The 144,179-nt window shown below is 41.7% G+C and overlaps 3 protein-coding genes across 4 annotated transcripts; 1 reads left to right on the top strand and 2 right to left on the bottom strand.

Annotated features, from left to right (window-relative positions):
• Nucleotides 1-48,207: 48,207 nt before the first annotated feature.
• Nucleotides 48,208-49,172, bottom strand: mafaa (MAF bZIP transcription factor Aa). The gene has a single exon (XM_073477023.1). It carries the CDS (start codon nt 49,170-49,172, stop codon nt 48,237-48,239), a length of 936 nt encoding a protein of 311 aa, XP_073333124.1. The 3' UTR covers nt 48,208-48,236.
• A 7,930-nt stretch (nt 49,173-57,102) lies between these two features.
• zc3h3 (zinc finger CCCH-type containing 3) lies at nt 57,103-119,436 on the bottom strand. The gene is made up of 12 exons (XM_073476941.1): nt 119,379-119,436; nt 115,570-117,031; nt 114,820-114,992; nt 83,131-83,281; nt 75,312-75,478; nt 71,481-71,559; nt 70,996-71,151; nt 70,077-70,146; nt 67,358-67,489; nt 61,320-61,483; nt 61,063-61,220; nt 57,103-57,367 (listed from the first exon to the last, which is right to left on the bottom strand). Exons 1-12 carry the CDS (start codon nt 119,422-119,424, stop codon nt 57,336-57,338), a joined length of 2,790 nt encoding a protein of 929 aa, XP_073333042.1. The 5' UTR covers nt 119,425-119,436; the 3' UTR covers nt 57,103-57,335.
• Nucleotides 119,437-120,825: 1,389 nt separating this feature from the next.
• Nucleotides 120,826-130,776, top strand: cyldl (cylindromatosis (turban tumor syndrome), like). 2 transcript variants are annotated; one of them, XM_073476781.1, is made up of 15 exons: nt 120,826-120,929; nt 121,377-121,841; nt 122,796-123,077; nt 123,823-123,901; nt 123,987-124,165; nt 124,399-124,564; nt 125,352-125,493; nt 126,140-126,250; nt 126,337-126,428; nt 126,507-126,570; nt 126,661-126,793; nt 127,777-127,885; nt 127,977-128,095; nt 129,030-129,243; nt 129,327-130,776. In XM_073476781.1, exons 2-15 carry the CDS (start codon nt 121,407-121,409, stop codon nt 129,509-129,511), a joined length of 2,310 nt encoding a protein of 769 aa, XP_073332882.1. In that variant the 5' UTR covers nt 120,826-120,929; nt 121,377-121,406; the 3' UTR covers nt 129,512-130,776. The 2 variants fall into 2 exon arrangements, with proteins under 2 accessions (XP_073332882.1, XP_073332881.1); XM_073476780.1 differs by lacking the exon at nt 120,826-120,929 and adding an exon at nt 121,009-121,104.
• The last annotated feature ends 13,403 nt before the right edge of the window (nt 130,777-144,179 follow it).

Genomic DNA, 144,179 nt, shown 5'->3' with positions numbered 1-144,179 from the left:
GCGGAATGAAACCTGACTGATGCTGTCAAATGAGATTCTTTTTCATATACAGGCAGCACTACGTCAACATGACTCACTTGAAAAGTTGTACAGTTCATCCTCATGCAAAATCCTAATAATATTCCTGTGCAGCGTTAAGGTATGGTCCAAAAAAGAAAAAAAAAAACACAATTGTCTATCACTGTGTGAAATTTGATGCAGTTCTGGTACCAGAAAAAGATTCTAAACATTTTCTGTTATTAAAATAACGCATTCAGAGGATTGTGCAGCCTGGGTTGAGGTATGTGCTCTCTGAGGGCTTTCTAGTTTGGAGTTTGCTGTGTGTGTGTGTGTGTGTGTGTGTGTGTGTGTGTGTGTGTGTGTGTGTGTGTGTGTGTGTCTGGAAGCAGGTACAGTATAAACAGTGTGGGCATGTGTGTGGGAGAGAGAGAGGCAGGACGAGAGACAGCCAGCGTGGGTGTAGGTGTGGTGCGATCGGCCCGGCTCATTTCACAGCTGTATAGGGATTAGGTGGAGGAGTGCGGTGGGGTAAGCTGTCTCTTTTATCTCATTCAAACATGTTGCTAATTCAGCAGAGAGCGGCTGCCGCGGGAGCCTGTGCCACTAAGCGCTGTATCATTCTCCCTGCCGTGAATAAACTGCTAGTCCTAATCCCCAATCAGCCGCCGTGACACGGATTATCACCCGCGACAAGCACAGCGACCCAGCAGAGAGGAGAGGAGAGGAGAGGAGAGGAGAGGAGAGGAAGGAGGATGAGATGAGGATTAGGGGAGAAAGGTGGAAAGAAGGAGAGGAGGAAAAAGTTTAGGAGACAAGAGGATGGAAAGAAGGAGAGTGGAGAAACGAGAGGAGGAACAGAGGGAGAGGAAGGGAGAGGGGGAAGAGAGGAGGAGAGATGTGATACAGGAAGAAGGAGTAGAAGGTTAGGAAAAGGAGAGCACAAGAGAAGAGAGGATGAAAATAAGGAAAAGAGAGGAGAAGAAAAAGGTGGGTGGAAGGAGAGGAGACGAGGAGAGTACAGGAGATGAGTGGATGAAAAGAAGGAGAGGAGGGAAGTGAGGAGAGGAGAGAAAAGGAGAGTAGAGGAGCTATTACAAATGATAGGAGAGAAGATGAGAGGGATAGGAAGGGGGACAGGATGGAAGAGGGGAGGAGAAGGGATGTGATGAAGGAGAGAAGACAAGTGGAGAGGATGAAGGAAAGGAGATGAGGATTAGGGTAAAAAGGTGAAAAGAAGGAGAGGAGGAAGGAGGTGATAAGAGGAAGAGTGGGAGAGGAAGGGAGAGAGGAGGGAAGAGAGGATGAGAGATGTGATACAGGAAAGGAAATCAGGGGAAAGAAGAGGAGTAAGAAGTAGTAGAAGAAAAGGAGATGAGGGTGAGGAGAGATGAGGAGAAGAGAAGAGAGGATGGAAATATGGACAAGAGAGGAAACAGAAAAGGTGGGCAGAAAGAGAGGAGATGAGGAGAATATAGGAGATGAGAGGATGAAAAGATGGGGAGGAGGAAAGTGAGTAGAGGGGAGGATAGAGGATGTGGCAAAGGAGAGGAGAGGAAGAAGAAAAGGAGATGAAAATTATGGGAGAAAGGTGGAAAGAAGGAGAGGAAAGAAGAGAGGATGGAAAAAGAGAAAAGAGAGGCAAAAGAAAAGGTGGGCAGAAGGAGAGGAGATGAAGAGAATACAGTAGATACAATAGAGAGGAGAAAGTGAGGAGAGGAGGCGGTGTTACAAATTAGAGACCAGAGGAGAGCAGAGAAGAGGAGAAGAGAGGAGATGAGAAGATGAGAAGGAAAGGAAGGAAGAAGAATAGAGGAGGGGAGGAGAAGAGATGTGATGTGATGAAGGAGAGGAGACAAGAGGAGATGAGAAGAGAGGAAGAAGAAATGGGAGGGAGAAAGGGGACAAGGGTTAGGGGGGATAGGTAAGGAGAGGAAGGACGAGTAGAAGAACGGAAGGAGAGAAGAGAGGATGGAAACAAGGAAAGGGGAAGAAGGAGAGGAAGAAACTAGAATACAAGAGAGGTGAAGAAGGAGAGGAGACAAGAGGAAGGGAAGGAGGAGAGGAGGGAAGGGAGTAGAAGAGGAGCAGAGAGGAGCAAGAAGACAAAGACTGGAGGAAAAAGAAGAAGACACAAGAGGATGGGAAGATGGAGCAGACAGGAGGAAGAAGGTGATGAGGGAAGACAGGACAACAAATTCAGGAGGAGGAGAAGAGGAAGGACAGGTGAGAGGATGACAGGAATGGAGAGAGGAGGAGATGAGAGCAAAACGAAAGGAGAGTTTATAAAGTTTCTCCTCACACAACAACTCAGCCATTTTTAAAGGGAGTCAGGACGTCAGTTGGGGTCCAGTCACAATAACACCCATCACATCCTGCACTGATGACATCCTCATCGGGGACGCATCAGGACACATTAGCGTTTACAATATAAAATATATGTGGTCAAATACGTCTCAGATTGGTTTGCGATCGGATTGGTGATCATTTGCAGCTGTCCACTTTTGTTTGGATCACCTGAGACGCATGCTGAACTTTTCTTTGAGAGAGGGCACCCGAATGCCTCATGATGCATCACCATGGTTTCAGTTTGTGTGTTTGTGTCGTCCCTGTTGTCTTTCCAGCTCGTTCCTGTGTGTTTATGTGTCAGAGCTGTAGATTGAATCCTGCCCACAGGTACGAACACATGGGACAGGAAGATTCAAACAAGACCCCAGAGAGAACAGGCCCTTTTTACATCTGCTAACAGCTTCTCCCTCCAACACACTGTCTCTCTCCCTCTGTGTGTGTTTACTTCTCAGCTAATTGAGATCTAATTGCTGTAACATGGTGTAAAGCCCGAGCCCAAGCCGTCACCGGGGAAATATCGCTAACAGCCAGCTCCTCCCACAGGGTATTGTGGGTAGCAGAGATGTCAGAGCTACTTAGCCTCAAAGCAGAGCCTCTGAAAACATACTTTCCTCTCTTCAGATTCAATAAACCACTGCACAGATAAAACACACCACGAGCATGACAAAGTTCAATCATCTGCCCTCAAAGTGCCATCTGCAAAATCTGCTTCGTATTCATCAACTTAATGTCCTGTAAAATCCATCCGTCTCCTCAGGTAGTTGACCACAAACATTTCCCACTTTATGACGGTGTCATTGTGATGAGTGGTGGTGTCTTAATAAAGCAAAGCAGCAGAGTTCAATCAGGTATTGAAATAAGCCGAGCTAAGTGCCTCAGAAGAGAGGCGATCATCAATGGCATGAAAAAGAGATGAGGTATTGATATAGTTATGAAACCAATGTTTCAAAACATGCCACATCATCAGCACAGCAAGATGAGATATAAATATACATCTTCCTCTCACAGTGATTATAGAATTACAGCTCAGAGAGAGAGACCCAACCAAAACCATGAACTGAAATACATCACAGAGGCTGATTAAGTTGTATTTTTTTCTTCACAGTAAACTATATACAGTATAAAGAGGTCGTCAACAAATGGCAAATCATGCTGCTGTTTAACACATTGTAATGTGAGTAAAAAAAGATTCTTGAAACAAGCTTGAGTTTGTGTTTTTTAGATTATTTTTTCTAATGTGCTTTCATGTATTTTCAAAATATATTTTCTGTATTTCTTGGCCCCTCCTTGGGCAAAGTAAAAAAAAAAAAAGAGTTGCCGAGCTTTAATGAATCCCACATTACTCTCACTTTCCAGGCAATGTGTTCAGTTTTCTTTTTTACACTGGAGTACTACCTTATCCCAGGTTAAATAGGTTGTAACTCAGTAGTTCAGAAATATGCTTGAATAATAGAGGTCTAAATCTAGATTTTGACACAGGTATCCTCTTCATAACAGGGCCTACAGATTAGCATGATAAGGACCCACTTTAAGGCCCTTGTCAGGTCAGTGAATCACAAACCCTGCTTCTGTCAGGTTTCTCCAGAGTGGCTCACCCCACCTTTGACCTTCATTCTGATCTGCACACACCCCCTGAGCCAAAGTAAGATGAGCATAGGAGTTGTAAAATTATGAAACTAAAAAAGCTGAGAGTGCTCGTGAGAAGTAGCAAACTTGCTGCTCACACGTTTCAGGGTGTCACTAAAAAACAAAACCAAAAGAGTAGTTTATGAGTCAGTTCCCTTGTTGTGGGTGAATGAGACGAGCCAGCTCACTTTAAAGAACAGGCCTTTTCATCACTCTCTGGTGAAGGTTGCCCAGGTTCTAGTCCAGTCTTCACTTTAAGTATGTGCATTTTTTTATTGGAGTTTCAGTTTGTTTTATCTGGTGTTACACTTTGAAAGTAAAGTCACTTAGCATGCTGAATATTTAACAAAACCCCTTCCTCAATTTCACTTGAAAGTTTTTAAGCATGCTTGAGGTGTTTTTTGTCTTTTTTCTAAAAAGAGTTAAAGATGGAAACACCCTTCCAAATAATTTCTGACTTTCTGACCCAGCTGCTACCTCCACTCTGATTCAGACAAAAAAATAGCAGCAGATTAACACAGTTTCCTGACTGATGTAACCTTCCTCACATTAATACAAGAAACAAACAGAAATGTCACATTTCCATTGTGTTTCCTATTGTTCACAGTTTAGGGTTCAACCAGCGCTTTTTTTAATTATGTCCTTTTTTTTGCAGCCTCTTCTTCTGTAATGGTTTAATGGTCTCCGACTGGACAACTGGTGCCACCAACTGCTTATCTCATTGGACATTTTCTTTTGAAGAATTTCAAATAATTTGTAGTTAAGAGGCTAAAACTGCAACAAAGAAAAAAAATACATTGGTAAAACCTTTTAGTTATGATTCTTACATGTTTAACTAGAGATGGAGAGTGGAAACGAGGCTTACCCCCCTGCATGTTAAAAATTACACTAACGATGCTTAACTATCCTAACGAGCATGTATCACCTGCCCCCGCCTTCCTCACCCACTCATGATTGATCTATAAAACCAACCAGTTACCACTGTCAAAGCAGATAAATCAACCAATCACATGCATGGATGTGTTTAATCACACATTAGTCTAAAGCATATCTCCTGCTGTTTGGGGAGCTGCTTTTACTGCTGACACACACACACAAACACACACTGAAACAACAGCCCAGCAGGGCAATCTTCCGCCCCATCAGTGCGTTAACTTTCTAATTTACTGTGTTCTTGAGGTGGAGGAGATAGTGAATGAAGAGGAGCCAGTCCCTCACGCCAGCAGGGGCTGGAAGGCCCCCTGGAGCCCCGACGCATACTCAGACAGTCTGAGTGTCACTGTGATACACACTCCGTCTGCACCGTGGATGTCACCGTGATGACATAATTTTGTGTGTTTAATGCAGAAGCTTGTGTTATATCTTCCACTGAAGTACAGTTCAAAAAGTGGTGCTGCAAATATCCATGCTGAGAAAGGAGGATAAGACTAATGTATTTATAACTTACTTGGATATCTTTGGAGTATCGTTAGAAGCACTGAGGGACTGCAGCCTTTTCCAGCATAACCTACAACTGTATGAAAAAAACATTTTAGTAATCACATATGCTGCCCTCTTCAAAATCAATAAATTCCAGCCAGTTAAAACTTTTTGCCAAAGAATATTCAAACAGGCACCTCATGCCCATGGTTTTGTTATGCTAGCTAAAAAGATCCATAAGCTAATGAGGTCAGGTGTGGTTTTTGGCGAGGCTACATGATGGGAAAGATGAGCAGGCTACACCAGATCAAAAACAACTTAGACAATAATACTGTGTGTTTTTTAAGTTTGTGGTGGAGTTCAGACCAAAAGCGCAAAATTGAATTTACTGCAACTTTTATTTACAGCTGTTGAGGTCACATGAACTATTTTCAACCAACTCTGCCTACATCTAGACCGAAATCTTTTCCAACCTTCCATCCTACATGGAAATTCAGCTATAGGGTAATATTTTTAACATAAATATGTGCAAGCAAATGAATGTGTATGTGTGAAGTATGATGAGATGTGAGATGTCTCGAAACTAGAAGGCTACATCGTAGAAAGACACTTCACACCCTGGTCAAATCTGGAGATTGCTCAGCTCTCAGATGGAGTTTGCCAACCAACTTGAAACGTTGAAAACGTTGTTTCCAGCTCGATCAAATCTACACACGTACTGTAATTTCTCTTGCAGGATCGAAGCTACTAGACTCATAGCTCCACATCAGTGTCTGCATCCTCTTCAAACTCTTCAAATATGTCCCTGCTTGCTCTCAAGTTTTGCTGACTAAAAAGTGCTTCGGTTTGTTTTGTGATCAATCCACTAATTTTGTCATAGCGGACCTTCAACCATCAGGATGCCTAAACAGAACATGTGTAATGGACTTTTATGTGTGTGTGTGCTCTGCTTGGTGGGTGAAACGTCACCGGGAGTGCCAGGGCAGAGACAACAGCAGATGAGAGAGGCTGAGCACCAAAGCAGCCGTGAAAATCCTCTCTACATCCTCCTCCTTCTGCAAGCAAATCCCTATGAAATGGAATCATCTTTTCTTTCTCCACCTCCTTGTCTCATCCCATCCTCCTTAACAAACCCCTTCTTATCCTCTGGTCAGTCCCTTTCGCTCAAAGTCCCCCACTGTGGAGTTCACTACTTCCGTTGTTTCTCTCTCTGAGGTTCCGGGTGATTCTTCGATGGTCGCTCTCATTTTCATAAAGCGACAATGTTCTGCAGGAAGACAGAATTAAGCAGGTAAGTCACGGAGAGAAGAGAGCGTGAGCGGGAGAGAGATGGAGAGACAAAGGGAAAGACGAAGAGAGGGAGCAAAAGTTACTGGTCAGCAACACCGCGGGCATCATAAATCAGATTTCCCACAATCCCCTGCGGAGGGGCCCTTCGCTCGGCCTTGTGTGGACACGCTCAGCGGGGCGCGGAGCATCGATTGGCGTTGCCATGCCGATGCTGACTGTGCCGGGTTCGGAGGGCGAAGGGGTGAGGTGTGTGTGTGTGGGGGGTGTTGGGTGTGTATGTGTGTGTTAGTGGAGGTGTGTGTGTAGGGTGTGTGTGTGTGTGTTAGTGGAGGTGTGGAGGGGGGGTCATGAAGAAATCTGCCTCAGCATCAAACTAAAACAGCAAACCAAACCCAGGAAAACCAAGGTGTGTGTGTGTGTGTGTGTGTGTTTGTGTGTTTGCACAGGAGAATGTGCAGACTCGGGGGTAATTTCCTCCCCCATCAGCACACCCTCACTCACTTCAGTACTTGCCCCCTTCTTCTTCTTCTTCTTCTTCTTCTTCTTCTTCCCCGCTCATCACAATCTTCTGCCCACTCAGTCCGGGGCAAACAGGGGGAACAAGACCTTCCTGCTGCTGCAGGGTTTGTGTGGAGAGGCCGAGATTGAGCTCACACAGCCGGAGGGCAGCTGTCAACTCAAACACTGAGGCCTGGAGAGAAAACACAAACCGACATCAACCAACATGTCAACTTTATCTGTTAGTTTGTTTGAATAGCCCTTATGCCTTAGTTAACTCAAGGGAGAGGGATTGCAATAGTGAAGTCATACTGTTATAAATGCATCCTTTTCGTTAGCTTAATGATAGAAAAGATGAAGCATTCCCTCTTTAGAAAGTAGCTCCGATGAGACTGTTGAGGTCTGAGTGTCATTCTGAATGAACAGGACATTGCTCCTGCTGGTTTTAAGTTTCACTTTAAGTTCAAAATGTTACAGAAGCAGAAGCTTCAGAGGTCAATAACTTAAAAGATGCACACATTAGGATGAAAGTTTTTAGGTTATATGGCTAAATACTAACAGTAATAGGTGATCAGCTAAAATTACCTTTACTGATTACTTTTCCCCATTACTCTCCATGAAACATGTCACAAATTATTTTTCTCTACTGGGCTTGGTTTGGTTGGGTTTAGGCATGAAAAACACTTGGTTAAGTCATGTTTTAGCTGGCCTGGTTCTGTCGCCATAAAATGTCCTGATGTCTTGTCAAAAATATCCATTGATTTCGTTCAAACGTTGAAACTCTGTCTCGAACAGTGGTCTCTGGCTCGGCAGCCGTTTTGCCTAGTGCTTATCTGAAGTGGGTACATGAGCTCGACCGCACAGTGAGGGCGTAAATAACGTCTTTTCAAACCAGTTTCAGATCTCGGGGCTTCTGGAGGCTTGAATTACACCTGAGCTGTTTGGAGCCATTTTTTTTTGGTTGTTTCCAGTCTCCAGCTACTTCAGTTGTTTAGCAGAATGCTGCAATGCCGCTTTTCTGTGAAGCTCCAGAAATGTTTTGTGGACTACAAAACTTTGTCCAACTTTTGACAGGCATGAGGGAGTAGATAATGACTGAATGTTTTTGTTTTATTATTATTATTTTCAGGTGAACTGTTCCTTTAAGGCACAGTCATTACTCACACAACAAGACACGGAACGTTTTCGTGAAAACTTAAACACAGGACAGTCTGAGCTGCTGAATGTCCTCGGACCATCTAGAACATTGTGATTGGCCTTTCCTCCTCTTCCTCTTCTTTTTTCTTCACACGCTAGTTTCACAGTGCTGCACAGATTTAAGCATTTCTGAAATATCGGCAAAGTTAAGAATCAGTGTTTCCATCAGCTACAGCCATGTGAATACATTCAAGAGGTTGTGACAAGATTACATAATTAATGGAACACCATTAAATCTGACACATCATCACTGCTTCCAACCAAAGATGTACACTTCTTTAGATTTAATGACTTTTGTTTCTTCTCTCTTCTACTGTGCTGTTTTTATCACTTGTTCTAGTAAAAGAGACATGGCATTCAGTTGTTATGATTAACTCCCTCCCAGCCCTTTCTATTCTTAATTTTTGGTCTTTCTGGTAGAATGGAAGCCTCTGACAATGAGTGACAACGTGACATAAATGTTTTGTCTTCAGAAGCAGAAGCAGTATCACGTGATCACTATGAAGTCAGAAATTGTGTTTTCGTCAGCCTGTTTGCTTCTCGTCTTTTCTCTACCTCAGCCAAGCATGCAAACTTTTTTTGGTGCATTTCCACCCAATAAAATGTTGAAAATGTGCATGAAACAGGTGCACGCAAACACACTTCCTATCACTCTGTTCCTGCTGCCAGAGACAATGTTAAGGAACTGCACGCCTCTCCTCCTCTTCTACTTCTTCTTCTATCTTTCCATCCCTTCCTCGCTCTCCTTCTCTCACTCTCTTTCATAAATTTCATTAACAGAGAAATCCCATTAGCTCCCTCTCTGGCCCTGCCTCTCAGGGTTAACAACTTTGCTTAGCCATGTAAATTCAGAGCTTAGTCAGGCCGATTCTCCACACAGCCACCGCCGGATGCACGCTGTCCTCACCACATTTAACGCTATCTTTGGATATGTTCATGTGTGTAAAAACGCTTGTGTGTGTCTGTGTGTGTGCACGTTGGGCTCAGGATGTGAGGTCTGTGTAAACCTCTTCCAGCAGATAATCTGGATATCGTGGGTGTGTTTGTGCATCTCCATATCATATACATACTGTACATATTCTCAGGGTCTGGTGTATGAAGTGGAAGGGGACGGACACTTATCTCCCGTGGGCAGGACTGAGGAGTCTTAGCGCTGGCCTCGCTCGGCCCTCCTCCTCCCCGGCAGTCTTCCTCTGACCTCCTCCTTCCCTCGCTCAGGCTTTAACACACAAACCCGGGAAGATTTACTCCATGTTGGCACCACCGTCGGCTCGCTGGCTCCCAAACAAAGTGAAGCAGCTTAAAGTGATATTTCACTTCAGGGGAACAGTTTATTCTCTCTATTATAACATCAGGTATGTCTACGGGTGGACGTGTGCCGTGTTCAAGCTTTTTTCTGGATCACTTGTAACTCTGGAAAATATAGGTTGAGCTTTTATGTTTGTTCATTGTTGTGTTGTATGAGTTTTAAAAGTTTTGCTTCTCCTAATATGTCTTTAAAGAGTTTCTAAATGGGTGCAGGTTTACAGTAGAGGTTGGGAAAAAAGCTGAAAATGAATGCCAAACCCACTTTCTTTAATTGGTAACACCTCCTGAGTTGCCCCTGAACTGGTGGCAAGTATTCCTCTAAAAAGTGTCAAACATACAAAGGGATGTCAAGGGTTACAAGTGGGAAACGGTTAAAACAATAGGCTTTTGTTCAAGAGCGAATAACATAGCATAAAATTAATTTTCTGAAGCAGGACTATAAAAAGTAAGGATGTACGCAGGGCTGCATGACATGGTAAAAAAAATCAGTGAATATATTGTTAATATTTTGGCATATTTGGTAATTAAGTTTGATTCAAGATTAGTGGGAATGATCATTTTTGCGTCACAGTTTTATTTTCACTGAAAAATCTATTAAAATCATGGGGAGGTGACATTTGTTGGGGTCTGAACCAAACAAATATGTTTTCTTACATTTAATAATATTACATTTAAATTACACATTTTACCTTCATCAAAAAATTGCAGCCGCTGCGATATGGATATTGCACTTTGCTATATTGCGATTTCAATAATATTTCGTCTAATTGTGCAGCTGCAACTCATTAAATAACTGAAGCAAAACAGAAAGACCAAATTCAATTAAAATATATTTTTTTATACAAGTCATCAACCAATGCTCACTGTTCTGCTCTACCTTCCTAAAATGTTAACTACAGTGACACTGGTTATTTGAAGACTTCAAAGAAAGAGTCCAGGTTTTCTTACTGTATGGTGCATTAAACTAAAAGATCTGTGGTGGAGGAGGAGGAGGATTGACCCATGAACAAGGAAACATGTCAATAACATTTGAGTGTCAGGGGTCAGGTGACATAAACCTGCAGGCTCCATTATGAAAAACATCTCTGAGGTTTACAGCAGCGCTCTGATCCACTTCCTGCCTCAGGCGATCGGAGCGAGAGGGGACGATGTCTCCGGGCGGTCAGCTGTGACTCTAAACTGACCCTGTTCCCTGCTTGCTCTCAGGTGCTTTTTCACTCTATTTTTGGAGCAGGCTGCTCAATGGTTTCCTGATTGATTGTGATCCTGATCAATGGCTGGCAGTGGCTGGACTCCTGTCCCAATACTGGATCCATAGCGTCTCCCTCCCCTCTGCCTGCACAGCTTCCTTCCTCGTCTGGGACTGAAGCAGGTTTATCAATGAAGCTCACCTCCCACTCCTCTGTCTACACACTCCAGCCACTTCCTGACCCAGTCGATGTCCTGTCTGTCTCCTGACACACGTTCATGAAATAATGATCCAGTGGTGAAAAGTTGCACCAACAGAGAACCTTGACCACAACTTGATCTCTCTCCCTGATAAAAAGAAATTCAATAGAATTTTTGTTGCGGTGCACAGTGAATCATTACAGTTAAAAATCAACATTTTTTATAAGATAAATATGTTCCTCAGCTCATTGGCTAACTTTTGCTAAATTTCACAGAAATCTGTTAGGGATGTTTTTCAGCATCTTGCTAACGAATAAAAACACAAATATACAGAACTGAAAATACATACCCTCCATGATGAAGACACATACCAGTGAACACACACTTGCTTGTCACACTCCAGTTGGCTTGGGCAGCAGTGGGAACGAGGGTGGGAGGGGTTCATTCACTCACTGTGAAAGCACTTTGGACATCCCTGGGATGAGCGAGGACTGTCAAATCTGTCCTGACGGCAATGAGGCTTTCCTCTGTGGGATCAGGCCTGGATGAGAGCCGGCTGCAGAGGCCCAAAGCCGGAGGGATTCAGGCCAGCAACTGGCCAGGGGAGCGCGGCTGTCAGTCAGAGCGGGAAGAGGGACTGAAACTCTTCAAACAGCTTCCGCAGGATCAAGAAGACCACTCTCCCCAGCTTAGAGAGAGGCTGCTGGAGACACAGATTTGAGAGGAGGAAGAAAAGGACGTCATGTGAGACAGTCTCAAGTCCACCATCAGGCCTCAGCCTCCAGCTCTGAGCTTTTGTTTGTGGATAAAGAACAAAACAAGTTATTTTGATAAAGATTATGTTCCTCTGCAGAGTGTGACGATAAGGCGAGTCAACAAAGAGCCGATCAAATGATGGATAATGCAGGCTTGATTTTTATAACAGAGAGCATTGACTGTTATTGACCTGCTGTCTGTTTTCACGTCCAATATTTGACCATGTCACAGATATCACACACAGGTCAACAAAGCTCTGATTAAAATACCATTTGAATTACCATCACACACACACACACACACAGCATATGACAGTGAAATGCAGATCAGTACCACTCAAACTGGGTGTAGTGACAATGGTTTTAAGTGGACCTGTGTGGGACAGCAGGGTCATGAATAAGTGATGTCAATAAAATCACAGAGCATGGAGAGCGTCAGGGAGCTCACACACACACACACACACACACACACACACACACACACACACACACACACACATTTACTGTAGAAGCTAAGAGAAGCTTATGGCTTTAAAGACAGACAATATGTTAATCACAGGGATTCAGGGACAACAGGTGTTTATATTTTCTATGAGGAAATACAGTATGAGGGTGAATGTAAGTAGATAAGTGTTGTGATTGATTTAAAACTTAATCCACTCTTGAACATTTGATTTAATACTACATGTTCTCACGTCGCTGATCAGCTGTTTTTCATAGATACTGGCATATATTATGAATATTACAACAACTTGAAAATGCATTTTGGGTTCGGGGATTACTTTCGTGAATGGGTTCTGTTTGTTGTCTCGTATGCTTCTGTATCTAAAAATAATCTTATTTCCCAACCATTTAAACTTTTTAGAGGCACGAGACAAGGCTCTCCAATTGGAACCACTGGAAATAGCAATTAGATCGCACCCTTCAATTTGCCGTATTAAAACGGGGTCCTAGAACATTCCATTGCATGCCGACGATACTATTGTGTTTTTATCTTGGCATGTAAAATCAGTACCATCCCTCTTAGAATTAATTAATCAATTTGGTGGTTTCTCTGGTTTCAAGGTTAACACAGATAAATCTTCTATTATGTTTCTAAATGAGTATTAACAGAGACACCCATCAATACCCCACCCATTTGTAAATGCTCTAGAATGTTTTGATTATCTTGGTATTAAAATAACTCCAAAGATAAATAATCTTAGTTCAACCAACTATGAGCCCAAGTAAGTTAAAGTACCCAAAGATGTCTCAAGATGGACAACATTACCCCTATTGTGGAAAGAATTAATATAAATAAGATGACTATATTTTATATAATTTTTATATGTTTTCCAATCAATTCCATTGGTTCCCCCACCTTCATTTTCCCCAAAAATCAGAAAGCTTTTCTCAAACTTTATTTGGAAGAACAGGAAGCCAAGACTTAGATTCCCTCTTTTGTATTTGCCCTACGATAGGGGAGGGTTACACCTGCCAAATTTAGAGTGGTATTACTGGGCAGCTCAACTGAGAGCTGAAATGTTTTGGTACTCTAAGGATGTCACTGTTGCCCTGGTTAGAAATTGAATTAATGTCCTCCAAAGGTTCAACACTGTATAGCTTTTTATATGCTGCTCCTGTTAAGAAATTAAGAAAAAGCACAGTTAAAACAACAATAGGTAGTTTGGACTCATTACTACCCCCAGCTGGTTGAGAAGCGCAATTATCTGTTACCAGTGTCGTAAATACTGTCACTGTATGAGCATCCCTGGGGAAAATGAATACACGTGAATTTGTTGACGGAGCCGGCGAATCACAAAATCGTCTGAAAAAACCTCAATCGAGTGCCAACAAAAAGCTAGATTCAGAGATAGCAGTTGGTAGTTTGTTAGCATATAGGCTGCACAGCACATTAGCATGCTAGAATTATTCTCATACCGAGTTGGTTATAGTGATTGCACCGCCCAAGTTACTTCCAAAACACGACGCTTGGGCGTGAATGTGTTTAGTAACGTCTGAAAATATAACTATGTTTTTGGGAATTACTAAATACAATCACAAGTTGACGTTGTGTTTGGTGTAATAACTACAACCAACTTGGTACAACAACAGTAAGTAGCATGCTAACGTTACCGATAACAACAACAGCCTAACATTACCTCCCAACCACACTGTTCAACAATTACGTTGATTATCTGCATGAACTAAGGAATCTGCAACTTTTCAAGACAAGATATATATATATATATATATATTTTCTTTTATACACTGCCATATGATCTCTCTCTGAGATAGTTTTGTATGTCGAGTTGGCTGTATTGTTTTAAAAAAAAAAGAAAAAGAAAACAAACTTGAAAAAAGCTCAAAAAACAGGTGGAATATTTTGCCAAGACAGGCTCTACTCAAGGCCATCTGACGCGCTTGCTGTGGAGCTTTTGACCCGACCACATCAGCACAGCAGTTTTCTTAGCTGTCATGGGGTTCCAGATGTTAAAACTTTCCTCAGGACTTTCAGCACTTCTCATCCACGACAGGTTAGAAGTTGAGCTTGAGTTCATTCTTGAACTTGCATAGTTTGGAAAGAAAAATCTTTGTTTTACTTACTGTGGTGCAGAATCAGCAGGTCATCTGTGTTTTCTCCACATTTTCACTTCACTTTTCTATTACTGGAAGATTTTATAAACTTGTCTCGTTGCACTCTGGTTCAAAATAAACTATGATGGTGAGGGCCATCTTTAATCTGAATGAAAATTGGATCAAACACACAAATGTCTTTAAAGATCTCAGGTTGATCAGTGACACCTTTGGTTATTGCTGGTACTGGCAGGTGCATTTTAACACAAATTTATGAGTTTTGTTTGAAATAACATGTTAGGACAAGCATGTGTATTTTTGGCTAAGAGGATTGATCCTGTTGTGTTATTTTATCAAAGAAGACAGATATGTTGTCCATGTTCATGCTTGTTGAATGTTGTCTTCCACATTACAAGAAAAGCTTTGTCTTCTGCATCACATCCAATACATTAATGCATTATTTCCTGTGAATCCCTTATGTGTGGTAACGGAATCCTGTGAGATATGAAGGGAGAGGGGGTTTAAAACATCAAAAAACAAACTAACATTATCAAGAGAGTGTGAGGAAACATCAGTGTTGACAATATGACACAGATGTACTGTGTTGTAGAGAGTCTACTGAAGTTAGCATGATAACCAGCTGGCCCCAGCCCATACTGTGTCCTAATACCACTTTACACCTCAATAAGCCAGGTACAAATAGCCCAGTAGCCCCTGTAGTTTCAGTGTGTGAGTGGCAAGTTAGCTATGTTTTACAAGCTGTCCTAGCTTTTAGCATAATAAATGAACAGTTTAAATTAAAAAAGTACAGAAAAACAGAAAAATACAACCGCACAACTTCAGAATTCAAGTTTCTTGAGCTTAATTGCCTTGCTAAATCATCGTAAAACACAGTCAGACTCAACATAAACAAAACGAAACTCACCAACACAGTCTTGGTTTGTCTTTGAACAATCACCTCTGGTTTGGTTGAAATAAATCCTCAATTCACAGAATAAGATGTCAAAATATTCCGGCTCCATAGTTCTGATCAGAGTCACTGTAAATCGCCTCCATATTGTATTCCTGTCTTGAAAATGGCATCTGTCAGACTCGGACGCTGTGTTCAATCCCAGTTTTATGTCCAGCTGTGTCCACTGGGAGGCTGCTGAGACCTGTTGACTGTGATGACTCCTCTGTAACCCAACACCGTTGTCCAGGCAAACTGCACGCAGCCAACAGGATCACTAGTTCCACAGCTAACTGAGCTAATTTGCTAATGGCAGCTCTCAACAGCCAAAGATAGCTAAAGCAAAGAGCAGTTGTTGGTTACTCTGGTGATACGCTGCCTCCTATGCTACCTTCGATTTCTGGCCACATCTTACTAATTACATCTGTAAGTGTCAATTAAAGAACGTAGATATAAATAGCTAGTGATAATTGTAAAAAACTAGAAATCTTATAAAAAAATAGAGTTTGATATCAGGCAACTCTTAAAGGAACTTGGGGCAGGATTTGTGAAAAAACAAACATGCATTTTAAGTTTTTTAATGCTAATGGGTGATGAAGCGTTCAAAACCAAAAAGAATGAGCCCACCCACGTATCTCTCCATTGCCTTGAACAGGCTGTGTGCTGCATAATGTACTGCAGTTCGGGCCCGAATTTCCCACGCAGTCCTGCGGACGTGACGTCAGATGACGCTGAATGCGCGTCCTTGGATACGGGAAGAAGACAAGTGCAGTGGACCCAAACTAGTGTTTGGGTAGTAATGGATTCTGCTACGGCCAGCAAACGACCCACCACCACACAAAGTCCACTAAAAAGTCACACTAAGAAGAAAACAAAGGTTTTATCAGCAGCATGTCGTGAGTCGAAACAAAATTACAAGCAAAGCGGGCTGGCAACTGAATATACATTGTATACGTGTTGGACTCATGGAGGCAGCTTCAACTTGAATTGGGACTGAGAACAGATGCTGACATGGCTCATTTCCTAGTAACCAGGTAAGAAAACATTACAGGTCATGTTTAGAGCTTGATTTGAAAATCATATGAGATCACCGAGGACTCGAGTGACCTAATGTGCAAAGTAGCGTTAGCTGCAAACATGTAACTTAGTCCACCGCTGTGTAACACTGAATAGTTACAGACTGCGCATTTTCCACGGTCCTTTAGTCTGAAACCGAATAGTTAGAAATATGTCCCTTTATATATGGGACCGAGAGCCCGACCTGTTATCCGGGAAGTGACGTTAGCAGCTGGCTGTAGCCACAGGCTAACGGTTTGTTTGTGTCTGTGTAGCAACATTAGCCGCTAACACACAGCAATCCCGTATCAGAGACGATATTTCTGTCCCCCGATATGCCGTCTTTGCTTTCGCCTGTGCCTTTCAGACTGCATCAACCGTAACGGTAAATCGCCGCACTTGTGTGTCGCTACACACAGCGAGCCGGCTTCCCGGCTGCTTTGTGTGTGTGTAGGGGATAAGGCATCAGCTGCACTGCTGTGAAGAGTTCATGTGCGCTGCAGTTACCCTAACGGCCGCAACGGCCGTCGTGTCACTATAGAGTCTTATTTCTTGATACTGCCCCAAGTCCCTTTAAGAATAAAACTGTTAAAATATCTGCAGCTTTTATTTAAAAAAAACAACTTGTATTTGTTGGTTTAAACTGATGACTGCTGTTTACCAGAATGGGCTCTGAAAGCCTCAGAGGAGAACACAAGCTGGAAATCCCAGCAACTTGACCTTTGACCTCTCTCAGTGCTCAAGAGGGTTGACAGAAGAAATCAGTGCATGAAGAGGTGGAGGAAAGAGGTGGTGGTGGAGGAGGAGGGGGAGGGAGGGTTGTTGGCTGGTGAGGAGAGGGAGTTTTAATTTTTCAATAGGACTGTCAAGGACACGCAGAGGTCCACCCAGCTCCACTCACCTGAAAGAATGTGTTTGGAGACCAAAAAGAAGCAGACGTCCTCGTCACACATCTGCACATTTCTTCATCTTCCCTGTGACGATTTTTAAATATCGTCGAGCTGTTTAAGAGCTGTGGAAATGCAAAAGGTTTTCTTAGACAGATCACAAAAGAAGTGAAAAGAATGGTTTATTTATTCATTCACTCTGCTGTACCCAGAGGACCTGAAATGAAAGGACACATACACATGCATGAACACACACACGCACGCACACACACACACACACACACACACCCTCCTCTTCCTCCCTGGACAGCTGTTAGCAGTGTTTCACATGTGTGGAGAGGCTCCCAGTAGAGACAGCAGGGAGAAGAGTCGAGGGTCTGCCACTTACAGCAGAGATCACCACAGTGAAAAATTTATATCAGAGACACACCCCGCCCTGAGTGTGTGTGTGTGTGTGTGCGCGCGCGCACAGTAAAGGAGCACTTAAGTCAATCCATGTTGAACGAGTGAAGTACATGTGTTACTGTGTGGAGCTTCATGTTTATTGTGATGGGCCGAGATGAAAACACTCATCCATTCATTCATATGTTTCCATCCAGTCAGACATCTTTCACTCCATCCGTCTACCAATCAGTCCATCCATCCACAGTATCTATACATCACCTATTCATCCATTTGTCCATCAATTTATCTATCCAAACATCCGTCCTTACATCTATCCATCCAGTCATCTACGGTATCCATCTATCTATTCATCAGTAAGTCTATCATTCTTTCTGTGTATCTAGCCAATTGCTCTAACTATCCCTCCATCCATTACTCTCATTCATTGTCTATCTATCTATCACGATGAATGTAACCATCTATCCATCCATCCATTTGTCTATCATCTGTACATTTCTCACCCATCCACCCATCATCTAAAGATGCACTAGTCGTTTATGTATAATTGTATATAAATAACTGTATATGTTCTGTAATTTGTGTAGCATGAGGGAGTTTATGAACTTCCATTTCATCATGCAACCCTGCGTTGTATAATGATGACTAAATTACCTTGTATACCTACCTACCTTCTATATGTTCACCAGTAAGTTCTTTCATTTGTTCCTCGGTCCAACCATCATCCATCCATTGATAAGTCCAACTTTATGTTTGTACCTTATACATTCTTCCATCGGTTCATCTATATATCTGTTTATCCAGCAGTCAGTCTTGTCATCTGTCCACCCATTAATACATGGACTGTTCATCCATCCATGCATCGTTACTTGTGCATTACTTCAGACGCACAGGTGAATTCAAATTCACCCACCAGAATTTAAATAATAACTTGCCCGTGTTGTCCCATCACAATGAAAGAATGTTAAACAAGTTTTTCAGGGAGGCAAAGTGAGCGCAACATTTCCCCACATGCAGCCCCGTCAGATTAGATTAGGATTAGACTGAAGCAAACAGGATGTCATTCTGTGTTAATCTCCCCTAAACTCAGTTTAGCTCTACCACAGCTGACAGCTGAGGCCCATTTGGTCTGAGAGACGGCCGGTCGCTGCTGACATTATCAACCTCGCCTCTCCATCCACACGCACACACACACACACACACACACACACACACACGCACACACAGATGCACGCACACACACACACACACACAAAGTTTACAGAGTTGGGAAGGCCTGGAAGGAACATAGTGAAGCTGGCAGCCACCTGAGAGAGTTGATCCACACAACTGCCTCCGTCAGCAACTTCCGCAGAGCTTTTTAGCCACTTTCCTCCTCTAATTCAGCTGCTCGTCACGGCCCAGGTTCACTGTGTTCCACTCCAGACATGTTTTGGGTTTGACGTCCCCGAGGTCTGAGGAGAAAAGCTACGCATGAGTCTCTCCAGGTGAGACGAAAAAGCAGAAGGGGTGAAGGGGGGACGGCCTGATTTCTACCAACCTCCATAACTAACCTCTCATATCTCCCTCCGGTCGCCTCCCCTTCGTCCCTCTCCATCCGTTCCCCTCCACCTTGACACCCCCCTCCGTCCAATGACAGCAAGGTCCTGACTGATTGACAGGTCACTGATCAGGAGGGACGTGTTCAGCCTATTGAAATCTACTTATTATCAATTATTCAGACACACCTCACTCTCTCAGTCCTCAGTGGCAGGTAGAGGCTGAATGAGTTCCTCAGTGGCTCTGGTCGCATGCACACAAACAAACAAACACACACTTACGCTGTTCAGGCACACATTTGTACTTCTGAGGACTCTCTGTGACCTAACAATAAAGGGGCAATCCCTAGCATATGGCCAGAATTGTAGTTTAAAACATTCAAACGATGACCTAACATTAACAGAGTGCGAAGAAACAACAGTGTTGACTTTATTTCAAAGTCTGTGTGCTGTTTTGCAGAGACCAAAAGCTAACCAGCCCGGCCCATCATGTCTTGTAATACCACTTTGTATCTCAAGGCAGTAAATCTGATCAGAGCCCCTGCAGCTGGAAGACGTAAAAGCGGCGAGTTCGCTATTTAGACTAATAAGTAAACAAAATAAACTGACAAAATGTCTAAACATAAAAATACGACCATACACCGTCTGAATTCGGGTTTCTCTCTTACTGAATTCAGACGAGCTTAATCGGCTTGTAAACTCATCGTTAAACACACTTCATTCAAACTTGACAGAAATGAAATAAAACTCACCAAAACAATCTTGCTTTGTTTTTCTACAATCATCTCTCCATTGGTCAAAATGAATTAGATTCACAGAGTAAGATGTGAAGATATTCTGGCTCCACACACCGTTTTCCCCCATTGCTGATTCTTGACTCTAATGTTCAGATAACTGACGGACTTCCTTCCTCGATCTCTGACTCTCTCCAAGAAGTTGTATCAACAGGCGACCGAATAAATGTACTGTTACCTTTGATGACGTTGTGGATTTCTCTGGTTTAAACATTGTTAACAAGTACACAACTCAACAAAATATAGAACAATGGTCTAGTTGTTTTTAGAAATACACAAATTCCTGACTCAAGGTCAACTTGCTGGCTTTTTCTGGGGCTGTCAACCATATCACACAGTTTTCCTCAGCGGATGGAGCTCACCCACAGAACATGACTTATTCATCTCAAAAGTTAAGCATCCATGTTTGACTTGTAAACACTAGTTAGGTTAAAAAAAAAAATCCCACCCCAAGTCCATATCCGTTCAGCTCACTTACTGGTCTTCATCAGCAGATGAAGTCGTCCTGACAGCATTGATGATGATGTGCAGGTATGTCTGAGTTTTCCTGCTATTTGATTTGAACAAAAACCCATCAGCCAATCAGAAACAAATCCAGAATATCCTGTGACAGTGACATAAACCGAGAAGGGCACTCGCTATAACTACTTTTTGAACTTTCCTCTCAGTTGTTAAAATTTCAGGACTCAACTCACATGTCGACATTAAACAACATCCATCTCTATAAAAAAAATTATGCTCAGTCCATATTTGAGAATTAAAAACAGTATGAAACTTGAAGCTTTTTAGGACAGATATAAGGACAATCTGACATTAAAAATAAATATAGCATAACCAAAAGAGACCGTTAGCAGCTCTTCGCCTCCTTCTCCTCCCATTACATCCCAGCTGGGATGATAAAAGGATTTGCAGCTTTGTGTAGAATAGAGGACATCTTCTGCTACTTTTGATGCCTTTATTGAACACTTTTCCAAGGTGAGCTAAATGTCTCCTCTCTCCTCCTCCTTCCATCAAACCTACCTCTTAGCTTCCTATTAACCCTTCCAAACCCGCCCCCAGTCCGCCCAAATCCAGGCTCTGGAGGAGACAGGCCCGAAATGAATAAGGAGGCCGAGGAGGGTCAGCAAAAAGGCACGATGGGACTTATCGTGGAGCACATATGGGAATTGTGGAGGATTTGAGTGGGAGCGTAGCGGACACAGGAATGGATCAGCCTGTGACATCATTAACCACGGGGAGCTTCCATCCGCTTGGATTTCTGGGATTTCTGTAAGCCAGACGGTGAAGGGTTGGGAGAGGCCAAACGGTCGGGGGGGAAGTGGCTCTCTGAGATTGAGTCACCGGAGTGTGTGATTGGACGGAAAGCTGATATTGTTATTGAATGTGAAATTTAAAATAAATGAAAGTTGGAGGTAGAAATAAGGAGCCACAGAGAGATTCAGGGTTTTTATTTCTGTCCTCTTTGTCCCCACTGTCTTTTTTGCTCCATATGACCAAAAATGAATAAAAATATCCTTAATACACACACATACACACTCCTGCCCATGTGACTGTGCACCCCAGGCAGAGTTTGGAAGTGTCAGTGGATAAGTTTGTCTCCGTCAGCAGGTCTGGCTGCTTGATGGTCGGACTTTGTCGAGGTGTTGTTTTTTCTCCCTTCGTTAGACTCGGCGTTAATTACTAATCTCACGGTCCAGCGCAGGACACTTGTGCTAACGTTAACTCTCTCTCACTAATGAGGGGGAAACCAGACAAACAGAGGGGATTTACAGCACATCACATGCACACTATTTCACTGTCACACACACAAAAACAGACACACAAACACTCGGAAAAAGAGCAGATAGACGCTGAGAGAGAGAGAGAGAGAGAGAGAGAGAGAGAGATGCTGAAGATGAGCTGAAATGATGAAGATGTGTAAACTGTACATTACCTTATTTTTTGTGTATTTAAGTACACACAAAAATATACGTGTGTGTCTTTTATTTCCTTATATAATTTTTCTTTTTTCCTTTTACTGTTATTTTGTAACTTTGTAACTTGTTTTAATAAAGGCACTCTACAAATAAATGTCATTATTAGGCTTAGTATAATTTACACAATCTCAGCCACTCTCACACTGACATACACAAACTCAGAGAAACACACTCATACTGTACGTGCAGTGCACACACAACTCAAGCAGCAGCATGCTAAAATGCTAAACCAGCAAAATGTCTGTCCCACACCAGATGTAGCATCAACGTGGGGCAGAAATCCGACCGCCCCCCACCCCCCAAACACACACACACACACACACACACACCAACAAACAGGCATATGTGCACACACACAACTAATTTTGTACTTCTATACATTTGAGGACCCTCATTGACGTCATGCATTTTCTAGCCCCTAAACCTTCATGTTAAACTAATTCAAACGTTATCCTAAAACCAAGCCTTTAACGTACTATAAGGAACTTTTAACTGGTTATAATACAGTCTCAATTTAATACTGATGTTCCTCTATGACCTACATAAGCAAAAGAGATCAGCAGCGAGACCACTGGATTTTTCTAAATGGGTTGGGTTGGATTTCCAGATTGGACAAATCATAAAATGAAAACATTTTTTATGGCAGAGTGCTGAGGACTAATTGAGGAGCTTCACAGTCTGAAAATGAAGCTGCTTTGTAGTCTGGTGGTGCGTCACTAAAGCAAAGTTTGCTTTGTTTCACTATTGTCATCTTTTGTCCAAAGAGGCTGCCAGATTTGACTAAAAAGCAGTAGCTTTAACCCTGTAAAGGCCCTTTGAAAAGGTTAGGACCAGACAAACTGTCCTTACATTCCAAAAGATCCTCACTTTGCAAAATGTACTCACTTTCATCAACATGTATACTTTCTAAAAATGTTCACTTTTTCAGAAAGGCCTGACTTTCCCAAATTTGTCCCCACCTGTCCAACTGCAAATGTTCTCACTGTCTATTGAAATACTGTTTGGACTGTACTTGGTTTTAAAAAATGTCCACACATTCAGAAAATGTTTTTACTTCCCAAAAATGTAATTCAGTTTTCAAAAGAATCCTTACTTTACCTGATTTTTAAAAATGATCTCAATTTCCAAAAATATCCTCATTTCAAAAGTATTTCTAAAATTGTTCCTGCTTTCCCAGACTGTTCTCTGAAAATGTTTCATCAGTAACCACACTGTCCACACTTTGTGGAAATGTTTTCACTTTACAAACACATCTTCACTTTTCAAGAATGATCTCAGTTTCTAAAACTGTCCTCAGCTGTCCATCCAAAAATGTCTTGACTGTCCATCCTTAATTTAAAAATATCTACACTTTGGGAAAATGTCCTTTTCAAAAAATGTCTTCATCTTCCCAACATGTACTAAATTTACATAAACATATCTTCACACAACAAATGATGCAAAATGTCAATTTTCTCTGAGCCCCCCCCCCTCCAAAAATGTCCTCACTTAGAAAAACATCCTAAACATCTAAAATATCTGCACTTAGCAAAAAAAGTGTTACATTTTCAGAAATGTCTCATTTTGCAAAAATGTCCTCAGTCAGCCAAATTTCCTCACTCTCAAGGTGTAAAACTTAAACTGGTCCTCACAAAGATAGAAGCACAACACACTCACAGTCACACACACACACACACACACCTTGCCTCAGTGTGCCGCCCCCTGAGGGACGCCACAATTAATGACCCTCCTGATGACCGCATCAGTGCTGGTGGAGCAGGCGGCGTCCTCTGAGAGTGTACATCATGACCAGAGGTGACTTGTACATATGCGCGAGTGTGTGTGTGTGTGTGATCAGGACGATGCATATGGAACAGCTGAGGGAGGCACCTCTGGGCCCAGGTGATGTCACACAGGGCAGTCGGTGGCTGCACGGGTGTTAGCTCGAGCTTGTGTGTCGTGCAGACTTTACTTGCTCGTTTCCCTGTGCCAGGTGACGGGTGTGTATCGACGGGCCGAGAGTCTGTTTTTGCTGAGGTGTGTGTGGACGTACGTGTGTGTCGGAGGCAGACGCAGCATTTTAAAGCTCGGGCTTCAGCACAAAGGGAGCTGTGCTAGCTAACCATCAGCGCTTTAGCTGCAGCGTCTACCTTAGAGGGGGGCGGGCTGCCTCCCCCACCCGGGAGCTCCCTGTTCTCCCCCTTCTGTGGCCCCGGAGCCTGGCAGGGTGATGAAGGAGAAGCTGTCAATAAGAAAAGAGGCCACGCAGAGGTTCAAACAAACTGCTGTTAGAGACACAAACTAACAAGCCTCAGGCCAAGGTCTCTTCTTCATCTCTCTTCTTCTCTGTTCTTCTTCTTCACTGGTCTTCAACGTCTGCTTTTTAGTAGCTCCTTTTATCATGCACGTCACAGATTCCACTCTCTTCAGCACTTTGTGCGTTTGATTACACCTGTTTATGTGCTGGTGATGTTGTTTGCTCAGCCACTCTGTGTGTGCACGTGTGTGTGTTCATGTCGCTGGTGTGTATGTGCATGTGTTCTCTTAAACCAACCTGCTGACACAAGGTCTGTCCAGTTTAGATACCAAGCACCAAGGGCACTGCTGAACTTGAAGCTCTCCTCTAGTTCTTCAAAGTTTACACTGACATAAGTGCTCACATTTACACTGGCGCTCAGCTCCTTCATGTACACATCGCCTCGGTGTGTGTTTTAGCTGCAGGCTGGACTGACGTTACACATTAGGGCAGAATCTGGATTTTTGCAAACATAACACAACAGATAAGCTGCTGGAGCAAACTTGGCTAATTTCTGGTTTTACTTGAGAATTTTGGGTCAGTGAGTACAGACTATCTGCTCTAATATGTGAAAAATATTCATCCAGAAGACTAAAACTGAAACTGTAATCCTGTTTTACCTCTATTCCTGCGGTTCAGTCATTCATCCATCCATCTTCCATCCCCTTATCACTGTAACAGGGGTCTCCCATGACAAAGTGGTCCTAGCTGAAGCACCGAAAAAAACAATCCACTCCGACAGCATTTTTTGAGTGTTTCTGACGCCCCTGCTTCATCCATATGTCAGCAGACACTATTCCATTTCTGCAAATACTAAAGAATATTTTTGTTTTATACTTGTGTAATATAATGGTGTTAAGACCATTTTATCAGTTGGTAATATAGCATTGTACTCACCAAAGGAAATGCTAAAATCTGGGGATACAGCAACATCATTAAAACTATGTCAAACAGGATAAGAAGCCCAAGCCATCAGACAGTCTGACCCTGTGGTTAGCATGGGATTGATACTTGCACCTCAACCTTTCTGTTGGGGTAGCCCTACCTTTTATTGCGGCTGGTCTTGCACAGACTCTATTCTTGTCCTTAAAGATATAGTATCTATTGATTTGACTTTGAAATGTCTAAAAACAACTAAACATTTGTTGTATATTTTTTAAGTTGTGTACTAACATAATCTCAAATGTTTCCAACAATGTTCAAACCCAGAGAAATTTTGGTTTTGGTGGTATTTTTGAAATCTGTCAGTCTGGAGAAAACTGTCCGACTTCTGTCTGTGGTGCTGACAGAACAGCATGTTCAGAGGACGCTGACAAACATTTTGGAGGTCAGAGTCAGAGTAGACTAGACAGATGCTTCTGTAGCATGTATGGGCAGTTAAAATCCAGCTTCTGGTGAGAGTTTAGTCATCTGTGATCCTTTAAGATCTCTTTTGAAGATCCTAGAACAGGATTGACAAATCCTTGCCATGGTTATGAAAATCTTGGTTCTGTCTTGAGGCCAGAGCAACTATTTATACTTGTCGCTGGTGGCTTGGCCTGAGCAGTCTTTATCCAGGGGGCTGCTGCCATTCAGATTCAAAAGAAAACCTATTGTCCAAGAGCAAGTGATAGAAATGTGTCTTTAGTTGCATTAAAACAAGATGAAGAAGCGTGGTGCCTGAACCCTGGATACAGACCCCAGCTTGTGTCCCCTGCAGTGAGTCCTGTGACCTTAGATGCTGCCCATGATTAGTTTTTATGAGGCCTAATGAATGCTTATGCATTCTCTGACCAGCTCTGATTAATATTGATGAGGTCCCAGGATTGCTGACATGCACCTTTCCAGAAAGGCTTGATTATGACCCGTGCATGTTAACACATGAGCCGGCTTTAAGAGGGACAAGAGGGGCGGTCGGGTGGTGCCTTTCATCGTGAACATCACAACAACACATATATAGCAGGTCATGGTCACATCATAGTGAGGAAGATGAGGGTGAACCAGCAGGCAAATGAAGCAGGGATGAAAGAGGAAGAACACCGTTTTGGGAGGGTTGGGGTTTTTGTGTGGACCCAAAATGCAGAGACCGGAAGCAGAGAAACAGTCCAAGGGTGTTTATTTAACAAACAAATGTTAAACAATGAAAATGTGAGCACAGGCAGGATGGGTGGCGTGGTCTGGAGATGACGGTGAGAGTTTTCAGGCGGGCCAAAAATGCTGAGAGCTGAGCAGAGAGACACTGGAGAATCTGAGCACGGAGGAGGAAAAAAGCACAAGCATGACTTGAGATCCAATCTCAGACAAAAAGCACAGTATTAAAAACACACAGCAAAAACACTAGAAGCACGTAGCAACAACATTCGCTTAGGAAGTAACTTGAGCTTGGTTATATTCACCATACGTGACGGAACAATCTGGCACTGGAGTAGTGGAGAGCAGGGTAATACAGCCAGAGGATGATGAGCTGATGGGAAACAGGTGCGTGTCTCTGCTGCAGCGGGGACCGGTGACCACGCCCACGGACACAGACACACAGGGAGAGAGCAGGTGAAGGAGGAAGGAGGGGGAAACAGACAGGCGAGAAAACAGACAAACAAAAACCCAACTGCCACGGCAGCACCGTGACATGTTTGCAAGAATGAAAGGTTGTATTTGACACTTTCTCTAAATTGTGAAAGGCTACATCGCCATGGTCACTCATAAATGCATGTTTGTGTGTTTGACAATTGACATAAAACATCAATAAAATACGAACTACTAAGGCCTCGTCCACATGCATACAACACAAACATTTTCCTCTGCATTTTGGCCTCTTGTTCACACACGAATGGAATATAAGAATCTGTTTAAAATGATCTGCTCTTTTTAAAAAGGGTCTGTGCTTTCTTTGCTCAAACCTGAAAATGATGAGCCTCAAGTTTACACAAAAAAACAACCTTATATTGAATCTTTCTGAATAAATAAAGAAAATTGTGAGAGTGCTTGTTAAGAGGCAGAAAATGCATGAATGATCTCATCCAGGTGAGTTTAACTGTCATTTATTCACGGTGCCTTGATTTAGCCACGCCTTCAATAATTCAAGAAAATGGAGGTCCCCATTAGAGCCACCTGTCCATCACAGACCTGTCACACAGCAGGACGATGGGTCACTCACATTTACATCCACAGACTGTATCTATCAGTTAGTAGCTCTCCTGTTAGTGAAGGTAAGCGTGAGTTAAAATAAAACTTTTCTACCTGTGCAAACACAGAACAAACACTCACCATGTTCCACAGCAGGTTCGACCATGTCCATCAGCTGTTTGTGACTCACTTTGTATCGCAGAGAGACGAAACCGAAGGGAAAGTGGGAGATTAAGAGAGAGAGAAAAGTAAAGGTGGAATGACAGGTGCGGAAAAGGGAGGCCTGAATAATTTAGTGAGTGGTCTGGCAAGATTTCATCTCTCTGTTGATCACTCTCTTCATATTTCCTGCTCCTGCTGCTTTTAACTTCCCTCCTCATCCTCCAGTCTTCAAGCTGGCACCTGGTTTTCATTTAGCACACTGGTTTTAGTCACATTTTAATCATTACAATTATCAGGATAATTATTAAAATATGTCTGTTCATTAGATTTGAAGTCATTTCAAAATTTGAAGGATAAAGCAACTTCAAATGTCTCAACAATCTGTAAACCAACAGAAAAGTGTTCAAACCAACAGTGTCTTTTCCACCTTTTTATCTCTTCACTTACAGTACTTTGGTTTCTGTCTTCTACTTTCTGGACTTGTTCGTCCCCTCTCCTTCCTCCATCTCGTCTTTCCTCTCATCACATCTTCCTCCTGTGTGTTTAATGCCTGCTGACCGTGCATTTCCTCATCAGAGTTGATACTCACTTTACACACATACAAGGCTGGTTAGTCTCTGCGGGCTCTGAGTCACAGCACAATAAGCATCATGGGAAATAAACTCCTAATTGGAGACGGGAGGAGAGAAACGGGAGGAGAGAAACCAACGTGCCGATGACTCCGCTGAAGTTTATAAAACCAGCAAATCTGTAAGAAAAAGTTTGTGGTAGAGAAATATGAAGCAGTGAAAAACAGGATAGACGAGAAAAAAGAAAGAGACACTAAACAGACAAAAAAAGAAGGAAGTGGTGAAGGAGATAAAGATTAATTATATGCACACCCTACGGAGGCGTTTCACTAATTACCTGCAGGAGGTGAGAAGGAGCAGGAAATCCGTTTGGCTCAGATTATCAGTAAATAACAAAAAGTAGGGTTGACATTTCACCCTCAGAACAGATTTGAGTGGCTTCGTGATATGTCAGATGTGAGCTCAGTGATCAGGTTGCATCATATTTAAATACAAGCTCTGGACCGAGAGACGCTTCTGTGCAGCGTCTCCAGACAGTGCAGATAGATTTTGGCCTCTGTAGAGGCATGATAGTGTCAGACATGGCAACCTCACAGTGACGCCATCAGGAAGCTGTTCACCTAGAGACAGTCCCTGGCCCTAATTCTACCTAAAATCACAACTTGGTTTTACACTTGTGTGAGAATCAATAAACAGGAAACACCATGTTACTTAGTGAGCTTTAGATGTGATGTTGATGTACATTAAGTCAAACTAGCAGCATGACTCAACAGTAATGTTGTCAGTTCACATTACAATTATTCAAGCACACTAAACTTACATGACATGCATATGTCCTGTCATCATCACCTGTGTGAGCTGCATCCCCCTGTATCTGCGATTGATTGGTTTCTCAACAAATGATTGTCATCATCTCAGAAAATAATTCAATTTTTTTCCGACCATCCAATAAAATGTTTTCACACAAACTAACTGAACCATGGTTCGATTTGATCCAGAACAAGACCTCCTCTTTTCATCTGACCAAGTTATAAGTTGGTTCAAACCGTGGTCCGCAGGAGATTTACACCTGTAATTGTGGTTGGTATATGGAACTGCATGACGTTAAGAGTCAAAGAGAACCAACTCAAACCATAATTTGTTTAAGATTCCTTGAGGCTAAAGAGGATCAGAATAACAGTTTGAATATTTCACAGACCATTACAATTAGGGAAGAGGCCCTCAGGTGTCCTTCAGAAGCTGGATCCCTGAGCCTGAGCTGGTGTGAAATGTGCCTCTAAACATGGTAACTGTGACGGTTTGTGTTATGATACTCCCTGAAACACGAGTTATTAATTAAAAAACACTGTGGATACAAGCTCTCAGGATTAATGTGTAAGCAGTGTGTTTGTCTTTCACTCTGCCCGACTGGAGTGAGAACTATCTCCTTGGTAACTCAGCACCTTTCCCCTCTCTCTCTCTCCTGAAGATGACCTCCCACTGAGTGCACCGACACCCCTGTCACATCTATACACACACACACACACACACACACACACACACACACACACGCTGCATGCTTCATGAATATTTAATCAGAATTGGTCTTATGACATGCAGTATCAGACCAGTGCAGAAACATCCCATCTGAGCCCCACTGAGACTGACAATTAACCCTCAGAGTGCACAAGGGACACGCCCTCACACACATACAAATATACTGTGCAGGTATAATCTGATATTTTTGTTATTGTGTGAACAAATCACCAACACATGGTACAAATAAATAGCATCTTTGCCGTCATTGGCATCTTGTTACTAATGCAGATGCAGTAAATTGAAATTCCAAGGTTTTCTTTTAATGTCCTTAAAATTCTTCAAACCAGAATCATTAAAGTTTAACTAACAGTTATTGGTATTAATTATTTTAACTTTATTCCTCAGAGATCATATACGTTTGTCTGGTTTGTGGGTGGACCTTAATACTACTTCACAAATGGGCCTCAGCTGCTGTTGCTATGGAGATCAGTCACAACTGTTCAATTATTAAAAATGTTTCATGGTTATATTTTGGAAACAAAACCCTGCACCATATTAACACAGAATAAGAAAGTCAGTCCATTTTAACTTCTGAATGTTTGACAAATATAAATTCTGTTGAAAAGGTTCACTTATCTGATTTGTTGAAGCTTTTAGACACATCTCATGCTCTTCAGCAGCAGATACATTTGCTCCTCTGTCATGATTTAGTTGTTCTCACAGGACCTAAGTATTACATTTTGGTCATGTGAAGTTTTATGATATATATCAGCTTTTCATCAGTGGTGCATGCATCAGCATCTTAAAGAGCTCCTCCAGATGTTTTAAGTCAGGGTGTCACGACTCTCTGAATCCATGATACAATTGAATTTTCAATGTAAACATTCCTTTTTCAGCATTGATGGTTTTGCCATAATTAGACCGCCAAGTCTTCATTTCATTACCTGACAACTTTTGACATACAATTCAAATTTTGACACACTCCTTTCAAAAGATACATGAAAATACTTTGAATAATGATTTGTGTCTTATACATTTTTTCTACTAAAAAACTTCAAGGCACAACACATTCTTGAGAGGAGGTTTGCTTTATATTTATTTTTATGTCATTTTTTTTTTCTGTGCTTTATTATTATTTTGCTTCCTCAAATTTTCATTTCTATATTATGTTGTGCAATTAATTTGCTTAGTAGCAATCAGGAAGCCTTGTACTATTTGCATATTTGGAATAAAATAATAATAAAAAAATAATAATACAAAAAAAAATATTCCAAAATGCACCATGGGAGTTGTAGTTGACTTGTCTTGTAAAGTTTTTTTTCAAAGAAAACCAGATGTTTTATAACAGGATGATTCAAACCAGAAGAGCTTGTGTCCATCTAAGCCTCAAAGTTGTCCAACTGTAAAATTGTCTATGTAGAAACTTAATCAGACTTTACTGCAGGAACCCTGGATGCCAGAAAAAACTCATTACACTTAACAACTTTATAAAAACAGTTTGTCCGTCCTACTCTGGTCATCCTCACACAGCCCCTCATGCTGTCCTTCCCTTCATTTCCATTCTGGATTCCCCACCACTGTCACTCATCCCTCGTTCTCCTTACAGAACAGTGGAGGCCCGGTGGTCTGACAGGATATGGAAGATGAATCTGTCTCATCAGGAGCAGAGTGAGCTCCCTCTCCGGGGGGGATTCCCACCCGCTCCCCTCCTGACAGGTTTGATGAATCTCCACTTCCCCTCCACTCCTGACGTAAATCCGGAGGTTTTAACCAAATGCACCACTGCTCCATGTTCCAGAGGAATCGGAGACATTTCACTAATGAGAGACGTGACATTTCAACCTCGACTTCAGCCCGGCTCAACCTGACAGGCTGCAGATGTGACTCGTCCTTCTGCTCTGTGGACAAAGTCAACAAAATCCAGTGGTGGAGGAAGTACTCCAATATTTTACTTCTAAATGCTAACACCACTGTGCGGTAAAACCACAATTATTTTACTGAACTCAACTAGACTTCTTGCTTTTAAACTTTGACTTAAATAAAAGTAAACATGTTCCAGCAGTAAAACGTTTTCATGAATCGAAAGTAGAAGTACTCATAGTGGGAAAGAGTTTAGTTACTGTTTGGCAAAAATGTCATGTCAGGTTGTGGCCTTTCAGAACACTCAAAGAAGCAAAGAAATAAGGAAGAAGAAAGGGAAGAAAGAAGGGAGGAGGCCTGGCAGAAAGGAGGAAGTCCAGTAAGAAATGAAGGAAGGAAAGAAGAGAGAAGAAAGGAAGAAAAAAGGGTGGGGAGGACAGACCGCTTGGAGCTTGTAGCTCTTCCTATTTATAGAGACTGTTTTCACTTTTGAAAATACTCATCCACCAACAACACCTCCATGAAAGTATGCTTACATATTACAGCCCTGATTTGGAAAACATTGGGACAAAAGCATAGATAAAACAGAATATGATATTTGTTCATCCGTTTTGATCTGCACTCAATTGAAAAGGGTACAAAGACAATATATTTAATGTTTTACCTCATCAACTTCATTGATTTTTGTAAATATAATGGCAGCAACAAGTTTCAAGTTGATACAGGGGCAGCAAAACACTGTGAAATTTGTGGAATGCTCCAAAAACACCTGTTTGGATCATTCCACAGGTGAACTGGTTCATTGGTAACAGGTGATCGTGTCATGATTGAAAGAAGCAAGGATGGGACGAGGTTCAACACTTTGTCAAACACATGACTGTATAAATTATATTGCTACATGGGTTCAGGAACACTTCGTTACACTGCTTAAATTGTGAGCTTGCATTGGCTGGACTGTGGCACCAGATTCCAGAGTTCACATCCAGACTCCTGTTGGTGGTTTGGTTTGGGCAACAAATTCAATTTGGTTCAGAAAAGTTCATGAAAAGATTGTGGTCTCGGTCATTAACTGTTGTCTGAAAAGTGAAGCCAATTCAGAAGTGCCTAAAACCTGCATTCTTTCTAATAGCTAGAGGGAGGTTCTTCATGATGTTCATTTTATAAACTATGGTCCCATTTTTAGCAAAATAGAAAATAAAGCAGGGTATGCTTTAGGGCATGACTATTTAGATTCCCACTCAGATCCAATCAGGATATCCTCCCCAGATCCTACAAAAACAAGATGGTGACGGCCGTAATGCCAAACTCGAGGCTTCAAAACTCCAGTTTGTGAAACTTTAAGCTCACCATGCTGTTTGCCTCTGTTACATAAAATGATGCAGTGAAACAACAGATATAACTGATAACCTGAAGTTCAAATCAGAGGGTCCTGGACTGAGGATTTGAACCATCTGCGTTGAAGAGGCAGCCCTAAATACAAGAAAAAAGACATAAGGAAGGGAATAAACTCAATATTAGTGATAATTGATCTTCTCATTTTTTGTGAACTCAAGGAAAGTAAGCCTCAGAAACAGGAAATACTCGAGTAGCAGAATAACAAGTATGTATTTAAGTACACAAATGGCTGGAAGATTGCTGCTAGATGTCTGATGACAAGCTTCATCTTTTGAGTTTCAATAAAAACTGGACAGTTCACACAGTCACTGCTGTGAGGGAACTATTCTTTTTTCTGTTTGAGAAAATGTGCTTAATCACTTCTCCTTTTGGCAGAATCCAAGAACTGAAAGTTAAAAGTAAATGGAAACATATTTTTTATCCAAACACTTAGACTGCAGTGTGACTTCTCTGAAGATCTCCTCCCAGGACTGCAGCTCTGCCTTGTCAGAGCTTTTCAGATTTCAAATAAAACCACCGCTCACACCAGACGAACAAACAAGAACCACGATTTTAGCTAAAAAATAAAACATGGTCTGTTTTTGTTTTTGATGACAACCTGCTGTCTGTTCTTAAATCTTAATAAAGGTCATGCAAATTTAATGGATGTAAACAGGCGCAGTTGAGTGGAGTGTGGAGGATGACTTATTCATGGAGGCCTATCTGACCGAGACCTGCAGGCTGACGGAGGGGGGTAATGTGTGTCCAACCGCTCATCAGGCTGATTGCGTGTGAATGTCACCATGCTCGATTGCTGATCTACACCACCGAGGATTATACAGGTGGTGGAGTCAACATAAAGACATAATGTTAGAGGATGTACAGTACGACTCCCACACCACGAGATGATGCACCGAGAGACGGGAGGGCGAGTTTCTCTGATGACTTCCTCCTCTGTGTTTCTAAACTCAGTTATCTACAGAATATTGATCTACCAGCTGATGTGTATGTTCTTGAGCAACAGCAGTTTCACTTAAGTAAAACTTGTCTAAAATTGGTTATGACATCAGCTTTAATAGTAAAAAATGAATGTTAACGTGACCACTTTTGACTACAGGATGGATGTGTTGTGACATTGCTGCCAGCCTTTGACTTAATTTTCTGAGTTAGCATATGGTTATTGATCAATAAACATGCAATCTTGCATTGTAATCACATAAAATGCATAATTAAATAAAATCTAAACACAATTAACATTTAAATGTGAGATTAGATTCTCCCCCATGTGGCCTGAAAACTTGAGTGTTGAGACCAAATGTAAGGATTTCATTTCAAGTCGTGTGGATATTATAACATTTTTCCTCTTTAAGATGAGGTTGCCATCACTATTTAAAGAGACGATAACAGGTTTGGGTGATTTGTATGTGAAAAATGACCAAGATGTCAATTAATGGGTCAGTTGAGTGAAAGCTGACATTGTTTTAGCTCAAAATAACCTAAAAATGAACTTTCAGGCTCAGTTTTAAAGTCAACACAGAGCAGAAGTCCTAAAGGACTTGGAAAGTTGGAATGTCAAACTTAAATTGTGGCAATATTTAAGTTTTTTTGTTTAAACCTATCATAATGAAGTAAATGTTGATTGCACAATGCAGTCGCCGTTTAGATTGGTTCCCTATAAAACTCACGTCACAACATAGTTTTGTCTGCCTCCAAATCTCCCTGAAAAATGAAGTCAGCCTGGCACCATCTGCTTCCACTGCTGTGTTACTAAATGAAAGAATGAACCTGTGTTTTGTTCTGTGTTGTTTGTAGTTGCTACTTTGAGGAAACTGAAAAGTGATTCACTTGTCTTTGCAACAGCAGCGGCAATAATACCAACCCTTGAAAATGCTCAATCTTTTCATGTTAACCTTGTGATAAAGGTGAAAGCTCCAGAAGAAGGAAATAAGTAGAACTGAAGTTGGTTTCGACAGCATTCAGATTACTTGATGTCACCATGACGCAGTCTGTAGGATCTATTTGACATATTTCATGGCAAAATTTGTACTTAAAGGCATAAAACATTTAATAACATACATTTAGCATTTTTGTGCTGCAGCTTGTTTTTTACATGTAATTTGTTTAATGGTATTAGGTTGTAACTGCTGGTTTCTGTCCACATCGAGTGACCTAGATCAGTTATAAAACAACACCAACACATCTTTTTTGTAGTGTTCCTATATGACTTATAAGGTCACAAGCAGACAGAAGTCGAAAAAGCTCAAACTAGAGCTGACTGTGGCTCAGGGGTAGAGCCAGCGTCTTGTTATCGGAAGGTCGCTGGTTCGATTCCCTTGGTCTGCATGTTGAAGTGTTCTTGGGCAAGATACTGAACCCCAAACTGCTCCTGATGTGCTGGTCAGCACCTTGCATGGCAGCCACCGCCATCAGTGTATGAATTACTGTAAGTCACTTTGGACAAAAGTGTCGGCTAAATGTAAATGAAAAAACTAATTCCCAGCACAGGAAATGGGACCATCAGAGGAGCATGTGAATGAACATTTAAAATTTCCAGAGAAGTTGTTCTTGAAGGACAAACATCTGATCTCTCCATCAATCAAGAGGGAATATGTGGAGTACATTGTTTGGGTGTAAGATTTCAAGGAGATTATAAAAATAAAGATAATTTTAACAACATTTATTATCATTAATTTGACCAAAGAATGGCAGAGAACCTGAACTAACTTGTACACTGGAGCAAAGGAATTAACCAAAAAACAGTGAAGCAAAACAGAACAATGAGGCCAGTAACAACAGCAACAACTACCACAACAACAGCAGCAGCAGTGAAGGTGGAGAAAAGATCGCGAGACAGAAAGAATAGAACAGCTGGCCTCAAACTGCCAACACGTCTCACCACAAAAAATACCTCTAAATGAAAAGGCAACATGTCAGACAAGTAGCTCCTCTCTTTCACTAACTCCCTTTACTTTCTACCTCCTTTGCTTCTTCTCCTCCTCGTCTTCTCTGTGACGGCTCACACCTCTCTGTCACCGAGCGAGCGAGCGAGCGAGCGCCGGCTGCCATGACAGTTTCAGCACTCCGTCTCCTCCGCACGCCGGCGGCAGCGCTGAGTCTGCACTCCTTCACCACAAACACTTCTTCATTCTGTTTATTTCTCCTCGTCTTTCTCTTCCCGCAGAACGGTTCCTCTGCTCCGTATTAAACAGGCTAAATGAGGACATGCTTTTATAAGGCAGCAGCTTTGAGTGTACCCCAGTTTAAGTTACATCGCAGAAGAAAGAGGCCGTCGTGCCGTCGCCTTCCGTTACTCCGACAGTCTGTCAGCTACTCGCTGTGATTGAATTTAGACGCTTTCTTTTTCTCGCTCTTATTCTAAATTTAATTGAGGAAAACTTTTAGGAGTTACACACACCAAACTTCTACCAGCACATGTAGAACTTTACAATAATGAGGCTGTCCTCATGAGGAAAATGTCAATGCAGATTGTTCAAATGGTTAAAACAAACCATATTTTCCTAACCAGCAACCAGTGCTGTTCTCTATTATTGTGGTGCCAGACCTCGATCCAAATAGGTCAGGTAAAACGACCACTCATAGCTTTGTTGGAAGGATTAATAATGAGAACAGCATTCCCTGTTTGAGTAGCAAGAACATTATTGACAGAAAAGTTGTCAGAAGACTATCAACAAGCTTGACTGTGATTTACAGGCTGGGATCACACCAGCCGCAGTGTCTGTCTGCATGTTCGCGTTGTGACCCATGAGTGCTCAGTAGTTATCGCCACTCTCAGTACTCACGGGTAGGACCACATCCATCTTCAAACTTGGTTGTGACACTATCGCACTGACAAAAGTCTATTCACAGACAGACAGAAGAACCGACCCACATGGCAAAATACTCAAAATCCCCTGAATACACCCTGAGTACCAACAAAGTAAGAGCTGATACATTTTCCCTGAAACCTCCTTTTATTCTCAAGTAGGAGTTGAGATATTGTGATATTCACAATAACCGTGATATAAATAAATGAAATATGAATATCATGTTAATAATCCAGCAAAGATCTTTGGCCTTGTGAGTCTTTTGTTTGCCTTTTCACTAGTAACAGAGTAGTGAGTGACAGTAAGTGTTCTTTTTGTACATATATTTACAGTTATGGTTACAGACTCTCTCCACCTCCCTACGCACAGATTTTGGAGGGTAATTTATTGGCAAAAAGGTAAAAGACTTTAAAAGATAATGTCATTATCGTGAATTCGTTTGGCCACGATAATTGTGAAATGATAATCTGATATTGTGACAGCCCTTTTCTCAACCATACAGCATTTTTTCTCTGGCTTCTTTTCGGTATTACTTTGACATTAGACTGCCATGTTCTCCAAAGAAATCGCTAACTTTAGCTAACAACATTAGCTTGATGGAACATATTCCTGCGACACTTGCAAGGTGGTACTTGTTGCCATGCATCCAGTTGCATTCTACAAGTTGTCATTCTTAACCTGAAAAACACTGGTTAGGGGAGCACAGGTTGATGGAGCTGAGTGGCAGCGACTGAAAGTGAGTATTGAAATGTAGCACAGATTAAAGGAGCACTGTGTAGCTTTGAGGAAGAATGTTAATGAGAAGAGAAGCAAACTGCCAAAACAAACTAAAACAAACAAACTCTCTTTGTTTTCATGACTCAACAAACTGAATAAACAAACTGACCTTAAAGGACAACACAATTTATACTCTTTTACTTTGTTTATATGTGGTGGACCCTGCCACCTCTCTAGCTTCAAACAGTGTTCTGAGACCTTATTTTCCTCTGAGAACAGCTTGTTTATTCAGTTTCAGAAGAGAAAAAAAAAATTCTGATTGTATTATTATCTCAGTACCGTAATATTGTAAATATTAAAACGTAGGTACAAAATGTTTCTGAGGGCTGCCGTTGGCCCAAGGGCCACACTTTGAGAGCCCATTGTTTACATGGTAATATTTTGGGGTTCACACAGAAACGTCTTCTGAACCCTCACCTTCAAATAATAATATTTACATATTTTTTGAAGCGCATGTTAAAAGTGGGCTACATTTAGTGGAAATGTATAAGCTAGTAAAGTATTTAAATAACTTTCCTTCTATATGTAGCTAATAACTGCACACTGAAATGTGGTCAATGAAATGCAGATATAAAATTTGGTATAAAACCAACACTTCTCATAATTAAACCAAATTAACTCAGATATTTACATGTTGTCTGAGCTGTAAATCGACTCGTCCAGGCCCGCTGGGTCTGATAACTGTGTGCTACCTGTAAATGTAACATTTCATTGATCTCCTGAACCAGCGTGAGGACATGAAGTGTGGTAGGAAACATATCAGCAGACCTAGTCGTGAGTATCTTGCAGATGAGCAGTTCAGTTTGTGCACACTCAGCCTGATCGTCCTCCTGTGTGACAAACATGACAGAACCCAGTTAACAAACATTACACACAGACACACACACTGTCCATTTGTCTGGAAGGGGAAACTACCTTGAGATGTGCATCAGTCCGGACAGTATGTGCCTGCCTCTGGGTCCAGGTCCTGAGTGTGTGTGTCAGGCTCAGTGACACCTCAGTCACTTCGGCTTTGCAGCTGCACCGTCGTCACCACCGTGAGTGCCTGCGCGGCATTTTGCGGGTGCAGAGGGTGACAGGGTGTGTGACAGCGGGCGGCGTGGTGCTGCCACTCCCCTGTTGTCTGTGAGAGTCTGTTTGGCACCGGGCAAACACAGATCCACCCTCAGGACTGAAGAGGAGTCACTCAGAGAGACACAGCTCCTTCGCAACATGTGATGAGATTGTGTTTAATATCTGGTTGGACTTCATGTAGTGTGGCATTTATACAGTCACAGTGAGAGTAAAGGACAGACTGAGAGAGTGAGAATAGGACAGGATGAATGGTTACTGATCTGAGAGTCCACAGTGTTTGAAAGATATATGGAAAGACTTGAAATAGCAGGAATCAGGGAAGAGATGCACCTCAAATATTGTAAAGCCGATAAAGCACAATTTGAAAAAACAATGCTAATAGTGGACATTTCGGCACATTACAGTTTCTGTTGAATGCCAATGCAGGAAGTAGTGCAGACATGGACCCAGCTTAAAGGGTAACTCCACCAATTTTACACATTATAGTGTGTTTCCAGGTCTTTGGGAGTTCTACTGCATATGTGAAGAAGTAGTATAAAGGCTTTTGTGGCTCCAGAAGAAGCTGCATGTAATCTGATGAATTTCCTCCAGTGATTTCTCTCAATGGCTACGTTGCATTGTGGGTAATGTCAGCAGTCTGCAGGTCTAACATTGTACATCTAAAACACCGCTGGACTCTTTATGAACAGTTTAAAGGTCCTATTTGTAAGGAAAGTACATTTTTGAGTCTCATTCCCAACTCATCAAAAACTGATGTTTTAGGATAGCGGCCGACTCCACCTACAATCCTAAAGCATCAGCATTTGACGAGTTAGGAATAAGACTCAAAAATCTACTTTCTTACAAATGAGACTTTTTAAACAGATGATCAAAATCAATACAGCAGAACCAGAAATATCACCTTTTTTATTCCAAAAATTCTTCTTTCTTTTCAAAACCTGGCATCTTCATGACCCACAATGCAACTTTGCCAGTGGGTGACATCACTGGAGGCAATTTATCAGATTAAATGCAGCCTCCTGGGGAGCCACCAAAGACTTGGCACTACTTTTTTGACATATGCAGCAATACTTCCAAAGAAAATGTTTACCCTTTATGTTTTTTACATGTCTAACCCTGACCATAGTTGGTGTGGAATCATCCAATAATATTTTTGCCTTGCAAGTTGGAAAAACAATCAGCTGCATTTCAGGATAGCAAATATTTGATTATGTTTCTTATTTTTATTTTGTTACAAAAACAGAATCAAAAAGTCCTCCATATTTATGACAGATCACTCTTTATGACGGATCACTCTTTATGACAGATCACTCTTTATGACGGATCACTCTTTATGACAGATCACTCTTTATGACAGATCACTCTTTATGACGGATCACTCTTTATGACAGATCACTCTTTATGACAGATCACTCTTTATGACAGATCACTCTTTATGACGGATCACTCTTTATGACGGATCACTCTTTATGATTGACTGAATCTGTTGAAAAAAGCTGATTGTTTTGACAAATGGTGGTTACTTTTTTCCTACTTAAGTATCGAATCATAACCAAGATTTGATCAGTGGTGGAAAGAGTCCTAAAAATGTGTACTCAAGTACAAGTACAATTACATTACTGAAATATTACTCAATAACAACTAAAACTACTGCTATTAAAATAATACTCAAGTAAAAGTACAAAGTATTCTTGTCAAACACTACTCAGTGTATTAGTCACTTTTAACCATTGATGTTTAATGCATTATCAACAGCAAACATTCAATCAAAGGAGTTACTGTTTCTCCAGCTCTGTTCTGCTCAGTGGCCGTGGTCACCTCTCCAAACCTGCACCTGCTGGAGAGTTTTGTGGTTTTTGTCTGTATGTCTGAGTTTTCATTGGTCTATTTGTGATCGGAAAGCCTTATTGGCTTCAAAATGCAAATGAAAGGTTTAGATATTCATTCAAATTGCACTCAATACTCAATTATGATTTAAATGCAACTAAGTATATTACATGGTGTAATGTATACGCAAGTTCAAGTAAAATTACAGACTTGAAAAAATTGTAGTTCCACCCCTGGATTTGAAAGGGTGAATGGAAGTGAATAGAGTCCGAATGAATGAGAATCAGTGGCTCAATATGAAACAACAACAATAAAAATGAGTGAAAATTGTTCCAAACTTCAGCCATGGTGTAAATGTATTCTAGTGTTTGTTTCACAGTGCTCAGTCACCAAACACGAGAGATAGTGGTCATGTGGTTATTCTGCATTTGGGCCCAGATCTGTTTTAACAAAAAGAAAAGTCATGTTGTTTTTGTCTGTTGGCCAATTAAACCAAACCTCAACCCTGAACCTGAAATCTGGTCTGAAACTAAAAACCAAACTCACCAGAAGGAAATGTAAATTTGTAGTAATCTTTACACAATTAAATATAAAATGATGTTGGTTTGTAGGGCCATGTCTGAACTATAGACTGAAGGAATGTGAGTGTACCGTGTCTTTGATAGCGTGTGTGTGCGCGTGTGTGTGTGTTTGGTGCAGGAAGTGAGTCTGTGGTATGGCTACAGGCCAGGCTGAGTGGAATAATTGATTGCCGATTGACCCTCCACTGCCACTGAGGACAGTCCTCCCCACTGCATTACTGCACAGACTCATCTGGTCAACAGCATGTGTGCAGCTGTGTGTATATATACTGTGTGTGTGTGTGTGTGTGTGTGTGTGTGTGTGTGTGTGTGAGAGATCTTTCTGCCCACAAACCGCAGCCACAAACCAACGACTACAATCACAACAAAAAGGCCTGTGACCCAATAAAAATGAGAGAAGTTTGACAAACAATGACTTGTCGATTTGGACAAAATGCTGAATCACAGACACACACACACACACACACACATACACACACTCGAAGACACACACACAAGCAGATGGGGAAGTGAAACATGAATGGAAGTGATAGTGGTGGTTTGAGGGATTCAGCAGGAACTCGACCCCTCGTTAAAAGGTTGACTCAGTAAATCACCTCGTGACCGCCCGCCGTCAACAGGAAATAAAGGAAATTCTCTTTAAGTGAATTCCTGGCAACAAATAACGAGCAAAAACTGCTACTGAGCATAAAGAAGATATAAAAAGCACAAAAACAATCTGCAGCACAATAAAGACAGAATTATAACACCACTCATACAGTTATTAGTCATACTGTAAATTACTTTGATAACACTTATTGTTACTTTAAAGAGAATATCTGGAGGTAATTTTCCCTTTATGACACATTTTACCTTCTTTCAGGTAAATGTGGCTAATTTTCTGTGATTCACACCCCCCCCTCCTCCTACTACTTGTTTAGAGATCAGCACATCATCCCACCGCTCTCATTTATTTGTTTGTTTGCTGGTTAGGTTTGTTTATTACTGTATTTTCAAAGCACAGGACAAGGTTAGATTTGCTGTTTGGGCATATTTTCTCCTGTGATAGCATGTTTGAATTTGTCTACTCAGCATGCGGCTTGTCAGAGTGTGTGTGTGTGTGTGTGTGTGTGTGTGTGTGTGTGTGTGTGTGTGTGTGTGTGTGTGTGTGTGTGTGTGTGTGTGTGTGTGTGTGTGTGTGTGTGTGTGACAGTGTGGAGCCAGTGGAGGCAGGGCTTGCGCTCAGGGGTCGCAGCAGCAGTACGGCGCCACCAGTGCCAAATTGCTTTCCTGGGCGCGTCAGGCAGGGACCAGTGCGGGACGGCGTGGTGGCCCCCCGGTTCCCCCACTCTGTGGGGGCTCCTGGCCCCAGGTCACTAACTCAATCACCAGATCAGGAGTAATAATTATTAATACCCCACGAGCGTTAACAGCACGCAGGTGATTTATCAAAAATGTCGATTACATTTTGCGCAGGGTGACAAGTTTTTGAAGCTGAACACGTCCCAGGGGAGCGGGCCTAACTGGAGAACACTTCTACTGTGTGGAGCCGTGTGGGTCCCTGCTAAATAAAAAGGCCTGAATGACACCAGGGAGGATGTTATTAATAAAGCAAGCAGTTTGTCAAAATAAAAGCATCTATTACTTTCATCTTCTGCTGCTGAATGATAATTTACAGTTTAATCATCTGAAGTTTGGATCAGAACTTCTGCAATAAAGGCTAAAAGACAACAACATCCACGGCCTGATTAACCTGCTGGAGGACCCCGGGGCAAAAATCTGCTGCTGGGCCACCTCTTCTTCCCCAGATAGCAAAGTTGTTGTGGCCCAGATCTGGACACATACTTACCGCCTGGAATGATGACACTTGGGCAGTCCACTAGATTTGAGCCACAAGCAAATGATCCAGAACTGGGACAAATCTGGGCAACAGTTCATTTTTGACACTCCGGTGACACTTCTGCTGTCTGGGTCCAACCCAATCCCTCAAATAATGTCCCACATCTCCCTAAAAATATCCAGTGGTTTCAAGCTTACAAATATGGAAACACCATCTTGAACAGTGGTCTCTGGCTTGACAGCCATCTCTCATACATGTATTTGAATGGGATGTAACACATATTGTAGAAACGTTAATAAGATTAATATGAAACGTACAAATTTAACATATCCATGGTTTGCAGAAAAATGTTTTGTACGTTCCACAAAATATTTCTGGAGCTTCACAGCAAAACAGCGTTGCAGCAGGAACGAGGAACCCCTGAGATCCCAGACTGAAATGAAAAGATGATATTTACACCCTTTTTTAAGCCAGAATCTTCACTGTAGCGGCTAAGTTAAAAGTGTTGGTGCACAACCTGTCTGAAGTGGGTGCACGAGCTTGAGGCTTCTGGAGACTTGGATTACACTTCTGCAAACCATGGATACATTAACTTTGTACGTTTCATATGAACCTTATTAACATTTCTACAATATATGTCACACCAGCTTCAAATACATTCATATGAGATGGCTGTCTGTTCGAGATGACGTTTCCATATTTGTAAGCTTAAAACCACTGGATATTTTTAGCGAGACATTGTGACATTGTTTTTGGGACTGGGTTGGACCCAGACAGCAAAAGTGTCACCGGAATAAAAGTTGTTGCCCAGTTCTGGTTCATTTGTTTCGCTCTTGGCTGACATCTGTCCATGCTCCGACTTTCCACCAGCATGAGGGTGAGGAAATAATGACAAATAATGAAAAACAAATGAAGCGTTGCCTTCAGGGGTACAAGTACAAAATATTTGTCATATAGTGAAACTGGGGTGTTTGGGGTTCTTTCAACAACAACAGGTTAACGAGGTGGAGGAGGTTATCAGTCTTATTAAAAGGACTTGAATCTATCAGCTGCTTCCACTGTTGTTCTGGACTCTCTGTTTATGATGTGTGTGTGTCTGTGTGTGTGTGTAGGTGGCTATACTGTAGGTAAGCTGAGCCGAAGAGACGCTGACTGTGTTGAATCTCAGCAGCAGCAGCTCCAGACGCCAGAGACACACTGCACCTCTCTCTCCCTCTCTCTCTCCCTCTCTCCATCCTCTTCACTGCTTCACTTGTTTTGTTTCTCAGATGCAGCTCGGACGGACTCGGCCCTGATTTATGGAAAGAAAAGCCCACAGTGTAGTCATGGTGATCTCTCTCTCTCTCTCTCAATCTCTCTCTCTCTCTCACTCTCTCTCTCACACACACACACACACACACACACACTACATGCCTGGTCCTTCATTCCACTGCAGACCATCTCAATCTGTGCATGTTACGAGCACACACGCTCTCTGTCTGACTCTCAGCGAGGTGATGGCTGTCACACTGCTCAACGTTTCCTCTGAGTCAGCAAAAACAGGAGGAGGAGAGTGATGGAGAGGCTGAGAGGAGGAAGAGAAAGAGAGAGGAAGAGAGAGGGAGATATTAAGGGAAAATTTAAATTTTGATATGAGGTGAGAGCTGTGAGTTTCTCTCAAAAAAAGATTTCATCACTCTGGGATTTAATTTAGTTGGTGACCAGAGACACAGACAGATAGTCTAGCTGAACTAGGGTAGGGGATGCATACTAATGTCTTGTGTTGACATGGGGAGGCATTTTATTTAAATTGTATAGATGGCTGTTGGGATTAATAAATATATACGTACACAAATATGCGCAGGTATGTTGAGTACAGGTAAGTAAGGAGGAGTGTAAGCGACAAAATGTGCAAATAAAGCTTTAATATTGGTACTGAAAATGACTTTAAGGAACAGAACTGTTCAAAATTACATGCTGCAAGGAAACACATGAGGAGGGTGGAAAATTGAATGATCAATGTTAAATGCACCTTTTCATCTGGTTCTTACTCACTAAAATACACAATTCAGAGCAACCCCATTTAAACATTAAACAAGACTAACGGGCAAACAAAAGTTTCTGCTTTCTATTCTGAGCTTTTCTCACATCCTGCAAGAAAAATGACCTATATTTACATCTCACATCAAGACATGTCTGTGACAGCCAAACCATTGTTTTATAAAGTATTTTAAAGTTAAAATACAGATTGCACACAGGAACAGACCTGATTTTACAGATGCATCATGTTGCACAGATCACTGTCTTTCTTCTATTGACGCCAACCATAAACACACACACCTCCACTCACACTCACACACGCTCCCTCTCAGTCACACACTCATTCATGGTGAGTTATGATATGCGTTTGAAGTGAGCCGCACCCACCGGGCCTGACGGCGGTGTCACATCAGCACCAACGCCGGGTGGCATCTGTCTCAACCCGCGCTGCTTCCCCCCTGAGAGGAAGAGGAGGAAGAGGAGAAGGAGAAGAGACCACTTAATGCAGTTTAGGGCGCGTGCACGAGCGCGCGCACTCACAGTGGACACAGAGGGTATCATGTGAAGCTGCCCTATGGACACACTCACAACACACAGTGAGTGAGAGAGAGAGAGCAGGCCGGCTCCATCCATCCATCAGCGGCTGATGGAGCGCGCAGAGGCCCGCTGACAGGCGGCCACAGCCGGGGCTGAAGCTGCGGCTGCGACCGCCTCCACTGATGCTGGGCTGTGATGTTCACGGACATCAGAGCAGCTTCTTCCCCAACATCCTGCAGTCCAGTCCGGGACAAAAACCCGCAAAAGACCGCAGTTTAATTTCTGTCATCAGCTGTGACAGCCGAGAAATCCCACAGCGGGAAAACTGAAAATAACTGAGGGACAAGTGTCATTAAAGCGTCGATTTAATATGAAAATATGTTTTTTAAATAAAAATGTAAATGTAATAATAATAACAATAATAATATTAGCCTACTGAGTGACAGCATATTCATCATTACATTATGGTTTCTGACACTCAACATTCTGCATTCACAGATTACCATATAATATCAATAATATTCAATCAAATTCATTTCACACATTTATTACTATAATAGAATTATTATATATGTTTAATTCTAATACTTTTAATTCTTCTTACTAATAATTTTATAAACCATAAAAATGGTTGCTGGATGCAGCTTAAACTCAAACATCTTTTTGCTTTTTTCTTCACAAATATCAACAAATCATTTAGTTTAGAATAAAAATAATCATCTGGGTTTTTTTGTTTATTTAATTTAAATCTATTTAACGGGCGTTTTAAAGTACACTGCGACGAGATACAACGGGCCTAAAATAAGAAACAGATTTCTCTCAGATTCGTGACATTCTTACATAAAACCCGCAGTTTAAATAATTTAGAGGCAGGAAGTATTTTTGTTCATTTCAAAATAAAGCCTTTGGTGTGAGAATGAGGGCAGCGGCAGTCTGACAGGTTTGGGACAGAAGAACTTTTTATTAAACATTATGAAAACAAGATTCTCAACAACGTTCCACTTTGTAGGTTTTTCACTTGTTGACACGTTAGGACACGTTCATTGAATAAATATAGAAATTATATGTACAGATATACATTAACAGCACTGTGCAGAAGTTGACTTTCCTTTTGATTTAGCGCAGTCTTCTCAGATCAGTTCGGGATTTTTAGGCTCTACTTGCTTCAGGAAACATGACTCAGATTGGAGGTTATAAAAGCAAAAAATCTAATAGAAATAAAACAAGGAGTTTTTTAGTGGCAAAAGATTAATTTGTAGGTTTGTTGCAAGATTCATTTTTGATCGTTTTGTTTTTGATTTTTGGGCTCGCTCACATACAAATCGGACATTTTGGGGAGCAATAAAAAAATATGCATCACATGTATTTTGTTTGTCTGTGGCATTTTAATCTAACATGTAATAATTCCAGCTTCTCTCTCTTTCCTGCAAGTGTTTGCCATCCAACAGGTAGGCTCATCATCGGACACTTCTGCACAATATTGCACATATATCTAGGCAGCAGAAAACACACGAACCAGGGATTTCTTGTTGACAGAATAATGCATCGAGTTACTCCAAGAACAGTAAGCTCTACCACCAGGCAAAGTCTCCTCTTTTCAAAACTATCAAGCATCCTCCTATCAGACACAAGACCTCATTAAGACACCGGGCTGCGGAACAAACCCGCAGGCCCGAGAATTTTTTACAAATATTAAAAGTAAAAAAAAAAGAAAAGAAAGAAAAAAAGAACCATTTAACTCATTTTAATCATCAGGTTGGTGCATAGAGTTTTAGCAGCGAATACAGTCCTTGTCCATCTAATGACCGAGGCTCGCACCTCATCAAATTTACATCCAGATCAAAGGTCCTATCAGTAGAAAACAAAACGTTTGTCCAGTTTGATCTCTTCTTAGTGCAGTATAGGCTCGCCTTTGACATTACACATGTTCAGTAGGAGGAGGGTACCATAGACGATTTGCATGCTGTAACATACAAACATTTTGTATTAAGACATTTCGAATAATCCAAGCAACAAAAGCAGTTTTTCTTTAAAAAGAGAAAAAGGTAAAATAACACAGGTAACTGTTTTTTCTCTACACATTATGTACAGGTGGAAATAAATACAGTCTAAAATCTGGCTCAGTTAATCTCTTTTTGTCGTTTTGTCTTTTTCTTTTTAAAACAATAGAAAAATTGATTGAAAATAGCAGTTAAAGACGCATCCATGTTTCGCAGTAGCACGTTGTTGCAATTTTGTCCGCAGTCCTTGCACCTCTCAGGGGGGTTATGGGGGATCATTTTGTGGCTTTTTGCATACCCAGGCCTTACTGATGGCAGAGGAGGAGGGGGAGGAGGAGAGAACCATGGGCCATGCTTTCCATACATGTGGAAGGATTCTGGGAGATGACTGGAGGTTACCATACATGTCCTGCATGCAGGGTTGCAAATAGGGATGGGAAACTATAGACTTGCAATATTGAAAGGTCTCTTCTCTGCAGCACAGACCGCCTCACTGCCACAAACAGTCTGTCGAGCCAAAACAGAGGCGGTGTATTGCTGCTGCTTCATCTGCTTCTTTCAGTCCAGTCTGATTTGAAAAGAAAAAAGAAAAAAAATCTTTCGCCCAGTTTTAAGACAAAATCATCTCTCTGAATTAAGACAGTCACGTTAAATGTCAGACTGGTTCAATAAGACTTCTGACCAGAGAAAAGTCTACAGGCTAAGTGATCCCATGTGCTCACCTGACAGCTCGGAGTGAGCTTACAGAAGTTTAGCCGAAACATCTTTAAGACTCAAAATGCGCATCTGATGCTCGTTTAATGTGTCGAAGTCTTTTCTGTCGAGGGAATAACTGTAAACAAAATACAAACGCAGAAAAATATAAATAATGTAAGAAGGATGTTGATGTGGGGTGAACTCAGAGTCTATCCTACAAACAGTCAGCCAGTCTCTCACATGAAGAACTCGGGGTTGGCCTGTTTCCCGGACGGATCTCTCGTGTTCGCGGGTCCGCCGGCATTGTAGGTCCGGCTGGCCAGCTTCTCGTACTTCTCCTTGTAAAGATCCCTCTCCTTGGCGAGGCGCGCCACGTCCTGCTTCAGCTGCTCCACCTGGCTCTGCAGGGTGCACTTCTCGGTCTCCAGCATGTGCCTCTGCTGGACGCGTTTGAAGCGGCAGGACTGCGCGTAGCCGCGGTTCTTCAGGGTGCGTCTCTTCTGCTTCAGGCGGATCACCTCCTCTTTGCTGAAGCCCCGCAGCTGCCGGTTCAGCTCTCGCACCGTCATGCTGACCAGCTGCTCGTCCGAGAAGCGGTCCTCCAGGCGGGCGTGGTGGCCGTGGTGGTGGTGATGGTGGTGGTGATGGGGCTGGTGGTGGTGGCCCGCCGAGGCCGTGGACAGGTCCTCCCCGACGTACTGCTGCCCGCGGAAGCCCTCGTAGGCCTGGTGGTGGTGGTGATGGTGGTGCGCGTTACCGATGAGGGCCTCCACCGCGTCCTCCGGGGTCAGGTTGAGCGCCTCGGGGTTGATGTGGTGCTGGTAGCTGGGGATCCAGTACAGATCCTCCAGCTGAGGTTTGCCCGCGTTGCTGTGATTGTTGTTGCCGCTGCTGTTGTTGCTGCTGCCGCTGCTGTTGACCCCGCTGGTCAGGCTCTGGTTGGGCTGCGCGCCAGGACTCGGAGCGCAGAAGCTCGGCGAGGAAGGCACGGAGGAGCAGGGTGTGCTGATCGGGGTGGAGGACAGGGAGCCGGACGGGAGGCGGTGGCAGTAGCGGTCGGCCTCCGGCGGCTCCTTCTTCACCTCAAACTTCATGAGGTCAAAGTCGTTGACGTACTCGATGGCCAGAGGGCTGTTGGGCAGCTCTGCGCTCATGGCGAGGTCGGTGGCCATTTCAGTCCATGCGACGACTCCTGCCCTCACAGCCAAACCGACGGCGGGCAGCCCTCTCGGATACAGATTGCGAAAAGGAATTAAAGCCTGGATGGTGTATATATAGACTCACGCACACGCCCGGTGCGTGGGGCTGCTGCAGGGCCGGCGGGTGGGTGGAGAAACTTTTTAAGGCTGCTCGTCTCTAAAACAACTTCTATATATAGTGGCGTGAATATACGTATGCATGTAAATGAACTTGTACACCTGCCAGTTCGCCTCCGCTCACTGCTCTTGTTGACAACTTATCCCAGGTCAAATGCACGCTTTAATACCAGGAGCCCCCGCGGCGGCTGAAACACGAGCCCGGTGAATTTGGAGACACCAACCTGTCTTGTCCTCGCTTCACCTCTGCAGCCCACTTGCCTCCTTGTGATTTACTGTCCTCGGCTCTGCTCGATCAAGTGACACGAACAGATTTCGTCTCCTCCGTTCGGTGCGTTATAAATATTTTCCAAGCATCCTTCTTCGCCTGCTGCTGTTTACAACTTGATCATGAAGTCTCAGGCAGCGGGCTGGAGTCACTGCAGCATGGCCCGGAGAGAAAGTTTCTCACACAGTCGGATCAGACGCTGTGTGACGGTCACAGGGCGCAGCGCAGGCGTGCGTAAAGGTGTGCCAAAAAAGTCCCGGGAATCCAAACTGGAATGGCACGTGCAGAAGTTTTCAAAGTTCACATGCATGTGAGGTTAACCTGGAGCTGCAGGTGGAGCTCCTATGTGGAGGAACAGGAGAGTCTGGTCCCTGTTGGTGTGGTCAGTCCATAGATTTTACTCAGCTTCGGTCCCCGCGGTCCTGTCCCCCCTCACCGGGGCGCTCTGTTGACCTTACGTGTTGACTGTGTGTTATTATGCAAGAGGTGATAAATTCCACTTTGGTTTTCTCTCTAACGGCCCTCAAATTGTTTCTTAGAGCTTCACGGTGCAACCACGCAGTGCCACTGAGACGCTGGAAGGCAATCTGCTCTTATAAAGACAGCGTGGCCCCCGACCCTCCCACACAGAGGTGTGACGGGCCAATGGGAGGAGATCACAGCGAGTGCATTTGCATTCTCCTATAGCAGAGCCTCCACTCCGGCCGAGAACAGCCGAGGGGAGCCGAAGGGAGCGGAGCGCGCCGGGAGAACAGGTGCAGCAGATCCCCCCCTCTAGTGACCGAGCAGGTGCTACTGCATGGCGGAGCGCAGAGTAAGATGAGAGCTCCGGCGGTTTCTCAGAGAAAAAAATGTTTACTCGGAACAGAGAAACAGTTTTCAACGTCTCAAAACTGCGTGTCAGTTATGTAATAAGGCTGTCAGCATGGGTTTGTATTTCACAAGAGAAGAACGTATCTTCCACAGGCTGAAAACACACGTTACTTATCAATTTATCACATTATTGGGACCTAGAAGTGGATATATTTTAGACTGTAGAGCATTTATTATGACTTTATGCAACATGAAACTTTTAATTGTAACTTTTAGATCTGTTTTTAAACGTTTAACCAATGTTCATGAATGTTAGAAACTGGAATTGTGATGTTTTTGTTGAGGAGCTTCTGGACTCTTTACACTCATTGAATATTTAATTAATTTAGAGAACATTTTCACGGAGCTACATTAATCCAAGCGGTTTCAACATTTATGGTTTTTGAACATTTAAAAACAACAAATGTACCTTTGACCCCTAAAAAGTGGAACCATTGAAGTTAAATTAAATCCTAATTGAGTTAATTGGCTAAATATTCTAACACATTAAATAAATAAGAGTCTGGTAGTTGTCAGTGAGCTCACACACAATGAGAAGAACACATGTGGAGCAGGAAAACATTCAAATAACAGATCAACTTAGAGCGAAAATGAGTATAAACTGTTTTTCAACTAGTTAAAAATGATCAATGTCCGCTGAAAACGAGACATAAGTAGAAACATGGTTGAATTGTATTGCTGTAGGCTTACAGACACAAGTAATACGCCTGTCCTGTACGATTAGAAGCAAATTAAACGTTAAACACTTAAATAAAACACATTCTGCCTTATTAGCTTTAAAACCAGCTTATTGTCTCTACTTTACTCATTGAGGTCTCTCAAAGGAAGCCTGTGGATCCTTCTGACACCACAAACTACCTAATTCATCAATACTGATCGATTTAAGGCCGCGCGCCCCTCTGCCAAAAATCAATCCGCATTTCCGCGAGGAGGCCGCGCTGTAGCTGCGCGAGGGTTAAGTATGATTGGATGGTGCTGGCGGTGGTCTGCCGGGTTTTCATTCGCAATTAACCACAAATTGCATCCCGTCTCATCTCTGCGGATCGACGCATAATTAAGCCCCGCGTCTCCCTTCTGGACACATCTGTCTCTTTTCCAGGGAGGGGGGGTCAGGATGTCGATAGTATCACCGGGACACCGCTGCACCTGACCCGCTTAGCCTTTTCAGCAGCGGCGGCCCCCCGGGGTCCCATCCACCCACCAGTATGTGAGCGATATATCTGCGGGATAAAGTGCCGATCAGCGGGAAAAAAACAGGTGGCAGTAAGTTTAACTTGGTCAGATGTGAACAGGAAAACCTTGCACAGCTGCTGAGCTTAACTTCCAGTCCGAAATGGCCATGAAATATGCCCCCACCCCCCAGCCTCAAATCTGCTGGCGAGGATGAAAAGAGGAGAGTGAGATGAAGGGACGGAAATCATATCAAGGTATTTTAAGTTTAGGTGCGCTAAGTCATTAGGAGAGGGTTTTTTTTTTATCAAATAAGCAGGAGCTGGCCCTCAAACGCCAAGCTAAGCAGTCTGCATTGAAATGGCACCTTTAAGAAGATCTGCTGTGGTCCATTCATTGTCAGGGGAAGGGGAGTGTCTGCGGCCGAGGGCTTGAGACATAAATTTTTGAAGTCAGGGTTTTCATTGTGCCTTTGCATATTGGGACTTCGCTGCAAGTGCAGTTCTACCGATTTAAGCAAAATGGACATCAGCAAGGTGGAGGATCGACGGCGGGCTTTGAGCCGGCCGCGAGGCGAGCTTTGAGCCAAGGTAGCCGCCGTCCAGACCAAAAGGACCGGCTCCAGGAGGTGGCTCAGGGTTATCTGAGGCCTGGAGGGTTTTGTCACTGCTGTTAAGCCACTAATGCTGCTGTGGAGGATTCAGCTTTAATTGTGTGGGGATGTGACACGCACGCAGGCATGTGCACGGACACTGAAGTTAACAGAGAGGCTTACTTTAGATTCCACCACATGTAGGAGGCCTCGCCATGTTTGTTCACCAGAGAGATAAAAGGTTTGTTGTCTCAGAGCAGCAGTTTCTCTGGGTGGTAACAGGCACCGAAATATCTGATGAGATCTGGGAACAGGTGACATTGTTAAAGGTCAGAACAGGCACCGAGACTGCATGAAACCTTCAAAGACTGGACAAACCAAGCACCATGACTGTTTCCACCAATGTACAATGATTTGTTTAGTCTGGACTGTCAGAAAGGAACACGTGGGCCTTCATAGATCATGAAACTGAGACACAGGAGGTCAGTCATCAAAGAGTAGCTCATTTATGATGCGGTCCACTCAGAAAGGGGACAGAAAGGGAGGACAAGTGTTAAACTTGGATGAGATGGTGGATGGAGAGATGAAAACACGGACTGAAAACTGCAGAGAGCTGGAGGACAGAGAGAAGACTGAGGTGGACTTCAGGTGAACTGTGGCTCAAAAACTTGAAGTGTTTTCTAAAATAATAGAAACTCTCATCAGCGTAGTAATCAAGAGGTTCAGGAGAAATCCTCGTGGGTCGGTATCCTTACTGGCCAATGTGACAACTTACTGATGTCACATCGTCAGTGTGACTTCAGAGATCAGGTACAAGTGAAAGTTTTCAAATACAGTGCCGTTTCATTTTTGGTCTGTGGTCTTGAACGGTTAAATAATTTCTCAGTGTGCCACTCTGCTTTATTTAAACCTGGGGCTTAAAGTGAGTCCCACTCTGCCCCTCATCCAAAAACAGGCCAGTTGAATTCCTTGACAATGAATGATTTTAACTCCTGACAGTCAAGATCAGATCTGTTGTCACGCCCAACTCATTAATAAGGTGTATCACTGTCTTATTAAGAAGTCAGATTATCAGATCATGGTACAACATGATCAAATCAGTCATTGCTAAGTAGTCAGATCAAAACTGAACCGATGTTTAAAAAAAAAGAGTAGCTTTCTTTCCTTCTCCAGTGGTAAACCTGGCTCTTTGTTAACAGCCGTCTGATTGGTGATGTCCCCTTGGACCCAGATCTCAGTCAGAAGTTGGTGTGATGCTAGTTTATTAGCTATGAGTTGGTGATCACATTGGTCTGGTCAGAAAATGTAAAAGAAAAAGTCACACATATAGCTTAAATGCAACAACAACAACAAAACAAAGTTATGTTGAGTGTGCGACTACTTTCCTTCACAGCTGTTTAGTAGTTTATAAAGTGCTGAGTGATTGTTCACAGATACTTAAATGGGAACTTTGAAAAAAAAAAACGTGTGCACAATTTTGTTTAATGTATTTACTGAGTGAAGGGGGGGACCATGAAAAATTTTATACACAAGTAAAATATCTGCAAATTTGATCACGTTTTCCCAATGATGCAAAACATGTCGTCGGTCGGCCCTAAGGATCGAGAGAGAGAGAGAGAGAGAGAGAGAGACAGAGACAGACAGACAGAGAGAGAGAGAGAGAGAGAGATGCCACTCACATCTTGCAATTCAGGTTTCCTACCTTTTGAGCAGAAAGGGAACACCACTGCCTCTTTTCTCTCTGTCTCTGGTAATTGAGTCATTTGGTCATTTGTGTCTTTCTTCTGCATTGACAGCCACGTTTTATACAAGGGCCATGTTTCCAGTGGGATGATACTTCTTAAAGGCTCAACAAAATATTTTAACAGAACTTCCGTGCACAAAGGAACTTGAGAATAAAGTGATGATACTGGCTTTGTTTTGGACATCTCTGTTAAGGTTTCGTTGATTATTATCCAGATAGGTTCTTTGCTACGCTAATGTGTTCGTTTAAGTGTAGTTTGTCTTCCACGTGTCATCTGTTGTGACCTATTGGACTCGTTCGTCTTTGGTTTTGCATGAGCAGCCAAACAGTTTTCCCAATGGACTGACTATCTATCTATCTATCTATGAAAATAAGATTAAAGTTTTAATGAACTTTGAATTATTCCTCAAAGAAAAGTAAAAAGCTCAAAAGGAGAAACCTTGAACACATGTACACACACACACACTTAAACAAACCAGTTCTTATCAAGTCTCTCCAACACACACTCTCACACAAAAACACACACACGATGAAGAATCACAGTTGACCTTTCTTTTTGTCTCTGCGAGTCTTCGTGGACAGATGATTTCTCTACTTCAGTCTTCGTGCGCTTTTACTAAAAATTGAAATATTGATCTTAATTAGAGTTTGCCGAGCTCAGCAGCTCGCGTTGAGGGTTTTAGACAAGAGGCGGCAGACATCTGTCTAAGGCACTTACGTCTTCAGCGCAGGAGAGGAGCAACGTGGGTAAGGAGGAGGAGGAGGAGGAGGAGGAGGAAGGGGGGAAAAAAACGTGTGGTGAGAAGAGAAGAGTGATGGCTCCCTGTCTCCTGCCTTTTCTGAGAAACATGTCGAGCTCTCCATCTCCCCTCACTGCTGTCAATACATCTGAGAGAAAATCGAGTTGACCAGTCACACACGCACGCAAACACACAAATATCCATCCTGACAAAAGATATTCAACACAGTTTAACTGGCAGTATGTTACAATCTGTACATGAACTAAAGTTTAGCAAATTGCTGCACAATCATAACTGATTGTATCTCTATCTTGTGTTTGAGGTCGGGTTCATAATGATTCTGATACATTTAGAAATGCACACTACAGTATGGTGACTTTGTGAAGTATTCACATTCATTATTTTGGCTCTGATGGAGCGCCCTCTCACACAATGTCATACCCACACCACTGTCTGACTAGTTATATGTCACAATTAATAGTCTACAAACACTGAATAATCTGCATCTGCAAAGGAGCTAAATGTATCAAATAAATACAGTGAAGAGGAAGTTTAAAGTAACAGAAGACACTCAGTAAAATACCTAAAAATTTACTTAAGAACAGTGTCATGAAAAAGCCATATTGGTCGACCCCTTATGTAGACACAAGAAGACAAACTTCACTGTCTGCACCTGGCAGCCGGCTTTAAAGTAGATGAGCTGTTATTCATCAAGAACTAGTTTCAACACTTTAATCAGAATATGACTTTTTTGACATGCAAAGAGGGTTTAATCTGCTGATGATACACAGGCCCCTATAAAGCACCATATATTTAAATGTAATTGACCATTAGTATCATCATTTTATTTTTCTTTACTCATCAGTAAATAGATGCATCTAACAGTTTGTAAAACATGATGACTTGTGATTCAGCATGAAATCCTTGTAAATTCAGTGTATACCATTTTGACATAGCTATAGTTAGTTAGACTACATTTAAAACTTTTATACATGTTTTACCAGCTGTACCACGTAACATTAATTTGTTGAAAACAGGCAGACCGCATTTTAAAAGCTGATATTTTTTTGTTGCAAGTGTTACTTGGCGTTTCTTTGGGATTTACGCAGATATATTACTCTAAAAGTTGTACAAATTTGGACCACTGTAAGGTTCAATTTGGCCCGCCAGATGTTTCAAGCAAAAAAATATTAAATGAATCAAAAAGTATTACATTTTTTCCTGTTATTGCTGTTTTTTGTGAGGTAAAATGCTCTTTAAATATGTAGGAAACCTTACTAGTTATTTTTCATAATCTGAGTACGGTGGGCAAAGTGACACTGTGCAGGAATTCTGTCAATTAAGGGACTTGGGATCTTACTACCATTTTGCATCTTAACAATACAATACAATAACCTGAGGGTCACCATTAAGTTTCAGTTTTGGCCCTCGAGGGGAAAAGTTTGGTCACCGCTGCTTACAGGGCTTTTGTAACATTCTACATGTTTCTGTCCCCCCCAGAGACATGTTCACATCATAGAACATGAACATGCAGAGAGGGCATCGAACGAGAGAGAAACAATGAGATTTAGCTTTACCAGGGTTATTATGCACTAATATTTTCCTGTTGATCGTATCATCAATAGGTTTACACCACTCCTTTCAACCAGATTGAAAATTAAAGGTAGGGAAGGCATTTCTGGAGAAAGCTGGTTGATTGTTCAGTTTCATTCCCAGGTCGTCAAATACTGAAGCTTTGGTTTGGTATTCCTCATGAAATTCTAACCCAAAGCCATCTGTATTTGATGACCTGGGAATGAAACTGAACAATCAACCAGCTTTCTCCAGAATCGCCTTCCCTACCTTTTTAATTTTGATTGGGCCAGTCTCTTTTGATTGAGATGGCTACACGTGGCATTTTTATTCTGCTGGGCTACTATTGCAAATATTAGTGGAATATCAGGGTCTATGTAAATGCTGCTAATATCCTGTATTTCTTTTTGCATTAAATGCTGTCTGAAACATTGAGTTTAATTACAGATGAGCACAGGGAGCATTTTATTTTGTGTAAGTGGAAGAAAAAGGGTGTTTTCAAATGTGATGTATATGACTTCAAACTATGGTAGTTTTTGGTACGAATGAAAAAAATAGACTTATTTCTGTGTGTGCATTCTTTCAAATCACACACACATAGCTCATAGCATGGTGAGGATGAAGTCACTGTCCACTCATGTGTCTCGTCTGCGGGCTTTAAAGTGAGGGGCACTGCTGTTTCTGTCACCACCTTCCCAATGAAAACTCTCACAAACATGCTCGGGTCATATGACGACACCGGCACTCCCAAACAGAAACACACTCACAGCCTATAAACACTCTCACAGCACTGACTTCATGTGTCAAAAAGAGTCTGTGAAACAAGATACAGCAAGAGTTTATATTTTATTTGTCTTCTTAAAATTTACAAAACCTGATGAGAAAATCTGTATTGTAAACACCCAAATTGATATGTAGAACAGAGTTAATGATATAGAAGATAAAACTTTCAGGCCCTGAGTGAAGAAATTCAGAGGAAGAGACACATATACAGTACACCTGTCAGGAAAAACCTGGAGCACAGTGTTTTTCACCTCCAGTGCTGCTGGTCTCTGTTGTCTCACAGCCGAGGCTTGATCTGCAGTTTTTTCTCTGAGGAAGAAAAACAGCAAATTAAAATGAAAAGACGAGTATTGGCAGAATTTAAATGACAAAAAGACTGTATGTGTCTGCTCAGTCATGTGTAACTGACTCTGATCTTCTGTGTGTTGAATCCTGCTGAAACACTGAGTGATGACATCTCAGCTGATGAGTAAATGAGGAAGAGAACAGGACAACAGGGATGGATGAAGGTGTGTGTGTCTGTGTGTGTGTGTGTGTGTGTGTGAGGTTACAGTCTGGCAGTGATACATTGCGTCTGAGCTAATTTATGCAAAGTGAAGAGGAGCTTGTTTGGCTTAGTTCCACCTTTAATGAGGCTCTGGGCGGTGCAGTGTGTTACTGAAGGACCAGAGTGTCATTAGTAATACTTAAGAGCACAAACCAGCAGTGGGTGGAGCGACGACGAAATGATTCACACGTGTGTTTGAGTAGTAAAATAGCAGCTCAGTTCTAGAGCTGTAACTAACAGTTTTTTCATTATCCATTAATCTGTTGATTACTTTCTGTTTTATCGTCAACAAAATGTCAGAAAATAGTGAAACAAGTTTCCAGAGCTCAATGTGATTCCATTTACAATGACATAAAACAGAGAAGAGCATCTAATTCACACATTGTAAAAGTTGTAACTAGACACTGCTTGGCATTTCTGCTCAACATGTGACTTTAATAGCTGATCAGTTATCAACATCGTTTAGTTTCCTGTTGATTTATGCCTATGTTTATTTTTACAGTAGGAAGCAAGACGTTTGTACAATCTTACACCCTACTACATCATCTTTCCTTAGATTCTAGATTAAAATGACAAAGAACATCAATGTAAAAGCAAGAAACAAACAAAAAGAAAAATATAGAGTAACTTAGGCTGGGCTCTCCTCCAGCACATGTAAACACCATAAATAAATGCTCCAGACAACTTTAGAATTTCTGGATTTGAGCAACACATTCCTTTGATAGGATATGAGGCCTAAATATGCCAAAAAACAAACAGAAACTTACAAGAACTCATATGAGAACATCTGCTAGGGTTGGGCATCGGTCATTGTTGATGGTAGGCCAGAAAGGCTGCGTTGGTCCGTGTGGTGTGGGAGGACTTCCAGGAGGACTATGAAGACTGACTTTCTATTGGCCTTAAGGAAGATCTAAAAACTGTCAGACGACTCAGGAAGGAAAAGCAGGAACTCAACCAACAGCTCCTCTGTGTTTGAAAAGTCAGGGAAAGCCTCAAGCTCCTCAGTGGCAGGCGCCAAGTGTTGATGAGATTTGTACTAAGATACTGAGGGCTCTGTCTGGAGACTGTAGGGCTGTCTTGGCCAACATGCCTTTCAATGTTGCATTGAGGTTGGAGATGGTTCCTGAGGAATGGCAGACCAAGTTGTTTGTTCCCATTGTATGAAAAGGGAGACTGGAAGGTTCTCCTATTAACAGGGCATCACACTGCTCAGCCTCCAAGTTGAAGCTTATGCAAGGGAGCTTGAAAGAAGGCTCAGACTCACGGATAATCTCATTGAGGAGGAGCAATCCAGACACTGCACTGGTTGTGGAACAGTGGACCAGCTCTTTGCCCTTGCAGGGTTTCTAGAGGGGTCATGGAAGTTTGCCCATCCAGTCTATGACTTGGAGATGGCTTGTGACCATATCCTCCAGGAGCCTTGTAGGGGGCGCACTGGGGTGGTTGGTATGAGCCATTCAGTCCTTATATAATCAGAGGGAGAGCTGTGTCCTGCTCTAGGCAGGAATTCAAAAACATTTTCAGTGGGTGTTAGACTGCCAGGTTGTCACCTGTTCTGTTCCTGAATTTCATGGATAAAATCTCAAGGTGCAGCCAGAGGGGCCTGCATGTCCAGTGTTGGGATCTCAGAATTACTTCTCTGCTCTTTGCAGATGATGTGGTGCTGTTGGCTCCATCCAGCGGTTTTAAGTCAAATGTGAAGCAGTCGACTTGAGAGTCAGCACCTCCAAGTCTGAGGCCATAGTTCTCAGGCAGAAAACGGTGGACTGCTCCATTTGTCCAATTTATTTAGAAGATGATTAGGTTTGGGAAATCCTGTGTATGTTGAGTCAATAATGACATATAGACCATTTTAGATTCAGTTTACAAAATAGATGGGTTTACCCTAGAAATCATCAACTATGACTGACTGAAACAACTGATGAACACAAAAGAAAATCTCAGCATACCTAACTGCAGATCTTCTAAAAATGCGCAGTTAAGAGGAGTTTGATGATCCATGTCCAGCTTTTCCACCGAAGCAGATACAAATCTGTTGTCTCTCAGCAGTTCAAGTCTCTTGGGACGTTTTCATTTTGTTCAATGAAAAACACCTCTGTCACCACTTTAGCCAAGATGAAATTCAATCTGATTTTAAGGGAAAGTAGTACACATTTGTGGAAAACCTTATTCGGTCTTTTTATGACATTTCGTAAAGGACATGTATTTGCTAATTTCAAGTCAAAATCTTAAAAGAACAACCAAGGAAAATGTTTTGCTAAGCAAGTGGTGTTACACATTAAATTATTTTTGACTCAATCAGCATATGATTTACAGTCAGGTGAATATGAGGTGAAACAAACAAGTGTTTTGTGGTGTCAGCCAGAATGTATTTGTGCGTGTGTGTCCAGCCTGCAGGGGCAGGTGGATGGTCAAGCCTGGTGGGAAGCGGAGGATGGGGGAGGGGGTTTGAGGGGGGAGGCAGCTTCTCTCCTAATCCTCTATCTGTCAAGTCTGTCAACAGAGAGCTCAGCTGTGCCTCCGTCCACCCCAAAACCTAAATATTATTACCTCTGTCCTCTGAGCATTATTACTCCTCCCCTGAGCATCATTACATTCACTCTACAGCCTCATCATTATCTGTCTGCAGCTCAGACGAATCACCACTCCCCTTTCACATGAACTCAGGCCTGATCCTGTGGCTTTCATGACAAACGTGATCCTTCCACAAAACGTCTCTGGTCAATATGACTGACAGTCAGCACCTTTACATTTAGTAAAGCAGTTAGTCCTCTTAAGGAATATTCTATTTTTTGACGACTTGGATGTAGTTTTCCTAGTTTTTCCCTTAATTCCTATCAATTTAAACTTTATTTCCCAGTTTTGGAGATGTGGAGTCCAACAAGGGCAGAAATAGGAGCTGTTGGACAATCGCACAAGTTGTAGACAAACCAAATTTAATCAGATCATTTAAACTGCTTATTTGGAAGTGAAAGTGGAATTCAGCACTTTCCTAATGTCAGCTATAATCCCTAATGCACATAAAACAAGTGTGCAAATAACTATGGTATATATTGTAGGTAAAAGTTGAGCCAAGATGTCTGCAAAATCTAATAGATGTTTGTAACAGATGTATGAAAAAGTTTTCTTAGGTTTTTTTCACAAAAAAGAAAACAGACTGTGTAACGTGACCACTGGACTTGTTTGCAATATCCCCATCAGTATTTCAATATTTTGTTTTTGGAGTTTTTTTTTTTTTTTTTAAAGGAAGATGATATTGTTGTTGTGTTGGCTGCACTGAAAAAGAGGCACAAAACTGATGAAGACAAAGAAACAGAGCTCCTCTATGGTGTTTAATTAATTAAAGTCTCAAAACTCACGCACACAAAAACTCTGAAGCTTCGAAGCCCTAGAAATGGTATTCGAGGCAGTCCTACTCTAAGGTGCTCTAAGTTTGTTGGGTAGCGTCTTTCCGTACCTTTAACCTGTGAGGTCTCAGCCAGTGGTGTGTCCGGTGCGTCTGCCTCCTCTGGGGAGCTGGAGAGGGAGATGAACGATGGCAGTACCAGAGGACCTTTGGTGGGCATCCCTGCAGCTGCCTGAGACCCCGCCGGGATGATGATAGAGAGGCAGGGCCTGGAAGAAAGAAAAAACATTAAAAACTACATTTAAGGATTTTAAATTCATAAATGAATTTAGATGATGATTCTACTCGGTACAATCTGCTTCTGTGACCTCTTGGAGGGCTCCTTGATTCGGGCTCTCTTGGCAGGGGTGGTGGAGGTGTTGCTGGTGCTTCGTTTGGCTCGTTGGCGGTGCTGAAGCTTACAGCGGGCTCCTCGAGGGCAGGATCCCGTCTTGGAGAAGTCTGGACACATCAGAGTGTGTTTCTTCTTACACTGGAGGTTTGAGAGAGGTAGACAAAAACACAGAGGCACAGGTTTCTGAATAATTTGAATTTTTTTGAATAATGTGCCTATGATTTCACTACACAAAGTTAAACATTTGTGTGACAGCATTTGAAGTAAGCAAAGGGATTAGGTACTTGATATTTTGTTCTTTTATTCCATCCACTCTTTTTCTACTTTCGACAGACAGTCTTTCCGTCACCCTCTCCTTTACATACCAGTTGAGCAAGTGGGTCACCGTTAGCGTCATTCTGGGAAGCATTGTGCATGAGAGAGCAAGCTTACACATGCATGTTTGCAACTGAGTGTGTATGACAGTGTAATAAGGGTGTAAATTGGTAGCTTCATTCTCCACGAGATCCGATCCCTCCCACCTGTCAGAAAAGCTAATTATATTCACTATGGGGTACAGGCTGCGAGGAGTGTGTGTCTGTGAGTGCAGGGGTGAGGAGTGCGGGACTGGGAAGCAGATTGGTCCAGAAATAGAGTGTGTATCGGGGGATGTGTGTGTGTGGAGGGGAGAGGGATCCTGAGATCAATTTTCCAGGACGCTGTGGTCAACTCTCTCTGGGGCCCAGCAGCCCTGACTCACTGCCATCAAAGCCCCTCTCACTGCCCTCACACCCATGTTCCTGCACCCTTGGGTGCCAGGGCGGCCCCGGGTCAGCTCGCTGTCAAATGTTTCTCCGGATCATCTTATAGGGCTGCGGCTTTGACACCACATTTCGCTCAACAAATCAGGTTTGCTGCTGGTGTCAGTGATGTTTTATCTGGTGTCTGACATCAGTACTGAACCAGGTCATGGTCAGGTCTTGATAGGGCTGAGATACACTGATGTTTACAAATCACATTTGAGCAGGCTTTGGTTGCATGTTCGGAGAGCAAAAGAGGCAAAATGCACTGACCGAATGCAATCTCTGAACCCATCAGTTAACGTCTGATGTCGATTAAGCTTCTTATTAGGTTTGTTTAAATTAATATAGATTCATATGCAGATAAATTAAAATAAAAGTCATCGCTCAACTCCAACTCCATTCTCAAATCTCAAGTTACTAATCAGACTGTAAACAATGACAGGTGCCCAGAAGAGGCAGTCTTGACCTGGAATCACACCCTGGATACACAAGAAGCCCCAAAACATTGGGCGTTGCTGCCAGAGGACAAGTCACTGGTTTCCATTTGATAGTGCTGAGCATTTCCTATTGACAGGTAAACTGCAATTTTTGATTACGTACTGTAGCTGTGTCTGCAGACCTCACAATGAAATTTTTCATTTGTTTTGATTGCAAGCTAATGCGGGGTTCTTATTATCATTATCAAACTCACTTTTAGTTTTGTGTGGCTGTATGAAGATGTTTCTGATGTTTAAAAAAATGTTTGATTGCATCTTTTCACATAGATAGATTTGTAAAAACATTATTAAGCTGAACTTTTTAGCCATAATCACGCTGTCCAATGTGATGCCTAACAACTCCACAACACAATACATGTAACTTTGTCAGGAATGCTTATACCTCCCAGCCTACTCCTGTGCACCAACTGAAAAAGGGCAGAATCAAAAACTGTATATTCTTGACTGTAGACTGTAAAAGCTCAGTCCACTCCCCACAGCTCCATACATCCTCATATTCATAAAAAGACACAGAGAGAGAGAGAGAGGGAGAGAGGGAGAGAGAGAGAGAGAGAGAGAGAGAGAGAGAGAGAGAGAGAGAGAGATGGGAGGAAAAAGCTAAAGTGGACAGAACATCTTTATCCCACACCAAGTTAACAATTTTCCACTTGATTTAAGGAATGCTGGGATATCTCTGGGGCCTATTAGAGAGCTCTCTGCTGGGCCAAAACCAGGAGGAGTCAGCACATTTACCAAGAGACTGAGAGAATGAGCAAAAGAAGCAAGAAAGAGAGAGCGAGAAGGAGGGAGGGTGGGAGATGGAAAAGACAGTAAAATAAAAAAGGGGCATCACATGCATTTACATTTTGGGCATGAAGCCGACACTCTTGTCTCGAGCAGAGAACAGCTCGGGTTTCTCTGGTATTACCATACAGAGTGTAGTATTAAGAAAATTAAAGTTCACACTGATACTACACAATTAAATTGTGTTCAGACCAACATGAGCAGTGCATCAAAAACATGCTGCCTCCTCATTCACTTCATCGAAGAACGCACTATGATAATTGTCACGATTTTCAAAATTTGATTTGTCTTTCGATTTTAAGGTCATGATTCGATTCAATTTTCGATTTTAATGTTTTTGTGTTAGACTATCAAGTCTTTGTAAACGTAACAGATCATCGGCTTTATGCAAGCAGGCTGTGTTTTGCTTTTGACACGTCAGAGAAAAAAAAGGAAAATTTTGCTGCTGGACTAAGTCTCAATGTCCTGTTTATTATTTTCTTACTAAACCTGCCCAGTTGTTCTGTGCTGTGTTGTCTTTGAAGTGTGTTTTCCCTCCTTCGGACATGCACTGGACACACACAAGTAGGCAGCGGCCCAGTATTTGTTTACCTCACAATGGCCCTGATGGAGAAGAAGGGACATTCTAAAGCCACTTCTACCTCGTTGCTGTGAGGATGTATACGACTTTCTCCAACAAGTTATGCGACATTGTGGCAAGCAACACTTTGTTTTTGTCAGTATCTGTAATCTTGGTGGGTCTCACAAGAGAGATCTCATAAACTAGAATAATGACCGTCTCCTCTATAAAAATGTAAAAAAGCTATAAAAACCCTTCATACTCATGGAGCTATCACCAAACTGGAATTCCTGGATTGTATTTTATCTTTTGCCCTGCACCTGCACACAATAAAGCAGCCTCTTGCATTTTTTAACACAGTGAGCTATTTCTGATCTTTAAACACACACCAACTGTCTGAGTTGCAGAGTGACATGTGTAGAACACAACAAATGCATCCTACAGACAGAAAACGTTGTCACGGTCCTGTAATGGAGGGCCAGGATGTGTGCCAAATGTGATAAAATGGCTGCTTTTTTGGAGATTCCAGTGTTGGGACAGTGGCCTATCCTGGGGTGTATGTCAAGATGCTGAAAGTGTGTGTTTCCCTTTAGTGCCAAAGGAAGTTTAAAGTAAAAGACAAAAAGTGTTCATCTTTTCAGATGCATCTTCACCGAAGGCCGAGTTCAAATACAAATGCTGACAAAGACTGACTGGTATGTCGCCTTACGTTTTCTGTTCAAAGCTGAACTTGAATTACCCAGCAAAGGGTGGAACCAACTCTCTGTAAACATGCACATACAGGAGTTATGTGCATGTGTCCATGAATGGCAGGGATTACACCTCGGCCAAAGAGCCAGTGCTGTCGATGCCCTGGAGTGCGGTTGTACTGCCCCTTCTATTACACGGACATTTTGGAATGCAGTGTTTTGAAATATTAATACAAAAAGAGCCGCACAAAGCTGTTAATTCCCAGATGGAGTACAGTGAATTGACAGTGTTATAAGTCAGTGTTTAAAGGATAAGTTCACCCAGAAATGAAAACTCAGTCATTATCTATTTGCAGTACCCCCATGCAGGCCGACTTTGCCGTGCCCAAAAAATGACTTAATTCCAGGCCTGCACATGTAAAGAGACAAACAATGAAAACTAACCCAACATTTCCACAACAAATTAAATTTGTTTTTAAACATGTGCTCATACCTGAAATGTAGATGGCATTGTAAAGCCTGCTTTGAGGTGAAAAATAAGATAAAAATGCTTTACAAGGGTGAACTCACTGATTCATTCGGCTAAAAAGCCAATCAGAAAGTTTGTTACAGACTGCTGCTGAAATGGTTTCAACATCAACTGAATGGCCATTTTTAAGAGGCAATAAGAGGAGACTATCGCCAAACTTGTCAAATCACAGTTGTGAATGAGAATGTAGGAGCCACATTTGATGTCATGAAAGAAGGGAATATATATATATATATATATATATATATATAATACTGAGGAGAACAGACACAGACAGATCCTGCGAGGTGGAGGGTGAGTGTGAGACAAAGCCAGGATGAGGGAGGATAGTGGCAATTCTGCGAAGTGGAGGAGGAGAAGGAGGATGGAGGAGGAGCAGGAGGATGGAGGATGGAGGATGGAGGATGGAGGATGGAGGATGGAGGAGGATGGAGGCGAGGAGCAGACTTAACCCCTGAGCTGCTGGAGTGTCTGCCTGCCTGGCCCATAGTGCCATCCTCAGCAGTTTTCCCATCTATAATTACTGCCTGCTATCCATCATAGAGCCACCAGAGCCTCACAGCGCAGCGCTCCATAAACACACACGCACTCAGGCACAAACACACACACACGGAGAAAATCACAGACCTAAGCACTTCAGCTAATAGAATAAATATTAATATCCCTTTTGTTTTCTATATCCTCATTTCCCCGTGCACTATTTAAATGAGGTCTGACAGTGTGAAAAAGCATCTGTGTCACACTTGACGCTCAAAAACAAGCAGAGAGAGGAGGAGAGGGGGAGACGGGGGAGACAAAGGGAGGTACAAACATAGGAGGGGGGGAATGGGGGTGTGTGTTTGAGGTGGATGTGGGGACAGAGTGCGAGGGAGACTCGGGTGTCTCCAGTCATGTGTAGGTGGCTCTCTCTTACCCATCAGGCCTGCAATGTGTCACTCAGACACTACAGTTATGCCATTATGGACCACCACCCCCTGCAGCTGCTCCTGCCTGTGTGTCACTGAGTACATGTGTGTGTGAGTGTGTGTGTGTGTGTGTGTGTGTGTGTGTGGGTAGGGCAGATTGGTTTCCAAACTACTTGTTTACCTAAGCCTCAGTTTAACTCAGACGAACTGTATACATGCTGTACAATATAATTATACGTTTGAATGAAGAGCACAGCTTAGACAAAGAACTTTACAATCAGGTAACAACATCAACGCAGCGCTAAATAAAGATCCTGTGAGATCAAACCAACAAACACTGATAGTGTAACATAATAGTCAAAACACTGTAGTCTCTTGTTTCAATTATTCCAATCAGACTGATCTGAACGATTCAACACGTCAGCTGTACAGTGACCACAATACTTGTCTGACTTAGTGTTGTCATAAATATATCGATACAAATCCATTCTGAATATCTGAAACTGTTTCGATGTTTATTTTGTGCAGTATCGATACACCCGTACCATCTGTTTCAACTCTCTCCTCTCTGACAGTGGATTGACACACATACACCGTTTCTAAGAGAAAAGAAGTGTTTCTGTGAAGTTCAACATTTACTACGATCTGTTCTCTGCTACAACGCAAGAAAAGAAAAGTCACATATCTCGCTGTGATGTTATCCCTTTGTTCTCTTTATCTTTAAATAAAAATCTAAAATGTTACGACTCTGAACATGTCTCGGATGCTGCTTCTTTAGTGAACAGGTGTCTGTACTTGAGACAGGCTTCATTTGAAGATATTGATCTTTAAATGCCATTTAAGTGACTCCCGAGAGAGAGAGCGACAGAGAAGAGAGCGAGAGAGAGAGACTGACAGAGAAGAGAGCGAGAGAGAGAGACTGACAGAGAAGAGAGCGAGAGAGATAGAGTGAGAGAGAGAGAGAGAGAGAGAGAGAGAGAGAGAGAGAGAGATGGGAGGAAAAAGCTAAAGTGGACAGAACATCTTTATTTCTGTGTTTTATATCTTCTAGAACTACAACTGCAGGTGTGAGTCTATAATTACTGATTAGCCAGAGGTTTCCCAGTGACGTCTGTATGAACTGGTCAAATGCTGGTTTATTCAGAAGACCACTGAAAAACGACTGGACGACTGGATATTTGTGTTGGTTCTTACAGACGAATTGAAGCACTGCCTGACTTAATGTGTGTCTTTATGAGTGTGTGTGTGTGTGTGTGTGTGTGAAGTACCTTCTCTCCCTCTGGACAGTAGCCCTTGACAAAGTCCTCACACACTTCAGCTTTGCGAGACACATAGACGTGACTGTAGGGACAGTTGCTGTTGTTACAGATTCCCTTCAAGAAATATGAACACACCGGCATCTAGAGAAAGTAAAACACCAATATGTGAGCCATCTCAACCTGAGAAACAGTTCATAGTACTCAACAAAGTAGTATATTCAGCTGACTACCTGAATATATTGAATGACCAGGTTTTTCCATCAATGGATTTTTTCTTCCCTGATGGCACGGGGATATTCCAAGATGACAACACAATGATTCATCAGGCTCAAATTGTGAAAGAGTGGTTCAGAGAGCATGAGACATCATTTTCACACATGGATTGGCCACCACAGAGTCCAGACCTTAACCCCATTGAGAATCTTTGGGATGTGCTGGAGAAGACTTTACGCGGCAGCCTGACTCTCCAACCATCAATACAAGATCTTGGTGAAAAATTGCAACTCTGGACTGAAATAAATGTTGTGACGTTGCATAAGCTTATCAAAACAATGCCACGGTGAATGCGTGCTGTAATCAAAGCTAAAGGCGGACCAATGAAATATTAGAGTGTGTGACTTTTTTTGGCTGGGCAGTGTATATGGTGGTTTATGTCAGGGACAAGGTGACGCCAATTAGTCTGTGTTGCTTTTTTTTCCTTTCCATGAAGATCACGTCACCATGAGTGAATAAAGAAGGGAGCTGGGGCGGTGTGAGCACCAGATTACATGAGATTATATGAATGTGTAAACAGATGTGGTTCTAAGATCACACCACCGCCATGTACAGTTCAGACGTCCCGTGTGCCAGGCAATCTGTCACACTGAGCAGCTAAATTACCTTAATTGTAGTTGACAGCAGCAGAGTGAGAGTGAATGTGTGTCTTGACAGCATCTGTGTGTGCATGTGTGAGTGGAGAGATCTACTGTTCAGTGTGGAGGCCAGTCTAAATATACCTCTGAGGGGTCCGGTGGAGAAAGATAGGGGGGAGGTCGGGGGAGGCGGAGTGTGAGAGGGACTCCTCCTCGTTGGGATGGGATCAGTTCTACCTCATTAACTGCTACAGAAATATTTATCCAGGCTGCAGCCCGTCCAGCTCTCATGATGTGTTTATGTGCTCTGGATGTGTGCACAGACTGGGCCAGTGGTGGAGGGAGGGAGGGGCGAGAAGGGGTTGGTGTTCCCGGGTGTAGGGCGGCAACACCAGGGGAGTAGGCTCAGGGGTGTCCAGTTTCGAGGTATTTGTGGTAGTGGGGGGACAGTAGGGTGGGGTGCAGGATTCGGGCTATCCACACTAGTGCCTGGATCAGGTTCGGAAGGCTGCTGGGTGTATAACCCTTTACAACCCCCCACCCCTCACATCAACCCGATGTCCCCCCCCCCCCCCAGAGTCCTGTTTAAGGGGTCCACATGAAATAAGAGCGGGAGTATCCTGTGGAGGGATGGGCCAAAGGTTTGGGCATCATTACAAACAGACAGCTGGGCTCTCAGCACTCACAGGCAGCAGTGTGACAACCAACACAGGTGCAAGGCATTGTGTGTGTGTGTGTGTGTGTGTGTGTGTGTGTGTGGGGGGGGGGGGGGGGGGGGGGGTGACGCACCTGTTATAGGGTTGTTTGTCAAGGAAAAAAAAGGCAAAAATGCTTTCCCTTTTTGAGTGACTACACTTTCCCTGAGATGGGCAAGAGTACACACACACACACACACACACACACACACAAACCAGAGGCTTTGGCCAATTGTGGACACAGCTACCAGGTGATACTATGTGATATGAGTTATCATGACATGAAAGTTTCATATTGTCTCGTGCCTACATGAAGGAACAAGTTTCCTGGAGGTCAAGTGACATCAACCTTAAATCTGTACCAAGGAAAGTTATCACATGAACCTTGATAACAATATTTTTTATCTACATTGTTTTATACACCTGATCATGTAATTCCTGTCTCACATTGGCTCACTTTTGATTAGATTGATGTTTGATCGATGTTTGATTAGAGTAAAACCACATAAAGGTAGTGGGCTGTTGGCTGATTGGTTGATTGAGCTTGCGGTTATATGTGATTTGTTGTGGAAGATATTTCATTTTTTTAATCTTTAAGGAAACTGTAATCAAATTCAACAAAGCAAATTGGTAATGTTTTGTTAGACTGATTACACAACAGGAATGCAGTTCATTTAACTATCCATTAATTGAACAGTTCTGGTCACAGATTGACTGGGTTTCATTAAAAATCAATGAGTCTGAGGTGAAGGTTGTGTTCCATGTTGTTGTGTGTGCAAACCAGGGCGAGACACCTGAGCTAAACTCTCACATTTAATAAATGTTTTTTGTGTTTTTCAGCACTTTCCACTCACACAGTTACATACATTTACAAGGATGGAAGTGATAAGAGAGAAGATTGGTCTGTAGACCATACAGATGACCCCATTTTACCTTAAGGCTGATCATTTACCCATAGGTCCCTGCCTGAACCCCCAAACAGGTCAAGTCTTCATCACTTCTTCCTGTAGCATGGAAACAGGAGCCGTGCCAAGAACGTGAATACGATCCACGATGACTGTACCCACATAGTGTGTCACATTATAGCTACACACTGTACCCAACACTGGCCTTTGCAATTAAAATCCACAAAACACCATGTTTTCCACCAACGCCGTGTATGGACGCATGTAGCTCCGTTACCTTCTCCTTCGCCACCTTATGGGAGAATGGGCAAGTCCCGTCTGCCTGCTTGCAAGTGCCTCGAAGAAACCTGCAGATTAAAACAGAAATAAGCCTGAAAACACAGAAGCTAAGAGAAGCTGCTGGTTCTGGAAGTGTTTTTGACCATTACAACTTGTTATTTCGATGATATCCTCAATGTTATAAACTGACAAACTTTTGCTCCTGGGCTCCACTTTGGGCATTCCTGGTCCGGCAAAATTGCAGGTCAACAACCACACAGTGACACTGCTTGAGAGTTCTAAGTGGCAAAAAAGGATGAGCAATCCTCACACCCTCTCAATGGTAAACACAAGTTGTTACCATCACACCTTTGCAGACTGTTCCCAGAGATTCTATAAACCTTCCAGTGTAGCTCTGTTAAGTCCTGGTGGTATGAGGTGTTTGTGACTTGCATTTTGTTGTACTTGATTCTTGATCGTCTGTGATGTTGTGGAGCACTTTGTTATTAAATATGTCTGTCTTTAATCGTAATGTCTTTTTGGTTGTGTTTGTGCATTTGTTTGACAGTTGCCTAAGACACAAAGATAATTTGCAAAAGCAAGCAAACTAAACTAACAAAATAATTTGGAGGAATCATTTGAATCAAGATTGGCATTGACATGCAACAAAGATCCACTGCAAGCAGCAGACATTGCAGTGTGTTTGCTGTGGTTCTTTGTTCATGGTAGATAGCATCCATACAAACCTTGAAGTTCTTCACATGCGAGTTAAACTGAGCATTGGAAAATAAATGAAACTCTGACTTCCTGAACCTGAAATAACTCCTCCAAGTTAGCAGCTCTCGTGGTGTACACTGGGTATAGTGGTTATGGAAGAAGATTATCCATCCTTACTGATAATCAGAAAAAAATGGGGCGTTCTTTTGCGTTTATTTTACCTGGTGCAGACGGCCACCTTGTCCGGATCGTGGATATAGGGACAGCTGTTGCCACGGTTACACTTGCCAAAGCGGTTGTAGTACATACAGTACTGCTTCGACTGCTTCTTCTGACGAGCGTGTCTGATTATGGCGAGGCTCCTCTGGACTGCACGACTTGTTTCAGACACACAGACAAACCACAGGTATTGACAAATCAATAGTAAGCAGCCTGTGGTAACCAGAGAGGACAAAGTGTATATGTTTCAACTCTCAACCCGGTGAGGAGCTTCGGGTAAATGTATCCACCGTATGCTAATTTTAATTTGAAAAGATTAGCTCTGGCTTTACGCCTGCAGTTGACAGTGATGAAAGGCAGTTAATATTGGGAGGGTGGATCAAATGCAAAAGTCTTGGCTGGATTTGATTTCATGATGGTGCTGTTGTATGAGGACAGCCAGCAGCATGAGAAGAGCTGAAACAGGTTGGTGGTGTGAAAAGCTTACCTGGCTAAATGACGAGTACTGTAGGGTCGACTGAAATTGTGATTCGTGGATGAGACCTGGGCGGTGCTCAAAGACCTTCCTGAATGTAGAGAAGAGGGACACATGAGCAATTTAAAGGGTACATATTATGAAAAACTCACTTTTTCAGTGCTCATGCACTTACATTTGTGTTTCTTGAGTGCCTAACAATCCACAAAATGTGTTTATATGTTATCCCAGTCAGGTTTTTGTGGGCTTCCGGTCAGAAAAAAATTGTGATACAACAAGCCTTTCAGAATTTGGCCTCCTACTTACGTCAAATAAAGGCTCATTTGAAAATTACCGCCCCAATCTGACCCATCGCTTAAGAACTACCTTTTTTTTCTCCTAAGCACCAGTCCTGCTTATGTTGAAGGTGAGAGTTAAACACAGCTGCTGTTCTTGGCTGCAAAGACCGGTACAAATCACTACATCAGCCCCCAGCCTAACAGGACATTAGAGCCGAGTGGATTAAGTTTATTTTTGATGGAAAAGTCCCAATAACAACTGGTAAACTCTTATGTGTGCCAACCATTTTACTTTGGAGGGCCAGTACAAAGCTACAAGCTAAACACGAGAGCTGCTCTGTTATTGGCTGCAAGAATCAACACAAAAGTCTTTGTCTACTCCCATCTGACATGTGTGTCAAGACCCAGTAGAATACCTTTATTTTGATGGAAATGTGACAGAAATGTCCTCACAACAACTGGAAAACTATTGAATTGTATGTGTGGGTCTGTGTCTCTCTGTGTGTGTGTTTTCTCCCAGACTGCTCTGGTAAATTCACAAGCTCAAGTGTGGATTTACTACGGACTGCATTATCAACTAGAGCCAGTAACTGTGCAAGCTCAAGAATGGATTGATATCGGCTGTCTGTGAACCAACTTCTAACTTGGAAGCTGTAAGTTTTGCCATGTTTCATGCTGTTTTGCTGTGTTTTGTTAAGTTTGCCTGTTGATTTGGGTGTTAGCATTATACTCGGCTAATGTGGCCATTCTGGAGCACTGTTAAACTAATGTAGTACTAAGAGAAACTGTGTGAATGTTAAGCCTCATTTGAAGCCAACTTAAAAAAGACTGGTAGGTTTGAATATGGTAACTGTCTTTTTCATGTTGCAGTTCAACATGTTTTTGGTATAGAAGGGGTTCTTGTGGTGATCTTTATGGTAAAAGTGCCACTAACTTGAAGCTAAAAACACCAAAGGAGATGAGCGGAGACATGATGAGTGGCTTCAACATGACCAATCAGAACAGACAGGGCAATTTCAAGAGGGGGGTCTTAAAGAGACAGGAGCTAAACTAAAAAGAAATGTGGGTTTGTGCAGAGGAGATTTAAGAAGTATTTAAATGTATTACACTTGCCTATTTTAGCAATGCCAATATGATACAACGCCCAGGAGCAATTTGGGCAAGTCCTACAATACATTAACTCCTCCTAACCGACTTATGTTGTGAAATGTTGCCACATTACTACAAGCAATATGTTTTGCATGGTGATGAAGATACGGATACATATTTGAAGGTAGAGTGGAGGTCAGTTTTTGTCTTTATAATGATTTCATCTTTTTTATGTATTCATCTTGCATGTCCTGATGGTGTCATTTTACATGAACCATATCTAAAGTAGAAAATAGAATAAAATTAAAAAAATACAATTAGATCAGATATGACAGAACTGAAGCTGTCTGAGTGTGTGTTTGTGCAGCCAGATGCAATAACAACCTGATATGTGCCTGGTTATTTATACTGTGGTGGTTTGACACATGGGTGCCAAAGCCAAACGTGACGTCCGGCCCTGCTTGAGAACAGCATAAACACTATGTACCCAATGCACTCCACAAACGCTGGAGGGAAAGTGTGTGTGTGTGTGTGTATGTGTGTGTAGGGTTGTTGGAGGCCATGGGAGGACTGGAGAGGAGTACAAGGAGGCCAGGAGGTTGAGGTTTCAGTTGATCTCATTCAGACCTCTAATTTTGGAACTTTTTTGGCTGTTAAGGCGCTCGTCAAGTCTCTCTGGTGTGATTTAAGCAGAGCAGAATTACAGGTCATTGGCTCCAGACTGGAAACAAATGTGACACTCTCTCCGGGAAGATGTAAGAGCACAACTCCTGCAGGGGAGACACCTGAAGCGTGTTTCTGGAGGAGGCAGGAATGTGTGTTGGGATGCTGGTCACGAGTTGAGCAGAATGGAGCTCTTCAATTTCCCCTGCAGGTGTAGTTGCTACAGAATGTGTATAAGAGAGAAGGAGGTAGAGGCAGATCTAGGCTTTAATCTGCACCGTCCAGTTCTCTGAACCCTCCCCCTCGCTGCTCTGACAGATGACAACTTTATTATTTCAGATGGCAAATCCAGCCAGTTCCCGTAAGTCTATTAGAGAGCATGTGGACGGAGCTGCAGCTACAAACATGAATAAACACTTTTTTATCACCTCAGGGTGCACACACACTCACTGGCCTGTACTCACAATCCATGTCCTGAATAGAGTGGTGTAGTCTGTGGTCCTAAAACCCAGAAATCGGTTAGCATTTTTGCACATCCAGTTCCATCCTCTCAAAGTCTATGTGTTTTTGTCTCCATCATAAAATACATTATAAAATGTCCCACAATTTATTTAGAAATCGCTTCCCTGTGTTAAAAACAGTGGTTGCTGTTTTAGTGTCTAAATGAGACTACAGAGGTTGTCGGGGACAGGGGTTGTCGGGGACATTAAACGTCATCACAGCGAACACAGAGACTCATCTACTCACTAGTCTGTCTTCACAGGCCCACTTTAGTTACAAACTGTTCTAACTCTGACTTTACATTTTCTACATTGATCAGTTTATAGAAAACCTGTTTAGTAATTGTGTAGTAGATGTCTAGTGGTGGTGTAGTTAAGTCATGTGACTGTAATGTAGTCTGTTTATAGCCTGACATTAGCTTTTTACCTGGTGATTTAATTTACGCTTCAAAAATCACAAAAGTGGTGTTTATCTGTGAAGGTTATCTTGATGAACAAAACGTGTAAGTATCATAAACTTGTGTTTGCCACAGAGCTTATTTTCCGCGATATTGAAAATCGCACTTAAAAAATCTCATAGGCTTTTTGTGGGGGGAACCAGGGTGATGCTAACTTCTGGGTTAGCTGACAAAAATATGCATCCCCACACCACTCTATAGGGCAGGGGATCAAACCTTAGTACATTTCTGGTACAGAATGAAACGTTAAATGACTTGTCAGATTACTGTCCTTTGATTAGACAGTTCCTGATTATTTAGGTTGAAATGTTGCCAATTTGAGACCGTTTTGTCTTTCAACATCTGTTTTTGTGTAGAAAACCTCTAATATGTCATGTGGAGCTGCGATGATTAGTCAATTAATCGATTAGTCGACTGAAAGAAAATTAATTGCAAAGTATTTTGATAGTTTTGATCGATTTGACGAAATCGTTTCAAAAATGGCAAACATTTGCTGGTTCCAGCGTCTTAAATGTGAAAACAGTAATTGGACTCAAAGGGCAAATGTTCAAATGTAAGTTTTTCTGAACAAAATAAAATAAATTCAATTTCATCTACCTAGCTGCAATGATACAGACTTGCGCCTGAGCCAGAAACAGCTGAGGATTGGCCCACTCATGCTGTGGTCACAACCAGCAGCGGTCTACTACTTAATACTTAATGATATGTAATAATACAGCTGAGTCTTTCTCTATCGGTCAGAGGGAGTACATAACTTTACCAATATATTATCACAGTTTGGTAATATCATCTTTGATTTGACAAAGAACCAGATGATTTTTTAGTTTTAGTTAGTTTACATGGCAGTGACAGTACCTGTTCTGTTGATCGACATACTGGATGCCACAGTGCGGGACAGCTTATTGGCTGACACCCGGTACAGGGAACCACGAATCCAGCACATGCCGCTTCCTCTCCAGTGCTGAGTGGATGACTGGTGCCTGTCATGGGGGGGAGCTCGCAGACGGCTCTGAAGGAAACTCCTGAGAGGAAGAGGGACAGAAAAGAAAAACAAAAAGAGACAAATTGAAATAAGGCAGAAGAAAACATCTCTGGAGCTCATATTGAAATTAACTTTAAGTTATATATTCCGTAAAGGATGAACTGGTTTTATTACAACTTGTAAATTACAATTATCAGTTCAGCTCAGTTTACGTTCTCTGAGCTGGATCTGCTCATCCCACCCTCAGTTCCACTCCTCTTTTGCCTATCTTCCCTCAAGCTCTTCCACTATATCTCCCTTCCTCTTTATGTTTCCCATCCTCTGGTCTCCCCTCCTCCCTCCCTCCTTCTCTCTTTCTCCCTCCCATGTCACAGCACTCTGTTAAATTGCTCCTCTAATGGAAAGGACGGCAGTGTGGAAATGGAGAGAATTGAAAAGAGGAGAGGAGGAAATCAATGAGATAATAGGCAGGGCAGGGGGCCAGGGCAGCAAGGTTGGCCCCTACACTGGAGCGTAGAGACCACACACACACACACACACACACACACACACACACACATACATACAGAATCACAACACACTCCTGCTACAGTATGTACAGTACACACAATCACAGGCGTCTACACACATGCTCACCATTCAGAAGTCACTCAGTAGACGTGTGTGAGTATGCGGCGGCTGTGCCTGCAGTGTGTATGGGGCTGCTGGGTGGTGGTGGGGCGGTGCAGGGGTTATGGCGATAAATTGCGCTGTCCTGTCACTTCTATTTGGGGCGGATCGGGGCTGGTGTGCAGGTTGCCGCTGGAGGTAATTTGCTGCCGTATTTCAGATGGGCTGGAAATGGGTTTAGAGCGAGAGTTCATGCCTCCCATTACAGAGAAAAGAGAGGGTAACCCCGAATGCACGCCACGCACAAAACAACTGACACGGACGCTTAACGCGCTGCAGCCGGCAGAGAGCTGCTGCACTGCTGCAAATGAGAAAAAAACAGAGGGAATATCAGCCATCAGCTGCATTCACGTAGAGGGTCTACCTGACCGCGCGCCATAACTCAGCTGCACAGACACTCAGTTTCACTGATACAAGACCAGTGGCTGCCCTACACGGGGCAACTGCAGCCAGGGGAGCTGTAATGGAGGCTAATGTTGGAGGGCTGACTGCCACCCAGGGAGGCTTAAACAAGGACCGGGCGGCCTGGGGAGCCACAATGGAGGTTAATGGGGATATGACATGAACAGTTAACACAGACGGCAGTTAACCTCGACACAGGGCTGCAGCAAGGGGGGTGACCGTGGTTGTAACATCCAGTCTGTTCAGGTGTTTTCACACCGACTTCGTATGTTTGTCTCTGAACATCAGAGTGACTGTCCTACTGACAGGTTCATGCATTATCTTATTGTTTGACATGTTTGTCATGAATTTTACCACCCCTAGGTGGTAAACACCCCTGATGGATCTTCAGGTCTCTACAAAGGGGAGTTTTATAACTGTGGTCTCAGAGGCTTGCGGAGGAGCCAACAAACACCTTCCAAGTTTCACAGGTTGTGTAGCTCAGCACGTCAAAGAAGCCGATTGGTTAATTCAACTTTATGTTGGAAGGAAAGGTTCAAAATGAACCACTGTAATTGCACAGGACATGTTAGTGTTAAGAAGAAAGTAGCCATGCGCACGTTTATGAACTCATGTACGTTCAGTTATGTGTAGACAGAGAAGCAAGTTCCAGCATGTACTGTATGGCTTTTTCATTCAATGTGAGATGCAAGCCTCATTTGAGTAGAAATTAAGTTATCAGACTTCTGTGCAACTGTACATACAGCCATGTGAATTGAGTTTCACCCTCAGGGAGACACCAGTAATGAAAATGGCCTCTGTAAGAGCAGATTACCTTTGCAATGAGGTAATCTGCTTGCAAGGAGCGAGGAGGAGAGGAAGGAACAGTGTAAGCAATTCAAGAATCAAACCATCAGAAAGTGATTGAAGTGATTGAAACTGAATATAATTCATAATGTTTTCATAAGAGTATAACAACCTGAAAGTTGTGCTTTCATTACTTTAGAATGAGCCTTTTATATCTACAGAGGGAAAAGGTTCTCTTCCATAGAGTCCACCATGTTTCTACAGTAGCAGACAAACCAAGTAGGTTGCAATCGGCAATGTCACTGCTAAATGCCACCAAAACCTACACACTGGACCTTTTAAGAGGAATAGGTGTTTTTCTATCCATCTCCTAGTCTCACATTGCCAGACCTATCTCCACAGCACTGTGTCAGTCTTCACTGTGCACCAGTGTTTCATAAGAGTTTGTTAGGGGAGAAAACTCTCGAGCTTCTGAAGTCTTCTGAGTGAAGTCAGTGAAAATATACAGCGTAATGTCAACTCTTTAAATTCTTGTGGCCTTCTCCAGAGAAAATTAAACAAAGTGATGACTTTTAGCTTATTAAAGGGTGTCGATTTTTTCAATGGTCCTGCTGACTGAATCAGGCTCATAAGTAATTGATTGCAATCATCGTCAGATGTCTTTGCGTTGGTGTTGTTTTGTCTTCTGGTCCCTTCAGCCATAACTTACTCTCATGAAAACCTTCATAAAAATGTGAAAGATGATCTTTAAAGGACAATTGAAATGTAAAATGGGCGAGATAGGAGCCATCTAATCTACAGGTCACGTGACATCCTTACCTCCACTTGTTCAAACTTCTTATTTTGTCTGATCAAAAGTCAAATACCAACATATTCAAATTAAAATGAAACAACAAAGAGAAAAGAAGAAAATCCTCATTTTTGAGATGCTGGAACAAGAGAATGTTTGACATTTGATTGGGTAATCAACTCATCAACCACTTGTTTCAGCTATCAAGTGCAATTTCTGTTCTAGTTGTGTTGTAAAACATAAAGACAGTGACTTCAGGTCACAGTAAAAGAACATTAACTCCCCAAAAACAAAAGTGGAAATGTGTTGAGAAGAAGAAGAAATGAAGGAGGGGGCAAGGGCATTCAGAAGCTCCCCTGTGACTAGCCTGCATGCGTATGCACGTACATGCGCGTGTGTGTATACAGGCAGGTGTGTGTACGTGCACTGCCCTGACCATGCGATGCACAGATAAAGGAGAGCGCAATTCAGCACTACCTTCGCCGTTGATGAATGATCCGACTTTTGTTTTAGTGACAGGGAAGAATTTGGAGGGTCGTCGACTGCTCTGAATAATGCTGCCCTTGTCTATTTGTCTGCAACCCAAGCATTAGTAAGCTCATATTGGGAAACAGTTACCCTTGAAACAGAGCACAGCAAAAACATTCATCTGACTAATTCCAACAGTAAGGACTCCTGCTCCTCTTTAGGCACTTAAAGGAAACCAAAGCAGTGTCATTACACATCACGAACCCATCAAATCCAGCTTAAAGGGAGCTGACTGTAATGAACAAAATCCTTGTATAGGGTAGAAAATAACATTAAGAAGCAAACCAGAGAGTATTTGAGTTGAATACAGTGTGAACAGCAGCAGGAGAGGATCATATCACACAACTGTTTGGATGACTAATGTGATAAGTAATGAGTAAATGAATGAATTGGGGTATAAAAGGCGATGAATGGGGGAGTGAATGCGGGAAAAGGAGAGATGTGAAGAAGAAGGAGCACTGCTTCACTTTATTGCCCAGTCTCTTACATCCTGTACTGATCGATACTGAAGCACTAAAGGAGATGAGCGCCTGGACCTAGTGTGTGTGTATGTATGTGTGTGTGCAGATGTATACACTCAAAAATAGTGTACTTATTTGGGTGTGGAGGGTCCCGCCATGTTTGGGGCTTCAACATTTATGTCAGAAATTAGTTAGAAAGAGATAGATGCAAGTAGAAGTTAACGAAATTAGGATGTGAAGTTGATACATTCAAACAGACAAACAGCTACATGCAGGATGTGACAAGAAATTCATATCATGTCTTATTAAATATAAAGGAATAAACAATAAAGAGAACAGCAACGGAGCAAACACATGGATGAAGAAAATTAAAGTAGGGACAGCGGAGAGAAAAACAGGGAGGGTGTGAGGGAGATGAAGGGAGGGTTGGGCTGTAATTTATCCTCCAGTGTGCATGCTTTACGGCTTTCTTAATTCAACTCCTGCTACTATTAATGGAGTTAATGTTGAGATTATATCTATTTTCTGGTGGCGGGGGTTGAAATACTGCAGCCGGTTCCCCCGCCCCTTCAAACTGCCCTACAGCGCTAAATCACCCGCCAAGCTCGTTATGGCTGAAACCAGGTAAGAGCATGGCATGTTGGGTAGAGAGAACCTCTTTTCCTGTGAGTCTGTTATCTGAAACTGAACACTATTTTCCTCTTCAACGTTTGATTGACTTGATCGATCTTAGTCTCTATCTTTAAATTTGTGTTATTAAATGTTATTCTAGTGTATTTTCTCATTAACAGCAGTTTGTATTCCCACTGTTTGCTATACAAACTTTTACCATGACCACTGTACTTCATCTGTAGTACGTGAGAAGGATTTACTTAGTTTTGGGTTTAAACTTCATTCAACCGCTATTAAAAACGTGTCTCTTCAATAATCCAAAAACAAACAAAAACGACTGATGAAACCTTGCAGCATCCTTTATTTCTATAGTATGGGCTCAGTGAAGATCTCAAGACTGTCTCAAAAGGGTTTGACACTAACAGTGTCCCCTTGTCCCAAGACAATAGAAAATATGTTTAGGACGAACAGAGATCCTCTGCTGTCAATTCTAAATTTTAAATGCTAATACTTTTAATTAACAACTATAGATGATAACAGAGAAAGAAAAAAACATTTTGATTTTGGGATGGTTAAAATAGTTTTTTGGCATGGTTCCGGGGCGATGGTGAAAAAACCCCCCAAAAAACTCTGCTCTAAAGCTGTTAAACATGATAATGTTTGTAAAATGATAAATGGACTTGCATTTCTACAGCACTTTTCCAGTCACATTCACCCATTCACACACATTCACACACTGATGACAGAGACTGCCATGCAAGGTGGCGACCTGCTCATCAGGAGCAATTTGGGGTTCAGTATCTTGCTCAAGGAAACGTTGACATGCAGCCAGGGGGAGCCAGGGAATCGAACCAGCAACCTGATTACTGGACGACCTGCTGTAACACCTGTACTCAGCAATTTGAATTTGGGAAAAATGTGATTGTATGTTTTTCACAGGTTTATAGACCAAACAATCATAATAATGATAATAATTGGTAAATTAATCGATCAATATTGAACATAGCATTATATTTCTTAGCAATGAAAGCTGTTAGTTAAATTTTAAAAATTCCCTTCTGAGCATCTGATCACATGAAGAACAGCTGATTTCTATTTTAAACTTTTAAAAAATTACATATACTCAAGAGCCCTACTTTAAACATTATATTAATGTCATTTAGAATCCAAACAGGCTGCCTGAATTGAACACATTGGGAGCCTCTGGACCACCCTGTAGGGATGGCATTAGTTTTTCAATGCACGGCCCTGTGTGAGGGGTTCAGCTATGAGCAGGCACCAGAGATAAGAGCAGAGAACATATGAGGACAGGGATCAGTGGGTCTGATAGGCCAAAGATGAAGAGCAGCACTCAGTAGTTAAGAGCAGAGAATATGAGCTCATGCTCCACTCAATAGCTTCAAACTGATAAAAGTGGAGGCTCTTTGGAGTTAAACAGATAGATAAGCAGGAGAACGGAGTATATGGGTGGGAGAAGGGTGGGGTGGGGTGGGGTGTGATCCACTATCCTTGGGGACCCGACCTGTCCCCCTCCCTCCCTATCTCTTTCCTCACTTCTACACACTTGGTGATATTTCACAAGATGTCACGGAGCTCAAATTGAAAATCCCTTGATGAATCAATATTTACTGCAGCAGCTAAATGAATAGTAATAAGTCACAAGAGGCTGAGTCCAGCCACAGTCCAGGCTGCTCTGTCTCACCAAATCTGGATTACACAAATGAACCCCCATCACACACACACAGAAAATGCTTACTTAAAGAGTAAGTTCACCCCCCAAAAACAGACATATTTTCACACTTGACACTGCAGATATTTTCATTGTTATACACTCAGGTTTTGTGATAACAACCATGGAGATATTTGATGAAATTTTGGTTCTGTTGCCCACAATAAAGCGGAGGTTTTTCAGGAACCTCACATATTTAATTTTGGGTGTCATCTTGAGTAAAATCATGATTTTTCTGGGTCTGAACATTGTTGGAAACGTTTAGGATATGTAAGTTCACAACTGAACAAAATTAAAACAAAGGTCTAGTTGTTTTAAGATGAAACAATTTAAACAATTAACCGATAACGCGATAATTTAGTGACAATAAAATTACTTAATAGTATCAATTGCAGTCATACATAGAATAGACAGAGGTGCACTCATGCCAAGTCAACCCTGTGTTGTTTGGTGTGTGTGTGTGTGTGTGTGTGTTTGTGTGTGACAGTCTAGTCATACCTCAGGCCAGGAAGAGCATCCTGTTAATTCTCTGCACATTAACAGATCATCAAAACTAACCACAACAACGTGTTCAAAGCTTTCACGATCACTGTGTGAACACTGCGGGAAAAAAAGCTCAACACCATTTTGAGAAGAAACATCTTGTAGTGTTTCTTTTTCATAGTGATTATGTCATGAATATGGAATTAACCTCCATCACCCAATAACGCCCTCTTCATAAACATGAATTAACTCTCAACCCTCAGAGACGACCTCACCACCACAACCAGTCACCTAAACATACATTATGTATTCTACACACAAGTAAGTCATATAAGATACACAGGATTTACAGGCTGTTGTTAAAAGATCAATTGATAGTTGATTACAGAAAAAATGTGTCCATAACAATTCTGACCAAACAACTTAACATATTAGCCATTTATCAAACAAGAATGTTAAAAATACTCTGGTTTGAGTTTTTGAGTGAAGATTTGCTGCTTTTCTCTGTTGTATGTCATTGTAATTAGAATTTATTTGGATTTTTGACTATTTTTCAGACAAAAAAGAAATTTGAAGGCATCCCTTTCAAGTTTTGGAAATGTGATTGCCATTACTGCCCGACCAATACTTGATTTGTGGGGCCGATGCTGGTATTAGAAAGTTAAAAAATCGCTATAACAATTTATCAGCCAAAATACACACATTTTTTGTAATGATCCCTTAAATGTGGTTATCAAACACTTTTTTCAGTCTAACAGTAAACTTTATTGTCTGAAATGACAACAGTGCACTTAAACAGCAAACTTACTGGGAATTTAGAGATAATAAATTTAACAAACCATTAACAAAAGGGCTAGGATTAGGGATAGGGTTAGGTACTTGCAGCTCTAATTCAGATACTGTGTTCACCGTGTAATCAACACTCATTGGTGGATTAAATCAAGAGACGGAACCACCCACTCTTCCTCTCTCTGCATCTGTCCTGGGTGGAGAGAAGCTTTCCCTGCTGGTGTACAGTAAATTAATGTGAGGAGCACAGTGGTGTAAATGGTTTATTCTCTGGGTTATCTACTGTGTAAAAATGAGCACCATAAATTCCCGACCCCTTCCACTCATGCTGCACATGACGGTGACATAAAGGACAGGGCGATGCTCTGCACTGAAGGATATCAGCCATTGAGACACATTAAAGCCAGACCTGCAGGAGGTGTGTATTTGTTAACATGGATTACCTGGCAGACTGGATCCTCTTGGCTCTCCAGGAGAGGGCAGGGTTGTAGTGGTGGGTGGGTGAGGCGCTGGAGCCCGGGCGGGTCACAATCTTGTAGCGTGTCCTGTACACCCGCTGAGAGGCAGGGCTACGTTGGGAGGAGGAGACGGGGCCTGAAGGGCAGCAAAGTTGAAAGCTCACGGTGAAAATCTGATCACACACACAAACAGAAGCAATACCTAAACACCCAGTTGGTAAGTGAACAAATGCACACACACATCATTTTGAATGCATGAAACTGTGTATACACACACACACAGACACAGACACAGACACAGACACACAGACACACACACACACACACACACACACACACACACACACACACACACACACACACAAGTTTGTCTGATGACTCTGGCAGGTGTGCTCTTTAATAAGCTTCACATATAAAAATGAGAGGGAATAACAAAGGCAGAATTTTTATGAGCCTAATAAATCATATCCTCTGTCTCTTTGCTCGCTGCCTTCATCCCTCCTGCCTGCTCTCCCTCCCTCCGTCTCACTTTAAGTCTCATTCGTTATATCATTTTACAGATCCATCAGAGAAGCGGCGTAAGAGCGGAGAGATCGGAATAGAAAAAAGAGGACTAAGTGTTTTTATTTATTTATTTATTTATTTGGCTGTGTATCCATCATGTTGTTTTATGATGGCCTTTGCTGGCTGATGTACTCGCACATAATAGAATAGCATTTGCATTGTGGGTCGTTTAAGTCCCTGTTCACATCAGTTTACAAAGATCACAGACCACATGGGGCAGGAGCCTCTGTACTGAGGTCTGACAGGTAGGAACAGTGTGAATAACTGTGGAAGTTTGTGTCAAATACTCTTAAAGAAACAGAGAAATTAAAAAAAAAATACATTTTCAAGTTCTAATACTGTGTCTACATTAATTGGTCAGTTATTGCTTGATATGTGCAAGAAACACAAGCAGTCAGGTGATCAGTATGTTGTAAACAAATCAACAGTTTATCCAGACTTTGGTAAAACCAAAAGTGTCACTCAGCATTTATCAGTCCATGCACAGGAAAACTATACAATGTACAGTTAAACCAGGAAGTCTGTAAACTGTGAGAGATATTTTGTAATCCAACTCTATTAAGATGACCAAGGGCATTCACACTTCAACCAAACATGTGTAAATAACATCATCTCATTACAATGCAATGTTTTGCTGGGAATCCTTGGGTCCTGGTGTTCCCTTGACATGCACCACCCACCTAAACACCGTTGCAGACCACATACACCGCCTCATGGCAACAGCCTCCAAATTTCCTAGATCCCAATCCCACTGAGCATGTCTAGGGGGTGAGCCAGAGCAAGACAAGACTGGAAGCCTCACCTCCCAATCCACAGGACTCAAACAATCTGCCCCAACGTCCTGGTGCCAGACACCAAAGGACACCCCTATATAGTGCTGGGCGGTATACCGGTTCACACCGAACACCGGTGTATATTTTCGTTATGATATGAATTTTTAATGTATCGCCATACCGGTGTATTTGATTACACAATGTTCGAAACGCTATGCTGCGCCGCCCGACACTGTTTCAGACCAGACCCTTAATGTTGCGCTTCTAAACACGCATGGTGCGACTGCGAGGCGTGGTGAGGGTAAACAGTAGTGCTCTGGTGTTACCTTATGGTGAAGATGGATAGGATAGACATTAGCCCCATTCACACTGCCGTTTGTATGCGGAGATCCTGTGCCAGTTATCCACATACTCCTTTGTGTGAAAGTTTCAGATGCGGCGATGGGTGAAATTTCGCTGCGCCTCTGATGCGGCTCCGGAGGTAGTATCGTACAGTATAGTGTCGGTCTGGTGTTCATTGTCTGATAAACTGTACAGGTCCTTCACTCAACAAAATATAGATAAATGTCCCACAAAGCAACGTTACATGACCATACAACAGTAACATAGTAACTGGTCGTGTCTTTGGCAACTTATATGAGGAAAAAAATACCGCCTTTAATTGTGGACAAGTGTCTGTCCGACCGACTATTTCCGCCCGAAAAACAGCGTCTGTCCCCGGCAAAAAACTTTAACTCACCAACTGTTTGTCGCGGTGAAAAAAATCACCACGATGGTCAGCCCTCCTGACCGAGACTTCAGTTAACTTTCCCCCATAAACAGCCTCCCTCCCCGTGAGTGAAAGAGTCAGACAGTGTCCCATTTACTGATGGCGATTATGTAATTATGTAATTAAGAGAAAAATGTAACTTTGTCATTTTCCAGGATATTTGGTGGGTCAGGATCCCAATCACAGCACATTATAACAGCATCCATATGATTATAAACAGTCAGCAGGTACATGTTTAGATTAACAGGAGGACACCAGGAAACACTTTGAAAAAAACACAAACGTCATCATCATGACGTGTACCGTCACGCCTCCTTTGGAGCCGCGGCCTCTTCACTAAGTCACACTTGTTGTATATTTCCTTTTTAGATTTACTTGAATACTGTGTAATGTACCTGGGCTTGAACTTAAAGCAAAAGTATAATTATTACAAGTTGCACTACTTTTTGTATTGGTTTTATAAAAGATGTTTGTGAAATTTGCACAGTAAAAGTTTGTATTTTGACTGCAATTGTCTTTGCATTCTGATTCCTCACTTCGTTAGAATCATGAGTGTTTTTTTTGTGTAAACAGCATCATTTTCTGGGGCCATGCAAACCTGTATTACTACTAGTGTGGAATTATTCTACAATATTCACTCATCATGACAGTAAAATAGACCATCCTAAGTCAATCTACTGCAGTAATTCCTCTCTCAACCAGTAGAAAATGCTGTGAACACCTGATTATGCATGAAAAAAAAAATACCGTCATATACCGTGAAACCATTAGAATTTTGAAAAATACCGTGATATACATTTTTGGTCATACCGCACAGCACTACCCCTATAGGTGCCCCAGAGACAGGAATAACTCTTTAAGCCATTCCTTCAAATCAGTCTTTCCTCACTGAATTAAGTTTGACCACACTGTGGGTTGATTCCAAAATGCCTGAATGCTTGTGTTTCTTAACATGTCTGACTGCTTTTCAGGGATGTCACCACGTTTCCCAGATCCCAGTAATCAATTTGGTGTGTACAAAATTATTATTACCAATGAAAGCCAAACAGACAAAAAATATGATTTCAGCTGTTGAAAATTGTAAATATTACGTCTATATTGACCAAGACATGGATTAAAAGTCTTGTGGAAAATTACATTTGCAAAAAGCCTTTTAGAATTTAATTAGCCGCAAGCTGCACAGCACTTCATAAATAGGTAGAAACTTTTCACTACTACAGCCTGAAAAAGAAGATTTAATGCAACATGAATCAGTTGCTCACCATATTCATTTAAATTATTCCAGCCCCCAAACACCCCTTTTGCATGTCATTATCTGCACTACCTCTTCCCCTTCTACCAATCATTTACTGTGGTGGTCAGTGACAGCACTCTGTCTTCCTAATGAGTAAAGAAAAGACAGAGTGAAGAGAGGTGTGAAAGAGGGGTAACAAATGAGTTTATACACCCAGTGAGGAGCTAATTTCCTATCACCTCTTTCACAAGTCTTTAATTGCCAATTGTCAGGATTGTCGCCGTTTTAATTAGCATTCAATAACAAACCGTGACCACGAGGGCCGCGGTGACAAACAATAAAATGATTCGATTTCCACTTCTACACATTCTAGCTTCTCTCTCCACTCTTCCCCCTCACTCTTCCTCCCCCAGGCGTTGGTTTCATTTGTCAGCTGGGATGCAGCTCTGGATCAGCTGGAAAATTCATCTCAGACAAACATTTACTGTTGGACAAATCACTGCAAGCTGGGGGCTGCTGAAACACTGACTGCATGTTAAGGACACACACATACACAGAGACACACACTGTGACTTGCACATGCACATGTGTTTGCTGACAATTGGCTATTAAAGACTTATGAGTTGTACATATTAAGTTTCATTATACAGTTATAATTCCATGCGATATCATGCCTACACCATTCTGATTATAACCTGAAACAAAGATCTAGGTAACAGTTTAATCACTTTCCTGTATGAGAACACACTGTATGCTACGTTAGCAGATGATAATTTTCACTAAGAGAATGTAATCTTGAGTTAAAGTGACTAAAAACAAATTTTGAATTAATCCCAGGATTTGAGTTTTCAGTAAATGTTAGGATAATACACTGGGTGTTCTGGCAATAATAGCAGACTTGTTGGAGGGAATTGTCCCCCAACTTTGTGTGGTGGAGTTCTTTGCCTTCATCTTGTCCATTTTCTTTCTATCACAGGACAACTCAGCTTGTATTTTTGTATTGTCATTTATTGATTGTGTTAGTGTTTGAAAATGTCTGTTATCCAAATGAAAGCATATTTTGTGTTTATTACAACTTGGGTCTCATGTTCGAAGGTTAGGTCATGGTCTGACCTTGCAAGAAACATTCTGATGTGTTTAAGACGAACCCACAGGTTAATTTAACTTATTTGGAAAAAGAAAATGAAGGTGAGCAGTAAAATCACTAGCCAAACTTGTTTTAAACATCCACTGCAGTTTACAGGATATCACCTGGTTCAACTTTGACCTGTCATACTGTGCGTTCACGGGTTTTCTGTGCACTGAGGAGTTACCCCCACATTTCATGGGCACTCAGCTGTCTATTTCACCTAAAATTTAAGTGTTTTATATAATCTAGCTGCATCTTAATGCGCATGTTTCTTACTCCATTTGACTCCCTTTGAGTCATGTACCTCAGCAAGGGCACCAGCACATAGTTTAGATGCACACAATATACATTTTAATTTAATTTCTTAACACATTACGTAAAAGATTGTTAACAAGAATAAAGGTGAAAATACATGTTTTTCTTCAAGTAAATCACAGGCAACAAGAAATTCCGATAACCTCAACTGTTTCAAAAATAAACTGCAAAATTTCAGGGGCACCAGTGCAACTAATGAAAATATTTAGTAGAACTTGACAGAATTCTGGCCGCATGTGAAACTAAAATAGTCGCACCCCGTCAGCAGTTACTTTAGTGAGTACAATGTTTTCAGAGCTCATAGGAATTAGAGACTAAACTATGAAAATTGTCCAAGAACAAGTTGTGAGAAACTGGAAACATCCTTTAATGAACCCAGGTCAATCATTTCAGAAATTAAAATCATAGTTAATATAATGATACTGACTTGAACCATATTGCTAGTTCTGCGGTGAAAAAGGTGTGTGTTAGTTTATGAAAGAGAGACCTGGTGAAAAAAAGTGACAAGTGAGAGAGTAAGAGAGAGTGTATGGGTGGAGGTGGGGTGGGCCTTTGTACAGGATTAGTTGCCTGGCTTGTAGTCACTTTTTCTCCCACAATCCATCCATATTGCAGTCAGAGCTATTTGGGCGTCCTGGCAGATGACAAATAGGGCTTGTCAAAGGTGCTGCCACGATTCCCACCCTGCAGCCTTGTACACCTCCCTCCCACCCTCTCCCCAGCATCTCTGACCTGAACCTCAATCTGCCTCTAAACCCTCATTCCAACATCATGACACTCTTCGTGTCCATGACGCTGTTCCACCTTGGCTACTGTTTAATGACATCTATAGTGAGCTGTACTGTTGGTGAGTATCCCTTAGTGTGTGTGTGTGTGTGTGTGTGTGTGTGTGTGTGTGTGTGTGTGTGTGTGTGTGTCAGCAGGGATGGATGGACGGTGTTGTTCTGATTGTAAACCACTGCAGGTTGTGTTGCTTGAGTGGCTCTGGGAGCAATGGGGTCTCAATCTTCCACTACAGGACCATGACCAATGAGCATGTGAACACACACACTCACAAACACACACACACTTACTCACACGTACACAGCTGGGGTCTCAATCTTCCCTTAATAGACCTCTGACAGTGGCCTGCCTTGCAATGAGGGGGGAGCGAGCGACGTGGCGCCCTGTGCTGTGAAGACACCGTTTGCAGACGCATGCAGCTCACACGACGTCCATCCATCTCTCGCTGACTCGCTGCTGTGAATCCACAGATAATCTACTCCAGTAGCCAAACGCTGCACATATCGTTCCTACTGTAAGTAGCCTGCCTTGCCGCCAGAGAGCCACATGAAAGGGTTGGTTCCACAAATGTTCTCACTCTAGTGGAATCCATGCAGATAGTTTTGGCTTCTTTGGCGCAGGTTTTGAGATATCCGTTTCTATGATCTGTGACCCCATCCCAATACAACAGGGGTGAGATTAATCTTTTTTATGATGATCACATCTAGAGATGCACCTTTTCCATCTGCCGGATCAGTATCCACGCCTGATAAAGCCAAGACGGAATCAGCCACATGTCCATTATTTTCATCGTTGATAAATCTTGATAATTATAGCTTTCTTCAATTGATCAATTGTTACATAAAATTCCCTTAACTGGTTCCCAGAGAAAGAGCCCTGGGTGACCTCCTTTAATTGCTTGCTTTGTTTGACCAACGACCCAAATCTTAAAGACCGGGAAACCAGCAAATATTTACATTCGAGAAAGTGTAACTGGTGAATTGTGGCATTTTTGCATACCCCCTAGTAGTCTGTCCTAAGTTGGATGAGGTGTGATATGTGCCTCTATGTTTTTCCCATATGTGTGTATGAGGACTCTACTGCAAACAAAATCTACCTCTGGGTACTAAAAAAGTAACTTGAATGCATTTCAGCATTGAGAAAATTGTTTGGTTGAAGAAAGAAGGTGAAACATGGGGACATGTTACGCTGCACTCAGGGATTGACTCTTCTCGACTGGCAGGATGGTGGCGAGCGGAACAAGCTGCTGCCAACGTGAGTTGTTCAAAAACCTTCTTTTTAGTAAACTCTGTGTACACAAACAATGTTCTCAAAGCTCGTGTTCATGTGTAGAGACCCTGGTGATACTACGAGCAAAGTTTCATGTTGTGTCGAGTCTTCTTAGTGTTTTAAAAATAGTGATTTTGATGCTACCATACAGCTGCCCCTATCACGCAATTGAAAATGATTTTGACCCGAAAACGAAACTATGGTAAATCTTAAAAGTGGCTTTTTCGTCGTAATTATGCTTTTACATGAAGGTTTGACTCGGGTACATTCACAAAAAAAGCCTAGGTTGCATTTTGCCGAGAGTTACACTTTAAGGTTGGAGCCAGAAATATGACATATCTCAAAATCCGAGCAAATAGCATTACGACAAACTGCACGGTTAGCGACCACTAAATGTAATTTGGGTGAATCAATTCCTATTTTTCCCTTGTTTATCCTCTCTATGATATAACAGGCCTGATCCTCCTCTATTAGTCAAAGTGAGGAATCCACTCAAAACTCATGACAACTAACTAATATAGATGCTGCTTGATCAACATAAAGTGGCAGATATACCATCACATAAGTAGATCTGGGATTGTTGAGCTAGAGTCACATCCCTAAGATGACTGGGCCTTGTCTAAGCAGCATGGACTAAACTTTGACTAAAGTTGTCTGCCACTTCAGAGCTTTGATACTTCCGTGCTTTCTATCTCTCTCTCCTCAGCCCTCTGACTGGGGCTACTGACATGCCACTGCACCGCACATCCCCTCCTCCATCATCTTAGGGATCCCCCCACTGATCCCCCTCCACACCTGACAACTAATTCCAGGGAACAGCGGTCTCTGTCTGCCCCCTCCCTGGGACGACCTGATGGATAATAAATCTTATTATTGACAGTGCCTGTTCCCCCTGCCATCCCATGTTCCCGTCCCCTGGGGCTCATCTTCCAAGTCCCACTGCTCCAGCGACGCAGAAGACAGCAACGCCATGCTAACATCAGACTTAACAAGGGAGTTACCACAATTTAATAACTTGCTGTAAGCCAGAGTGGTTATGATAATATGATCTCTGCATGGCTGACACCCAGCGGTAGTTTCTCACAGACTACCCAGAGATGTCAACATAGTTTGATGCCCCACCCTGCCAACAGAGTACTGCATTCCACGGTCTTAAAAATACTGCATGCGGTAACTCATCAGAGTATATCATGTACTCCTAGGGTATGACTACAATGTGAGCTTCGCAGGAGACATTGCATGTGAACAAGTTGAACATCATGTTTTAGGAAAATTAAGGAGGACAGAGGAGATCATAAAATGTTTATACACTTCCATATCTTCAATGCTAGAGCCAATCAGTAAGTAGTAGTAAGTCTCATCTTTTACCTCGTTTGTTAAAGATGGTGACAAGGTCAGGGTTCACTGCTGCAGCATGTCAATTCATTAAATTTCCTGACCTGCTGTCAGGAATGTGTTTGTGTTTAAGGTGTCATGTAGTGGCTTGGTAGATATGCAACCAGTGTATATACGGACTGTTACATCAGAATAACTGACAGAATAACAGAATAATAAGTGTTAGGAAATAGCTTTGGTCCAATTGTAGTTCCTGTTAGTTGCTGGTATTTAACACGGCAATAGGAAATAAACACATTTCAACATTTGACAACTTCTATATCGGCAGACTTTAGCTTTTCATTGGTATTTTAGTTTCAATGTCCCTGTCAATAACTAAGAATTAATTGCAGAAGAAAAGGTCAAAGATAGTATGACAACAATATTACAGAATTTTTCCACCATGGTGCACCAATGTGTCCAGTTCAGTAAATATCTTACAATTCTTTAAAGAATAAATGAAATGGGAACTTATCATGAAGTGATTAAACGTTTTTAAACTGTGCTCATGGTTTTGCAATCCGTATACACGGTTTACAAACCCAGTGAATGTGTCAGCTGAGGTGAACACGGCCAAATTATGAAGGATCATATTTCAGCTCCATGATGTATTTCTCTTACGTTCATATACAATTTACGTACGTAAGTATATAGAGATTATAGACATGATTTTGTAGCAACTGACAAGTTTTAAACTCACAACTGACAAGTTTTGGTTTTTTTTGTCTTAACTTATCATTATGAACTAAATGTTGATGGCACAATGTGATGTGAGCCACCATCGGCATTTGGATTGATTCCAACAAAATCCCCTTGGAAAATGAGGGCTGACTGACACCATTTCTATCTACATCATTAAATTTCAGGGTGAAGACTTGAGTTAAGGTTAGGGTTAAGGTTAGGCAAGTAGTGGTTATCACACGGGTTAGGGCAAGGCTCCAGGAAACAAGTGTCTATGTAATGTCCTCAGTGATGAAAACAATGTGTCTCTGTGTTTTAACATCTGTCAATTACAAATATGGGTTAGGGGTTAGAGCTTTGTTCACGGATAAAAAAAACCCAAAACATTAATGTCAAAGAGGGACAAATGGACAAAAGAATTCAAAAACCTTTAGGCATGTATTATGAACCCATGCGCACAGTTTGTACAGATTTATACGACTCCAAGGGGGTCCGTAGCTTTAAGTTACAGTTCATGTTCTTTGAATCCTTAAGTAATACTTCATACGACATTGATTCATTCCTGCAGACTAAAAACAGAACTCCCTTCAGAGAACCCTGTGTTATAAGTGTGATGACAGATGGCTTAACATGAATCAATTGCTCTTCAGGTCTGTACTGTGTCACGACCGAATTAACACTTGGCTGAAACTTAAATGCCAGAGAATAAACAGCATTATATTTAAGAACGTATTCCTGTATGATGTACATGCTGCACTCTTTCACAGAAGTACTCAGGGGCTCCATTAGTGTGTTTGTGGATGAAGAGTTGACACAGACTGACAGGCTGACGGCTGTGTGGGGCCACATGCTGACACAGGAGGCCCCTGGTGCGTGCCATCAGCTGTCAGGCAGTACGGTGGTGATGTCACTGCAGAGAGGCGTGTTCAGGGGGAAGAGTGTGTTTTGGGGAGTCGGGTGGTGGTGGTGGTGGTGGTGGTGGTGATGATGTGGGGAGGGGAAGTTACTGGCTTGTGGCCTCGTCCATCATCGCAGTGGAGCCATCAGCTGTAACATATACCAGTTGACCTAGAGAACCTCAGGTTGACCAAGGGAGGGGGAATTCTTCCACTCAGCCTTACAAACATGCAAAGGCAAATATTGTATATTACAATAGTGATATAGTATTGTTGATTTGTATAGCTTCTGAAATCAGAATTTACAAAAACCTAACTTTAAAAAAAGCCAAGATCAGACAAGACAAAAACACAAGACAAAAAATATGAAAATAACAGGATTTTAGAATTTAGATTTTAGTCTATGAAAGTCGAGAAGAAAATGTGATTTTAGAAATAACTGAGAAAATTTGAGTCACTGAGTCAATGTGCAGTAGGACTGATTATCGTTTGAAATTCTTAATAGGCTACAAGTGCTGATATCATTGCTGAATTGTGGAAATTGCTGCTACACCTAACCCCGAAGAAAACCACAAACTCTCATTTGAACATTTCTATTTGTGTATGTGAGCTACAGATAGGTTAGATAGGTTTATAGGAGCATGTAATTTAAGTTATACGCAAAATATGTAATTTCTCCCACTGGGCGTCTCTCTATAAAGCAATACATTTGCAGGGTTTTGCAGATTTTTTGGAAATTTTGTGGAGGGCCAGGCAGGTCGGGGGGACAAGCCTCGTTGCAGCTTCTCAGAGCCAGCTAGCTCAGGAGAAGAGAGTCAGATGCAGATCTAGACCTTCTGGAGGAATAAACACCTGCAGTCACATCAGATTCTGCTCTGATCCAGAGCCATTTACTGACAGGAGGAGAGCTCAGGGATTACTTTTTGGGATTAAAAAGTGGATTTATCTTCACTCCTGTTTATCAACCTGACTGCAGCAGCAATCCTGTAGAGGTAACTTTCATTGTCAGGAGTTTATGTTCTGTAATGTGACGGCAGACTGGAGTTGGAGGGGAAATGTACTGAACATAATGTTACAGAGAGGAGAGGGGAAAATGAAGAGAGTACTGGAGTATTCGCCAACTTTTCTATCCCCGAGGTAGCAACAGCCGACCAAATACCTTGACTTTACTTGTTGATTTCTCTGGTTTGAACATTGTTGCAAACATGCGGGATGTTAGTATCTACTCTAATAAAGTTCTAATCGTTTTTGACATTTTAATTCAGAAATCTCACATATATCTTTAAGGCCACACATAACCATGATTTAACAATAATGAGATGAGCACATTTTCTTGATTGCCATGTGTAATCAGAATTAAACTTATATTACTGGAATATAGATCTATAGCCACTCAAAAACTATATCATCTGTATAAAAAAAGAATCCACATGTTAAGAGCACAGTCCATGTCTTAGTATTTTTCCAACTGTTAAATGATATGCAAGGAGACTTGACAACACCCTTGATGAATAATTAAATGATAATAGCCCCTATGTATGCTTTTCCAGAGTAGCCATACACTCCTGTAGCCATAAAGTACATCAATAACGTAAATAAGACATGATGAAAACATGCATTTCCTGTGAACTCAACCTTGACCCTGACCCCAACCCTGAGAGCTGACAAAATCTTTAGTGGTGATCAGGACTCTGTCAGGTTTTGATTTGCCATGGCCATTTCATGTGTGTTGCATGATGTGTGTCACACACACACACACGCACACACACACAGTGTCGTGTTTGGTCAAAGGGATGACTGTGGCTGTCAATCAGCAGATCCCATTAGACGCATCAAGAGGAAGAGCCTGGGGCTTTGTCCACTTAAGGATTGCCATCATTACATACGTTATATGGGCTTCTGTTTGTAAGTATAGAGAGTGGAGGTGTGTACGCTTGTGTGTGTTTATGAGAGAGTGAAGAAGCTTGGGGGGTAAGCGATGGGGCACTTGAAGGTTAAGTAAGTGCATCCCTAAAGGGCAACACAAGATTCCACAAGGGATGTGAACCTCTGCCCCGAACTATACACGTCAAGACCCCCAAGCAAGTAAGCAGCCCCAAGAGGGTGGGGGGCGGGGGCATCGGAAAGACAGCAGACTGTCAGTGAGTGAGAGAGAAGACAGGGAGAAGATATTTTTGTTGTTCTGATTTTTTTTTTTTTTTTTTTAAATACCGTCTTCACAATGACATGGAGGTCTTAAAAAAGAAAAAAAAATGACCTTGAAAATATGGTAAACATGAACAGGAAGGAGAGAAAACTGAATAATGTTTTTAGTATTATTATTCTTTGTATTTACTGTTTTATTTTTTATAATATATTTCTAATTCATTTTTAGTTGGGTCTTTATTTTTACTCTACTCAACATTTGGTACTTCTTTCATCCAAATATCTTTGTCTAGTAATATATTCCACTCTGATGAAGACGCACCTGGCAATAACACCTTAGTCATTTAATAACATTTTGCCCAAATCTATGTCACTTAAGACCTTATTTCTGAAATGAGCTTTTTCAGTACGTATAGCTTCGACATGGCCGGTATTACCAGCTGATTTTAGCTTATCACAGATACATCTACTTGGTGTGCAGCTGCCATATAACAAAAAAATCACAAAGACAGTGTAGCCACACAGCGAGCTCTTACAACTTTACTTTTCAACTGTAAAATCTACCACTCAGTACATCCTGCATCTTGGTTACAATTCTTTGATATCCATATCTAAAATGTACTTGTCAAAAATGCTGATGCTGAATTGTTGAAAATGCGTTGACCTACAGCATGTTGGTTGACTTGGTTTCATCATATTGAGTGAAAGGTTGAAGATGTATGCAGGGCCCTGTGGTGCTGAATGTCAGTCAGCAGTCACCACACACACAGGGAGCAGAGGTGGCTCAATGGTGTAGTTTAACCCAGGAGTGAGGTTCTGGTTGCAGATGCCAGCGTGGTGCGCATCCATCATGTTGCTGATTCTTTTGGGCCAGTGAGTGATGGACCATAGTCAGCCGGTCAGCCACCAGCACTCAACTTCAGTTTCAGCCACTGAGTGAGAGACAAGGAGGTGATGTACAAACCCACCGGGAGACACACAAGCATCGCAAATGTGTCAGAGTGTGAAGAGAGAAGGGGGGCCGAGCATGGGTTGAGGAGAGAGGGAACGAGGGTGCCAAAAAGAGAACCATAGACGGCAGGATGGTGCTGCTCATAGGGAAGGATTCTTTAAACTTGACTGTAAGCCGAGGAACATCTTTCAGGGGATAAAGGTTAGGCTGAAATACAGCTGCACTCCTCCAAGGTCAGCAAATGAAAACACTGGCAACGGTTCACCCCTTAGCTCTTACACTGCCAGGCCAACAATGTCATATTCCTTGTCATGTGTTTTTTCCATAAATTTAGTGCTGAAACCATTAGTACAATAGACAAAAATTAATGGTCAACTATTTTGATAATCAATTATTATTTACGGTGGTTTTCAAGCAAAAATGCTTAAGATTTGATGGTTCCAGGGTCTCCAACGAAGGATTTTTAGCTTTTTCCTGTCTTAATTATGAAAAATCTTTGGCTTTTGAATTTTTGAACACAAAGCAATTGAAAGTTATCCTTTAACGGTTTACATTATTTTCTGTTGACCAAAATGACTAACCGTTTAATCAAGAAATTTTTCAGATTAATCACTATATTTAAACATTTAATTTTGTTACTCATCTTAGAGTACCATATATGCAATGACAGCGCTTGACAAGAGCGTTAGGATTAGAAAGTGGCCTCCTTGAGTAACTGTCAAGGTTTGCGTGTCCAATAATATATATAGTCATACAGTATAGATTTACAGATGAACCTTGGCAATGATACTGATATTTGACCTTTGTGTCTCGATGTAATTAAGAGGGCCTGCTGGAATAACTACAGAACTCGTGCCTGAAGGTTCACTCTGGCCTGGGGCCATGGTCAGCTCAGTAACAGGGGGGCTCAGCTCTTGACATGGCACTGCATTTACTGGGGTGAAAAGTGAGGGATCGGGGGCTAAAGGTCGGGAGGGAGAAATGAGCACGATGGCGTGATGAGGGACAGTCAAGTCTCTTGTCGGCTTGGGCGCTAATTCTGTGAGGGCAGGGGGTCGAGAGGCTTCCACTCAAGCTTTTCTGATCCTTTAGAGGACCAGCAGGTGTTCGGAAGACGACAGGCTCCAAATAAACAAACAGCTCCTCCAACAACTCTCCACTTTTCTGCTCTCAAGTAAGTTGTTTCTTCTGCTTTCCGATCACCCAAACTTTCCTTTCTTTAGACTCAGTAGTGGACCCTCTCTCTGACAACTCGGTGCTGTTACTCTGCATGTCTACATGTGTGTCCTTAGCTCTCTCTGCCCTTCTCTTGTGCAGCATCCTCACCCACCCACCCACCCACCCACAGCCCCCTCGTTCTGTGGTGGCATTCTGGGTACAGCTGCCAGGGCCTAATTGGTCCCTTTGGGCCAGGGAAGAGCTGGCAGCAGCCCGCTAAAATGCTGATCCCGACCAGGAGGAGCGGGCATCTGGTCGGAGCGGACGTTGCTGCTAAACGGTTGGTATAGTCCAATCACAAACACATACACAGAGGCATATGTACTAATAAAAAGGTCCTTCAAAGTCACAGCAGATGTGAATTAGACTAACATGAGTCAAGTCATCCACTACATAAAGTCACAGTAGAGCTGCAACAAATTGTTTTCATCATCGATATATCTGTCAATTTTATTTTTCAATTAATCAATCTTTCACAGAGTGCAGCTTTTGCACACCTTAAGATCAACAGCTGCGTAGGAGAAGACCGAGGGCCGACAAAATCAGGAAAAAAATTTCCCGCACACTGTCCACTTCACTTGCAATAAGTTTAATGACAACAATGTTTCGGTACTTAGACCTTCATCAGGTTATCTTACAAGACAGTAGGGGAGGCTGTCTTGAATAGACTCATGTGGACCAATCAAGACAGACATCCCTCAAAATCCAATCAAACACACCTGGACCAACAAATCTACGCCACTGAATGAAACCATTTTTTTAAAAACATCATAATAGGAAAAGTTCATATATCAAAAAAAAAAGATTATATATATACAGTGCATCTGGAAAGTATTCACAGCGCTTCACTTTTTCCACATTTTGTTATGTTACAGCCTTATCCCAAAATGGATTAAATTCATTTTAGTTTGTTTGAAATTTTTGCAACTTTATTAAAAATAAAGAACGAAAATATACCATGTACATAGGTATTCACAGCCTTTGCTCAATACTTTGTTGAACCACCTTTGGCACCAATTACAGCCTCAAGTCTTTTTGAGTGTGACGCTACAAGCTTGGCACACCTATCATTCAGCAGTTTCTCCCATTCTTCTCTGCAGAACCTATCAAGCTCCATCAGGTTGGATGGGGAGCGTCGGTGCACAGCCATTTTCAGATCTCTTCAGAGATGTTCAATCGGGTTCAAGTCTGGGCTCTGGCTGGGCCACTCAAGAACATTCACAGAGTTGTCCTGTAGCCACTTCTTTGTTATCTTGGCTGTGTGCTTTGGGTGCTTTTGGGTCCTGTTGGAAGATGAACCTTCGCCCCAGTCTAACGTCCAGAGCGCTCTGGAGCAGGTTTTCATCAAGGATGTCACTGTACATTGCTGCATTCATCTTTCCCTCGATCCTGACTAGTCTCCCAGTTCCTGCCGCTGAGAAACATCCCCACAGCATGATGCTGCCTTACTTTAAATTTTCTGTATTTCCATTCCAGTTGATACAATTAATGAAGGCTATTTGCCAATCAGTCCAGCATTACTGTCATGGAATGAGACTGTCAATGATATCAGCTGTGTCTCCACAGAGACAGAGTGAAGTATTTAACAGGTAAGCCCCCCAAAGACAGGACACAAATTAACCACACACACACACACGCACAGAGAAGCCCCCCAGACAGGAGACAAATTGACCACTTCCCACAGAGCAATTCACAAGGGAGCAGGGGACAGTAAATGGCCAATGATCAATATCGCTTTCTTCAGGAGCGCCCACACAATATTAGCCCCACACGTAGATATATTTAACACGTAAACATACACGAACATGTGTCCAGGGGACAATATATCAGTCCTGTGCATAAAGATAATATTTTAGGCCCAAAAGAGAACCGTTTGATCTCTGGTGGCCTTGTGTGACTGAGGAAGTCGTGATGCTCTTGTCCCGTTTAGACAAGTGGCTTTCTGCCCCCACCTCTCTTTTTTTACTCCTCTTTAACTCTGAAGCTACAATGACAGGAGACAAACTAGCTATTTCCCCCGGAGCAACTCACCGGGGACAGCAGAAAATGAACTGCCCCAGATCAATACTGCACTCTCTCTCACAGTCACTCTCTGCTCTCCTCCACAGATACAGAGCAAAGTGTTCCCCCCTGGAAAGAGACACTTTCAGATATGATTCAGAATTCCAGAAAGAGAAATAAGAATGAGCGTGTTTGCATCTATTAACTTACAACGTGTTCACTGAATGTGTCTGTGCAAATATTTCAGACCACAAGACAGAATGTTGGACACTGATGAAGATGCAGGTATACCATGTGAGATTATACCAGTATGTTTACATTCATTATGGCGCCTGGCTATTTGTCATACTCTGGTTAAGGTCAACCTGCTTACATGCAGCTTTAATACACAGCACTGAATATCCCTGCTCCCATGAATAAACCAATTTACCTGGAGAAACATGCTCTCAAATAAAAAGATCAGAAAAATGATAAAAATGCTGCAGCCACCAGCTACAAAGTCATCTCTGGGCAGTGCTGCATTACTTTAACACAGGAAGAATGATGATCCTGTAGTTATACACAGTGCTGCTCCTCCACACAGATAATCTACATCTTGTTCTGTCCATTTATTACATTTTGAATTTGCCAGTTACATATGACAACCTGGGATTTGTGTTCACAACTGTTGAGTTACTCTCAGAACATATCACACAAAAACAAATTTCTACATAATGTTCCTTTAATAATGGTATAAAGTTAACCTGTGTGACCTATAACGACCCAGAACCAATTAAACAAATATGCTTTGCTGGGAGTTGAGGTTTTAAAGTTATCTTTCTCATCTGATCCACAACACGTTTTTGTTGTGAGATTGGCAGTGAGCTCTATCTTGTTCGTCAGTGAGAAAATGGAAAATTCAGATAAATTGGTGACTGAAACATTACTGCTGGAAACAGAACCAGCAGAGCGGCAGGAACGCATCAGTTTTAACAGCTGGCACACATTCTGCATTTACATTTTCTTGAAATAATCTTCCTTTCGTCATCATTTTCCAAAAATTAATAAAGTTAAGTAAGCCAGTAGTTTAAGATGCTGACACATGAGGTTATGTATGGAAATACAATATGTGCATGCATATGTGTCAAATAAACCTTTTTTTTTTGAGTGACAGGTTGTTGTGTGTCTGATGTGAACAGGAGCAAGAGTTCACCAGTTGCTCAGGTTGCTGAGCCATCAGTGAACATGTGCAGAGCCCCCTCTGCAGCTCACTGGCAGGAATGCAGCAATAGGACCTGCCAGTGCACATACGCGTACATGTCCAGGTGTGTGCTTGAGTGTATGTGTGTGTCCTGAATCTGGCTGTACACCCTGACCCACTCACAGGTGAGTATAAATAGTACTGACCCCCGATTCTGGGATTTCATGCCAAGTCTTTGCTGGCCCAAGAAAACGAGATGGAATCGAGACCAGCGGCTTCCTCTGACCAGTCAGTGCTGCTACCTGCTGTAGTCCAGTGGCGGCCAAACTATTCTCACTGCCAGCAGACTCTAAGCACTGCTGATAACCAACCAACAGCCAGGCTTTAAATTAGGAACAGGACAGCTAATCATCAAATTATTATATTTACTGATGTTAACTTTTACTTTTGTTTAGCTAAGTAGTGCTGAAATGACTAGTGGATTGAACTGGATCAGGATATCAGAAATCATTCTTTGGTAAATGTATCACCAACAACTTCAATAATATATGAATCGTCATTTTAAATCTATGTTTCCAATCTCTAAATTGTGAGGATACACAACAACTTTTCGTTTTCTCTTTGTAAATCAAATACCTATACATTTTTGACAGCTGGATGGACAAAAACAAGTAACTGATCTTGGATACAGGGATATTCATGCCGCTCAGCCTTGCCTCCAATCTGGTACCATGGCCTTTGAGGTATTGCAGCCCAAAATTGCCCTGCAGCCCAAAAAGCATTTCCCCCATAGACTGCCATTATCAAAGAGAGGACTGTAAAACTGTTGACAGGAGAGATAACTGTAAACAAAGTTGATTATTACCCTTTCTATTATGAATTTTTGATCCATGGAGGTTTTATATTTATATTTTTATATAAGTTCCCTCAAACTGAGAAAAACGATTTAAAAATCTGTGACATCATCACCATATAAAGTCTATGGGCGGAGCGGTAACTCTACTGCGCATATTCAATGGGCTGCATAACCAGGAAGTAAACACGGAAGTCAGAAAACTTTTTTGGCGTATGCGCTAGGCGAGCATTTCTCATTGGTGTCAATAGGAACTGCCTTTGATAGATGCCCCCCCATGCCAGCTCTGCCTGTATGACGGCTGCTGGGAACAACCACAGCTTCCAATGCCAGAGTTGCCGTTCCAAAACGGTTACCACAAATGCCAACGACACTGATGCCAACTTACTGACTGTCATGTTGAAGCTACAGTGTTACTGTAAATCATCAGAGCAGTTTCAACTGAGAGTGCAGGAGGAAGTGATCCACTTAGTGCTGCGATCACGTACATGTGACAGATACACACAGACACACACAGATAAACACAAACACATTCCTCCCAACCACACACACAGTTGAGGACTCAATTACTCTGCTTCTGTTCAGAGCAAATCTCACTGATTAAATAGGTTAAGCATTAATTATTCAACCAGAGAGAGAGGGACCCTTGACGAGGTGGGAGGCGAGGGAGAATGTAGTGAAGGAGCATGGGAAGGGGGTGATGGAGGGGGATGCGGCGTTCTACTTGGGCTATAAAACAATCCACACCCGGCGCAGCTAATCAATACAGCCCTGCTGGAATTAGCAGTTATCTTAAAGCCCCTTAACAAGAGCATGCTGACTGACAAACACAAACAATCATCCATTATTAAATACCAAAACGCAACTGAGGCCCAGTGGAGGAGGAGGGGGGGGGAGGGGTGGGAGGGACACATGAAAACACTGAAGCTAGGTTTATACTCGACGTAGTGTCACTCAGTGCTAAAAATTACATCCTCGTGTCTTTCCATTGTGCACCAATGCTTTGCAAGTTATTGCAGGGTTCGGTCATGGACCTAGCCGAAGTAAACTAGCCGAGCACCAAGTGATATGTCAGTGATTATTACTGTTACCAGACAGCAAGTATAGCCATGTTGGATAATGATGTTCTTCCGGTAACAGCCCATTAATTCTCGCATATTCACAGAATATTTGGTTGGTTCAGTCCCCCTCTGGTGTTTCGGAGAATACTGCAACGAACACCACATCGAGCATAAACATCTTTGCGCATGCTGTAGCTCGCGCACCATCTGCAGAAGCCTGAGTGTAAACAAAGCTTGAGGGTTTTTAGTGGTGTGGCGGTGAAAGGAGGGTGAGGGGGTGGAAGCCTAAATGGAGGGAGAGTTGGGTAACATTAAGGGGGAGGGAGAAAGAAGGACAATTCCAATTCATTACAACTTGTGTCATATTTTCAAAGGTTTGGCCATCATTACTTTCAGTTGTACTCACCAAAGTAATTGCTGAGATCTGCTAGCACAATCAAATAGTTTGTGTACAAGCATTCAGTTCATCTACATTATCTGGAGGCATAAGTCAAAGTTAACACACCAAAAATGTGGATAACACTCCCACAATGCAAAGGAAAAATTGTGTATGCAAAATGTCTTGTGCAATACTAAACTGAACTGTAAGTCGGACAAACGGAGCAATGTAATGCCATCATTGGCTTTAGGAATTTTTTTAATACTTTTTAATATTTTGGAGACCAAAGCAATACTGCCCTATTGATCAATAATGAAAATATGTATTTTTGCATGCCCAACATTTTCAAACAGCCAACATCAGTTAAACTGCTAACAAACTCAGTTTAATTTATGATGCACTTAATGCAGTTTTCTCTCAGAATATTAGACCAAAGATGGAATGAATCCCGCAGTGAGACTGTTTCAAAGTTTCTCCTAATATAATTTAACTTTTAAAAATAGATTAATTATGATATCAACTGTATTATGTTTCATGTCTGTATCGTATCAACAATTTGTATTCTTGCTGCAACAAAAAACTGTTTTACACTTTGTTGGCTACAAACTAAAAGTGAACCCTGAGTTGTAATAAAATGGAATTCTCTTTTAGAAGAGTGAAGGGAAAGCGAGTGGTTGACAGGATCAATCAATCATTCAGTTTACACCCGTCTATCATGTCTCTGCTGAAGAAACTGCTCCACATTTGTTCCTAACACTGACAACATTATTCCTAATGGTTAAATCTGAGCGACACCTGTAGGGAGGTCACGCTGGGCTTAAGAAGCCTACCCTCTGTCTTCAAGCGGGAGGTCAGGGACGTAAGGGAAAGTCAGAGGTTTGCATGCCAATCATTGCTGGAGGCACACAGTTAAATACCCAAGGGGGCCAGAGAGAGTGGACAAAACTTAACTTTCCCATGGTAGGGATAGAGATGCAGAGAAAAGGAAGGAGAGGAGGGGATGAGGGGTGTCAGAGAGAGGAAAGGAGGTACTCATACAGGAGGAAAAGGAGTAGTAGAGACTGGTGGGGGGGATAGTAGAGGGTCACTGAATAACTCAACAAGACCAGAATAGCTACTTGGGGGGTTCGGGTGTCCAGGCTGGTATGACTGAAATGGAGAGTGGGAAAGGCTGAGAAAAAAAGTCAAGAAGATGAGCGGTCAGGTTTCTTGTCAGCCTGGGGCCCTGACCTGGAGCCTGGCTCTGAGATTTGGATGGAGAGCCAGGTGGAACGTGTGGGTTGGAGAGGGCATACGACTGAAAGGGGGACAGGAGGATAGAGACAGACAGAAAGACAGAGATAAAAAAAAATAATAAATGTTAGGAGCCATACAAAATTCACTAACATTACAGGAATATGGGACTTGGCCTCTTACTGGCTCCACCAACCTACTGAGACTTACAGCCAAGACATTAATTAGGGGAATACGTTTAATCCCTGTGGGTGGGGAGGAAATAGAGAAATAGTGATGGTGCGGTGAGCAATCACAGAATGTGACTACTGCAGATAGAAGAACAGAAAGAGGAATAGTGTGGAAAGTACTGATAATGGCTTGTGCACCGTGGGTGTGTGGCCAGTTTGACCTCTGCAGCGATGGCACAACAACATACATCTAACGCCTGGACATCTCTGACCTGACCCTCTAAAGCACTGAGCCCAAATTGTGGCCGACAAAGTGGGAGGACCATCATAATAGACGCAGTATTGGCAGATAGGTGGGTGATGTATCTACATAACCGTGTCATGATATGAGATCCACATTATCTAGCTGAGAGAAATAAGGTGTGAACACTTCTATCTGCTTGGACATGATGTGTGCTCATCCAATTATTTTCAATGACTATGTGCAAATTGCTGACATCCCAAAATTATCAACACATTATTAAATGTTGAAAAAGGAGGAACTTTATTCCACCTGACCTGATGTGAAAGAGTAAAATATTTCTACAGGGTCAAAAGAGAATATCGAGATAACGAGCATCAAGCATGGAAAATCACAACAAACACTGACGACATATTTGTGTTTTTCTTTTAAAGGTCTTTGAAACTATCATTTCAGATCTTACATATTTCCCAATAACATTAAACGCACTACATAGAGTTTTTAACTGGTTATGTGAATAACTAACATTGATGCATCGATATAAATTGCATAAGCACAGGAGACCACCAGTGAAAAGAATGGCTGTTTCCATGATGTTATTATAGCTCTTCTTAATGTTTGTCACCGCGTCAATATCTGAAAATCAAAACATGTAACCTCGATGTATGAAGAATACCATCAAGAAAAGTTTACTTTGTTCCAACATCATCGTATTCCAGTGGCTCTTATATAACCACAAATAGATGCATTATTTCATCACTATGCATCCTGCAAACAGCTGTGTTTGAAAATAAAAACATGGTATCAAAAATAAGCTGCGTCTTTCTTTTACTCATTTCCAAAACAAACGCACGCAGTAGCCAGATCAAGATCTTTGACAACAGGAGGCGGTGCTACTCATACCACTGCTGTTCACAGGGGCTGCCAGAATCAACAAAAATCTTGTAGCTGCTACAAATATTAATTACCAAATAAAGTTCAAGGTGGAAGGCTGTGTGTAATTTCATGTAATGATTTGATAAATCTTGATTGACAGTGGCAACAAAAGCCAAAAAGCCAACCAATGACATTTTGATTCAAATTTTGCTTAACTTCTTCATGCAGCACGGAAACAGGTGACAATTTTTCCTTACTGAGCCCTGCCCATGTCAAAGCAGTGAGGACAGAAACTCATGTGAAACAACCCAAATTTAATCCATCACTCAGAGTAAAAATCTAAGTGACAAAAATCATCATCTAATTGATCATTTGTCACCAGGCATCTAGAGCTGTCCCTGATTACACAGCTAGAATGATAACACCAACCAAAAAAGGAAAACAAAGAGCATAAACTAGAATTTAATCCACAGTTCAATTTAGGATCTGGTCCTACAGTCAACCCCATTTACAAGAAGATTTCATTACGTGATTAAACTGTACAGTACAATTTATAAACCTCCAAGAAATCCCCAACAAGACCCTGAAGTCATAAACCACCCCCATGTCAACAGCCTTGCCCAGTGCCAAGATAGTCCTGCCTTGGTCATAATGACCAACCGTTGACCACCACCACCCCCACCCCCACCCTCACCCCCATCAGTCACACAATCCGTGTTCTACCATGTGCCCATACCCGTGTCTGGGGGGGGGGACCAAAATAATTAACATGCTCAGCGCTCTTCAGACTCTGCTCGTCTTCCCACGTAAACGGCAAACCCCCAATGATTATTATGGTAACACGTCAGTGCAGACATATGGAGAAGAGCTGGGGGGGATAGGGTTACTGTCGTAGGGTCGGGGGTACAGCAGGGTGAGGAGTGGGCAGCTATACCAGCATGCTCTCCAGCTGACAAAAGGTGAAGATTTATGGAGAAGCTGCAAACGGCTCCTGACTTTCTTCTCCGTTACCAAAAGTGCTTTATGTAACAAGACCAAAACCACACAGAACTGAGACACAATGCTTAATACAACTGAATAACAGTTCAGTTTTGCTCCATGACTGTTAAGTCTAGTGTGTTTTCAACCTTGCAGATGTCATAGCCTGGGCTCCACCTTGTTGGAAATAAAGAGAGGCTCAGTGAATGTAGGAAGAAAGTATTATATTATGAAGTATAACAGGGTTGTCAAGATTACTAAATCGAAATGAGCTTTAAATTTTGATTATGGAAAGCAGGATCAGCAATTTTTTTGTTCAACCTTGCACTGCAATTCGGTTTGGTACCAAAACCAAAATAATACACCTTCTATACTGCCTGGCCAAAAAAAAGTCACTAACTGGATATAACTATGCAAATAGGTCAGAGCCTTCCATTAGATAATTATCGCAGGGATTAATATGTTTCAGCTGGCAACTAGTTATTTAACACTAACTAATGCAGTGAGTAACTTCTCATTTCTTAAATAACCATGCTGGAAGACATATCCTGTGGTCGTGGAAAAGATGTTACTCTGTTTCAGAAGGGTCAAATTATTGGCCTGCACCAAGCAAAGAAAACAACTAAGGAGATGCTGAAACTACTAAAATGGGGTTAAGAACTGTCCAACGCATTATTAAAACCTGGAAGGATAGTGGTGAACCATCATCTTCAAGGAAGAAATGTGGTTGGAAAAAAATCCTGAATGATCGTGATCAGAGATCACTTGAACATTTGGTGAAATTAAATCGTAAAAAATCAATAGTGGAACTCATGGCTATGTTTAATGGTGAAAGTAAGAGCATTTCCTCTGGACCAATGGAAAAAGGTCATGTGGTCTGATGAGTCCAGATTTACCCTGTTCCAGAGTGATGGGCGCATCAGGGTCCGAAAAGAGACGGATGAAGTGATGCACCCATCATGCCTAGTGCCTACCGTACAAGCCTGTGGTAGCAGTGTTATGATCCGGCCTACAAATCATATTTTCCAGACGTTAAGGGAAGATACTTGTTTGGTACAGACTCCAGCAAAAATCACATCATCATCATTTTTATAATTTTTTAGCAATGATAAAATGCACAAATTACCATTCCCACTAAAATTGTGACTTATATCATGATTGCAATATAACATTTTAATATGTTTTCATTCAGCCTTAGTCCAGATTCATACCCCTATAGCGACACACTGTAAAGACAACAACACTTCCTACCCCAGCCAAGCCATTTACCAATAAATGGCACAGGCATTGCCTGCTATGTGTTCTCAAATAATTAGAAGGGCTCTGCTTGCGTCCTGTTAGGTTTCTGATTTATTCAGACAGCCTGGCACATGGGCCACTCCTCTGGATACCAAGAAAACATTTACCTCCTTAACTGGGAAGGAGTCATAGTCATCTCAGGCTAAAGTTTCTGGACTCAATGGTATTGATTACACATTTCAACACATGCCGTTCATCCCCTCTCAGTTCAGTCAAAAACACTTAAGACTGTTGAGACATCTAGAACATGTCAAACAATTAGTCATTTACATGTTTGGTTTATAAAATGTCAGAAAATTATGGGGTAAATTGTAAATTGTTGATCAGTGTTTCGAATAGCCCAAGATATCCTCCCAAAATTTCTTGTTTTATCCACAACCCAAAGATGTTCAGTTTGGTGTATTGGAGAAGTAAAGAAACCAGAAAATATTCACATTTAAGGAGGCAGGAATCAGAACATTTTGACAGTTTAATTCTTAAAAGTTACTCAAACCAATTAACTGATTATCAAAATAGTTGGGGATTAAATTAACAGTTGACAACGAATCGGTTAACTGTTGCACCTCTTTATGATTTTTTCAGGAAAATACTTGAACCTGTTGAGCAATTTCAAACTTTTTCAACAAAACTTTTCTGTACATTATCATCGGACCAAGTTAAGCAAAGTGTTACAAGTGTTGACAACAAGTGTATGTGTCCTCAAGGCCAGCGAGGTCCATCTGCATGTTGCTCTCAAATGAGACAGAACTTTAATTATGGCCAGTTGACAGTTTGATGGGGGTCTGTGGAAAGAGGAGGGGTCTCACAACACAGAAGGGGAGGAGTTACTCATGAGGGCATACTGTAGGTCTGGGGGCATGCACGGTTCTCTGGGTCCTGGGAGGTTAATTAAAATGCCAAATGTTACTGTGTACTGTGGCAGAGAGCTATACTGAGCCCGTCCTGCACATGACACCATCTTACAAGAGAAACCGAATCATTCACGGAACCCAATAGCCATAGTGCTTATATATAGGCACAAATGCATGAGGGGGTTCAAGCTATTTTTTTCCTCCTAAGTGCTAAAACATAAACCTTTGTACCTCTCCTGTTTGGCTTAAACCATTATGGCAAGGCAACAATTCTGGCTGTATGATTTGTTTGCTTGTGTGTGGGCGCACATGTTTTGTAGGGCACGTGTGTGTGTGAGACAAATGGTGACAGATATAAAAAGAATGGAAGAGAAAGGAAAGCACAGACAGAGAGAGAGAGACGGCGGTCCACCTGTTTGACACAGAGAGCCTGAGAAAGTGCAGAGGAATGAGCAGAACGCCAGTGTGTGCATGGTTGTGTGTGTCTGTGCATTAGGTGGAGGACCACAAATGTGTGTGTCGTCCGACTGATGATACTATGGGAGCACTGGGGAATGGCATTCAGAGAACGGTATGTAGAAAAGCAGCTGATGGGACAATCACACACACCAACACACACACACACACACACACACTGACAAACAAACTATTAAAATCATTTGACCAATAAAAAGTTCTGAGAAATATCAGCACACACATACATTTGATATAGAGTGACGGCTTCAGTATGCGCATAGCAACACCAGCTGTGTGCTGTAATGTCCAAACAAACAAATCAACAGTGAGTTAATGTACTCTATAAAGGTGCCTCTGTGTGTGTGTGTGTGTGTGTGTGTGTGTGTGTGTGTGTGTGTGTGTATGTGTGTGTGTGTGTGTGTGCGTGCGTGCGTGTGGGGGGGGGGGTGAGTCAGTGAGAGGACAAGTGGCTGCGGTGTGAAGGAAAAGTGGGAGAAACTGGAGCAAGTGTGAACCAGAGAGTGATGCAAATAAACAAACAAAAATAAACAAACGTGTGTCTACCAAGCTGAAGTAAAAAAAGGACCGGTAGTGCAGTGCAGTCCAAAGACTTGGCACTGATATTTTCATATTAACTTAAATAAATATCGTACATGTAACATCTTTAGGCCCAAAAAAACTTTTCTTACTTCCTGGACAGTAATACGGAGATACAAGGTATTCACCCACTCACAAAGAAGTGGGGACGTTTTAAGAACTTGAAGCATTTTAATGATAAACTACTAAGAGGACTAATAAAAATCAGATTAGCAGTTTTGTAATCAAGACTGACAGAAGACAAAATGTGAGGTTTGAGACAACTCACAATATGTGGCAGTAAGAATGCATGAAAGTGCCAGATTCATCCATCACAACTTCCCGTGAAAGACTTATTTGAATATCTTCATTCTATATAACCTAAAGTCCTACTCTTTTAGAAGGTTTTCTTTAGTATAACACAGCTATCTTAAAACTGTAGTAAGCAACAGGGCAACAGGCGACAACAAAATTATTTCATTTGTGAGAAAAAAAATCATCACTAATAAACAAAGCCAAAACAGTTTACATCTTAAATCAATAACCACAAACCTATTCCAAACACATTAGTCAAAAGGTGATTTTGCTGCTGTGTGGTTGAAACATAATGCACAAATGAATTCAGTTAATTAATGACTACTTTAATATGTGATCAGTGTTCAGCACAGGCTGATCCACTTCATGAAGAACTTGATACTGGACGCTTCTCAATATTACACAGCACGGCTGTTTGTTCATCGTATCCCATCTGTGTTTGCATGTGTCCATACATACAGCAGTGTGTACATAAGTGTGTACATACATATCACTGGAGAAAGTGGAAAATGTCAGTGAAAGAATGGCCTTCATGCAGAGCAGCTCCTATGATTTATGGGTGAAATAAATGGGATCACTGTAGGCACGGTAACAGGATCCCTGAGGGAGGGGGTGAGGAGAGAGGAATCTTTTGTGGTGGTAATGGCTCCATGGTATTGGGGGGTGGGTGGGGGTGGGTGTGGGTGTGTGTGTGTGTCACAATACAGGTCCAAGTCCTGTTTGAGTGAGACATCCATGAATTTTAAGATGTATGAGACACCAAATCAGAGAGGATTTTACAACTTCACATAGTTTTCACAGCAACAATAATTTAATTCTCTGTGTTAACTGTAAATCTATAACGTGCACTTGAACGTATTTCATTTATCAAAATCTACTACACTATCATCATTAACATAAACCAATTATATAGACTCCAGAACAAAGACGAAGGTTACATTTATTTCCAAAAACAGTTGTAAAATTTGCAGAGATACTTCCTGGTTCAACCCTGACCAACTGAACAGTATTTACTGCATGTGCATACGTTTTTCAAAATAACTTAATAAAATATGTTTTTCTTATCATATCCGCCAAGGAGGTTATGTTGGTTGGCTGGTTGGTTTGTCAGCAAGATTACACAAAAACTAGAAAACAGATTTTAACAAAACTTGAATGGAGGCGGATCAGAATAAAGGGACGGGGCCAGGGCATTTTCGTTAAGAATTAATGCATGGATCTGGATTTTTTTGAAAATCAGGCGTATTTAGGTGGCTGGTATCTCTGAGTGAGCAATGTAACCTGCTGGAGTCCCAAACTCATGCTGTTATACTCTTACCACCCAAAGGTGGTGCCCAGAAACATTCTGAACACAGCAAAATATTAAGAAAAAAGAAAATAAAGGCAGGGCCTCTGGGTACAGACACTGCCACACACGTCTAGTGGGTCATAAGCGATGATTGACAAAGATTATTTTTACATAGGTAAATCCTGCATATTACCATATGCAATATAACACTGTCTATAGGACAAAACTCCCTGTGTACAGTACAATGTGGTGTAAAGAGTTGAAATAATTAATTGACTTAAGTCAAATAAAACAAGACGTGTGAAAGTCACCATGAGCTTTAGGAAACTGTAGCAGGCATTTTCACTACTTTCTGATATTTGATAGTTTAAAATCTTTGACAGAGGGTCTGCGACCCCTTGGTCGTCCTCAGAGTTAATGCTGCCACAGTTTCTTTTTTCAGGAATTGTTGTTTGACTGAAAGATTAATGAGAAAGTAACCCACAGACTAATCAATAATGAAAATAATTATTATTTTAAGAGTTATAACATTTCAATATATCGACTTGCTGGTCACTTTAAATATTTTCAGGAAGTGATTTCCAAATTCAGATGAACTCATTAAGTTCACATCTAGAATAAGATTATACAGAAAATGCATGCAGTCTGCAAAGTGATATAAAGTACTGGGCTTAAAAAAATGTCACAAGGCATATTAGCAGAGCAGCGAGGACAGCCACAGAGAGGAAAAAGACTGAGTGAGACTGGATGAGAGATGGTGAGGGAGGAAAGAAACCAGAGTGAGATAGAGACCTAGAACGCTCCAGAAGCCGGTCACATGGGGCCTGAAGCCGCACAGCTCAGCACTCTTCCTCTATGTATTCCGTCCATTCCTGACATTTATCTGCTTTATTAGATTATCTGGGCTACATGGCTGTCTCCGGGCACATGCATACGCATATAGACAGACACACACACACACACACACACACACACACACACACACACACACACACACACACACACACACACACACCTCGATTCATTACAGCCCTTAACTGCTTACTTAGGTTTATGCACTCTTTAAATTAGACCACAGATAACCGAGCACCTCAGAAAACACCCGCCCCCCAAAGGAGAGGCTGAAGCCGGCCATTGAGGGGGAAATTAAGACACATTGTTTGTGAGTGTATTATCATGCATGTGTGAGTGGTCATAAGGTTGGGTTTTTAACGGGCTCATCTATAGGGACTCTGCTTCCCATCATTAGTAATTCAATTTGCTCTTTATTAGCAGCTCTTATCGGAGGCACAGACGGCTACGAGCAGCTTTCCTCACTCCATCTTCCTCCGCATTCACCCCTGCTCCACCTTTCCTGTGTCTCTGATTCTGAGTCTCCGTCTTTAATTAGAGATGCATGTGTTCCTGCTGTAAGGCCATTCAGGTTCCCCACATGACAAAAGAGGAATGGAGGAATGATGAAGAAGAAGAAGGGAAAGGGGAAAAGGGTGTAGGAGGTGTGAGAAAGGACACATAAAGTTAAAGAATCAGAAAAAGAGATGCAGACTGATAGACGCAGAGCCATAGAAACGAATAAAGCCTAATGTTAATAGTGATGGCTTTTCTAATGTCTTCTGACTCCATTGAGTATGGGAGATTACACCAAGATGGGCATGAGGCGTGTAGGGTACGCGCAGAATGACCGGAGGGTTGGAGGGGCAAGAGGAGGGAGTGAGGGGGAGAGAGGGGCAGGGAGGGGGCTGTAAAAACAATGATTGCTTTCCATCAGGTTAGGCCTATATTCTACAGTTCGTTAAAACAATCCAATTTGCAAAAGGATAATTATGCATTAGCTCCTTTTTATCTACTGGAGGGAGAGCAGTGCCAGGGCTTGATAGCAGTGGCGCTGCCTGCCTCCACCTCTGCAAATTACCCGCTATCGGCACTTGTTCGCCATCACGGCTGAATTGGGCAATCAATTAACCTCCCCCCTCCTCCTCTTATAGTCTGCCTGTAAGCCTCTCTCATGACAGCCAGCAACACAAAGCCTTGACAAGGACAACATGGATGTGAGCTGCTGCCCTCTTCTGGACATAGCTGGAACAGCTGCTGTCAGAGGCACAACTGTAGGGCCAATTATTTGGAAGCTTTGTCCCAATTTTATTCTACAGACCAATTATAAGCAGTTTCAGGTATGTAGTGTGTTGACATTGGAAAAAGGAAGGAATACATTTTGCAAAAGAAATAAAAGAAGTATGCGGTGAAAAAATGGTTTTTGAGGGTGCTGTTTGTATATACATTTTTATCCCACAAAGGGGAATGGAGTAGGTAAAATAAATCACAAATGGAGGCGCTCTTTTCTCTTTCTCTGTATGAATTACCATTTAAAAAACACAGCTTGATTGCCCCGTCAGCACATGAGTAACAACATTTTCTATTAGTACAAAATGGTAAAATACAGTGATTTCTTGTGAACTAACTCCAAAAACAATGTACTACAATAATTATCACATACAGTATTAAATACTGTATTCTACTAATATGTAGCTGGCAGTAGTCTGAGAACACTGGGGCACAGGTGGTGCAAAACTCACACATGTACTGAAGGGAGACACGGTGGCATGGTAGAAAGAAATACAAGTCAACCGGAAAACCAAGCAAGAATCTACAATATCTATAAGTTCTGTTCGGTGGAAGTAAAACAAAAATCAAGATGAAAATATTGCACACAAAGACTTTGTTTGAGCTAAAGAGCTCTCTGATGGTGATGTTTTGAGGTGCAGCTGGCAGATATAAGAGGTTATATAATATGGCATCATGCACATGATCCTGCCATCTGGAAGAGGCAAGATAAAGGCTAATCCTTCCATACTGCAAGAGTGTGTCCTCTGAGTGTGGCTTCTATGCGCAAGAACACCAAAACTGATCAGTGAATCTCTGTTTTCTTTGTTTTTAAGAGTTAAATACTAAATCATACGAAAGCAGACTACAAAAATGTACATAACAGAGCACAGACAAAACCTCTTTGGCAGAGAGCATACAGTGACAGAAGACAACATCACTTTGATTGGATTTGTGCCATATTTGGCACAAGCTAGTGGACAAAGTGAATGTGTGAATGGCTGCATTCATAAAACACAACACATAAATCAAGACAAAGATTTTGTGTAATTACAGAATGTATTAACCTGCCAGTTTCGCAGGATAACCATTGAAATGAAAACAAATATTATTTACTGCTAATACGAATTAATAAAAAACTATATACTAATCACTAGTCTAATTGTGACCAATTTCTCCCCAGTGTGATGGAAATGTATGGAGATCCTGCAGGACTAGTGAACTGTTTGGAAAGGCACCTGTACAGTTTTTGAATGCTTGATGGACAGCTGGTGAGTTTCTGGCTTAAACAACTTGTCACAGTCCCACCAAATGGTCACAGGGTGTTTAGTAATTATTTTAAGTAGTGAGGTTGTTGTGGGTGAGAATTCAAGTATTGAAGTATTTAGAATGTTTATCTGCTGTGCATCTTACTGTATAGTTGTTGAAATCCACATGCTTGTAAGTAGGGGAGAAGAGAAAGAATATCAAAAAGATGAATAAAAATTGACTACATAGCTACAGCAGTTCCATAACTATCCAGATTAGATATGTTCCCTCTTAAGTATGATATGTAATTTTCCATGGATGAGCATTTGGTTGACAGTAGTCACAGCAATTATCCAAAAAATATATGACAGAAAAACTGCGTAGAATAAATGCTCTTAATGAAGCTGTACTGAATAATACTACATAGCAATAATCGTATACTATAGTCTGTTGTGTGTGCTCCTTACTTGTCCTTGAGGAGGTGTGGGACAGTCGTCTCAACTTGTGTCTACCAAAAGACACAAGCTCCCTGGAGGGTGTCCTCCTGACTGCTATGGGACTCCTGATCAAGCGGTGCATCCGGCCCCGCGGGGAGTACTTTACTGCTGATGGGCTGATCCCCCTCTCTGACCCACCTCCACTGTGGTCACAGAACAAATGGCAAAAGAGAATACAGTGTAAGCAGTCACACACTAAATGCTACTATGACATGATATGATATAAAGAAATCTATTTAAAGGGTAACCAATTTTACACATTAAAGCGTGTTTACAGAGTACTGGACTTCTACTGCATATGCATGAAAAAAAAAAAATCAGTGGATACGTTGCATTGTGGGTAATGTGGGCACCAGGCTTTGAAAAGGAAGAAGCATGTGTGAAATAAGAAAGCCGATATCTCTGGTTCTGCTGAACTGATTTTGATCGTTAGTTTTTAAACTGTCCTGATGAGTCCATCAGTGTTACAGAAGCGTGATGTTAGACCAGTGGACCGCTTTTCAAAATGCAGCAAAACAGCCTTTATACTACTTTTTTCACATATGCAGTAGTAGTAAGTTGGCAGACTTCTCCTTTAATTCATGCACTATACACAATAGTCTGACATACTCTGCTGCCACCTCCTGGCAAAAAACAGTTACACTATATGAATTAAAAAAACATAATTAGAGAAGTTCTCAGAACAGAAAGTCAGTACTACTAGCTACCATCTTTACTTACCTATTAGCAGACTTCCTGATGATTTTCATCCTGCTGCGGAGCTTGAACCCACCAGGGGAGGAGGAGGGTGTAAGGGCAAAACGCTGGGTTCCAGACGGGGAGCTAACAAGCACTCCTCTCACTCCTTTGTTGCTTTTTTCTGATGTCCAGTGGAAGGCAGATCTACGACGACCCACTGCTGCTTCTCCCGTCGCTGCTGGCGAGGTGCTCTGACCTCCAGCCTTCCAACGGTAGCGGCTACTCAGTGTGGAGTTGGTAGAGGAGAGGATTTTTATGTTAGCAGAGGGGTTGGAGGCTGTTCTGACTTTCTTGATGGCCTCTCCCTTCTCCTGAGCTCTCTGGGAAAGAGTCATGGCTTTGGGCGATAGTGATTTTCGAGATGTTTTAGCTTGGGCCCCAGAAGAAGAGGAGACCCATTTGTACTTGGAGGTCCTGGGGGCTACAGTGACTGGGCTTAGCTTGCGAGGTAACTTCTTGGCAGGGGTTCTCTTACTGACTGTGAGTAAGGGGGAGCTTCCACTGGCAACTCCAGCTTTTGAGACTGACGTTGGGGAAGCAGTCACAGCTTTGCCAGTAGGTGAGGAAATGGAGCCAGCTTGTTTAGGCTCCTCTCCTCCTACATTCTGGCTCTTTATCCAGGTGAACTTGGATTTTTTCATAAAAGATGAACCGATTTGGCCCTGGCTGGTGTGAGATGTGGGGTTAGTGGAAGGTTGTTTTGATACTTTAGACGCAGCAGCGAGTGGTGGAAGAGTAATACTAGTTGTGAGACTAGCTGGAGTTGTTGTTTTAATAGTCTCTTGACTCTCAGTGCTGGTTTTGCTTGGCAGGGAAGGTTTGATCTGTTCTTGAAGGCTGCTATTTAAACTGCTCGAGGTGCTGGTCTTGACTGAAGAGAGCACTTCTGAAGAACCACTGACTTTCTTTTCTAGCAGTACCACACGCCTGCTCTCAGCCCTCTGCTGTAATTCTTGAGTCTGTCTTTGAGGCGTTTCATGTTGCAGACTAATACCTGTTGAGCTTGAACCTCCTTTTCCATCAGCTGCTCCCGTTTTTCTAAGTGCGTCTGTCGTTTCTCCCTTAATCCCTGTGATGCTCTTTATAAGTCCTTCTCTCTTCTGTTGAGAGATCCCTGATGATAAAGTGGCAGTTTTGACACAATCACTCCCCTCTCCTCTGTTGTGGCTGGGCAGTGAGGTGCTGTGGGAACTAGGCTGATGAACAGAGTAGGCAGTAGACGCTGAGGGATGTCCAGCAGAGGACTGTGAGTTCTTGTTTCTCAGTGAGTATGTTTTCCTCCAACCTGCATGGCTCTGAGGAGCATAGAGTCTACCTCTGGAGCTGTGAGGATGGATGACAGATGTGCTGTGACCTTGGGCTGATGTTGGAGCTTCAGGTTGCCTCTGTTCAACTCTTGAAAATGGGGTGTCACCATGGACACTCTTGTGTTTATCGATGAGATCTGAGAATTTAAAAATAAAAGTTATTTAGTTGCACAATCAAAACAAAACAGAAACCATGTAAAAGAGCCGTTTTACCCAACAAAACATATTCCTCAATTTCCTTTAGTGGCCTTTAGACACATAGATAGTTTTGGTTCCACCTCCAAACGTCATCTTTTTAGAATCAGTGTGACTCTGGATATTCCAAACAACATGCTGCTAACAGTTTTTAGTGCGACTGAAGACAAGTGATAAATTATCGGAAAAGCCTGAATAAGTCAATCTAGACACTCCAGATGCTCTCATACAAGCCACAAGGACTCAATGAAAGGTTTGATAAGAGAGAATATGAAAGAAATCTTGTGCTTGGCACCTTGCACTAAGCATAACTCAACCTCTGTGCTGTAAGGAGATAAAACCACCACCCTGACGAAAACTAAACCCACAGCAACGTCTAAACAGCGAGTTAATTTGCTTCCATCAGGTCGGAGGTTTTATCTCCTTTGAGGTGGCAATGAAAGACTCAGAGTTTGTTTTATTTGAACCCAAACTGAAGTTCAAACACCATGTCTATAAACTGCTTCAATCATGTTTCTTTCAACTGAGAAATACTGCAATAACCAGAACATTTCTCTCAGTTTGACTCAACTTGATTTCTGTAATTCCCATTTTACTTGCCTTAATCAAACTGACCTGGCACAGCTTCAGTTTGTTCAAAATGCAGCAGCTGGGCTCTTAAATAGGACTAGTCAGAGATCCCACTGATTTTCCTCACAGCACTGGTTGCCAGTCATGTGCAGAATGTATTTTAAGATTATTTTAGTTATTCACAAGGCACTACATGCCTTAGCACCAGTGTACTGACCCCTTACACTACTGACCAGCCTCTCAGGTCATCTAACCTAAGGTGACTGCTCTGTTGCTGTCCGGGCAGAACAATCTTCTCCCTCTCATCAGATCAGCTTAGTCTGTCAACTGTTTTAAAGACGTTTAGGTTTTTGAGGCCGGCTTTTCTATGACTTTGAGGCTTGCTCTGTGTCCTCTGAGTGTGTGTATTTTTGCTGTCTTTGTATGTGCTTTTGTATTGTATATGCTCTGTGTTTGCGTGGCTGTTATTTATCATTTCTCTTGTACATTGATTTTTGAAGATTGAAGATTTACTTTCTTACTTTTAATCTGCTGTTGGCTTTTTAAACAAAATATGTATATTTTTACCTGCAGCGTGCTGTACGTCTCTACTTTTTTTTATTCGTTATGGTTTTGATTCGTGCTGTGCCTGTTTGTATTAATCAGTCAGTGTTTGATTCAGTGTTGAGGGTAACGCGTCACGAAAGCGACGCATTACATTATTATATTTCTTTTAGCACTATAACGTGTTACTAATAATATTTCGGTAATGTATTACTTCAATTATGTCACGTAACGCGTTACAGTCTGCGGTACCCACTGGAGTCAAGCGTTTATTGTTGTTTAATTCAAAATATTTATTCCTATCTCATAATATATCAGAGTTTGATCCTGCCTGCTCATCCCTGCGTCCAAGGGCATTTGTTTATCAGAAAAGATCTAGGCTATTTAATTGTTCTATATAGGTTATTTATAGGTATATTACTCTATGCAGACAGTAATATTGTAACGTAACATTTTTATTTAAAATGAAGGTAACTAGTTATATGTCCCTCCACACGTTACTGTATGTAAGACCTGTGAGACTGCATCGACACCACCATCATCATCATCATCATCATCATCATCATCGTTATGATACAGAGCCATATCTTTCGAAAGAATGTTGTTCGTAAGGTAACTAACGTAAAATCTAGGGAGGATTGAAGCTGCTCTGGCGGATCGAGGTGGACCAACCCCTTACCTGGTTATTCCTTTTAACTCGTCACTCATATGATTAAATACTGCCGAATGCAATACGTTGGGTGAACCGACCACTTACCTTCAGACCTTACTGTTGAACAGCTAAGCTAGCTAGTACACGCTATCTGCTGCGTTGTTATGACAGCGAACTCGAGACTTAAACAGGGCTTAACTATTAACCTGTTGACAGCATTAACAGCAAAATAACTAGTTATTTACTTCTAGATAAAATGTTATTTAAAGTGTATAACGTTAGCTTACGCTACGAATTTCCACATACAATACAGTATGTAATGTAACGCTAAACAAGCACCAACATCTGGATGTGTGGATCAGTTGAGCTTGGAGCAAAGCTAACGGTTAACGTTCGTTTTTTAAAGTACTTAAAAACGCGGAACTGGATATCCACACGACAGCTCCAAATTTAATAGCCGCAACAGTTAAAAATTGTTTTCCAACCCGTCCGGCATCTGTCAACATAAAACAAATGAGATTTACTTTGTAGAAGTTCAATTTGCCTCTTCAGCGCTTCTCTCTCCTCCATGTTTACGGCTGAAACGTGACGTCATAAAATAGTGACCACAATAGGCGCTTGCGGATGATGTGTTGTATATTGCCCAATAACAGAACGAGGTCTCTGAGTCCTTCTGTGCCTCCGTCCCTCTTCTTTGTCTTACAGGCTAGAATCTCATGAAAGTAAAATGTCTTGTGTTGTATAAATAGGCAGGATGTTGTGGAAACTCAAAGTGTTCGATAGTAGTTACAATAATAAATGTAATGAATAAACCATAATAATTAATTTATTTAATTTTAAACATACAAAAATACAGTTTTAATGTCACCACAATTTACAAATTCTAAAACAAACTTTTTTTTGTTTGTTTATTCAACTGCTGTTTTACGCAGTAACTGAATTCATAGCAGGTCATTTTATATTAAAGGTTTTTTCTCTTGAGTTTTTATTTAACTTTTTTTCAAATTGCCTTTTTAATCCACATGCAGAAGGTTGCCAATGACTTTTTAATAAGTATAAGTGTTGTCTTCACAAAATTCACCTAAATATACTGTGCAAGTTCAAAACCCTCAGTTGCTGGATTTTGGTAATTTATTAACTATCAACTCAAATCTTTTCAGTTCTCTGCTCCTGACAGCCTGAATGAATGTGAAGTAGTAGTAGTAGTAGTAGTAGTCAAGTGCCTTTCTGAATACAGACCTTGCTTTCAGCAGTTTTCGTGGGACTGCCTCTTTTTCAGAAATGTCTTGTTCAGTTCCACTGAAAAACTGTTCTCATTTAATTCCGTAGAGTCTACGCAATAAAATGAGAACAGTTTTACAGTTTTTATGCCCCAATTACTGATTATAATTGTAATTGGGGCAACTCTTCTCAAGAAGATAAGTTGTTAGATAAATTGTGTTGTGTAATTTGTAACACTAAGACATTAATTCACCTCTGCTATATGTTGAGGTCATGCAGAAATCACAGAAAAAATATATCTCAGAGCCCCAGCACATGAAACTAAAGCTGTTTGCATGCATGCATAGATGCCACCACAGGGAAAGGGAGAAAGCTTAAATATTTATCTGCAATTTTGGTGAAGTGACCTCTTACATTTGAAAGGCCTGAAGCGATAATTGCAGGTGTATTTTTGGTATTTTTGGACCTCACTGCTTCCCAGAGATCCAGTGTCGCCTGTGTGACGTCAGTCAGTTGGCAGCTTTGCCACGCCTCCATAACAACATCACATGAAAGCGATTTGCATCTTTTTCATTGTCCACTGTTTGTTCGACCATGACATTATTAGGGCAATAGATAGTGTCTTAACACATATTTATTTACATGAAAATCTTTCAGATTATTACTTCAGACAGAGTACCACGTGATTAAATCTTGGTTGCCTGTAAGACTAAACTGAGGGCCCATTTCACACCGTTCTCGAATGACTTGCTGGCTGTCAACTAATTTGAAAACAACAGCGTTACAATCTATTCCTGCCTACACTTCATAACATTCATGACCTCATTCGAAGAATAAGACCTACATTATTGCCAGTAAGATTCGTACGTGTTTTACTGACAGTCAGGTTCGTCAGAGGAGGGTGAGACATGCTGATGACGCCGCTCAGAAATGAAATGAAAGGGGAAGTGAAACTTTAGGCTGCTGTGGCTGTTTGGACGCAAACCAGAACGACAGAAAGCAAACTTTAAAGTTGCTTAAGAAGTGAAGGTAGCGCTAACTTTGTCACAAATGCTTGATATAGTAAGGAAAACAATCTAAATTAGTCAATATTAAAATTGTTCCATTGACGTTACATTTGAGTTTGATGTGATTTCTGTCTGAAGTTGAAACGTTCGTGTGTTCAGTGTTAGGGCTAGTTAGCGAGCTAGCTTAAGGGTTGTTTACAAAATTGATAATAGTGTTAATGTTATTCTAGTAACTCCTGTGAACTTCGTATACGAGTTATATGTTTGTGTGTGTGTGTGTGTGTGTGTTTACAGTATCCTGCTGTGTCTCTTGGCCTCAGCAACATGACGTCAACAGACTACCTGTACTTCATCCTAACAACAAAACCTGAATCGCCAGGACACATCAGTGCTGGCCGCATATGTTATATCAAGGAATCCAAGTACAGATCAGAACTCAGAGAGAGTCACTCTCCCAAAAAGTTGTCTGTCTTCCTCGGCTCTTCCTTATTAGATTATATGATAGAGGTGAGTTGCATGGAGAAGCTGAGTGTGGAGGAAGCCGGGCTGCTGCAGGCCGTGCCTGAGGACGCAGAGAGGCTGAAGTGGTTCAAAGAGGAAAATGCCCTTCGAACAGCACTGGGACTCACTGAGGGTACTGCAGTGACCGTGGATGAAGGAGGCCAGTGGCTTAGAGGCATCATCCGCTTCATTGGGAGACTGACAGAGCCAACATTTTCCTGCCCCTTATCAGGAACATTCTTTGGCATTGAACTGCAGGTGGGACTTAAACAGGAATAATGTTGGTAGAATATGCAACTGTACAAATGTCTCTCCATTTTGCTTGCACTCAGAGCCCCCCGCTCGTTTGCCAGCAAAAATCTGCAGAATGTTGCACAGTGCATCATCTTGCACAAACACTCAGACTTATCTGTGTAACTAGTAATGTATAATCCACAGAGACTGTGTCGCCGTGGTCAGTTTTCATTGGAACTACTTTTCTACCCACATTATTTGTGGTGCTCACATCACAGAAAAATGACCTTTTAAAACATTCAAGAGCAAAATCTCTTTCGAGAAGCTGACTGAAACGTCTGTGTTATTGAGGATGTTTTACAGAGACTTTGTCAAAATTTCACAGGGACTATTCCTTAGGTAGAAAACTACTTTTCTACAGTGCATCAAGAAAACACTACATTTTTAAAACATAATTCAACACCACATCCCAGCTGGCCACCAACTTCATTAGAAGTTGATATTTTGTTGGATTTAGGTCGTGACATCAGGTGACCTAAAATCAATGTCAGGACAATGGTTCACCTAAACCCAGGGCTAAAAGATTGCCCAGGCTTTGTTGATTTCCTGGGGATAACCACACAAAGTTGGGGCTAACCCCGCTCTGGAGCAGGGCCAGCAAGCCCTGAGCTAAAGTCGGCCTAGCCCACTTTGGAAAGGGCCAGTGTGAACTCATTCTTAGCCCGGAGCTAACGGTTGTCTTAGACCTGGGACTAAGCACAGTTTCGAAAAGAACTTTAGAATACTGACATTAATATCTGGTTGGTTTTAAGTTCTCATCTTAAGTAACCAAATGTCAAATTTGAATGAACTGAACCTTTAGGTATATACTTATTTATAATTAACAGTAAAAATGTACAGATTCATTTACAAACACATTGAATTGAGAGGGTAAGTGACACTAATTCAGGGCTGCTGCAATGCTTGTGTCCCCCCCAGGGAGAAGACAAGGAGAAGAGGAGTACTGACTGGTCCTATCGATATAATATCCCCTACTCCTCCCGTCCAAAAGATTGTGACATTTTCACCCCGTTCTCCAGTCTCAGGCCTGTGGTTCCCAGCTCCTTGTCACCCTCCATCCCTGAGCCCTCCCCACAGCCGGACACACAGGAGCTAGCCCCAGGGGACAGAGTCACTTATTTCACCAATGATAAATGTCGCCATGGAATGGTGGTGGAACTGCGGGAAAAGGATGGACAACATATCGTTCGGATCTCCACAGTAAGTAGTGTTTTATTCTTTCACCGGTCCAAAAATATCTGAAAGAAAAACAATTGTGACAGAAATGATCTCAGCAGAGTTAAATAGTTATATATGGTGTTTTGCTCTTTTTAAATTGTGTTTTTTCAAAAATAAAAAACTTGTTTTCTATATATTATTGTTATCAATGTAAAAAATCTTAAAAATGTTCAAATGTAAATTCATTGAATTGCAACCATCGTGGTTACAACAACCTCCTCTAGCCACGGCTGATGTCTTCTTGTCACTGCCTGGGCTGGATCACATGACTGTGCCACTCGGGGGCCCAGACACAAGGGAAAGAAACGTCAACTGCCTTCATTAAACCATGTTTAACATATAGTTAGAAATATTTTAAAAATATAACAAAACACAATTAACATTTTTATATATTAATTTATTTATTGATTAAAAAAACATGTTTGCTAGAGGTTTATACAAAAACAAAAAAAACAGGACATGAACTGCAAATTTTTTCTAATTTCTGGCTGAGTTGGCATGGAATGACCCATGCATGTGCTTATGAAGAGATTTCAAAATATCAAAATGTATATTGTGTATCACTATGTAGCCTGATAATATTACAATATTATTTTAGCGCCATATCACCCATCCCTACTCTCTCTCATCCTGGAGTTCCAGCTTTGAGGCATAAGTTAAGTTTGTCACCTCGTTCATTGTAAAGCTCTCAGGTTATTGAACATTTATTCTTTGTTGCTGTTTTCAGGACAGAGATGAGAATGGAAAGAGGGGAGGCGAAATTGAAGTTCCACTATATGCAGTTGCTAAAGGGGAGGTGCCTGCAGGTTTGAGCAGCTCTTTCCATGATGTAGTGTGAAGCTATTTCCTACATTTATAATAAATCTGACACAAATATATTCTTCGCTGTAGGGCCAGTGAGCATGGAAGTTGATACTCCCCTGGAGAAACCAAACACCGATCATCTGTACACGGATCTGACTTTGGACTCTGCTGTAGAGGTGACTGTGGCTACAGGCAATTCGTATGGAACCATCCGCTGGATTGGCACTCTCCCTGATCGACAGGAAGTCATGGCTGGACTGGAGCTGGTAATATTTGTACTGACAGGTTTCTGTACAGCTTAAAGTTTAATTAAAATATGTCATATACAACTATGGGACGTCAGCCTGTATTGAAAAAAATGTGCTTTAGGTTCACTTTCTTTTGAAGTTCATAGTGAAAAGTAGTTTTAATTGTAAATTGTTGCTTTCAATGTTATTCTTTTGCTTTAATTTAATCTTGGATGTAGTGACTTTACTCTTCTGTGTATATCTGTCTGCAGGATGAGGAAATCGGAGTGAGTGATGGTACCTTCAAAGGTACGCGTTTTTTCAAATGTGCCCACAAGAGAGCTCTGTTTGTGAAGCTTAGCTCCTGCCGTCCTGACTCACGATTTCAGCCCACATCAGCCAATCACAACGAGAGGATGCCTGTAGTGGAAGACTCAGGTCAGGAAACAAGCTTGATCACACTCCTTTCTGTTTAGTCTTGAGTTAATTCATTTTGCATTTTGCAATTTTGCAGCCATTGCTGCCTTGTGAGCACAGTTTTACTTCAGGCAGCAGAGAGACAAATAATTATGAGTAACATAGTTATATTTTTAAATTTTAATATGATATGTTCTAAAAAAACAAAACATGTCAGCTAAATAAAAAAATATTATATTTATATAAAACTATAAAATAAACATTGCTTATAATATTTAAGTAAATACCTCCACATTTGCACGAGTTTAGGTCAATTCTCTGTGCAGACCAGTCATCAAACTAGGAGAACTATCTTCTAATGGAGGTGGTTTGTGCACGAGCAGTATTATTGTGTTGAAACAGGAAACAAAAACTGTTGACACAAAGCTGAAAACAAACTGAGGGCCAAATATACACTGAAAGATACAGTATCTAAGATTTCTGCATTAAAATGTTTAAAAACAGCAAGACCTTCTTCTATATTTTGTTGTGTTGTGTACTTACATTATCCCAAATGTTCAAACCCAGAGAAATCCAAAGGTTTACTTAAGTAATGTGCATTTAATTTGGTCACCTGTTTCTATAACATCCAAGTGTACAGAATGATCATACTACTCCAAGCTTAATGCTGCATTTTCCAGCTGGTCCAGTTGGTTGAGCAGCAGGGGGCAACACTGCATCAGCGATCATCCCCAGATGGACATCTCATTGTGTAATGAGTTAAGGTTTTATTTTACATACATAATGATGTACATATGTGTTACTTTAGAGAGGGAGGCAGAGCGCAGCACAGGGAAGCTGGAGACTGTTCCTCCTATCAGCACGGAGCAGGTTAAACACATTTTGATTGGACGAATGAGGGGGATCCAAGGCCACTGCAACTCCTGCTACATGGATGCTGCCCTCTTCAGGTCAGGATGATGAACATGTGACACCAAATGTCATGCATATTCAGAGGAAGTTCAGTTAGTTTTATCCCACCATTATACAAATCAAATGACTCTATTGTAGACTAAGTCACATCAGTCTTTGCTAGGATATAACATTCCAGATAACTGTTACTTTGTATGCTTGAGTTGATCTCAGACTTTCTCTGTTTAGAAAAGTTAGACTAAAGTCAGTGGTTGGAGTTGTTTGCAAGAACCGTTTTCTACTCAGTGTTGCATTTTAGGATGCAAAAAAAATTAAAATGTATCCATCCAATTAAATCCATTCATTCGCTCTGCCTTTTACAGCAGCCCCATTTTAACACAAGGGAACAACCACATTCATAACTTACTTTACTGAATCTGCATTTACTTTTAACCTTCTGAATTAGATTTGATCTTCAACATAGTTCTTTTTTTTGTTAAATATACATTTTAAAATGCTGAAAATCCCAGAAATGAATGCACTGAGAGCTTTGAAAATGGTCCTCATGTACAGTATTGTTTACTGTACTTAGGCTAGTTTCAAATCTCTGCATGTATATTTTTTATCCCATACTGAAAGAAATTGAAACTGGCTGCTCGCAGTGTAGGAACCAAATGAAACACTTATTTCTGTCTGTGCTTTCAGCTTGTTCTCCTGCTCCTCTGTGTTGGACTCCATGCTGTTTAAATCAACAGAACCCCAAGACGCCCCAATTCAGAACACACTGCTCCATGACATTGTTAACCCTCTCCGCAGGTGTGTGCTTTTACGCATTTTGCAAGACAGTTATTTTGTGGTAATTTAATATTGTCTAAATATTCTAAATGTCATGTTTCTTACAGGGAGGGCTTTGTGAAAGGCCGACACATCATGAAGCTTCGGCAGCAGCTGCAGAAACACGGCTACAGTCACTCGTTCACCACAGATGAGAAGGGTCAGTTTCATCTGGAAGCCTTAGAGCCGTTGATTCGTGTTTTGATCTAGTGACACTTATATGGCTGTTGTCTTTCAGATCCAGAGGAGTTCCTCACTGTCATCATGCACCACATTCTTGCACTGGAACCTCTACTCAAACTGTACGTCTAAATACTATTTCCCACTACATTGCTGGAATACAATAAACCTTTGAAGAAAGTTACAATAATTTCTCTCACTCACCCATTCAGCTCAGCAGCTGGTAAAGTGCAGGAGAGTTACTGCTATCAGATCTTCTTGGACCAGAACCACAGCCTGGTGCTACCGACAATTCAGCAGCTGCTGGAACATTCGTTCCACAGTTCAGCACTCAAGCTTGCAGAGGTGAGAACACATTGACTGTAATGCTAAATAACCACATTTGTGTTATCTGCTAATGATTAACATTAGCATGATGCTCTACAAGAAATTTACACATTTTTGTGATTTTGTTATGTGACACTTAGAAACTGTGGGGGGCACCAAACCGCACAAAATGCCAATTTCTGCATAATTTTGCTTTAACAGGTTAAACTGAAAGTCAATAAATTAGAATGTATGTCATAGCAGTAATTATTATCAAACTTAAAATATGTAGTTCATATGTTAACATTACATTAACCTGTCATGTGTGGTCAGTTTTGACATTGGCTGTCATGAGACCATTATAAATTTGTCGTAAATATTTTTTCTTGAATCGAACCTGAACTTGTGATTAAAATGGTTGATGTGAAGTTGCCATGGCCAAGACATCTCAAACAATGTCAACTTTGCATTTAAGGTAACATAATTGACTAAATGACCCTTAACGACAACAATAATAAACATTCTCCTACATGTTCATGTCAGGTGTCATGTCAGTTTTATGCACACCCCTTCAAAAGTGTTTCCAGATAAGAATACTATGATTAATTGTAATTATATTTCAGTTAAACAACTTTATCTTAGCATTTTTAAATGTAACAAGCACATTTTTGCCATTAGCTTTTGACCCTTAAAACCTTTACTTATGAATTTCAAATTGACTCTCTATGGATCACCAAGCCAAATAATCAACTATTTGTTTCTGTGCCAACATTCTTAGATCCGATGGCTTTGTCAGTTGACACAGGTCTGTAATTAATATAAAACTTGTTTTCTTCATCTTTTTGCTCAGGAAATGTGTTCATCTGATGCTTTGCTTTTCATAGGTTGATTCTCTTGGCTCTGATTGTCCAGTAGATGGCTCTGTCGGACAGTTTTCTCAGCAGAACTTCTCTCTTCATGGATTGAGTTTGTTTCTTTGCATTCTGTCTGATCTTTTTATTTTCACTGTCTCATAACTGCAGGTGCCATCCTGCCTCATCCTCCAGATGCCTCGTTTTGGAAAGAAATTCAAGATGTTTGATAAGATCATTCCCTCTCTGGAGCTGGACATCACTGACCTCCTCTCTGAAGGTACTGTAAGATAAACACATGTAACACACATGGACTAACATGATTTAACACAAATGGACAGAGTGAACACAACATGTATTGTGTGTTTCAGGTCCTCAGCAGTGCATGCTGTGTGGAAACTTGGCGAAGGAAGAGTGCGCAGTCTGTTTTAAAGATCCTCTTTTCAGCCAGACGGGATTCAAAGTGTTCTGCGAAACGTGTTCATCTCAGGTGCCGTTTGTGTCATTGTGTGGACATGAGTCATTTTGTCTGCCCTTAGCATTCATAAAAGGCTTTTTGAGTATAGAGGGTATGGATTGATGTCACTTTTCCTCGGGAAACCACCGACCTCATCAGCACTTCACAAGCTGTGCCTGCTATTAAAGCTGTGTTACAGGGAGTGAGAAGCAAATGCAAAGCAAATGTCTTAAAAAGTAAAAGCAGAAATGAAAATCACAGATGCTCCAAACAATATCTTGCCCTGACAGATGAGTAAAAATATTGAGAGTCACCTAACTTTCACATTCTCTTTAGCCTTGTGCTCTCTGTAGCTATGGTTACAGGGACAGTATTTTTTCAATCTGATTTAAAAATTCTGATTAGAGATTCCAACTCAACTGTTTACATGGACCCTAAATAAAGTGAGCTGAAGTGGTTCAGGCCATCGTGAAACATCTAATCTGAATATGTTTTTGAAAGAAAATTCAATTCATTCATTAATCCATTAATTCGCTCTGCCTTTTAATACAGTTTTCAAGATGGTACCACATCGTGTCCTCGGAACAATATGAATTCAGGTCAGGCTGGATTGGCTCCTCCAAATATGGAGGTTACATGAGACATTTTTATACAGATCTATTATCCTGATTATTAGTGGAATCTTAGGGTCCATGTTAAAGCAGCTTGTAGTGTAATTGTACTTGTAAGTGCTTTCTTACATTCTTTTTTACTATGTGAATGCACAAGGGCAGGTACACAATGACATCACATCCATACCCTCTGAACATAGATCGCTGGGTGTAGTGCTGAAACCCTAGAAATTGATAAAAAATAAGTTACATTAAATGTTTGAGTAATATATTAATTAGAAAATTACCTAACATTCTCTGAATATTAATTTGAAAATAGTCCTTAGTTGCAGCTAATACTGTATGTTTTTCTCCAGGTGCACGCTCATCCTCAACGCCGCTCCCATCAGCGAACTCCTCTGGACATTCCCAAAGGTTACATGGGTCGTGGGGTTCCTCACACCCTGACCAGAGACAAACTGGAGCTGTTTGCTGTGCTCTGCATCGAGACCAGCCACTACGTGTCCTTCATCAAATACGGACCAGGCAGCCAAGACTGGATCTTCTTTGACAGCATGGCGGACAGAGAAGGTGAGTGGTCTGTTTTTATGTATTGTCTCATTTATGTACTGTTTGTGCATGTGCTCTCTGGCTCAGCTGCGCATTGTGTTCAGGAGAGAGCGACGGCTTCAACATCCCGGAGGTTCAAGCCTGCCCCGAGGTTGGCAGGTACCTGGAAATGTCTCCCGCAGAGCTGGCCAATCAGGTGCCTCGAGAGATGGAAGGTGTGGCAAAACGTCTCTTCTGTGACGCCTACATGTACCTGTATCAGAGCACCAGCATGTGTCTGTATCGCTGAGGGGACAACTCATGGCACTGGACAACCTCACAGCTTTGTCACTGCACAAAAGGGCAAAAATAGTTTTGCTTTTGCTGTTCATGTACAGTAATGTCTTTTTTCTGGTTTGGTTTGTTATTCTTTTATGAATGTGTTGAAGTACACACATCATATATATTAGGGACTGACCAACATTGCTTTTTCAGGGCCAATTATTAGTATTCAAGGAGACCAATACCTGATATTTTGAGCTGATAGACATATGTAGGAAAAATAAAAATCTTAGCATCAACATTTAGAATAACCTGTGATGGAATTTAACTACAATTTACCCAAGTACTGTACTTAAGTACAATTTTGAGGTAATTGAGATACTTGCGTATTTCTATTTTCTGCTACTTTATACTTCTAATCCACTTCATTTATAGAATTTGATAAATGTAGTCATGAGTTACTTTGCAGACTCGGACCATTCAGCGCTAATAGGCTTTTTACTTGTGACATGTGACCAATTAGGTAGATCAGTAATCGGACACCGACACAGATAATCTGAAAAAAGCTGAATGTCGGCCCTGATGACCAGCCTATCCCTAAAATATATATAGATATCATTTTCTGCTTGGTGCTGGGAAAGTATTACCCGGGTTTAAAAATGTATATTTATAATAGTATATAATTTACTGACATTGCTTGCTCAATAATTTTGCACTATACACAAAAAAGACAGTCACTGACTTGTGTGTAAAGATGAATCACATGTTGGACTGTAGTAGAAATATTTTATAATTTACTGTTTTCTCTTGATGTTTGATAATTATCTTCAAAAGTTATTTTTACAATTTTTACATTGAGATTGAAAGAAGTTTTGCACCTAAACTCCAGTAAAGAAAACAAAGAAGTAATGATTCAGAGTGGCCTGTAATTGAACTACACAGTGATTTTGTAAATACTTGCTCAGTAAGCTCACTGTTATCTTAACAGTTTTTGATTCATGAGAGTTTAGGATTGTGGCTGGACCAGTTGTGTTATATATTTCAGTAAAATTTGTGCAGATTCTTTGTAATTTTGAATATTTGAGTTTCACCTCAGCAGAGATTATTTGCTGCTTTTTGATATGAAATCCTCTTTTGCATCAATCAGCATCCTAACTGATTGTGACGTGTGCGGGAACGGTAAAAATGGAAAACTGCACATAGCTGGGACCTTTTCAATTCACAGAATGATTCATGTGTATTGCTACTGGTTCAGATATGCAGCACAAAGAATAAAGACATATCTCAGTCCTACACGAACTTCATGTGTTTTTATTGAAGGAGGCGAAAGCGCTGTAAGGGCTCAGCTACTTTTGGAGACCAATTCAAATAAGAAAACCCCAAACAAGCAAAAACAAAAAAAGAATATTAGATGTTTTCATATATAAATTATCAGTGTTACTTTATTTATCAATTTGACTTTCAATGTGATCATGTCTTTGAGATTTTCTCAGCATGCAACTGTGTCCACTTATTACCAGGGTCATATGTTGGACCAGGCTGTCTGTGCTACATGTTGCATTATTAGATCACTGATTTATTGCTTAATTTGAGTGTGTGAGTCACGTGCACTTTTATAAAGGTTGCCTGTATGTGGTGTTCCAGGGATCAAACTTTGGTCCCCTGTTCAGTTTGTGCATTTTTCCTCAAGGCAACATCGGCCAAAAGACACGTTATGTTACTGTAAAATATGCTCATGACTCTTTTCTCTGAAAACCTGAGGCCTTTTAATTTAATACTGTGTGTTTAATACACTGAGTCTATTAAAGACATAAATTAACTGGATGTCTCAGTTTCCCACTACGCAATAATTACAAAACAGATTGTTTTTATTGGTACCTCAGCAGCAGGAAATATGTGCTCATTTAGCATCTCTCTCTCTGGAAAGTACCACAAGGGTCATGAACTTTTTGTTTTTATTAGTATTTGTGACTTTGATTTTAGAGCTTTGTCATCCACAGCTTGGTCATAAAAAGCATGCTCTCCCAAGCCTCTCTCTCTGGTCTGCTTAAAAATACCATAGCACATAGCAAAACATTAGCTTTGGTTAGATTTTTTTAACCTAAATGAATAATCTTGATGATGATTGATTTGCATTAAATTCTACTTGTCTACAAAGCCTGACGTGGCTCTACTCTGTCTGTATATCTGGCTGGTCGGTCCAACACAAAGGCTTCTGGTTTGAGGGTAAAAAATTGGTCCTCTTATTTTTCGTGGTCCTAGCCAACACACATATATCAGATGCTTCTTAAGGCAAAGTTATGATTGTCTCAAATATATATATACTCAGTGTATATATATACATATATATATATATATTGGAAGAAGCACTGAAAAAAATACCTAAGTGATGGGACATTTAACAATCATTCAAAAAGGTTGAAATAAATGGTGCTCATGAATAAAAGATCAATGTGAGTGTGTGTGTGAGGTCTGCTAATGGGAAAATATCATGTTGGTTTCATAGATGTGCCAGGTGAGGAGGTGTGTGTGTGTGTGTGTGTGTGTGTGTGTGCGCGCGCGCGCATGTGGGGGGTAGCCACTGAGCGTGAGGTGTTTTCTCTTGGAACAATTAGCTGTTGAGAGCACAAACAAACAAGATGGTGGCTTTTGTTAACTCAGGATGCGACTGAAACCTTAATGAAACCATCACTGTGAGGAGAAGAGCTATTAAAATTCCCTCGCTGTTGTTGGAGCCAATTTATATAATGTTTTCAAGACGAATACATTTGTTTCTAAATCTAAATAAATGCACATATACATTAGCCATCATTAGTACAATTCAAAGTCCTGTTTCCTCTTGCCCATTTCTACCGATCAATAATCTTTAATATCTTTACCTCTCATACAGTATATCCCAATGAACACAATACCCAGTTGTGGGTGGGAAGCTAGAGAGGACCCACACTGCTGCACTTGGGTGAATGCAGGATTCTGAGGGTGATGGCGTGTACCTCCCCACATACTAATGCCCTCTCAAAATAACTTTACTGGCAGGTGAGAAGAATCAAACGGACAGAGTGATTGGCAGCTCAAAATTGGTGAGAAGTCTTTCAGATGAAGCTGAGGCTCCAGACAGTCGTGTCACCAGAAGTCACCGAGAGTGTTAACGGACCAGTGCTGCCATTTTCTGCTAAATATCCTTTCACTGTGTTTTGAAGCTCAACCCGAACAGGCTCATAGGGGACCAGTAAGTCAGAAATACAGTTGGAGCACAAACTGTGCAGAGCTTTGAAAGTTTGCAATCTAATCTTCAAATAAATTCTTAAAGTGACCGGTAACCAGTGAAGAGAGGCAGGGATGGGGGTAATGTGGCCCCATAGACCTTATTTACACGGCCCTATTCTTCCAATATCATGCTCAGGGTGGGAAACTTGAATGCTGGTGTTGAAATCAATGGGGAATATTAATTGATTATTGACTATTAATTAAATTATTAATGTTAATCAATGAAATGTATGTTATTACTAGTCATTAATAATCACTGGAGCACCACCCTGGAATCAGGGATCAATAATCAAATGATGTGCTTTTAGCCTGAAGTCTACCTAAATTGTTAATATTAAAGAAATATCAATAATTAGATAATCCGAGCACTGACCGTCTCAACCAGCTGTTATTATAACATTAGAATGTGCAAAATAATCACAGAAAACTGCTCAGGTATTATCAACAGTGTTTATTAAAGCTTGTCCTTAATCCATAAACCAACTCACTTAATAAACAACAGTAGGTAACTACAACTAGCAATGCAAACAAAACACAAGCACAGATTCATATGGATGGAGGTGTGTGTGCTCCACAGAGAGGACGGCCATCATCCAACTGAAGAGAGGCCATCCCGTAGAGCCACTGAAATGACAACTTAAGTCTATATAAATGCTGATTGTTGATAATAGAAAATTATGCATATGTTTATCAAATACATGTCACGGTTTATTCGATCCTTCCGTGTCCAGAAGCATCCCAGCACCTGAGAACCTTTTCATGATCCAGTGCTCTATTCCTGTTCACACGTATCATTGCCAGGCCCGAAAGCCTTTCGTTTCCCATGCTTGATCGCAGCCAGCCCTTCAAAAGTCTCAAAGCAGAAAATGATCTCTCACATGTACAGGTGGTAGTGGGAGGTAGATGGAAAGGATGCAGTGGTTGTTGGGGTAGTACTGTGTGTCGATTTGTTCCAGTGTATCTTTTGCTGTCGATGCCAGCACTGTTGGAGGTTGATTTTTGACCTTCCATCTAAATCTCCTGGTTAATGGAGTCTGGCTGAGGGAGATCTTGTTTGTACCATGACACCAACATTTCCTGCTTTTCTTTAGTGAGTTTGAACAAAGATGATGGTATTAGATTAGATTAGATTAGATAGAAGATTAGAAACTTCCTCAAACCTAATGTAAAGTTGGCTTGTAACACGGTCAATGAAAGTGTAAAAAAGATTCAGACTATAATGTTCCTCTACTGACTGTGATGGTACTTTTCCTCTGTTTTGCTGCCTGTTGGTCACATGTTTTTTTGCGGTAACAACTTCGATGGAACGGAAGTTCTCCTGTTTTTTTTATAAACTTCATTGAAGCCTTCCTCATTTCGTAGTGAAGAAATGACCTGGGACACTTCTCTGGCCTCTCTGTATGCAGCCATGAGATCATGTAGCCTAACATTTTGTTTGTTGTGACAGCAGTGATGATTGTATCAAATGACTCTATACTGTGGCGTAGGTTGCTAGCCTTGTTGGATTGGGCAGATGTTCCTGATTCTATTTTAGCAAGGGCAGAGTGGGCTGCGCTGAAATGATCCAAAAATGCACCTGTCTTTCCTCTGGAACCCCAGCATGTGTCTGACATGAGTGGGATACCTCCTGTTTTTCTGCTCTTGTTTGTCTGTGAGTGTGCTTTCTTGTTCTTGAAGAAGCAGAAAAAAACGCAGCAACATTCTCGATGGTAGCCATGGTGTTCCTGATGAGAGGAATGTCTGTGCATCCATGAACCACCACAAGATTTAGTGCATGGCTACGCCAATGTGTGAACAGTGCCCGTGGTTGTCATTCTCTTATTTGTTGTTGTACTCCACTCAAATGTCCGCTCATTGTACTGGCTCCATCATAGCCCTGTCCTCTGAGATGGTCAATGTCCATCTGGGAGAGGATGGCTTCTGTGATACTGGCAGCATCTTGTCTGACAAGAGGACAGAAGCCCAAGAATGTCTCACATATATCAGATGATCCATTGCTATTCTTTAGGTATTGAATGCAAATAGATAGTTGTTCCTTCCCGCTCACATCCATCGATTCATCTGCAAGGACTGTGAAAAACCTGGCCTTTTTAATATCCCTCACTATTTCTTCCTGTATTTCAGCTTCACAGCATGCTATTAGCTCATTCTGAATTCTTGGTCCCATGTCTGTGGCACTTTTTGGTGCAGTTCCTAAATGATTTTTCAATGTGGTGTCAAATGAAGACTTCAAATTGAAAAAAAATATTAAAATTGCCATCTTCTCCTTCTCCTGTCCGGTTACCACGCAGTGCTATGTTCCTCTTAGATAGATTGATGATAACTTCTAGGATGGAAAGGAGGGCCTGGTGATTTGCACGAACTTTCTCAGCATATGCACTGCTCAGGACAGAGTTTATGCTCTTTTGTTTCCCTTGAGAAACACAGAAAACTCTCTGCCAGCGCAGACGCCTTTAGGTGGCCTGGACTACAGGAATGGTTGGAAATGATTCCCCGCTTCTCTCCAATAGCATTTTTCCAGTCCTGAAATCCTTCATTTATGAAAATTGCATTTGTTGTTCTTTTGCTAAATGACATACAAACAGCACAGTATGCAGAATCTTCTGCAACAGAATATCTAAGCAAAGGATATTTCTCCTCCCACTTCATATTATAGCATAATTGCTTTTCACCAAATTTTGTTTTTTGGTAATTATAGTTTTGTTTGGACCACTTATTCTTGAGAAGAAGTAGGTAGAGGACCATTTCAGGTTAGCCCAAATTTCACATTTCCCGAGAGAGAAGATGATAGAAGTTTGCATCTTCATTATTTCTACAGAACATTAATTAATGGAGAAAAGATAAAGCAGACCTGGCTTAGCTACTCAAAAAAAAATGATGCCCTGTAGCCTACTCCTTTTGCTGCAAGTTATTCTCAAAGAAAGAATACTGTCAAACTGGACAAATATAGGCATACTTCAGAAAAGTCACAAAAGCAGTCCAGAGCAGTCAACACACATGGCAACCTGGAAAGATTTTGAACTGTGTCTACAGACAGGAAAGACCATAGACCAAGCTGAAAGGACACTTTTAGAGGCTGAGAAGAGGCGCTGGAGAGATGTCCTGACTCCATCATACAATCTCTAGCTGAGAGAAATCTTGCATTGAGAGATTACAATACAACAATTACACCAGCAAAATAATGGAAATTTCTTAAAAGAGGTGGAGCTTCTCGCTAAATATGATCCAGTTCAGTCATTCCAGCTATCTTGGAAATGTTATCCAAAATGAACTGATTGCTTCAATCAGTGTGAAAATGTTGGACATGATGGTGACTGAGATTAAACAGCCAAATATTATTCAATCATTTTGGATTGTACTCCTGAAGTGAGCCACCAAGAGCAGATATCAGTCATCATAACGACTGTCAAAATGGATGAAACACCGGAAATCAAGGAGCACCTTCTAGGATCTCTTGTGGCTTCTGAAACAACAGGTCTTGGTTTGTCAACTTTGGTTTTGAACAAGCTCAAGGAGCTTAATATTCCATTTGATGATTGCAGAGGACAGTCATACGATAATGGTGCCAACATGAAGGGAAGAACAGAGGAGTTCAAGCCAGGCTGCTTGAGCAGACTCCTCCTGCACTTTATGTTCCATGTTGGGCACATTCACTAAACTTGGTGGTGGATGATGCAGCAAAAGCATCGACAGATGCCATCAACTACTTTGGCATTGTACAGAAACTGTACATCCATTTCTCAGCAGCCCCACAAAGATGGGCAACCCTAAAGGAACATGTGACTGTTGCACTGAAGTGTTGGAGTGGCACACGGTGGGAGAGCCCTATCAACAGCAAAGAGGCTGTGCGGTACCAGGCCTCTAACATAAGGGAGGCGTTGTTGAAGGTCAGGGACAGATGTGACAAGTGACAGATCCTCTGACCAAGGTTGAAGCCCAAAGCTTGGCAGAAGAGGTTGGGTCATACTGCTTCCTCATTTGCACAGTGGTATGGTATGACATTCTAAACCATGTGAACCATGTTAGCAAGCTCCTGCAGTCTGCCACAATGCAGCATGATGTGCCAGTTGACCTCCTCACAAAGGCACAAAAATCACTCAGTAGTTACAGAGAGACTGGCTTTGCTTCAGCTCAGGCCTCTGCTAAAGACATGCGTGAGGAAATGAATGTGGAGGCTGTGCTGAAAGAGAACTGCTCTGACATGACTGCACTACAGCTTCTCTCTTTCATCCACAAAAAACATTTGAAGGAACTGTATCCTAATCTGTGGATTGCCCTGCGAATCGCCTGCACTCTTCCTGTGACTGTGGCCCCAGCAGAGAGGAGCTTCTCAAAGCTGAAGCTCAGCAAGACCTACCTAAGGCCATCCATGGGAGGATCGCCTCACTGGTCTTGCCATAGTCAGCATCAATTATGAGATTGGCAAGCAGCTCTCATATGATGACATAATTGATGACTTTGCTTCTACAAAAGCCAGGAAGCGGAAGACTTTGATGATACAGATAATGATCACAAAGTGGTGTCATCATGTTATATCGTTCTATATGGTTCCTTTAAAACTACAACATAAGTATTCTTTTTATTGTTGGTTTGTCTTTATTGTTGCACTTTAAAATATGTGCTGGTTTATTGTGTTGGTCCTGAAGGGCTTGTGTTACATGTGAAAGGTTCCTTACTACCTCAACAGTAGTGTTATTCTTGTTAGTTTTTAGTTTTTATTGTTTGCATATTAATATGGATGCTGGCTCATTGTGTTTTTATTCTAAGTAATTGCCTAATTTATTTTCTGTCTAACCTGAATTATTTATTTATTTATTATAGTTTTGGGTTAGTGCTAGTGTTAGTGTTTTGGAGTTTGCGTAATTTGGATTATAGAAATGTGTCTCAGACAGTGCACGTGAATACAATAAGATATTATATTTGAACTGTTGTGTCTTACACTTCCATTCTAACATATTTTTTAAATGTGAAATTTATACCACATATATAATGATCTTTTGTAATCACTCAGAAACATTTGTAGGCCTATTTAGTAATTAGGTCTATAAATGGCCTTGAATTGTTTGAATATGATGGGGTTATGATCAGGTTTGGCTGTTTTTGTTTGTTTTGACCAGCACAGGGACACAATGGACAATTTCACCTCTCTTTCTCTTGCTCTTTCTCTCACCTCCATCACCTCTCTTGCTCTTTCTCTCACCTCCATCGCCTCTCTTTCTCTTTCTCTACCCTCCATCACCTCTCTTTCTCTTTCTCTCAGTCTCCTTTCCAGTACAAACGTTCAGCTTTGGCTGATGTAGTCTTTTCATTTTCATCTGTCAGTGAATAAAGTAAACACATGGTCAACTGGCTGGCTATTTACATGCTACCGCAGTCTGCTAGAACTAAGTCATGAAAATACCAAGGCTAGTTACTGGGCAGAGTTTACACAGATGATGCAATCCAAGGATGAAAAAGCACTAACGTTTCCATAAAAGTGCAATTTTACACCAGTCGTTGTAACAGTCAGTACATTTGCGTTTGTTTTTGGAACTTTATTACCATTAATACCTGTTTTAACTGATGCTGTAAAGACACTGATCTTTTTCCAAACTGAGTTAATAAGTATGTCTCTATCAGTCTATGGTTGGGAAGGAGGACTTACAAATACTCTCTCTGTCTCTGACCGTATTGAAAACATCACTGGTGTTGTGAATTCCCTGCTGTGAGGAGTCTGTGTCACAGCAAGCTGCCTGTGGACTGTTTTGCACATGTGCAGTGTGTTCGATAATTTCATGAGTAGTTAACTAGTTGAGGAACTCTTCGCCGATCGTGCTTTTCTCCATTCCTTTGTACAACAGTGTGCGTCGGTGATGATGTAAGTTATGTGATGAGCAGACGTTGTTTATATTTTGTATGTGACGAGAGTTATTAATATTACCAGGTTAATAAGCTCAGTTCGCTTTGTTAGCTTACCATGTAGCATGTTTACAGAGCCCCATGAAACATGAACGGCCGACACATAACTTCATTCTGTCACTGTTTATTTAGCCGTGTAACTGATGTTCATTGAGGCTGCTATTATACTCATAGACATATAAAGAGTAGACGCCGCATTGGCTGCTGAGGCACAAGAAATATGGCCGCCATCTTGGACCGGTCACCCTACCCGATCCTACCCAATAGACATCATAGAGAATTCAAGATGCCAGAGCACTGTGCAGCGTATTCCTGTGAAAATCGGCGGACGATTGCCAACAGGGGTCGGGGGCCAAGTGAGACTTTATAAATCTTATATTCCATAACTCAGGCTTAGATTACAACTGACACAAGAATGCTATTGTAGAAATAATGCAAATATTGCTGGTATAACATTGACCAGCACATTTTACACAGGTGACACAGGCTGTATTATTCACATGTAATTCTTTCATCCTAACAAAAGTAAGACACCTCTCATGTCTCATACCCACCCCACTTACTTACAAATACAGACAACAGAACATCTGACTGTAGAATAGTTTGCAAACAAGCTCACTTACAATTTCAGCAGCTTTGGTTTATTATCAACAGCAGCAAAATGGGAGTTGTGTTGACCCCTTACCCTCTAAGAAATTTGAAGGAAGAAAATAAGCTTGACCTCCTTCTTAAAATGTTTTTGTGTTGACTTTCTCGAATCTCCCGTTTTTATTTTTAAGGTTTCCCATAGACAAAGATTTAAGGAAGAAGTGGGAAGTTGCTTTGAGGAGGGAAGGATTCACTGCAAGCGAGTCATCCGTGATCTGCAGTGAGCGTTTTAAGCAGGAGGAGTTTGACAGGACAGGACAGATTGTCCGACTCAGAGTTGGTGTTATTCCCTCCATCTTCAGCTTCCCGGTTCACCTCCAAAGAGTAGGGTGTCCCTGGCTGCACAGACACTGAGTCGCTCCGTGTCAGTTGCTCTTCGCACAATGAGGGATCTTGGGTGTGTGTGTTATGTTATATATCGTGTGTCTTATGCAAAATACCTATCATACATAACATATATCACATACCAGAATATTCTATTACTGTTATGCCTACTATGAATATTAAAATACGCCGAATCATGTGTCCGGTATCATGCCTATATGTATGACGTTTGCAGAAAAAAAATCCCGTGAAAATCAGTTTAGTATTGAGCGAGTTCTGATGGATTAAATGCGCTGACGCTTCATTTCTCCTGTCAGACAGATTACACTGAGTAGAGCGGGTGACCGGTCCAAGATGGCGGCCCCACGGCTCGCCAGCGCCAATAGGCAGCAGCGGTCGATACGGCGTCTACTCTTTATATGTCTATGATTATACTGATGCTAGCGTGACAAATTGACCGGATCGGTAGCTTCCGGGGCTGTCTCAGTTTAGTTTGGTCACGTGACCTGCCTGTTGCGCCAGGCCGTTGTGCTGCGTTCAATGACCCTACACTGACACCTACTGGTGATTTTCCGTATGACACGTCACTCGTGTCTATTGTAATTCATGTTATTCTATCATTAATGCCACTGTATGTTAATTATCATTAATACTGTTTGTTATTGTTGTCTTTGCAGACATCACAAACCACACACAAAGATACAATTGCTACAGTGTCCTGTTTATTTGCAAGAAGTCAATAAAGCCAATAAATGAGAGAAGTTGCTGCGTCTTCTCTGACCGGAGGATTAGGCCAGTATATGCACAGCCAGCGTATCATCACCGAAGCTGTTCCCTTACAACTGGTATTGATCTGTTTTGTTCTCGCCTTTAGGTTAATGGCTGGTTTGCTTTTGCAGCGCCCCCCCCCCCCATCATCAGTTGATAGAAGTAATACTTTTAATTCGGAGGCTATTAAAATGATTCTCTCTGTATGTAGGCTAATAAACCACCGTTATTCCGGTGCTGCTGGTCAGATGATAAAATCGGTTATCTTAGTGCAGTACAATATTTTTTGCATCTTTCAAGTAGAGTTATGTTTAGGTAATTATTGGACAACTTTTATGATGTGTACTTGGAAAAAAAATACAGAGGTCCGGACCTCAGTGACCTCAATGCTGGGTACGGCCATGATTACATCCACTGCTACTCACTGACATCAGTGCAGTCTGCTGGTTTGCATCCATTGATTCTGACTTCTCACCTGCTGCATTCACACATTTTACTGCTGACTGTGGTACTGTAATACCCCCTTTCCACTGGTCAAAAATCCCACTTAAGCACAAAAGATCAGGCTTTTGTGTGCAATGGGAAAGTGTAATCTCTGCATTTAAACCCGGGTCAATTGACTCTGCAGTAGACCCGGGTTTTTATCACCTCACCTTAGCTCGGCTCGGCTTTGATCTAAACGTAAGATCCAGGTGAGCACTCTTAATTCACATAATTCATCACCACGTAAAAAACACGTCCAATTTTTGGACGAGGTTTATTGAAGGACGTTTTATTGCTGGACACAGTGTTGGAGGTGGAGCCCCTTTCATTCCTATGAAAGCTGCTCAGTGGTGTTTTGAAGCCAAAAAAGCTCGACTTCCAGGCTATGAAAATACCTGGATCGCTGACCAAGCCTAAGGCTAACTTCAGGTTTAGCACCCGGCTAACTTGAATGGGGATAAAATAATTGAATCGTGCGGCTCTTCTAGACTTTGCAAATGTTATTGGATCAAATGGCTCAAATTATGACAGTGAAAGGAGTCATTCCACAGGGGTTATGATGCTCAAAAGAATTTATCCACCGTTTTACAGACACGTCTTTCACAATGGGTCGATCGTTGTCATTTGTGACTTGAAACATGATGTCAGTGGTGTACAATGTAACGCTTCAGATAAAAATCACAGATGGGCTGCCTTGCCTGCGGGAAGTGGGAACGGGGTAAATAGGCGATTTTTAGCAGGTTGACCCGCATTTAAAAAACCTGTGTAGACCCACTAATTTTGGTGGAAAAGCGGTGAAAGATAAATCAAGCAGGACGTGAACTGTTTAGCACATTTCAAAGACTTGCAGTCACATTCACAACCTTGCTGGGTTCCGAAGAGTCTGTAACACTTATGGTACAACAAGACGCTGCTTTGTCAGCTTTGAAGTGTGCGTCTGTGTGAAGCCAGCCTCATCTTGTTCAGTCCAACATCGCATGCAGGACAGCTTCACGTGATCTGCATACACACAAAGGATTTTGACATTTAACAGTGAGCTCTCCCTAATCCTGTCTCATCTTTTTTCAGCCGATGCCGCAGTGGATATTTGTCTTTGCTCCAGATGCTTTTGATCCTGCTGTCCACTGTGTTTCCCCTCTGTCTCGCAGTGATCAGCTCTATGGATGACCTCTACACTCGTTAGGAGTGCTGCGCTGTGCTCTGCTCTGTGATGAGCTCAGTTCTTTTATATACTCGAGGGCACAGAGAGCGGAGCAGCCTTGTCTTAATATACGGCCCTGCAACTCAACAAAGAAGCATCCTTTTAATCCAACACACTCAGCATTTTCAAGCACATTGTTACCAGAGTAGCCTATCGCACGGAGACTCGTGCATACTCAGGAATAACTGAACTTCACTATATGAAGGAAACACGCATAACTCGCTCAGTGTCGGAGTCCAGGCAAAAAGAGTTTATTGCTGCGCACACACAGTTTTATACCTTCATACCACGTGACCTTAACAATGCACGTTATTGGCTCCTCTCATAATACAAAATAAAAGTTACCTGTGCAATTTAAACAATTGAGGGCATATAATATTCACACATGTTAACACCCCCACTTGCACTCATATTGTTACTTTAATAAATCAAAAGCAATTTACCACCGTGTTGTATATTATGTATGCAGTTACTCTCCGAACATAAACTTTCCAAATTTCAACAACTTAAATTTGGTTGCAGGCTTTGTCATTACATCTGCCACCATCTCGTCGGTTGGGCAATATTCCAGGCTCACTTTCCCATCATTTACTGTTGACCTCACGAAATGATATTTTATGTCAACATGTTTGCATCTTTGTCTGCTTACAGGATTTCTCGCTAAAGCAATTGCGCCTTGATTATCCTCATACACCTTTGGTGGCGCGCATTGACATCCATCAATCCCTTCCAACAATTGTACCAGATGCATACATTCTTGTACAGTTGCGGCCAATGCCATATATTCTGCTTCGCAAGTCGACAGTGCAACAGTGGGCTGCTTTTTGGTTCTCCATGAAATTAGAGGTCCACTCTCACTAAGACTTACACAATAACCTGTAGTGCTCCGTCTGTCTGTCTGATCAGCTGCCCAGTCTGCATCACTGTACGCTTGTATCCGCAGTTCCATGTCATCAGATTTTCTGTAACACAACTCTTTGTCACTCGAACCCTTAAGGTACCTCAGCACGTGTTTCACTGTTGCCCATTGCTCTTCAGTAGGCTCACTGAAGTACTGTGACAGTTTACTGACTGTGTAACTAAGATCTGGTCTGGTGCATGTAGTTAGATAAAGTAAACTACCCACCACTTCTCTGTATTTTCTTGTATCTGTCATTTTCTCAGCATCATGACTGTAATTGAGCTTCTGCTCGCAAGGTGTGGCTCTTGGTTTACAATCCCGCATATTGAATCTTTTCAACAGTTTGCCAACATACCCTTTCTGTGTCATTGTTACGCATCCATCACACTGGTTAAAATCAATGCCTAGGAAGTGTTTCAATTGGCCTAAGTCTTTCATCTTGAACTTTTCCATGAGCATTTCTTTTACCACCTTCAGTGCATTGTCATCACTGGCAGCAATGATGACATCATCCACCCATATAATTATGATCACCTTTTCGTTTGTGCCCTCTCTTACATAAACACAGTGATCAGCTGCATTCTGCTTGAACCCATTTTCACACAGATGCTCATCAAACATCCTATTCCAATTTCTGCCTGACTGTTTTAATCCATATAGGGACTTGTTCAACTTGTACACTAGGTTCTTTCTGGTTTCGACCTCGAACCCCTCAGGCTGTTCCATGAATATCTCGCAGTCTATAGGTGCATGCAGATACGCCGTTTTGACATCCATCTGATGCAAAATCAAGTTATCTTGGGCCGCCTTCTGCATTAACACCCGGATGCTAGTCAGGTTTGCAGTAGGAGAAAATGTCTCCTCATAGTCCACCCCCATCTTCTGACTGTATCCTTTTGCTACATAACGTGCCTTGTATTTATTTGACCCATCAACATTATTCTTAATGGCGTAAACCCATCTACCCCCCACTGCCTCCTTTCCCTCAGGTAAGCTGGTAAGGGTAAACGTGTCATTTTCTCTTAATGACTGCATCTCATCCTCCATCGCGTCAATCCACTCTTTAGATTCATTGGAGGCTACTGCTTCCCTGAATGTCAGGGGCACATTACACACCAATCTGTAACAGTAGTCTATGTTCATCAGTAGCTTGTCCTCCTTGCCATCAGTAACATACTCACTTAGATAACCTGGCTTCTTCCTCTC

The sequence above is a fragment of the Pagrus major genome, chromosome 11 (genome assembly GCF_040436345.1).
Source record: "Pagrus major chromosome 11, Pma_NU_1.0".
NCBI lineage: Eukaryota > Metazoa > Chordata > Actinopteri > Spariformes > Sparidae > Pagrus > Pagrus major.
The sequence above is the reverse complement of the archived record's forward strand: the minus strand, read 5'-3'. Positions and strand labels throughout refer to the sequence as shown.

Bases quoted from the DNA above. Each gene is read 5' to 3' on its own strand.
- mafaa (XM_073477023.1), bottom strand. From the start codon at position 49,172: ATGGCCACCGACCTCGCCATGAGCGCAGAGCTGCCCAACAGCCCTCTG.
- zc3h3 (XM_073476941.1), bottom strand. From the start codon at position 119,424: ATGGAGGAGAGAGAAGCGCTGAAGAGGCAAATTGAACTTCTACAAA. The intron at 67,490-70,076 runs GTAACGGAGCTA...TACTTTCTCTAG, and splicing joins ATAAGGTGGCGAAGGAGAAG to ATGCCGGTGTGTTCATATTT. The intron at 61,221-61,319 runs GTCACAGAAGCA...TCTTTCTTCCAG, and splicing joins ATCAAGGAGCCCTCCAAGAG to GCCCTGCCTCTCTATCATCA.
- cyldl (XM_073476781.1), top strand. From the start codon at position 121,407: ATGACGTCAACAGACTACCTGTACTTCATCCTAACAACAAAACCTGAA. The intron at 121,842-122,795 runs GTGGGACTTAAA...TGTCCCCCCCAG, and splicing joins TCTTTGGCATTGAACTGCAG to GGAGAAGACAAGGAGAAGAG. The intron at 128,096-129,029 runs GTGCCGTTTGTG...GTTTTTCTCCAG, and splicing joins GCGAAACGTGTTCATCTCAG to GTGCACGCTCATCCTCAACG.